General features: G+C 46.2%; 4 protein-coding genes across 4 annotated transcripts; 3 read left to right on the plus strand and 1 right to left on the minus strand.

Moving 5' to 3' along the window:
- Positions 1-49,622: 49,622 nt before the first annotated feature.
- On the plus strand, positions 49,623-63,449 carry Gdf10 (growth differentiation factor 10). The gene is made up of 3 exons (XM_005329241.5): positions 49,623-50,353; positions 59,741-60,669; positions 62,474-63,449. The coding sequence occupies exons 1-3, from the start codon at positions 50,056-50,058 to the stop codon at positions 62,663-62,665; spliced, it is 1,419 nt and encodes a 472-aa protein (XP_005329298.1). The 5' UTR covers positions 49,623-50,055; the 3' UTR covers positions 62,666-63,449.
- Positions 63,450-68,169: 4,720 nt separating this feature from the next.
- On the plus strand, positions 68,170-78,365 carry Gdf2 (growth differentiation factor 2). The gene is made up of 2 exons (XM_005329242.4): positions 68,170-73,106; positions 76,000-78,365. Exons 1-2 carry the CDS (start codon positions 72,761-72,763, stop codon positions 76,941-76,943), a joined length of 1,290 nt encoding a protein of 429 aa, XP_005329299.1. The 5' UTR covers positions 68,170-72,760; the 3' UTR covers positions 76,944-78,365.
- A 7,102-nt stretch (positions 78,366-85,467) lies between these two features.
- Rbp3 (retinol binding protein 3) lies at positions 85,468-96,778 on the plus strand. Its single transcript, XM_005329243.4, has 4 exons — positions 85,468-88,679; positions 90,715-90,905; positions 92,693-92,835; positions 94,098-96,778. The coding sequence occupies exons 1-4, from the start codon at positions 85,626-85,628 to the stop codon at positions 94,418-94,420; spliced, it is 3,711 nt and encodes a 1,236-aa protein (XP_005329300.1). The 5' UTR covers positions 85,468-85,625; the 3' UTR covers positions 94,421-96,778.
- Znf488 (zinc finger protein 488) lies at positions 96,528-116,676 on the minus strand. Its single transcript, XM_021729078.3, has 2 exons — positions 115,845-116,676; positions 96,528-107,815 (listed from the first exon to the last, which is right to left on the minus strand). The coding sequence occupies exon 2, from the start codon at positions 107,652-107,654 to the stop codon at positions 106,698-106,700; it is 957 nt and encodes a 318-aa protein (XP_021584753.2). The 5' UTR covers positions 107,655-107,815; positions 115,845-116,676; the 3' UTR covers positions 96,528-106,697.
- Positions 116,677-144,179: the final 27,503 nt, after the last annotated feature.

The following is a 144,179-nucleotide window of genomic DNA, read 5'->3' on the forward strand; positions in this document are numbered from 1 at the left end:
GGTATATAAAACATAAATGAATTTAGTGTTTAAACTTGGGTCTCGTCCCTAAGATATCCCATTGCATATATTTAAATATTGCCAAATCTAACAAATCCAAAATCCAAAATACTTTCAGACCCAAGCATTTTAGATAAGGGATACTTGAGCTGTAAGAGTTAACATTTTTTAAAGTTTCTAACTTGTCTCCATAGCCTCTCTATTACTCTGTGAAGAAGGCATCATGATTCCTAATTTACAGGGGAGAAAACTGGTGCTTGGGAAAGCCAAGTGCAGAAGACATGCCCAAGATGCACATAAACGTGACCTGATGCAGCCAGCTAACCTGCATGGAGTACGGGCCCTTTGGGAGAGCTTCACTTGAGACTTTCTCATCCAGGTGAGAATCATCATTGATGAGTGATGCTTGGCCTGATAGACACACTGCTGACACTCAGGGGCACAGGATGGACACATCTCTTTATGCAATGAGTTCTGTCTCTTTAGCCACTGGTGGCCTTTGGCAAAAAAAGAAACTTCTGAACCTACGTCCTTACTTATAGAGTAGAAATGACACCGGTGTTGTGGGATTCTGTAGACAAGGCTGTGAACATAGCTCAGGCCCTCTGAGAACAATGTCCATGTGCCAATACTGGTCCCCATATCTGGCAGGAGGGTCCTTGGCAGCCGGAGCACAGGGATGGACCAGCTAGCACCACAGAGAGCAGGCGGCCTTGGTACTCTGAGTAGTACTTTGAAGCTGCACTTTGGCAGGAAGGAAGCTGGCTGAAGTCTAGACAGTGTGGATGCTTCATTGGAAACAGATGCCCCTGAACAGTGTTCTTTCCTGTCCTCCTGGGGCTCCTGAGCCTTTATGAGAATTCTCCAGGGAAATACAGGCCAGACGGGGCAAGAGGGCAAGAAGGACTCAAGGAGGTGCCACTGGAGGCTGCCCAGGCTGCTGGCCTCATCCCTAGAAAGCCCAACCCCCCCTTGCCCTAACCAAGAGTGTGGGTCCTCCCTCACCATCCTGGGCTACCTGACCACCAAGTGTGTTCTTTACCTTCTGTGCCCCTCATAAGGTGGAGTTAGTAATAGCACCAGCCCCATGAGAATTAAGCTGTGAGGATTCAGTGAGAAAATTGAGGTGAAGCATTTAGAACCGATCTTTCCATACTGGATCACAGTTGATGGTATTGTCTCTTCTCAACCCCTTTCTCTGTTTGAGCTTTTTCTGGGTTCCTGGCTGAGCCAGATGAGGGGAAACCTGGACCCAGTTTCAGGGAGTCCCAGGCTAAGGGACAGATGGATAATGACCAGCTCTGCTGAGAGAAGACTTGCAATAGAGACCTGTGTCTCTGCCATGGGTGCCCAACAAGGGACCAGCAGCACAGAAGAGGGCCTCTGAGCCCTGTGTTGAAGGCTAAGGTGACTTTGCAAGGCTGAATGAATGTCTCAAACCTGAACTACCCCCTCAGAATTTTACCTTCCAAAATCAAAGCCCTGTAGTCTCAAAGGTAATCTTCCAAAATGGTGACATTTTAGGCACCCAGACCTCTGGCCTTGCTTACACCAGACAGTAGGGACTCAGACCCATGTGGGGTCAACCCTGGCCATATGAGACTGAAACTGCCAGTTTTCCGTGAATCTCACATCCTACCTATGTTGGAGGAGAGGGTCTGGGTCCCTACTCCAAGTGCACTACTGGGCCTTGACAGTCTCTAGTGGGACACCCAGCCTCCTCCTGCCCACTGCTGCCTGCCTCCATGTGCATACACACACATACACTTGTACATGCATGTATATACATGTACACATATACTCTGGGACTACACATGCACACATACATGCACATATACTATCACATAGTTCTTCCCTTGTATGTACCTCCAGGACTGTAAGGCTGAGGGTACATCCCTGGGAGTCTTGTTGTCAGTGAGTATATGCCTCAGTCAGGATAGGTGGAAAAGTCTAGACACCTTCTTCTGGAGGTTAGGACTGTGATCCATAGTGTGAGGTGGCAACTGTACTGGTCACCACTTGCCTGCTTTGAACTGACCTGCCCGCTGGACTCAGTGATGACTGCGTATCTTAGTTCTTCCCTTGCTGCCTTTGCATCTGGCCTCTCCATTTCTCCTTATTACCTCTCCAGCAGGGCAAAACAACTATTACTCAAGAAGAAAGAAGCTTATAGGGAACTTTAGACAGTCAGATCTTCTCCAGAGCACAGGCTGAGATCTAGAACATTCTTTAGGTCTCCAGGATCTGGGATCAGCATCCTTCCATCCACTCTCCTTGCTAACCTTCTCCGAGACTGTTTGGTGATGGGAATATTTGGGTCCTAGTCCTTCCAGGATGCCCCAGCTGGGTTCTCTGGGCATCAGATGCAAAAGCAGAGTTAGAAATATCAATATGCCCTGAGTGTGCCATCTGGGAACAGAGGGGTGAGTGGCCAGACTGGGATACAGATGTGACAAAGTCTCTTCCAGATCCAGATGGCTCAGGACTAGGGAGTGGCCAATAAAGGGGACTTTCCAGGCAAGGAGGAGATGTGCTCTGGTACCACCACCTTGCTCATTCATGATCAAGAGCTGCTTCAGGAGGAGTGTGGCATTGGTTAAGAAGCAACCAGAGCCTGTCAGCTAACCACACCTCTGGCAACTGGACATGGGTGAACGTTTTCTAAAGGGGGTCCTTGGGCAGTGTGCCTGCCATATTGGTCTTACAGTGGATGTGGCTCCTGCAGAACCTTGATACCACAACTTGAGGGGGAAGCCTTACCCTGGAGTGCTAGGGCTGGAGTCCAAGTAGTAAGCAAGAGGCAGGCAACAGGACAAAGGGGAGAATGCCTCTGGCAGAGAAGAGCACACATAGGTCCGAAGATGACCCACTGGTGACAGCAAAGTACTGGGGCTGCAGCTGCAAGACTGTGTGGACCCTAGACTCCAACCCTCTCTGGGAAGCTGTTGAGAGCTTCCCCAATCAATCCTTTCTATTCTGCCTAAAACCGTAAGAGCCTGGTGCTGCCCCAAGTTCCTGTTCTCTCTAACTCCGTCATCTGTATTTGGAGCATGGGACCAAAAGAGACTGGCCCCACAGCTGGGCTTTTGTTTCTTATAAACAGTCTGGGCCTTGTCTGCCCAGCCTGAGGACACTCATGACAGAGGCAGGGCTGGTGATGGGGCAGCTACCAAAACAACCCAGCCACTTTGTCTTTGTGCAGCAGAAGGAGTTAGTTTTTTACTTAGGGAGTCAACTTAAATCCAGGGTGATTTTGGTCACTGTTGCCATCAAACATCCATGCACTCAGATATTGCAATTCAAGTTCAGTGAGCAAAGGAGACAGAGCATTGGCTTGAAGAGCAGAGGGAAAGAGGGCAGGAGGGGCAGGCCCAGCTGGGTCTTAGTAGCACCCTAGACATCTATGTCCTTGGCTATTCTAGGAAGGAAGAACTCAAGGGAGTGAACACAGCCCTCAAAAAATTCTTTATTTTCTTTTCCTTGGGGATATCCAGCCCAGGGCTGTCCCTGAACTGTAGATAGGAAGAGTTGGAGATCCATCTGCCTCTGGCACAGCCAGGCACTGTGCTGCAACTGCTTTCCGCACTCTAATTTCTTCCCCCATGGTAGCTCACCATGCTGGGGCAAGAGTTATTTTCAAACAAGATCTACTCCATTGCTTAATATAAGTTTACATTATAGTAGGAAAAAAAAATTTTTTTTGAATTATCAAAATTCCCTGGGAACTAGGCCTCTATTTTGAGGCAAAAGCATCTGAAGAAATTAAATTCTCTGGCTCTCACTGCTCTGCCCTGTGTCAGCAAACCTCTGCTGTGTATGCAGATCTGTGGTGAGCTCTGTCAACATGCACACTGGGTTTAGGAGCTTGAGGAAATATGAAACCGTACATATCTAACTAGCTCCTAGGTGATGCCCAGGCTTCCTCTCTAAAGGATCAATGACTTAATCAATGACTTGCAAGGATGGAGGACCTCTCCAGAACTCTGCTCTCCAGAGGATCATTTGCTCAGAACCCCAGAGGTCAAAGTCTTCATGGTGCTTCTAATAGAGCCACCATATGCTCCTAGGATGTCCACCATGCAGAAAGCATTACAAACTACACCTATAGCATACTGGGAAGGGGCACCCACCTCTGGGCTTCACTAGACCATAGGAGAGTTCAGAGTGGACAAGGTGATCCAGGGAGGAAAGACATGTAGAGACAGAGAGAGAGAGAGGGCAAGAGAAGATCCAGTGGAACCCTACATCTAAGCCACCAGAAAAGGAGATTGAAAGGAAACAGAAGGATTGTGTTTAGGAGAGGCTGAGAGGGAAGTGTCACCATGGAATCCAAGGAAAACATCATCCACACACTCCAGGGTTGAAGAGAAACCATGACAGCTGAAGGTTGGCAGATGCTCTTTTGATTGGGTCCAACCACAAGTCACTGGCTCTTTGGGAAGATATATTAGAAACCAGAGAGTAGAGTTGGTAGGTGGATATTGGGGTGTGGGGCAAATTTGGGCTTCTTGCAAGAGAAAGAGCAAAAGAGGCAACAAGAAAAAGGTAAACAAAAAGACTGACAGGAGCAAAAACATGCCACCAAAGGCAAAGCCCCAGAAGGCAAATGGGAAAGATGTGGGTACCAGGTATTGTATATGTAGCAGCAGACAGTCAGAGGAAAGGAATCCAGGACTCTCAGCATGGCTGCAAGGTCAAGGGTGAGGCATGGCTAAGAAGTTTAGGGTTTCAAAGGTGCCACTGGGCATACACCAGAGGTCTGATATTCTCCAGCTACCAACGAATAGCCTAAATACCCTTAATGTAATTGCAGTAAATTGGTCAATCCATGGCTGGAGTGTTTCCAGGAAGACGGGCCCCAGGAGAAACTTGCAGGAGGGTGGCTGCAGTTCTAGTTCATAAAGACCGAGCAGGAAAAGAACAGGGGAGGCAGGAGAAAGCCAGGAGGTAGTGAGAAAACAGAGGGAACCATGTTCTGGGAGATGCAAAGTTTTGTTTCCAGAGTGACTGATTGAGATAGTTCTAAAGAGGGAAGTTATAGAGAAAGTGGAAATAGTTCTGGATTATGACGTCGTGGAGAGCAGAGGAACAATAGGAACATTAGAGGTGATCAGCAAGGAACTGGAATTCAGAATTGCAGATCAATTACTTCCAGTGGTGACTGCCAAGGATAATGACTAACCACTAATCACAGTGGTGACATGTGTATATCCATCACCCTGTTCCTGGGATATAGACCATAGAAAACTGCATTTTGGTGATGTCTGAGACCAGTCTTTCACTAATAGGATGAAACCCAGTGATGGTCCCCATGATGCTCCCCAAGGCATTGTGGTCTCTCAGATGGGCCATTGGGGCAAACTTGCTTTTCCAGAGCAGGACTGTCACTAAGGACTGGCCATGCCCATCCAAATGATGCAGCAACAGGGAGAGACTACCATCACAGTACATATGAGCTAAGATATGATACAGGGTTTGGCAGAGCCATTATTTCAGAAAGAATTGCAAAGGCAAGTGGAGCCTCCATAAGGGAGGGATTCGTGTACTTATCTTTATGCTGTGATAATTCGTTTTCCCTAAACAGGTCTTATATGCCACTCAACTCTATGCTGCATGAGTATTTCCATACACTATGTCCTTTAATTTTCACAATAAAATTGAACTTGAAAAATGTGGACTAGTTTATGCATATTTCTATAAGGATATCCTTGTTAACTCAATTAGTAAAATACTTCAGGACTCTAATAGGAAAATCAGTTTACCAATACACCCTTTCTTATCTGAACATATCCATTCAAGTGGAACTAGATGTCTACATGAAAAGGAATTAATATGTACCCCAACTTATACCATATATGAAAACCAACTCAGAGTTGATCAATGACTTAAACACAGGAGCTAAAACAATTAAATTCTTAGAAGAGAATTTAGGGGCAAATCTTTAAGACATCAATTTTGACCAAACAGTCTCATATATGATACTAAAAACATAAGTAACAAAAGAAAAATTAGATAAATTGAATGTCGTCAAAATCTAAAACTTTTGTGCATCAAAGGACATTATTAAGAATATAAAAAGAGAACCTAGAGAAAGTACTTTCAAATCATATATCTGATAAGGCTCTAACATTCAGGATTTATAAAGAATTCTTATACCTCAACAATGAAAAGACAAACAATCCAATTTTAAAATAGGCAAAATATCTAAATAGATATTTCTTCAAGGAAGATACACAAATACTCGATAAGCATTTATTTGGCACAAAGAGATTCCCCTTCACATTCATTTTTTTTATTGGTTGTTCAAAACATTACAAAGCTCTTGACATACCATATTTCATACATTAGATTCAAGTTGGTTATGAACTCCCATTTTTACCCCAAATGCAGATTGCAGAATTACATCGGTTACACATACACATTTTTACATAATGCCCTATTAGTAACTGCTGTATTCTGCTACCTTTCCTATCCTCTACTATCCCCCCTCCCCTCCCCTCCCATCTTCTCTCTCTACCTCATCTACTGTAATTCATTTCTCTCCTTATTTATTTTCCCATTCTCCTCACAACCTCTTATATGTAATTTTGTATAACAATGAGGGTCTCCCTCCATTACCATGCAATTTCCCTTTTCTCTCCCTTTCCCTCCCACCTCATGTATCTGTTTAATGTTGATCTTTTCTTCACATTCACTAGGACAGCTGAGATCAGAATAATAAGTCCAATAACAAGAAGTGTTGATGAGGATGTGAAGTTGAAAACTTGAATCTGCAGGCAGAAGTGGAAAATGGTGCAGCCACTTTGGAGAACAGTCTTACAGTTCCTCAAAAAGTTAAATACAGACTGTGTTACTTTATGATCTAGCAATTTCACTTCTAGCATTTACCTAAGAGAAATTTTAAAAACCACTAAATCTTGTACATGACTGTGTATAGCAGCATTATTCATAACAGCCAAAAGAATGAATGAATAAACAGAATTTGGTTTATCAGTACAATGGAATAAAAAGAAAGAATCAGCCATAAAAAAATAATAAATAAATAAAGTGCTGACCCATGCTTTAACTTGAGTGAACTTTGAAAACTATGTACTAAAGTACTATTATTCTAAGTGCATTTTGCTGAGTGATAGAAGCCAGACACAAGAGATAGCATATTGTATTTGTATGCTTCTTTTACTATGATAAATCCAGAAAAGGAAAATCTATAGAGACAGCAGACATTGGGTTACCATGGGATAGGAGGAGGTGGGATGAGAGTGATTACTTAATGAGTATGTGAAATTTCTATGAAAAAGCTTGAGCATCAGCAAGGGCAGAGAGTTGAGCAATATTGTGAACCCCCCCAAATAACACCGAATTTTGTGATTCAAAACAGTCGATTGTAAAAATAAAATTTTCAGATTATGCTTTAAGGAGGAAGCAGTCACTTTTAAAGTCAACTATGGGACCTCAGTTATCTCTAGCACCCAGGATCCTCTAAGCTGATGTATTGTGTCTAGGCAAATTGGAAAAATCCAGATTTCCTAAAGATATTTATTGGGGCAAGTTACTAAATAAAATAAATAGGGGCAAAAGAGTGGAAAACAAAGGGGGCAAAGTTCCTTTAGCTTAAGCTTTGTGATTGCCTGGAGGACACAGGCCCCTTTCTGGGCATAAAGGGACCTGGGCTTGCCTGAGATCCCAAGTGACTTGCAGTCTATGAACATTTCCAGTTGTGGCAGCAGCAGAGCCATGGATAAATATGGTCTGAGGAGCTCTCTGGGGTGTGCAGGCAAAGGCAAGGCTAGATTTTATTTCTTACCTTCTTCTCGCTATCAGGGCTGAAGGGCCATGAGTGAATTCTGGCTCCTAACCTCTTACTATGTTACCTGCAATGAGACAGCTGTTCTCTCTGGGCCAGTGTTCACAGCTGCAATGTGGGATTAAAACAAAACAAAACAAAACCCTGGTCACAAGACTGTTGACAGGAAGGGGATCAGAAGCTGTGCACCCTGCTAGCCACAGAGGAACTTTAGGTAGGCAAGGACCCCTTAGGATCTCAGCTCCAGGAAGTTGAACAGGTGGCAAGTAGCCAACACTCCTCCATTGCCCCATGTGGGAGCCACATGTATCTGGATATGTCCTGCCCTCTGGGACAAGGAAAGGATCACTGCTCTTCTTTGCCCTGCCTCACTGGGGCTTAGAAGCACTTGTCCAGCTGGATAAGCCTTGTGCCTGCTCTCTTTAAAAGCCTTCTGCTCCCAGACATGCTGAGATCATTGCACAGTGACCAGGAGAATGTAATTCTCAGTTCTTTCAGCCCAGTGGCCTCCTAGGGGGAAGCATCAGGCATGTGGTGCCCCACAGCAACCAAGCTGGGGCTCTGGATGGTGTGGAGAGGGGCTGAGTACAGAAGGGAGATGTGAGCTACATCTGAAAAGGGGCATCACAGCACACATAACCCCTGCTCAGTTCCAGGCTGTGAGTGGGTGGATTCCCACTGCAGGCCAAGAAGGTCAAGGCAGGCCCTGCTCACTCCTGCTGAGCAGAGTGGGGAGACCTCAGCTAGGGTCATGGCACACTCCATCCATCACCAAGGCAGCCTCCTTCAGCTCTGACTATGCTGCAACCCCAGGGTTAGAAGAGGGCATCAAGCAAGGGACGGCAAAGAACTTAAAGAGGGAAGAACTGAGACATAGTTATTATCCCTGTCAATCCATGATTGTCCCTTCTCCCATGATGAAACATTCTCCTCATTTCTATGGTCCAGATCACTTAAGAGGGCCTCATAGAACCCTGGAATTTTAGATCTAAAAGTCTCTCTATGAGCTTACTTAAATATTCATTTTTGATAATGAGGTCCAGACAGAAGCAATGACTTGTCAACAAAATTAAGATCAGAGAACTCGGTGTTTCGTCATCTAGGTCACTTCCTATTTATTAACACACGTATTATGCCTTCAAAGTGAGGAGAAATAGAGTTCTGGAAGGAAGGAATGAGCTCAGGAGGTCTCAGGATTACAGACAGAAACAAACGACATCAGGAAAATGCTCACTCTAGTAGCACGGAAAACCACTGTGCTGTGTGTGACCCTGTGTGTCCCATAAATGTCAGAGACCCAGGCTCTGGAGGTAGGAAGCTAGGCCATCAGCCATGCAGCAGGGGCACTGCTCCTCCAAGGCACCTGCTTCCTCTCTCACCTGGTAAAAGGTAGCCAGCAGAGGAGGGTCACATTGAGGTGAGAGAGAGGGACTGTGAAGGCTTTTGGAGACTGCATTGAGTCAGTCTCATGCTTATCATCCCAGAGGCATGGAGCAGGGTTGGTGGGATAAAGGGAGCCAGGACTGTGTCCTTAGGGAGGCAGAGTTCATGGTTCCCTGAACCCTCCCTCCTGCTTCTATGGGGTTCCCACCATGGCTGAGTCCTTGTCACACTGTGGCACAGAACATAGAACCGCCCCACAGACACCCCACACCTCCCAGGTCTGGGAGAGAGCAGCCAGCTGGCCTCTGAGGTGTTTTTCCATGCAGCCAGGGAGCCAGGGGCCCGCCGTGGTTGTTCTGGCAGTGGTGACTCACCACTAGCAGGACTCTGGCTGTCATTATTTTGAGATCCGGCTCTGCGATGGACTGATGTGACAGCTTTGTTCTCTTGGGCCCCTTTGATTTGTGAATCCCCTTTTGTGGCTTGTGTGGGATGCTCAGACCCTGCTGATTCTGGGCTCCAGTGTCTGCTTGGATGGGCAGACTGGGCCGGCTGAAGTCAGGGTGGCCAACAGCGGGTGGACGGAGCATCAGGGCTCGTGAGGTCTGAGCAGTCGTTGGCTTGGGCGTCTCAGTCTGCACTCCAGGCTGTGCGGGGCTGGCTGGGTGGTCGTGGAAGAATGATAAGTGCCTGCTCAGAGCTGGTTATGAATAGCCAGATCACAGGGCTGCATAAGGGCTTCCCTGCTATGCCTGGACCTGGGCCCAGAGCTCTCCCAAGATCTATGAAGGCTTGGGGGTGGACCCCAGAGAAGACTCCTGGCACTAGAGAGGCAGCCATCCCTGGGGAAAGAGTACTTGGGGCTTAGGAGGGCTTGGCTAGCAGGAAGAGACTCGAGGCTAGTTGGATAAGGTCTGTGGGACCTCTTAGGTGGCACTTAACTTCAAGGCAGACTGTGTTACAGAGGATAAAGAATATTGGAACCAGAGAGAACTGGTTTCAGATCTCAGCCCTGCTCCTGGCTGGTGCTAAGGCCCTGGATCACTTACTTAACCTCTAATCTCTTACCTGTAAAATGGAATCATGTAGAAATATAATTCCTATCTTTGGGAGTTTTGAAAGGTTTAAGTGAATTGTGATGCACAGAGATGTCCCTGGAATTTAATTTGTTCATGTAGCCCCTGCACAGACAGATACACACACACACACACACACACACACACACACACACATACACACACACACACACACACACACACACACAAGCACATGTGCACTGATGACTCGTAACACCAATTCTGCAGACACAACTGGGCTTTGTTTGGTTGTTGAAAAGTTTATGGTCCAGGTATTCTTCCTAGCTAGACAGAGCTGCCCTGGCAAATTTGCCAATAGAAGAGGAAAAGGCAGACCTAAAATCAAGATTTGCTGAATGAAAGAGGAAAAAGAGAGAAACTGAGGAGCTTTTCAGGCTCTACAAGCTATAACTTGCCTAGAGTTTCAGGGTCTCAGCCCTAAGGCCTCCACAACTTGCAGGAGATGGCATTGGAATCCATCCTTGTGATGCAAACTCTGGGCTGGAATAGACCTTAGGGGTCACCCTGCCCCTAGCCTTATGCTGTGCCAGACATTTCCACCACTCACTAGTGTAGCTTCCTCTGGGAACCTACCAGGGATGCACTCACCTCCTTTGGGCAGTTCTCAGTGCCAGCAAAGCTTCTGAATAGTGGAAGTCTGCAGCAATTGAATCTTATTCCAATTGAATCTTATTCTTAAACCCAAATCTGCTTTCTGTTCCTCAAGATAAGCTGATGATTTGGGGCTGGGGATATGGCTTAAGTGGTAATGTGCTCACCTGGCATGCACAGGGCGCTGGGTTTGATCCTCAGCACTGCATAAAAATAAAATAAAGATGTTGTGTCCACCGAATACTAAATATATATATATATGTGTGTGTGTGTGTGTGTGTGTGTGTGTGTGTGTATATATATATATATATATATATATATATATATATATATATATATACAAATTCTCTCTCTCTGTCTCTCTCTCTCTTAAAAAAAAAAAAGATAAGCTGATGGTACTCTATAGAATCCATGAGTGTTCTCGTTCTCAGAATAAACCATGAACCCCAGCCCCACCTTTCCTGGCAGACAATGGTTCCAAGAATCCCACTCCCTCCTGAAGCCATCGGCATTCCACCTTTATTCTGAAATGAAAGGGCTCTGGGGAAGCCTCTAGGAATCCCACCCTGTGTCACTCCTCCTCCAGGACCTTGGTGCTCTTTCTGGTACTGCCAGCGGCCAGTGCTGACCTGGTGTTTGCAAGCCTCATCTTTATCCCCAACTGTGGAAGCTTTGATCCTGTGAGTCTCTGCTTTTCCATCAGAATTCAGAGGGCAATAATAGTAACTGTTTGCTTGTAAAATGCTTGGAGCTCAGAGGAGAAAAGGTGTCAGACAAGTGTGAAATGTTATTCCTGGCACAGGCCAGAGAATGGAATGGAAAATCACCAGCCAAAAGTGTGAACACAGAGGAAACCGTTTGTCAACTCCTCTCACCAAATGGATTCAGGAAAAGGGGTCTCCCCCTGTGAACTGGGCACATCCCAGGTCAACTAGAGGGGCTGGAGGACAGGAGGGTGATCATAAGCAGGTGATGCACTTTCTGCCACTGACCAGTCATCAAGCAGTCATGCCTTTGGCCTAGACTGGTTCATCCTCACACACCTAGAGGAGGCTGATGTGGATAAACCTAGCACTCCCAAGCAGCCAGCTCAACCAGAGTAAAAGCCTCCTGGAGAGCAGAGCCACAGGACTGAAACCACTGCAGCAATCCTCTGAAAGAACCAACTCAACAGGAATGCCCCAAACAGATGGTCCAAGGTAGCATGTGTGACATAAAGACAGACTCAGCCCCAAGGGCTCAGACTCATAAAAGGATATTATAGGAAGAAAATATCTTAGATATTATAAATGTGACCTAGTTCTCCCTGCTTCCCCAAATACTCAGTAATTGAACCAAAAAAAAAAAATAAAATAAAATAAAGTCAGGAAATAGCAAGGACCTAAGGCAGAAAGATAAGATGAAACTTCAGATCAAAATGATTTTCATATTCCTTTAGGATGAATGAAAAGAAATTCCATCTAACATTTTAAAACATGAAGTATAGTGAGAAAATCATAAACACAGAGAGAGAACACATAATCAGCCATGAGAAAAGAACTTGTTAGAATTAGCTGAAATTCCAAAACTAGTTGGGATCTGATGGAATCACAATCACAATGGGAGATTTTGACACATGCTATGTTCCTGGATGAGAAGAATTGATAAAATAAGGATAATTATACTTCCGCAATAAATTCAAATACTAGATTATTTACTCTCTTTGACTGTTGACTGCTAAGCCAGAGTTTGAACAAGGAGAGACTTCCACCGAGGACTTAGCATATAAAACCAGCACTTAGGAAAAGAGGGGAAAATTTGGAATTCTTTCTAGTTGTGATGTTGGTGTTAGTGATGGAGATGTTGGGGAATGATGGTGGGAGGTGGTAGAGTTGTCTGTGGTGGGAGTTGATGATGTTAAGGGTGATGATGATGATGATGGTGAGCTGATGACAGGGGGAGGTAATGATGGGATTGCAGCATCCAGCATCAAGAGAGTGGCAGCAGAACCATTGGAACTGTCTCTTAGCAACGAGACCCTGGGGCAAAGGTACCAGAAGCCTCTGACTGTCCCCTCCACACCACTTGGCTGTGTTCTTGGCTTCTATCTCTCTTATATCCTGGATTTTTTTTTCCAAGGCTTGTTTCCCAAAACCTTATCCTTTCACTGAAATATCTAGTATCCATCTAATAACTCCTTTTTTTTCTGCCTAAGCTAAATAAAGTTGTTCTACTGCTTGCAACCAAGAATGCTGACTGGCACAAAGATTTTTCTAATCTTAAGTAAAGGCAGGCTTTTGTAAGCAAGGCAGGGAACCAGAAATATTGTTTTGAAAGTAAAATATGGACTAATTGAACCACAAAATTTTAAAACCACCAATAATAAAAGGGGGAAAGACCAAGGTATAAAGGGATGCATCACAGAAGAAATAGAACTGTGTATCAAAACAGTGAAATGCCACTTGTGCCCTTCAGGTGAGAAGAAGCCTGCAGATGATAATATCCAAGGTGTGAAAGAGTGGGAAACTTTTTTTCACAAGGCTTTGGACAACACAAAGAGACACTATTGTGGCTGGAAATTGAGGGTTTTCTCATAGTGTTTGAAGTGGGAATTTCTTCTACTCAACAATGTAGTATATATTGCCCTAAAGCACAAAGATATTAACCGTTGTATTATTTATAACAGCCCCAGACTGTGGACAATCTAAGTATCATCAATAGGAGATGAAATTTACTTCCCAAACAATCAAAATATGGAAGAATACAAACTATGGAAAACTTATAAAAAGCATTAAATTGACCTCTGATTTTTGATAGAGAAAACATTTTGGCTTATTCCATACTGAAAAACATTAGCCACTGCAAACATTTTACATGGCATGATTCAATTTCTCTTATTTATTTTTAATTGCAAGGAAGTACCTACATTCAAGTTCTATTGTAGACCAGTTTGTAACAAGCAATGTTGTCTGACCATCATGTTTTACTTCTGCAATTTCTAGGCAGAACGAAAAGTACAAAGGAATTGGCATTGACAGGAATCTCTCTGTAGGAATAAATCAGCACATGTTTCACAGTTGCCATGAATCATTATGATCCTGCTGAGGATGTGAAGCTGGGTGTGGGCTGAATCTTGGGATGTATTCTATGCTTTCCTGCCTGGATAGAGGGCAGGAGGAGACACTTCTCACAGCTTCAGGACAAATACCTCCAGAAGCCAAGTGTCTCTCTCTCTCTCTCTCTCTCTCTCTATATATATATATATATATATATATATATATATATAGTACCAGAAGCCTTTTTATATATATATAAAATGAACTGCCTTCCCTGAACATTTCATCAGAAGAGTAAAATTAACTGGAAAGGAAACCCCTGTGTGCTCAATGGTATCTGGGGTAGATGAAAAGGTATTTATTTGATCCAGGAAATACAATACACTTTGCCCACATCACATCCTAATGGAATATTACTAGGGGGCTGCTTGACATCCCTTTGATTTATGGAGCCAAAATAACTGAGAGGCAAGGCCAATAAAAATGCTTTAAAGATTCAGTCTGACTTTCCATTCCAGTTTTTAGAGAGGTGAAAAGATTTGCACACCTATAATGGGACCGGTTGAACTATTGTACCCTCGGTACAGTATTCCCATGTCCCTGTCAGTGGGCATTTCTGACATTCAGAGGGTTCAACAGCAGGAACATACTTCATCGGGAAGTGGCCTGAACCAGATGAACATTTGGTCCACCTGAAAGTTGTCTGGGCAGAGACCAGGGGAACAGGTGGAGCTGGCTTGTTCAGAACCTGGATTCCAGAAAACTGATACCCAGTTGCTGTTCCCACTGGGTCAGCCTGCCTTTCGAAAGAACCTACAGCAGAATGTACCTCCCAGAAATGAGTGTTTCTGGAGTGAAGACTCCACCCCTCTTCCCACTTGAGTACGCTCTCTGAGGGCTGAAGAGAAACCCCTGATGGAAGTGGTGGGAGGTATAGGGTTTTAGGCATGAGATTTGGGTTTGGTTTCAAATCATACTTTGGAGTAACTTTGGGTAAATCACTTTCCAGACCTTGCTTTTCTCTTCTATAACATCTCATGATACTATATTCATTATGGTAGCATTTTGTACCTTAAATGAAAGAGTGCATTCATTTCCTGGGGTAGCGATAATGGAGTGGCACAAACTGGGTGACTTAAGCAACAGAGAAGTATTGTCTCGCAGTTCTGGTGTCTAGCAATTTGAGATTGAGGTGCCAGCAAGTTTGGTCCCTCCTGAATGCTGTACAGAGACTTTATCCCGTGCCTTCCCTAACATCTTATTGTTTGCTTAGGTCTTTGTTTACAAAACAACCTCCCCTCTCTACTATATCTTCACATAGGGTTCTCCCTCTGTGTGGGTCCCTGTGCAGATTTCCCCTTTTTATAAGAAATTTTCATATTGAATTTGGGCTCCATACTAACAAACTCACTTAGACTAATCACATCTGCAATTCCCTACTTCCAAATCAAGTTACATTCTAGAGTACTGGAGGATGGGACTTCAGCATATGAACTAGGGATGTGGTTGGGGGAATACCATTCAATCCCTATTATAGCTCTTTAGTGAACAGTATTTATCTTGGTCCATAAAATTCCTTCTTGGCTGCCAGCATCTGGGTTTCAAGGTGGGAAAAGAAACCCCCTTGTCTCAAGTGGTTTCTCCAGGTTGGGAGCTACCCACTCCATTCAGCTTCTGCCCCACTACCTGAGGCCACCAGTTAGCCTCTTTGGTCAGTGGGCAAAAGCACCTCTCCTGAGCCCTAGGGGCTCCTGTCCACTGTGGCCTGCTGACAAGCAATACCTTGCTGATACCTGAGCTGACCAAGGAGCATACCTGCCCCTATCTTCATCCCATTGCCACACTGTGACTGCTCTGAGCAGGGATCTGCTGCTCCATCTCTGAATGCAGTCTAGCCTAGAGCAGACTTTCATGAGGGTTTGAAGGGCACAGAAATAAAGAAACCACAGCTTCAATAGTGTGGTTGTAATAAATTTACTTAATATAGGGGCTGCCTTGGCATCTGTTTTTAGGCTGAATAGAAGTTGTTTGACGCCTTGTTGTATCCTGTTGTCTCTGGCCTAATTCAAATAAACTGTTCCCTCCATGTAGTGGTTTGTGACATAACCCATTTGCTCTTCATCCCACTCAACACATTTCTTAGCTCTTGACTAGGATATAGCCTCATGCTCAGCACCATAGTCATGTGAATAATCCCCTAAGTATTTGTTTGCTTTTAATTAACCAGCCCACAACCCCGAGGCAAAGCTTAAGAAATAGTGAAAGCATAGTGCCCCCAATACTTTTTGCCTTCATTTCTCTTTCTGTCTCTCCCTACTGTCTGGGTGAGCTGCCTTCCACCTCCAGACTTCCTGTCCGTGCCCCACCAGTGTTCCTTCATCTCTCTGGGACCTGTGAGTAATAATTTTTAACTGCATTTTGCTTTCACCTCCTAATCATGTCTCACCTGACACACAAACACACCAAAGCCTGACTTTCTCCCAGCCAGGATTTTCCTAGAGATTGACTATCTCAGCAGATAGCCACTCTCAAGGGAGAGGCCTCAAGTCGAAAACAGAAAGAAACCATATTAGTGCCACCCATGACCAAGGTGAAACTGTTCCCATGTCTGCCCCCAGACATACCTCCCTAAAAGGTCCCCCAGGCACATGCAAAGCACAGCGGTCGGTCCACTGGCCAATCACTTGGCACAGATGATCCAAAACCCTTTAAAGCTGTTTGCTGCTTGAAAATGTCACAAAGATAAGTGCATAAAGAACAGGGCCTATGCCAACTTCAGCTTCTCTGGGAAATATCAGTACCCCATCAGCAACTATTCACAAACAAAGCAGAATGCAGCGACATTGGAGGAGAGCCCGGGGCTCCGGACGCCTGGGGGTGAAGCCCTGGCTCCTTCTCTGTCTACCCGTGTAACTTGGAACATGTTGCTAAACCTCAGAGTCTTCATGTCTGAATCTTAAAAATCGAGTTAAGAATATTTCCTCTTGCTATAAGAATTGAGAAAGACAAATGGGCAGAGTTGTAGAGGGTGGAGTTAGCATTAAGTCTTTACTTTGCAGGGCATTTCTGTAATGTACCAGCCTCCAAATATATTCTAACAGAAGTTTCCAGGTTGTCCTCAGAGGTAACCCCAAGGACATTTTACCTCCCTGAGCACTGTGAGAAATGCTCTCATCCTGCATTTAATTCAGTGATGTTATGGACAAGTGTTTATGTCCTCTCCAAATTCCTACGTTGAAGTCCTAATCACCAATGCGAAGGTATTTAGAGATGGGATCTCTGGAGCCGGGCGGGGTGGGGGGGATGATGATTAGATGAAATTATACAAGTAGAGACCTCATGATATGATTAGTGTCTTTATAATCGGAGACAGTGGTTCTTCCTCTCTGCAGAGGACATAGTGAGAGGGCAGCCATCTGCAAGCCCGGAAGAGAGACGTCACCAGAGCCTGACTGTGCTGGCTACTCAATCTCAAACTCCCACCCTCCAGGATTGTGAGGAAATAAATTTGTGTTGTTCAGGCCATCCTGTCTATGACATTTTGTTCTGACAGCCCAAGCTAATATAACTAAAATATGATTTCAGTTATACTTACTTATAAACAATTCACTAAATACCTTATAATATGGATGTCTGGACAATTAAACCAAGACACTGCCCTATAATGTTAAATACACTGAAAAGTATTAATAATAATTCTCTTCTCTTTAAAGGTCATTTAGAAGAAAATTAAAACAGCGATTCCATTATAACTTGTAGCTGAGCTATTTAGTATGGTGGCCACAAGTCACATATGGTTACTGAGCACCTGAAATGAAGCTTGTCCAAAGTGAGTTGGGTTGTATGTGTATATTACACAAAGTATTCCAACGACTTACAACAAAAAAGAATGTAAAATTAATAATTTTCATATTGATGACCCATTGAAATACTAATAATTTTGGATCCACTGAGTTTAATAATACACATCGCTGAAGTTAATGTCACCTGGTTTTTCCCTTTTTAATGTGGCTATGAGAAAATCTAAAATTACACGTTTGGCTTATACTCACGGCTAGCCTTCTATTTCTATTGGACAGAGATGGTCTAGAGCGTGAAGCAATAGACAAAGTGTGGGCTTTTCAAACAGCTCAGCATTCCAGTCCAAACTCTGTCATTACCAGCTTTGTCAACAAGGGCAAATAACTTGACCTTCTTTGACCCTCAGCTTTCCCGTATGTGAAATGGGGGATAATAACGGATTTCACAGAACCATGGGGAGGATTAGTGGAATCGGGTATGTAGAATGCCAAGCAGGAGTTGGTTACCCAGTAGAACTCAATAAATGTTCATTTCCAACCCCCCAGTTAGTAGGAAAAGAAAACCATGCTGTCAACACTCTTTTAATCAGCACCAGCTGCAGCTCTAGTGGCTTTACAAAGGTGGAGCTCCGAGCAAGCACAGCAAGTGAGGGGAAGTCAAGCCACACAAAGAAAACCCTTAATATCAGTCTCTTCTAAAAGTTTATAGTTTGAGGGAAACGACTTTATTTGAATTGATCTGCTTGCATATCTGTAAAGCTTGTCCTAAAATGTGGGTCATGTCCTTCATCAGTGGAGAATCATGATGGATCAATATTGGGACTGTGTTTCATAAACAAGTAGCTGCACAAAGCTAGATTCTCTCCTGCCCTCCCCATCCTACACACATACTTAGAAGCTCTGTGTGGGTTGTCACGTCTCCCAATTCACAGTCATCACTGTGCCTTGCAGCAGTTCCAGGAACTACACACTAGGACATGATCACAGAGACTTGTCAGTCAAATATAAACAGTCTCTCAAGGGCCAATCTTCTAAGTATAATTGACAGGAAATACAATTGGGAAAAGTTGCATATTTCTGTGGTGCTGGGGATAGAATCCAGGGTCATGCTCATACTAGACAAGTGCTCTACCACTGAGACATGCTCCCAGTCCCATGAGGTTGCATATCTTGTTACGAAAAGAAGGGCAGTGTCTTGGTTTAATTGTCCAGACATCTATATTAAAGGCCCCCGGGACTATAAGCTGGGTCTGCACAATGCTCAGTGCTTCAAAGAAGTCTGGGGGGGTCCAAAACATGGATATCAATGTATGTGCGGTGGGGGAGTAATCTGAAAATGCTTAGCTTTGCCTATCATGTGCTAAGAGGGTAAGGGAAAAGTGGGGCTTGTCCAAGGGAGGGTGAGTAGGTAGGATTGCAGAAAATGAGATTGCTTAATTTTCAAAGAGGACACATGCCTGGGAATTCTTTAAACATTGGATACCTTTTATGGGAAGAAAGTCTAGCCTCTCTCTGCTGGCTCCTTTGGGTAAGAGAGTGGCCAGTGAGCAGACTCGTTGAGACAGATACGATTTATTTTCATAACCAAGAGTGTATTTATTTACTTATGCCTTTCCTTATTCTGAAAATTAAAAAAAAATTCAAAGGTAAATGAAAGAAATAGAATAGCACCCAAATGAGTTATTTTGCTATACCATTGATTTTATATTCCTGAGATATCCAAGTAGATATCACTCTGTGCGCTGGCATGGAGACCTTTGTCAGCAGAGATCTCCAAGCCTGGGTCTCAAAGCATGGCCAGAACTTCTGCCCAACAGCATCAGGGCATCCCCATCAAACTCAGAAGGACAACTTTGCACCTGTCTTCTGTGTCATCAGTGTTGGGTGCCTTTCTCAGCTACAGGAATATGCTTCTGAAGTTGGAGATATGGTTTGCAATTTTATTTTGTCATGAGAAATTCATCACACTTTCATAAGGCTCCTGCTCATGCTCTGGCCCTATCATCAGGCACAAGGGCTCCCAGACCAGCCCTCTGTCCAATGCCCAAAGACATGGATGAATTAAAGCCAAGAGCTGAAGATGAAGCACTAAGTAGAAGGAGGAGGGTGAGGCAGGTCAGAGGAAGAGTCTCCTGTCCCCTCAGGGTATTTGGGGTTGGGAGGAGGTGTCCTGAAAGGCATCCTGCCTGGATGCTATTGTTTTTCCCAGCTCTGCCTGGGCCCTGGACCAGGCAAGTCCCTGGGGATGGGCTTCTGTTGCATGTCCTCAGTCACTATGCATGTGCAGGGTGGCAAGGGCATGCTGTTGAGTTGCAATTGCCTTTAGGGAATGGGAAACAGTGAGTCAGATACAATTCTTTGAACCCAGGTCCTCTGAACTTTGCAGAGACAGGAAGTCACCCTCATTATAGGCATTATAGGCTTTTCCAGGGGTGAGGACCAGTTTGTTCAGGAACAACAGCTGCTGGTGAAATTGTTTGAGATTAGAGAAACAACCTCAGCCTAGAACATTCTTAACTTTTTTTTTCCCTTGGTACCAGGGATCAGACTCATGGGTACTTAACTATTGAGCTACATCCCCAGCCCCCCTTTTTTTTAAAGATAGTCTTGTTAAATTGCTTAGGACCTTGCTAAGTAGTTGAGGCTTCCTTTAAACTTGTGATCCTCTTGCCTCAGCCTCCCTAGCCATTGGGATTAGAGGCATGTACTATTACACCTGGCTAAAACATTTTTGAGAGTCCTCCACAGCCCTCAAAAAGAGGGGAAAGAGGTGGAAAATGGGAGATAGGCCCACAAAACTCCTCAAGGTCACACTCAGGCCAAATGGTCGTCTTGGAGATGCGTGTTTGTGAAGAGGGCACTGAACTTTACGTCTCTGTCTCTCTCTTTTTCAACACAGGATAAGTAGAATCCTAAAATGGGCCTTTCCCATAGGAAAGCAAACACTAAAAGTATTCATACCCATGAATATAAGTGTTCCTTCTACTCTAGTGCTACCCTTAAAAAGCTGATGCTAGTTTTTTTTTTAAACATACAACTAAAATTTAGAATAAACTAATTAACCCACAATAAGAAGTTGGCCAATGAATCTGTTGCATGTCCTCAGTCACTATGCATGAGATTCAGGAAAAATATGTCATAGCATGGGAATACGTTTATGTCTTTTAGTAAAAGATATAAAATAATGATATAAAAGTGTGAAGTGTGCAGTTGTATAATCAAATACCTTCACAGCAAAAGTCAAGAATGGAATGACAGCAAAATGAAAGTTAACTTGTGTGATGTGAATAAGGATTATATTTTCTTTCACCCGTTGGTGTTTCCAAACTGTCTCTGATAATGTGGATATGTTGGGTCATTATTTTGATAGTCTACAAAGTAATTTCAGATTGAGATCAAATCAACCAGCTTTCTGTGCCTCTGTGAGAGGGAGGTCACAGGGAAGGAGTTCTTTCTTCCATGTTGCTAGAACTTGATGAAAATTTGAAGATGCACAGTCTATAAAAAGTTTCTTGTGGATTAGGTGCTGGTTCCAAGACTGGTCAGAGTTTCCCCTGCCTCCCCACAGAGTCTCCAAAAAACCCCAAAGACATTGGACCATTCTTCAGGAGACTGTTCCCTGTAGTGCTACAGGGGGACAATGTCTATCCTTTTGAGTGCTCTGGGACAGAGCCCATGGGTGAGTGGATCAGATAGTACACAGACCATGTCTGCCGTGAGTTATGTGTGGTCAACACTGAAGAGACACCACTGACCAGCAGAGGGTCGCCTAGGCCAGGTCTATTTCTCTCCCAAGACTCTCGGCTCTGTCTCTTCTCACATGGACAGTCACAGAATGAATAATTTGCATACTCTTCCCAGGGGTCTGACCCCAGGACAGAGAGACACAGTTGCTCCATGTGTCTCATTTTCTGCCGGCAACAACCCTGACACCCCTTGTGCCAGAAGAGTGAGATGATTCACCTGTGGAGGCCCTTGACACACATCTTTGCACGTTTTTAATTTCCACAGTTGTCTTCCTGTCACTCCTACTGAAGGAGGATGTTTTTTATCCTTTAGTTGGGTGTGCTTATGGACCCCAAAGACTTGTGCCAAAACACGGTCATGTCCCAGAGAGTATTTGTCTCTCAAGAAACTAAAAACCATCAACAAAGTAATGAGCTACAGAATCGCCCACTGGGTCAACTTGAGGATTGATGTATGACCTCAAGTATTCCTAAGAGAACAACTGAAGACTTTCACAGAGGCACAGATCATGACACCTGGGTGTGTGAGCAGTCTATTTGCCCATCTTCCAGAAGAAAAAAACTGAGGCTCAGAGAGAAGGTAAGTGATGGGTCCAAAACCTTGCAGAAACAGAACAGGGTCAAAGATTATCATGCTGTGGAATTCTGGTGAACTAAGGACCACTAATCTATGCAGGCAGTAAGGCAGGGAAATGATCCAGGGAACATGGCTGCTTAGGGTTTCACATATCACTTCTTTGGGATGGACAACGTCTTTCTGGAATCCTTACGCTCTCAAGGTTCCAAAGAACTCCCATTTTCTATGTGAAAGCTCTCACCAGCTGCTAGCCCATGGGTTACCTATCACTACCTCACCCACCCCAGGATACATAAAGGAAAGAAGCTCCTTGCTCCCTTCTTCCTGGCCACTTTTATACTCAGCCTTGTTCATGTTGCATGTGCATGGAAAAAACCTCCCTTCCTCCTGAGGTCTCCTGTTGGCCCCAGAGTTCAGGTGATGGGTCTAGAAGGCCTCCACACCTGGTCAAGGGTGCAGAACAGTAGAAGAAGCTTAGCCTAGGGATAACCCCTCCAGACTCTGCCCTGCTTGGAACATGCACATCACAGTGTTATGGCCCCCACACAGAGCAAGTCTCCACCTGATAGTGCTGAGAATGCCCATTTATAAACTCCCCTGGGGAAAGAAAAGCTATAGAGTAAGCCCCTACTGTATGCCTGGCGGTTTGGGAAGGGTCAGTATTAACATCTCCATTTTACTACTGAGGAAACTGAGGCTCAGAAAGGGTGATTGACTTGATCAAACTCACCCAGCCAGAATGGCTGGGCTCTAAACCTCGAGTGTTTACCTTCTCCCCTAGACCTGGTGGTTGCCATGAGCCCACTATGTCTCCATTTCCCCGAGACCCAGAGAAATAGCATGTTGACTTCAAACCCATATGGCAGATAGAGGTGGCATCATGTTGACTAATTTCCCAAATTCCAGCAAAATGACCAAATAAAAGGAAAAGTCATACATATTTAAGGGAGAGAAGAAAAAGAAATGACAGCAGATTAGAGAGGCCAACACCACTTGGGGAAAGCTAAGCCCACAGTAATGAATCCTGATGAATTTTCTCAGTAACACCTAGGAAAGGTGTTAAAATTGGAGTTTCCAGAAGCTATGAATGTGAGGACGAGGAGTGGGCTGGAAACGAAGGTTTGGGGAAATCCGAATAAGGCAGATTTCATTCCCCTATCCTCTCCTCATCCAGCACAGCCAAGCAGGTTTCTTCCTAGTGGTCTCAGAACTCTCATCATATCCTTCCTGGGGAAACCAGAGGACCCTGAATTCTGGGACTTGGGTAAGTGGCTTACTGCAAGGGGAAGACGTGGACTTTTAGAGATAAACCTTCATATCTTCAGTCCTTTCTCCCTCTGCTTCCTCAAACCTGGAATCCGTGCTTCCCTCCTCTGCAGAGAACAGATGGGAGCTTCAGATCTGCCCATGAGAAGGTCAAGATATTTAGGTTCTCCCAGTGATACACAGAGCACACTGCTGGGAAGATGCTCAAAGGACCAGCCCTGGCCCTTACCCAAATGCACCTTGTACTCTGAATTTCCAATCTGCTTTTGGGGCCTCAATTGGGATATTGATTTTGTCTTGACTCGAATAGACAAGTTTGAATTCATCAGACTGCTCAGTTCAGAGCACCCTCAGCATGGACCCATTCAAGCCCCTCTTTTGTTTTAGTCTGTTTTTCCTTATCCTCAAGCCACAATCCTGACTCTCCATCAAAGGCATTATGATATACATAATGTCGCTTTTAGAAAAGACAGTATTTCTATTATATAAGTGTGAGTTTTCAATTTGCATACCTAGCACTGAAATGTCCATTCCAATCAAGTTCTTATTCTCCTCCTTCAAAACCAGTTATACTCTGTGACATATGGATATTGACCAAAGACAAATTCTTATATGGCCATTTTCCCCTTATCTGTGTGGGAGAGATCCTAAGATGGCCAGTAGATACCTAAAACCTTCCAAACCCTACACTTCCTGGCACAACATGATGCCATCAATTGCAACACAATTTCTGTTCATGTCTTCCCCCCATAAATGTTAAGCCTGTTTCCAACTTAGCTCAGCACTAATCGTGTAATATGGCTGGCTGTACCATTTGCAGTTTGAGGTGTGACAGAAATACTAGCACAAATTTCATTTTGGTTCTTCATAATTTCATGAATGCAAGATTTGATCTTACCATAATTAGCCATCAGGATAATCAATTTCTAAGATTAGTGATCTCAATATACAATTTTTTTTTCTTTTCTTATATTGAGAAGTACTTTAAGGCTTTTCTTTGGCATATCTAAATTGCCAGAAACACTACTCTTGCACTCTGGGGCTATTATTATTAGGGCCAAAATAGAGGTACCTGAACACAAGTATTGTGATACCACAATAGTTGATCTGATAACTAAGATGACATCTAAGTATCTAATAGGTAGGTAGTGTATACAGCATATATATATTGAACAAAGGTATGATTCATGCTCTGGGTGGACTATGTGGGACAGTATAAGATTTCACTACACTACTCAGAATGGTACACAATTCAAAATTATGAATTATTCTTTCTGAGATTTTCCATAAATAAGTTTGGATCTTGGTTGGCTGAACACACCTAAAACCTCTGGATATGAAGCCGTGCATTTGGTGATGGAGGCTACTGTGTCTCCCATTACAGTAAAATAAAGAATTCTTGTGTTACCTAAAACTTCTCTCAGGGGTCTCTCTTATGGTTAAACCCTAGTCCAGCCACTGACAACTATTAATTTTTTAAATCTTTATAATTTTGCCTGTTTTAGAATATCACATGAGTGGAGTCTTTGAGGCCTAACTTCTTTTACTTAGAATATATTTATTCTAATTACTATATGTCTATTGTATTATTATTATATATAGCTAATTATTATTAATATAAATATATTAAAATTTATGTTGTATGTAAGTGAATATTTGTTCTTTTTTAATTTTTGAATTATATTCCAGTGTATGGCTATGCCAGTTTGTTTATCCATTTACTTGTTCAATATTTTCTATTGATTATGAGTGAAGCTGGTATAAATATTCATAGATAGCTGTGTGGAAGGAGGTTTTCAGTAAACTTGGATAAATGCTGAGGACTGAGATGACTAGGTCCTCTGGCAAGTGTGTATTTAAATTTTTAAGAAATTGCTAGACTAAGATTTTCCAAAGTGGTAAATGACAGTTACTATTGCTGTATGTACTCATCAGCATGTGATAATGTCAGTTAAACATTTGTATAGATTCATAGTCCTGTTTCATTGTGGTTTTAATCTACATTTCCTTAATTATTAATTATGTTGAGCCTTTTAAAAATATATGCTTATTTTTCATCCATGTGTCTGTTTTGGTAAGACTTCTATTCAGGTCTTTTGCCAGTTTTCATTGGGTTGTATAATTTTTTATTACTGTTTTTAAGAGTTCTTTTTACTTAACAGAAAATATTAGATATGCAAGTAATAAATATTTTCTTCCAATCTCTTATTTTCCATTTCCTATTTTTCTTCTAGATTTTTTTTCTAGAAACTTTATAATTGTAGGTAGGTTTTACCTGTAAGTCAATGACCTCTTTTATATTTATTTTTATACATGGGCTGATGTATGAGTCAATGTTTCTTTTTTTGCATATAGATACACAGTTGTTCCATCATTTGCTCAAAAACTATACTTTCTCTATTGAATTGTCTTTATTCCTTTACTAAATCAGTTGACTACTTACGTGTGGATCTATTTTTGGATTCTGTATTCCATTCCATTGTATATTTGTCTATCTTGACCCAAATACCCACACTGTTTTGATTACTGAAGATTTGTAAATTTTGAAATCAGTAAATCCTAGTCTTTAAAACTTGTTCTTCTTTTCAGAGTTGTTTTGGCCTATTTCAGGTCCTTTACATTTCCATAGCAATTTTAGAATTGGTTTTTCAAAACAACATCCCTAAGGTTTTGTTTGGAATTGAAATTCATCTATGTATCAACTGGGGAAGAACTGACATCTTAATATTGTGTTCTCTAATCCATAAACACAGCATATTTCTGTGTTACTTTAGATCTTAAATTTCTGTCAGCAATGATTGGCAGGGTCCTAATCTTTCACCTCTTTATCATATTTATTCCCAGATATTATATGATTTTTGATGCTATTGTTTATGGTGCTATTTATCTATTTTAATTTTTGATTTTTTGTCAGTATATAGAAATACAATTGATTTTTAAATATTAAGCTTGCATTCTACAAACATGGTATACTTATAGTTCTATTAATTTTTAATTTATTTTTAATTAAAAAATAAGAATTGTATATGTTTATGGTATACAATATGCTATTTTGGAATATGTGTACATTGTGGAATTTCTAAATTGCACTAACCAACCTATGAATTACTTCACATGCACATAAAATGAGAACACTTAAAATCTATTCTTCCCACAATTTTCAAAAATACAATGCATTGTTATTAACAATAGTCTTCATGTTGTATACTAGACCTCCTGAACTTATTCTTCCTATCTAATCCTAATAGCTTTTTTTTTTCAAAGTATATTTTTATATTTTTACTCTTCCATATGATTTAATAATCAGGTTACTAAGTTTGTCAAAAAAATCCTCAGAATTTTAATTGAAATTGCATTACATTTATTGATTAAATTTGAAAAGACTAACATTAATTTGATGTTTACTCTTTTCCATGTATGAATTGCTTATGACCTTATAAACTTTTAGTAGAAGTATTCATATTGTTACTAATCATGGTGTAATACCTTAACTTGGCTAATGAATGCCCAGATAGCTGCTCAGACACTATCTCTGTGTGCATTGTAAGGGTCTTTCCAGAAGAAATCAATGCTCACATTGTGAACCAAGTTGAGCATATGGTCCCCCCTGGAGCAGGCAGGCAATGTCTAATCTCCTGAGGTCCTAAGTAGACCAAAAGGCAGAGGAAGGGCATATTCTTTTTCTCCTCTTGAGCTGTGACATCCATCTTGTCCTGCCCTCGGATGTTGGTGTTCCTCAGATGGGAACACACACCATCGGCTCCCTGAATTGCACCACTATTTTTCCTGGTCTCTGGTTTCCATGGGATGTCATGAGAATTGCCTGACTCCATAACTATCTGAACCAATAATAAATTTTTATCTGTCTAAAATAAATTTTATATCTATCTATCCATCTATCTATTTATATACCCATCCATCAATCATCTATCTTTCCAACTATCTATATCTCCTCCTAGTTCAATTTCTCTGGAGAACCCTAACAGAAAGATTTTTCATTCTTTATTAGTATAATTTCTAGGTCCTTACTGTGAATGATATTGATTTTCTACATTTTTTTCCTATTGATTGTGAATCCAGACATATTAATGAGCTTTATTCTGAGTTCTTATAGTTTTTAATGGTTTTGTTTCATTCTGAGGTTCCTATTGACAAGTTTTAATTTGAATGAGTGACCAAGGACCCCAGATACTTGAGAGAAGCCTGCAGTGGAAATAAACAGATGTCAAATCAAATAGAGGTGATGCAGGAACCAAAATAAAATTTCCCAGAGATCATCATTAAGATTCTCAGAGAAGGTAGAGAGAGAAATTTTTTTAAAAAAGTATGAACAACAACAACAAAAAAGAAAAAAAAACACAAAACAATACATATATAAAACATAAGGATAAAATGGCTACTACAAAAGAATTGTTAGAAATAAAAAATATATAATAACTTGGGAGTTGGGGTTATAGCTCAGTGGTAGAGCACTTGCCTCATTGAGTTCCATCCTTGGCACCACATAAAAATACATAAAGTAAATATATTTAAAAATACATATAATATATATATTATATTATGTATGTATATATACTATAAGTTTTAAAGCAACTGAGAACTGAGTAAGGTATTTGGAAGTTTAAAAAATCTTCCCAGTGGTTGAGGTTGTAGTTCAGTGGTAGAGCACTTGCCTAGTATACAGAGGCTCTGGGTTCAATCTTTAAAACCAAAAAATAAAGCAAAGATATGGAAAACAGGAGAGAAGAATAAGAAACTAAAGTTCTAAAAGAAACTCATACTGACAGAAGCACTAGAAAGAGGGAAGGGAAAATAGAGGAGGGTGGGTATTATGAAAAGAACTGTGCAAGAAATTTTCTTCTATCAAAAAGATATGGGTTTCTCAATTGAAAAAAGATCTTCCTTGTGTCCTGCAAAATTGATAGGAAAAAAGATCTACTCAAGGACACATTGCCTGAAGATTCAGAATACGGGAAATCCTAAGAAGATCTTAAAATCCTTCCAAGTGAAAAACAGTAAGACAATAACAATAAGAAAGAGGAGAAACAGAAAGGACAGAAAACCCATAGGACAGTTAACTCTCAGCAGGCAATCTGGAAGCCAAGCTAGTTTCAATAGTAATTGATGCTTTGAGAAAAAATGCCCAAGAAGAAATGTATCAGGGCTTGAAGGACCCACAAAGAGAAGAAAAGACCCAAAAGACAGCAATGGATGGAGTCCAGGCCTTGTTAGATGTTTCTCTGATGGAAGCTACCTTAGGGGGTACACTTTGATTTAGGAGAATAGCATTAGATGAGATTTATGTAGACAATGAATGCACCCCAAAAGACCAGAACTTACTCAACTTGTGTCTCTGTTTAAGTGGGATTTCCCAGGGAAAAACTCTTGAGAAATACATGAGAAATACATGAGAAAAGGAAAATGTATAGGAAAGAAGTTTTACAGAGCAGACCCAATAATACAATTTACTCTTTTTCCTCAGGCACCACTAGTCTCTGCTGAGGATTCTGATTACAGAAACATGAATGGGGATTCCACTAAATGCAGAAATCTGAGCGCATTGCTTTATAGGGATCAACTACCCAACTTGCTTGGGATTTGCTTGTTTTCTGAATTCAGTTGTTATGAAACTAGGTCTTTGATGAAAAGTGGAGCATTCAGAAGATGGTTGAGGTTAAGCTGTACTATTCCATGCTGATCTACTTCATAGTCTTGTGAGGAGAACCTAAATTGTCTGCAGGGATTCTCATCCATTTCAAGTCCAGGATCTCAGACTCATGCATGAAGGGTCAATGCTTGACCTTGGAGAAACATGGCCTCATGGCTGCTAGAGCTGCACTGTCCTATTGACTGCTGGTTCCTCCTCTAGATCAGCCTTGCTGCAGCTGACCATAGGCTAGACCAGAAGGGGTTCAGAGATCTTACCAATGCCCAAGAAATTTCTTCCAAGTGTATTTCAGCCATGGTCTTCTCAGTCTGTCTTCTTAGGCAGCAGGAGGACTCACTGGTGAGATGGGGAGGCACAAGGACATGTACCAGCCTCTTCCTCTTTGTACTGGCCAACTCTTGTGACTTGTCACTTCTTCCTGCCCCACTGCTACCCGTGAGCAGACAGACACAGGACCCCCACCAACAGTGTCAGTAAGCCTGGGCCTCAGAGGTTTCCTTCTCATTCCAGATTTATGATGGAGGTCAGAAAGCCTTCCTGAAATGGGCATTTCACCATTTCATTCCACCTCAAGACTCTGCCACCTTTGAATTCTCAGGTGGTGGGGTTTGTGAAGAACATACATGACTTTTTTAAAAAGATATAAAATATTAGCTTTATTTGTATTCATTTTGAATAGGAGAAGAATCTGAAATGAAAAAAAATGTCTGAAATTTATGTAATTTTCCACCAAAACAATATTATTTCTTTTTTCTTTTGTTCAAGTTAGTTATATATGACAGCAGAATGTATTTCAACTCATTGTACACAAATGGAGAACAATTTCTCATTTCTCTGGCTGTACACGGTGTAGAGTCACACTGTGCAATCATACATGTACATAGGGTAATAAGGCCCATCTCATTTAATCATTCTTTCTACCCCTACACCCCTTCCCCTCCCCTAACTCCCCTCTGCCCAATCCAAAGTTCCTCGATTCTTTCCTAACTTCCCCATTAGCATCCACATATCAGAGAAATCATTTGGCCTTTGGTTTTTTGGGATTGGCTTATTTCTCTTAGCATGATATTCTCAACTTCATCCATGTACCTGCAAATGCCATAATTTTGTTCGTCTTCAAAGCTGAGTAATATTCCATTATGTATCTATCCCACATGTTCTTTATTCGTTCATCTGTTGAAGGGCATCTAGGTTGGTTCCATAGTTTAGCTATTGTGAATTGAGCTGCTATAAACATGAATGTGATGATTTTAAGTCCTTTGGGTATGAACTGAGGAGTGGGATAGCTGGGTCAAATGGTGGTTCCATTCCAAGTTTTCTACGTAATCTCCATATCGCTTTCCAGAGCAGTTGTTTCAATTTGCATTCCCACCAGCAATGGATGAGTGTACCTTTTCCCCCACATTCTCACAAACACTTATTGCTTGTATTCTTTTTTTTAACATCTCCATTGGCAAGAGCTAGTTGCTTGGCCTTAAACAAAAGAAAGCAAGGCTAGATTGGAGTATTAACGCTTGGGAATGGGAGCATCAACCTTAGTCCTTTTCCTTTTTACATGGCAGGCTCTATCATCCTTACCTTGGTTTTCCCAGTTTCCCGTGGATTCCACATGGACACCCAGGCTCCATCCAACCATCCAAGATAAACACGGACCTGGCACACCCTCACTGAGGCCCTCTCACCACTTGCTTGTAGCCATCTTTTCTCTTCATTCCCATGGTTCTGATGTAGTTCAAGCCCTTGACACTTCCTGCCTAAGACACTATAAGGGTTTCTCCCTCACCCCTGCCTTGGCCAACCCTGCCACGAATCTTCATAGAAAATCTCTCTTAACATACGTCTGACCATGCCACTCCAAGACCTTGCAATTTCTTGTGATCCTCAACACCAGGCCACAAGTTTAGTCACACCTCCTTGGGCCCCTCCAATCCCCCTCCCCCAGCCACTCCTCCTGCCTCTCTCCTGACAGCCCAGCTGCCATCCCTTCAGAGCTTCCCGCAATTCCTAACACATTCCTGAATTTCCTACTTCCAGGACTTGGTATTCTCTTGGCTGCTGTCTGCTGAGTACACAGGCTATCTGCTCATTTCTGTGATCCCAGAACTATGCAGGCTGCCAGGAGCAGGACTCAGCATCACTCCCTCTGTGAAGGTGTGCCTGATGAAGTTGACTGTATAATTGATCATCCAGACCAGGGCATTTCTGAGAATGACTGAGGTCACTAGGCATGCCTGGGGATGTCCTGGGCACATCTTCTGCATACCCTCCCAGGAGAGCTGATCCCTCTAGACTATGCACCCTGCTGTGGCCCCCTCTTTACCTAACAACTACCTGGCTCAAGTGACCAGGAGCTTCTAAGAGTGGTGCAGCCTCTGCACAACCACACTACCCATCAAAGTGAAATGCACACTCCTCATCAAAGCTAAGGGGACCCCAGCAGGGCCTAACCCTGCTGCTCCACTGCCTCTTCTCTCCCTCCCTGGGTCTGGCCTCCAGCCTGCACAGCAAATATTCCCAACCCTGTCCTTCATTGCCTTATCATACCTCCTGTCCCCTCAATCCCTTGAAGACAGGCCCCAACTACACTGCCACTGTCATGCTCTTCCAGTTGGCCCTGCCCCCTGCCTTCCTTTGAGCCCATGCCATTGCCGGAAATCATATGTTACTCTGTCTACCTGAGAGTTTATTGTCACCTCCCCCACTAGAATACAAGCTATGCAGCAGTTTAGGACACTAGAGCTGGTCCCCTGAGCTTTCAGAACTTTGAGCTGACCCTGGTGAGGATTGGGGGAGAACCCCCAGGGTCCCCCAGACCAGTCTACTCCCTGGGCTTGGAAGAAATGGAAACAGGTATCTCAGGGAAGCAAGGTTTATCCAGGACAGGCTCTTCCCCCTGTTCTGTGGTTGGCCTCAGACAACGTCCCCGGGGTGGCCTCACCAGCCTCTGCTCTTGGGCACGCCCAGCCAGGAGCACAGATGCCGCACTCCCGCGTGCCTCCTCAGACGCAGATCCGCCTGGCTGCACCATAAAACCTAACTAGGCACATAAAATCTGCCTGCCAGCCTGCCAGGTGCCTCCGCAGGCTCCAGAGAGACGCTGATCAGCCCCCAAGACAGCAAAGGTCTGGGACACGATGGCACCAAGGCTGCCCAGGGTCCTGGATGCCTGGCCTCTTCACATAAAGAGGAGTCGCAGCCAGGCTGTGGGTGGGCGACTTGAAGGATGCCATCTGGCTGTCCTCTCATGCTGAGAAAGAAGAGACTGGGCATCCCCGAGAGTGAGTCCAGGAATGATTTTTACCCTCTCGAGGTTGTGGGAGGCCGTGGCACTCACAGACACCACACTTGAGGAGTCAACCATTGTTCACAGTCACACAGTCAGAGCTGTGCTGGTCCTCTACCCCTTACTGTCGGATGGGGACGGTCATTCTGCCAGCTCTCCTCCATAGATCAGTGTCCAGAGAACTTCTCCAGGTCTGTGGGCAACGAGACCCCTTCCCAGTGAGATCAGAAGGCCCCTCTCCCCTGAATCCAAGTTCTGGTTAGGTTGGTGGGTCCCAGGAATGGGAAGGATGATAAGGCTAGACCCCAGGTTCTGCTCCGTACATCACCTTGTTCAACAACCTGCCTGAGCTAGGACCCTGGTCCTCAGCCTCTGCCCATGGATAATCTCTTGGCTCCTCTGAGCTGTCCTGCAAAGCCTGTTTCAGTAGCCAGCAGACATTATAGCCTCTTTCTTCTTCCCCAGCGTCCTCACTCAGTGATTGTGGTGGCTGTGATTGCTTAAAGGTCTGCAAAGGTTAGGAGTATTCTTATCAGTCCCTGTACCCAGCTACCCTTGTTCCTGCAAAAGTCACGGTTATCCCCATTTCTCTGCCATTGTTTCTCTGCATCCTTTGCCTGGAACACTTGTCCTCCCCTTTCCCTGTACTGCTTCTTTCTAGCTCAGTCACCACCTCCAGGAAGCTCACCTGGGCCTTATCACCCATTGGGAATGTACTACTGCTCCTTGCCCCACTTTGCACCTCTAGCTTCCTCTTGTGCCTGGCCCTCATCCCTCTTGCTCTTAGTCCCCGGATGCTGCCATGTGAGATGCTTATCCAAGAAATGTATGTGTTCTAACACCTAGTGACAAAAGAGAAATCCAAACTGTGACTTCAGAATGATCTGCTGTGTGACAATAAAAGACAAAGAGAAAGGACAGAGAGAATTGAACCTGGAAATGATCAGTTTGGGAGGTACATAAATAGGGTATGTTTTTTTCCTCCATTTTTTGTAAATTCTTCAGTGAGTTTTAAATATATTTGTAATAAAGAAGAAAATATAATTCTCTTTCAACAAAGCCAAAATGCCTGTGGCTAGTATATCTGCTTTTTGGTTTGACTTGCTATGAGGCTGCTAATATAATATGATGGGTTCCAAGCACCTACAGGCAGCAGAAGCTGCATTGTGCACAAGAGTAACGAGCAGTAAACATTACACTGCACGAAGGAATGCATATTCATCATGTTGGATAAATCACGTTTGAAATAGGTCATTGAATACATGCCAGGGTACTAGATTGGGTAACAACAAATACTTATGAGGAAGACAATCAGTTTCTGGCTCCTAAGAGCATAGCAACTACTTTTCTAGGGCTGGAACCATCCCATGCACAGTGTTTATTTGATTACTTTGAATGTGAGGCAAGGGCATCCCTGGGTGATTTGGCTCTAGAAGAATTGACCATGAGCCTTCCTTTGAGAGCAAGTGGCTTGAACTATGTCAGTCACCTTAGCGCTGGTAGGCAAAGGCCAAAATGTATCCTGGGGGGACATGCTGCAATTGCTGGAGGCACTGCAGTCATAGGAAGCCAGAAGGTCTACAGATGGAGTGTGCCAGAGTTTAAAGGTGGAGAGGACCCCCCAAAGGCCTGTGTGTTAAAGGCCTGGTCCCCACATGGTGGGAGATGGTGGAATCTTTAGGAGGTGACGCCCAGTGACAAGTCCTTGGATCACTAGGGACATGCCCTAGAAAGGGACTGAGCTTCTTTCTCCTCCCCTGAGCCATTATTACATGGGCTATTTGCTCTGCCACACACTCCTGCTATAGCTTCCCAGAGCCCTTTCTAAAGGCCCAAAGCAATGGGGACGCCTAATCTTGGAAAGGAAACTCTAGAAATATGAAATAAACAACCCTTTTCTCTTTGTAAGTTCAATGCCTCAGGATTTTCACTGTATTAACATGAAGCTGACTAACACAGAGTCCTTCCTAGGGAGAGGGGTGAGTCAGCTCCCATTGCCTCTCTGTTGGGTGTGGGGTTCTCCCTGTTGCAGGTTCCAAGCCTTCTTGAGGGACCCTCTCCCTGATGAAAGCCCCCCAGTCCTTGTCCACAGAGGATGACTACCTGCAACCTGGCATCTTGTTTCTCTCTCTGCCTGTCTCTTGGTTTCAATGAGCACCCTCCATGTCCAACCCACTGAGCCATTGACTCTTCCCTGGATACAGCTAAATGTCAGGGACAAGCTTAAATGGTGTTGTCATGATAAAAGATAATGAGTAATTAAGACCAAAGCTTGCTATGGGGAGATTGCAAGAGGATTTCTCACACCTGCTAAAGGTCAAACCACAGAATCCTCCCAGAGACTTGATGAACAATTGAAGTCTGTATCTGTTGGCCTTCCACTTGCTCAGCTGGGAATGCTCTAAGTACCCAATCCAAACAGGTTTGCAATTTAGGATTCTGTCCAGCCAACGAACAGCCTCTGAGAACAACTACTCTGGAAGTCCTCTGCTGTAAAGACCTTTCCCCCACTTTCCTACCTGCCTTCTGGGAATTATCCAAGGCTGCCCTAATTTAGTGCACCTGAATTGCAATCATGAGTCTTTATTTCTCAGATAAATGCTATTTCCTTTGACCTTTGTGTCAGTAGTCATCTTTTTTAAAAATCAATGTCAGGAGGAGTAGCCCCTGACATCCAGAGAAGTAAAGAGGGGTATGGAAGGATCTTGGATAGGCAGGAGTCATTGTGTGTGTGTGTGTGTGTGTGTGTGTGTGTGTGTGTCCCCCTGGCAGTGCTACAGGAGGGAATGGGGACAGAAGGACACACAGGCTTGAGTGAGTAGCACATAAATCCAGGGGGAGCCAGGGCCCAGGGTGGGTGTGTGGGGTAAGAGGACATTTTAGAGAGAATAGCCTATGAGAGAGGGTGTGGATGAGGGGGTTGTGGTGGACAGGGGTAACTCGTGAGGGTCTTATATGAACATTACACCAAGAGGAAGGGGCGCAAGCAATGACTGATAAACAGGAGAGTGGCAGGGCCAACTCTGTCATCAGAACAGCCAGTTGTCCTGATAGGAAAAGGTTCATGGGCAGGATGAGTGTATGGAGGAGATATTTAGGAAACCAGCTTTACAGAACTGGAAGCTGATTGGAAATGTGCTGACATGAAAGAGGAGTCAGCAATGAACCTCAAGCTTCAAGTCTAAGCCTGGTGGCATCATCAGAAGAGACACAGGTGTGGAGGGAATTGTATAAAGTCAATGGAAGCAGGTTTGACATCCAGGAGTTGATGGGGAATATTGGTCTCTGATCCGGGCCAAGGTCTGGGTACAGAATTGGGGGATAAATGGAGACATCTCAAAAGAAAAGTTGAGGAATAAGTGGAGAGACTTGAGCTTAGAAACTAGCAAGAAACAAAGGCTCAAAGAACTGAATCTGCCCACAGTCTGTGCAGGAACTTTGAAGCAGCTGCTGTCCGGATGAAGCCTGAGGTAACTGCCATTCCAGCCAACACCTTGACTCAGCCTTAATAAAAACCTTGAAGTAAATCACAGCTGTACCACTGATCCACCGAACCCAAGATAATAAATGTGTACAGATACTTCTGTACTTACAGTGGGGTTGTATAAGTGACTTATTTCCTAAGTTGGAAATATCATAGTCTAACACGCATTTATTACACCTAAACTACTGAACATCAAATCTTGGTAGTGCAGCACACTGTTGAGTGTCATCTGTTTTACCTTATGATCACCTGGCTGGCTGGGAGCTATAGCTTTGCTGATGATGCCCAGCATCAAGGAGAGTTTTGAACGGCATGTGGATAGCTCAGGACAATAGTAAAATTCAAATTTGAAAGCATTCTTTCTACTGAACATGTCTCACTTTTACAACATTGTAAAGTTGAAAACTCATAAGTTAGACTGTCATAACTCAGGGGCCATCTATTTTGTGTTAAGCCAACTGTAAGATTTCAGGTAATTTGTTACATAGCAGTGCATAAGACACCTCCCCTTCCCACTGCCCTCTCCTCTTCCTTCTGTTCCTTCTGAGGAACAGAATGAGAGTTTGCCTTCTCCTTCTCCTTCTTCCATCTTTTTCCTCTCCTTTCAGTTCCCTTCTATTAGAGGTCTCTGTGTTATAAGAAACACTGCTTCCCCAGTCAGGTGTGGTTTTCTTACATCCTCTCACCTTACCAAACAGAAGAATTGGACTTTACTCACCAAAATATGATTAGAAAAATTCTATAGAAAATGACTAACCCAGTTTGGCACTCCTCTCTGGGCTTTACCTTGTCCAGGGACAGGTATTAGGATTAGCCAGAGGGAAGCCTCTTAGGCAGCCCTCCACTGTGCCACACATGCGGTTGTGAGGGACAAGATTCCTCCATGGAAAGGAAAGTGTTATTTCAAAAAGGCTGAAAGCCATGCCAGAAGGCAAAATAACAGCTGTCCATTGCAGTGACCTAAGGGATGGAGATGTCCAGTTATCCTTTGAGCAAAAGGAGAAATGGACAAGTGAGAGCGGCAGGACAGTAGGAAGGTGAGGGACATCTCTGAGGGATGTGTGGGTGAAGCAAGTGGAGTCCAGGAGCACCACACCTGTGGTGGTCAGCACACTGACCCAGAGCAGGGGCATCCCAGGGCCAGGACTGCCAGTTGGCCTGGAGGAGGTCCTTCCCTGCTGGTTAGAAGTGAGGTAGCATGGTGGAGAGTGAGGGTGACCAGAGATTGGGGAAGAAGGGACAGACAGAGTGCCCAAGTGGGAGGTAAAGAATGAAGGTACCATCCAAAAGCTCATGTGTGAGACACTGCAAGAAAGTTCAGAAGTGAAATGACTAGGTTATGATAGTATTAACTTAATAAGTGAATTAATCCCATTATGGGGATTAACTGGGTGGTAAATATTAGCAGGTAGTATATGGCTAGAGGAGGTGGGTCCCTGGGGGTATGCCTTTGGGGTAGCTATATTGTCCTTGTTGAGCAGTGCCTCTTCTTCTCTCTCTCTCTCTCTCACACACACATTCCTCTCTCTCTCTCTCTCTCCTTCCTGGTACCATGACCCCAGGTGCATTCCTCTGCCACACACTTCTGCCATGATGTTCTACCTAATTTCAGGCCCCAAGGAATGAAGTTGGCCATCTATGGACAGAGACCTCTGAAGTCATAAGTCCGAAATAAAGTTTTCCTCCTCTGTTTTGTTCATTTTGGATCTTTTGATAATAGCAGAGAAAAAGCTGATTAAAACTGGCAGTGATGACAGGTGCTCAGTCCTAGAGCAGAAGGTAGAAGAAATGACAGGTATATTCTAACTGTAGTTCAGACCTTGGGGGCAGGTGGCAGAGTGAGCAGGCAGTTGGAGATAGAAAAGAGAGAAGAGACTGTGATGTTGTTTGGATCTTGAATGTCTCCCAAAGACCCATATGTTAAAGGTTTGGCCCCTGGGTGGCGCTATTGGGAGGTGGTGGAACCTTTAAGAGGTGAGTCTACTAGGTCACTAGCGGTGTGCCCTCAAAGGAAAAAAACCTCAGCCTCTTCCTCCTCTCTTTTTTCACCTCCTTTTGTGGAGGAGAGCAGCTTTGCTTTACCATGCATTCCCACCAGGATGTGCTGCCTCACTGCAGCCCTAACAGCCACAGGCCAAAAGATCCCAAACCCAAACTTCCTAAACTATGAGCTGAAGCAAAACTTTTGACTTTGTAAGTTGATCATCTCAGATATTTGTCACTGTAACAGAAAGTTTACTAACACAGATGTCTTCCAGGGAATGAAGCCACCAGTGTGGCTAGAGAGGCAGGGCTCAGAGAACCTCCAGAAATGCCCTGTTCCCCTGTCCCTAAGTGATCAAGCATAATACTCAGGCATTCCTCGTCTGCACATGTGATGTAAAGGTGCAGTTTAAAGTCTACTGCAGATGCTACCCTCCCCTTTCCTCGCTTCACAGATCCCCTGCTGGAAGATGCCTCATCAATATGAACTCAGCATGTTCACTAGTCCCACCAGTATCCACCATGCTCTGGGTTAGTGTCTCCTGCTGCAGAACAAATTTCCACAAATTTGGCAGCTTTAAAAAACACGGATTATTATCCCACAGGTCCTACAGGACTGCAGCCTGGGGCCTCCAGGCAGCCCAAAAGCAGCTGTAGGAGGTGAATGGATGTTCATGGTCCCGGAGCTCAAGGTTCTTCCCCTTCTAGCTCTGCATGACTTTAGGACAGAGGTTGCTGCTTTCCTTCTGTCTGTTGGGCTACTCCACGCCCCTGGGCTCCCTTTGGTTTCCTGCTTTGTAGTCCCTCATGGCCCCCTCACAACACTCTGGCTTACATCTCTAAGGCCAGGGGTCAGAGCCTTTCTTCATGCCTACATCTTCTAAGGGCTTTCCTTGAATTAAGTCAGACCATCCAGGATAATCTCCCTTTTGACTGACTCAGAAATCAACTGATTTGGGGGCCTTCATTAAATATGTAAAAGCCTGTCAGCTTTGCCATGTGACTTAAGCTACTCACAGGAGTGACATGCATCATATTCAAAGGTCCTGCCCCCACTCAGAAGGTGGGGTTAGAAAGGGTATTCACACTGGGGGCAGAATTATGGAGGTCCATTTTAGAATTCTGCCCACCCTACCTACTCCCCATGCCTTGGCCTACCTGGATGCTGCAGTTAGAACAGGGAGTAAGAAAGACCCAGCAGCCCTCAGGCCCTCACTGGCTAGCTGCAGAATCAGACACACACAGAGATCAACCCACATGGTAGGACACCTTTAATAAGAATAAATAACTGTTACTCTGCTGAATGCAAGGCAGGGGCTTTCACAAGGAAAGGAGTCTTGGGGCTCATTTTTGCAGGTGGCTGAGGCAGAAGGGGGACTTTCCAGGTTGAAGAAATCATTAAGATAGGTATTTCCCACATTACCATCCTTCAGTTAATTACCTTCATGGCACCTGCCATGAAAGTAATATTTAGGTAGTACTTTTCTGTTGTTGTTGTTGTTAAACCAACTCGTTCTGTTTCACTTAAATTTATTTTAAACAGAACTTCTGCACCTCAAGTATAAATCAGAAAACCAGCATTCCTTGTTGTTATAAATAGAAGTTAACCGCAAAAATAAATAAAAGAAACACAGGCTCATGAATATCATATGAAACTGCAGCCTGCTCTTTGTTAAAAAGGAGAATTTGTGAGCATGACAGATTTTTAAGGGAATGCCAAGGAAAACTGATATTTTTCATAGAAAGACTGAAAGATAATTAAGAAGTGAGTAGTTGTCATGTAGTGTCATGTAGCAAAGCCACATTAGCCCTGGTTACTGGCTGCTTATGCTGTTGAGCCATTCAGTAGCTCCCACTCCTGCCACCATTGCTCCATGCACATACCCAGAGTGGCTGACAACAGAGATTGGCAGATGTCAACTGACAGAGCCCAGAGGACTGTCTCATGGGCAGCCACACAGGGACCAGGCTCAGAGGTGGGAAATTCAGTGAGGCAGGTTTATAGGACAGGCAAACTTGGACAGTGTCTATCGGCACGAGAGAAGCAGTCTAGACAGGAGGGACATTGAACATGATATGGTTACAATAGGGGCTGGGGCTGCTCCCACAGGTGGCCTCAGAGCTGGGATGGCCCCTCAGATCTGTCCCATATTGAGATAAGGGATCCCAGGCCTTTGAACTGACACAAGGACCTGCCATGGGACATAAATGGCCCTGGGAAAGAAGAGTTATGGCTGTGGGTGGGGCGCCCCCTTCAGGCAGCTGAGGACAATTCCTGGGGAGGGTCCCAGCTGGGAGTTGTCAGCAGGAAGCAGTGGTGTGGAAGGAATGAGGGAATGGGGGCCTCATTAAAGGAGGCAGCTGGGCAGCAGAACACCATGTGGTCCACCTTCTCTGTAACTTGGATCCACTTGCTTCTTATAATCATCCCAGTCCTTCTGGGAACAGCTGCCCCAGGATTCTGCCTGGTATCTTTTCCTGGAGAAATCGACAAGAGGAAGGTGATAAGGGTGAATACAATCCCCAGAGCTGGGCTTGGGACAATGGATTCTCATCCTCTCTCTCTTTTGTCACCATTTTAGAGTCTTCTCTATCTCAGCTAGTGCCTCCACTGATGGGGTGGCTGAGACTCTTACTCCTGGGGGGTCATGGTGTCCTGTTCCAACTGTGTCCCCTGCCCTTGTGTATTAGCCATCAGAACTGGGTAGAGAGATCTGGTGGTGAAGGCTCCCAAGGCAAGAACAGCAAACTTACCCTGAATATATGTAGATTCCAGTCAAGTTGAATCCCTGCCCCTTCTGGAGTAGGAAGAACCCATTAAATCATTATTCCAGGAAGTAACTCATGTGCTCAGTCTGAAGTGGGATCAAGTCAGGGGCTCAGTTTTGGTACACCTTGCTAGTTGGCTGAATATGAAGAAGTGGCAAAGCCACATTAGCCCTGGTTACTGGCTGCTTATGCTGTTGAGCCATTCAGTAGCTCCCACTCCTGCCACCATTGCTCCATGCACATACCCAAAGTGGCTGACAACAGAGATTGGCAGATGTCAACTGATAGAGCCCTTCTATCTCCTTGGTTCTTGAGTTCCTTGGTGGTACTTTCTTGTGGACATTGAGATGTAGTTAATGACAGTCTTATTTCCTGTCTGTTCATACATGTCTGTCAGCATTACTTGTTCCCAGGCCTCTCTATCCCAAGTATTTCAGGTTTTTTTTCTTCCAGGCTCCCAATCAATTAACCAACCCATTTGCAACTGCTCACAAATATGTCTATACTTAATTCCTATCATTTTTTTTCAATGCAAAATAGGATACCCAGGTGTTCACCCTTCCTGATGCTCTGGTCCATAGGAAAGATTTCCCTTGTCTTTCAAGGCCATCCCTGACTGAGGGTGCAGTACAGCAGATGTCCATTTTTGGTTTGCAACATAAACTACCCATCCATGAGCCAAGTGCATACATTGTCCTTCTCCATCAGTTGACCATAAGGGAACACTGAATGACCTGGGTTTGCAATGGAAGAGTGGTACAGGTGTACAGAGGTGGGTGGCATGGAAGTATGGCATCCCCTGACCCTGTTCATGCCCAACCTAGATGAATCACTTATATCTTTAATGAATTATTGGTGGAGCCACTCAAGCATATGATGTGCCAGGTCTAAGAGATCACAGTTCATGACAGGCACATTTGGACCTGATGTCCCATGGTGAGTCTGTCTCTAATGTGCTCAGTAGCAAATTAGGAGCTACTTTTCAAGTGGCATGAAGTCTTCGGCTGCAAATGACAAGGTTTTGCTTCTGTTGGGTCTTGTCATAAATTATACATGATACCCTCATCCACAGATACCACAAGGTCTGACAGTTTCAGGATCCAAGTACCAGGACTGTTTGTTCTTCATTCTGGACAAGTTAAAAGTCCTTCCCTGTTCTGGATCCCACTCCATGCCAGCAACATTCTATAATACTCTGGGTCAGGATAGTGTCCCCAAGGGTATAATTTGTAGTCTCCAGAAACCAATCAGCCAACTAGGAGTCGTATTTTCTTCTTAGGGATGGTAAGTGCAAGGTAAAATTGGAGGGTTGCCTCAATGTGCTCAGAACACTAGTCATCTAGTTGCCTTGATTAATTGTTGATTGTACTGATCTGGCACTCTCCAAGACTTTCATGGAATTCCTCTACCACTCTCTGAAGTAAAGTAGCTTACTTACTAAATTCTCCAAAGCTCTTTCCACTTCTTGGTGATTCAGTCTGATTAACCCATACTGATGTGACAGTGGTAAAACCATGTCTATTTTTCTCTACCAGGAGAAAGGTATTAGTGTTAACATGGCCCAAGGGAAAGAAATGCATTTACCAATAAATACATACTGTTACCTGCTCCATAAGAACAAAAGTTGCTTCTAAGTCCTCCTGAATGGGATGAAAAATAATACATTGATCAAGTCAAAGACAGCATACCATGTGCCTGAGGCCATGTTCATCTGCTAAAGCCAAGATGCAACATCTGGCAGAGTTGCTGCAGTTAGGATTATTGACCCTAAGTTTTATTGAATTTGCAGTTATCCACTGTCATTCTCTAGCACCTGTCTGGTTTCTGTAGGATCCAGACTTGTGAATGAACTACACTCTTTATGTTTTGAAGAATGGTATTAAGTCCTTGGGACATAACATTGATTTTGATTTATTAATCAGGCTAGAACAATGGGGAGGAAATCGTTTCAGATGTTTCTCCTTGGTCTTCCACACTATGGTGAATCTTACCCCACAATTTTCAACTTGCTTTCTCTACTTACCCTGCAGGCCAAGGAACCAAAGCAAAGTTCTGGCAGCTATCAGGGATGTTCATTCCAATGGTCCATTTGAGGTTTGGAGAAATGGTTATAGAGAGGTTCATGAGCCCAGCAGGCTGGGGGTCTGAAGCAGAACCCATTTATATAAGACTCTACTCTAACAGGGGAGTTATAATGATTTTAAGTGTCAGTACTAATTTGAATCCTGTGTCCCTTTAATCTTGAAATGTCTGAATATTCTCCTTCCCTTGTGTTCAGTTGATCTGATTAAATGGCCACAGTTCTCATCACCTTCTCTCCTTGCTGTCTTGTTGCAGGTGCCTACTGCCTGAGGACCTTGCCTCTCTTTTACTCATTGTGTCCCAGGTCTAAGACCTGGCTCAGGTCTGAAACTGGGCAAGGTTATGATTTTTATTGTGGTAGTTGTCTTCAGCCCCATTCATTCATCCTTGATTTATTTTTAATTATACAAACCAAGCAACATTCTTATTGGCTATCCATCAGCATGTGCCCTAAGAACTCCATGTTTTATTGAGTTCTATAGCTTTATATGAATTTGGAAACATGGCCCTTCCCCTAACTGGGCCTCTCATTTAGAGGGTGACGTTCACTTTGGTGTGGACAGTTAGTCACTCTGTTGCTTTGGGATCCTTTCATTCCCATTTCTGCTAGGGATCCTAATTCAGTAATAACACCTCTCACTCTAAGCCCTAGGTTACAGAGTATGGTCATCCTTAAGCTTTTTACAATGTTGGGGCCCCTTTCCTCATTTTGCTAGATGGAGAGTACTGTGAGCTTTTCTGTGGAATACAGAGCCTGGTAGTTTTCTCACTTTAGGTACCATTTCTAATGTAGCATGACCACTTCTCTGAGCCTTCAATTCATTTTTCTATAATTTGGTGTGCAATTTTGGTGTTGATGCTTCACTTACTGTAGATCATGGCTTTTTTCAAAGTGTCCAAGAGCCAACTCATAAACATATCAGCCCCAACTGGTAGGATCCTTGTCATAGGGTAAATCCTGCATCAGGGAAAATGCTCTTGTGTTCATAAACTCTCTCCACCCAACTCCATATCCTATCCTCCTTGATCCTACACCATCAAGACCTAGTCCCAAGCACACACTCTTGTGTCCTACGAGCCCATGTTGACACTCAAAGATCTTCAGTCTACAGTGTCTTACACCTTGCTGGACCCAACTCTTTCCTAGCTAACTGTTGTTTAACCCCAGTTTTTGGGGGGGTAGCCAGGGAATGGGTATGTGAAGATCACGAGAGGGTCATATGTTATAGTTGTGTCTTCTTCAAACAAAGAAGCAAGCGGGGACTCCTCAGGTCCAGAGTGTTCATGGAGATACAGGGTTTTAAGATTCATTAGCACATCAACTATGGTACTCCTGATTGTCAGGGACCCCTCCTTCCCAACCAGGATTCTACCTTTGTCCCAAAACATTTGCTGCGGTTAATAATTCAATCATCTCCGAAGCTCTGCTACCTTCCTGTTTAACTCCTTGGCCTGACTCTCAGCTGGATCAGCTACAAGAAATGAGGGTTTCTTTATGTGTTGCTGAGTGGCCCTTTGACATTCACACTTTTCCTTAAGTTAGTGATTAATCTTCAACCTTTCATGATCTATCTTCAACATAACCATGACACTCAGCCAGAGACACCCAGAGTCTTCTGAGTTATACCTGCTCCTGAACCTCTCTCTGTAAGATCTGAGATCTTGAAGTCTCCAGTTCAGCACAGCAGCGTGCTAGGAACTATCCAGGCACTGGCTACACCAGTCACAGAGTCTTCATTGCTACTGGGAAGCACATGACTGGGGCCTCGGATTCCATCGGCAAGTCCTCTTCCTCAAATCATTCCTGGTACTAATTATGTGAAGCCAGGTCTCAGGAACCAGGCTGAGATGAAAACATGGATGCAGAGCTATATGGGAGGGAGGGGGTTATCTCTGCAGGGGCCAGAAGAGAACAGAATTGGTCAGAGGAAGAAGCCCACAGATTCTTCAGGGTCCTGAGCAGAGTCCACAGGGAGTCCTTCAGGGTTATCCTGGTCTCCTCAACCTGCATTGCCTAGTCATTGAATCTGGCTGTCCCCAGGGAGGGAGTAAACTTTGGGTGAGATAGCTCCTATTGGTTTTATTGACAGCAATTCCTGGGGAGTGGCTCAGCTGTCAGCTCTCAGCAGACAACAGTCCTTGTAGTTAGTGGCAGGAGTACCTTGGTGTTGGGGGAAGGAAGATTTAGGTGTTGCATGACAGCATCCACTAAGTCACCTGAAAGCATTCGTGGGAGGGCTGGGGTGAGGACTAAGGAGAGGCAGGGTAGGCTCTTCTGAATTCTAGGCCATGAGAAGATAAGCAGGAAGAAAAACTGAAAAAGACCCAACAAAGACAGAGGAGACAGATGGTAAGGGCTTGAATGCCAGGGCGAGGGTGGCAGGCTTTGTCCCTCCAGCAAAGGAGAGCAGTGGAAGGTTTTGAAGAAGATTATTTGGGGGATGTAAGGAGGCTGGGCAGCCCCAAAGGAGTCTTAATTTCCAAAGTGTCCCTTTGGCTGCCTCTGCCTTGGATTCTTCTTAACTGGCTGACTGTGGCCAAGTCAAACACACACACGCACGCCCCCCCCCTTCTTTCCCCCAAATCGGCTCCCTTTAAATTGTCACTCCCCACAGTGCTGCATTCATGCATCAGTTCTAAATAGTCCCACTGTTCAGCTTTAAGTAATACCAATTCCCATGTTTGCTCAGAGAGCACCATATTTCATCAAACCAGAGCCCATGCCGGCTCAGATTACTGACCGAGACAATGTTCTGTAATCCTGGTTTATTCACATGTCACGGGTATTTTAGCAAAACAGAAATGAATGGCCCGCGCCACCCTAGGAAGTAACGGGAGAGCTGGGTTCCCGCCCAGGGGAAGTCCTGCTCTCGCCTGCTACAGTTCTCAGAGAGCTGACTTTGATTTTCTGAGTTTTCCCGACTTTCAGAAAGAGAATACGAGCTAAGGAGGAGTCACAAACTGGGTAGTTATTTCTCTATAAAATGTGAACTCCACGGATGGATTTTGCCAGAACAAAAATAAAATCTGTCATTGATTATAAAGTCCTTTGTGCTTGTTATTTTGCAGATTTATTACACTCGGGCCCGGCAGCCTGGTGAGGCCCTGGGATTCTTGTCTCTAGCGCCCCACAGCTCCTGCCCCAAATGGGAACTGGGACTTGTTCACATTTCTTTTGTCCTGAAGGGCTAAGAGCTTTGAAAATTTAGATGAAGAGCTGTGAATCATCCTCTCTCAGACCCTGATAACAACAGCTCTCGTTAGTAGAGATCTAAGACTTTCTAATCAACAAAATATTCCTCCAATTTCCTTGCCTTTTCGGCTCTTTGCACTGTGCATTGATAAGTGCATTTCCTCTGCAGAGCAAGGGACAGCCAGGTGAGACTCTCTAACCAAACGTCCAGAGATGGGGAACACTTCTGATGTGTGGAAAACTCTTTCAAACACACCATAAAAGGAGTAGTAATGGTGACCAATGTAATTCTATACCATCTCACTTTAAAACCTTACCAATATTCTCACGATGTCTGGCTTTTCTCTTCCTGTTAGAGTTGAAGAAACTGAAGTCCAGAGAAGGCAAGTAAGTTGTTTGAGGTCATACAGCATGACAGCAGTGAACCTAATGCTTGACTTCACAAGGTCATGTGTACCTTCTCACTTCCAAGAATGGGTTGACATAAGGCCACAAGCCTAGTAGAGAGCACTGGAAATGAAACAGAGCTTGGGGATGAGCCTTCCAGGATTCCCAGAGGATGTGGGGCTGCCTCAGGGTTACAGACAGAGCTAGTTAGAGCTGTGAATGGGCTCAGCCACAAGGTAACTGGACAATATCATGAAACAATTGCTTTTGAACATTTCATTTGGTGTTTATTTGGGAAGAGGCCATTTATTTGTTGCTTGTTTTTGATTTTTATGGTATTATGGAGTGAGCTCACGAACTCATACATGCTAGGCAAGGACTTCATGTATACTACATGCCCCATTCTTTTTTCTAAATGTATCTATATGGTACTGGGGATTGATCCCTGGGGTACTTTACCACTGAGTTGCATCCCCAGCTCTTTTCACATTTTATTTTGAGACAGGATCTCTTTAAGTTGCACAGGCTGGCCTCAAACTTGCAGTCTTTCTACTTTGGTCGCCCAAGTAGCTGAAATTATAGTTATGTGCCACTGCACCCTGCTTGGAGAGAGGCTTCTGATGAAAGACATATCCCATTTGTTTTCTTCTTTACTTCACTGTAGAACTTTCTAACCAAGGTCCCTCTTCGACTCCCCCCTATCTTCAAAGTGTGTGGCATAGAGGCCTGGATGACTGAGAGAACCCAAACAACATCTCCCCTCTGTGGAGACAACACTCCTCATCTCAACGATGAGTTTGAGACCTCAGCATCTCTGGTAAATACAGCTAAGATACCCCCAGAAGCAAGAAACTTGTGTAGGAGGCTGTCAGAAACCATAGACTGGAGAACTTGTATTCACAGTCTGCCATCTCAACTCTTATTCTGAGTTGCGGCTTGAGCTATTAAAATCAAAATATACTCATTGGCAAGATCCAAATTAGCCTCATTTCCATGCTAGAAACACTGTTCAGCATGAGCTGCAATTACACAGATTGTTTCTTGTCTGAGCTGTACCATTTTGAGGGCTGTGCTGAGAGCCAGCGAGGATGTGACCCAGTGGTAATCTGAATTGCTTCACCAAACACATTTTTATCCCATCATCTCGGCCACATGAAAGGGGGCCACAGTGCTCCAGTGTTCAAAACTTTACAGTCCCGCTGCTCAACAATAAAATGAAGCAAGAAATATTAGCCGTCTTTGGCTGATGCCTTAATTCTTTCTCAACAATGTCAGAGAATCTGTACCCTACAGGTTTTAGTGCCAGCTAAAGCCTGACCCTCAGGCTGGCTTGAATGGAGCCAGAATGAGTTAAGGAGGGCGAGAAGGCTTTAATGGAGGCAGATCCCGAATAGCCCAGCTTGTGCCGGCCTCCTGCGGACTCACCCTCCTTTTCACAGGCCTCGATTGTGTATGGCCCCAGCAGAGACAAAACTACCCCTGAGCAGAGGTTACCCCCAGCTGGTGCAGGTCAGAGGCATTCTGGGGGAGAAGGGGAAGGGGGGGCAGAGGGGAAGTGAGGGACACATGGAGAAGGAAAGAGGTGGGGTGGGGGAGGGGACAGTAAAAGATGAGGAAGATCATTTGTAAGAAGAGATTCAAGCCTGCAACTGAGATTTCCTCATCTCACCTCCAGGCAAACCATTTTGGGAAATGGGTTCACAGAACACATGAGAACTATACTAACAGGAAGTGGAACACAATGTGAACTAATTTTCAAAATAATAAAAAGCTTCGCTACAGTTTCCAAAAGCTAAAGGACTGAGGTTCAGGGGCTTTCAATAAGATCACTTCTAATTGGACAGTATGAGATTTTTTTTAAATTACCAATGTTTTACCCACTGACAGAAGCTTTTCTCAGCAATTTTTTTAATTTTTTTTTTTTTAGTTGTAGATGGACACAATACGTTTATTTATCTTTATGTGGTGCTGAGGATTGAACCCAGGGTTCACACATGCTAGGTGAGCGTTTTATCACTGAGCCACAACCCTAGCCCCTCAGCAATTTTTTAATTATTGCATTGTAAGCCCTCCAAGAACTATTTTGACTCACAAAGCCCAAAAGTCACCATGTGAAAGAAACAGTGGTTCACAAGTTTGCAGATAGTCCTTTAAAATGTAGTCCAGATGGTGTCCAGGAGCATTCTGAAAGAATATGGGTTTGAAAAGGATCCTTTCCTTCTCTTGGATTCTTAAATTTTTAGGACCCTGGACCCCCTTTTCAGTCTGGTTAAGCCTATGGAATCCTTCTCCGAAGATGTTTTTAAATGCATAAAATAAAATAAAATGTGCAGGGTTACAAAAGAAAGTAATTATATTAAATGTACTATTTAATGTACTATTGATTAAATGCAGTAGTATTGAAAACAACTTGGCAACATAGTAACATGTCATTTTTTTCATTAATTCCTTAAATAGCAGCTGGCATAATAATTACTGTAATTTCAAAGCAATGAGGAACAAAAATGCACTTTGAGAGATTTGAAACAACTTTCCTGCTATATGAAAATTTTGTGGATGGTGCCTATTGGTGAAAAAGTCACAGGTATAGCTACTGTGACTGGTTGGTTGGATTTAGAGTATCAAGAAATACTAAACCCAAACACAGTGAACATAAAGATCTAATTTTTCCTCATTAAGTTCACAGATTCCTGAATTCTATCCACGCACGGGAAGTAACACTGAGCCAGTTAGAGGAGAATCAAAGTTGAGGACACTCTGCTACAGGGTAAGATAAGAGGCAGCAACCAGGGACTCAACTAGACCCACCCTTCACTGGGGACCCTTCTTGGGAAAGCCACGGATTTCTCTTCCCTCTTCTGATCTTTTGGGGGATTATTATTATTATTTCAAAGCAAATTGAAAGCATGTCCTTTTTCACGAAGTCTTGACCAAAGATTAATAAACACTTTTGATGTATTTCTTCAACAACTGAATTCATTGTCGCCAAATAAAGCTTCAGTCAGTTAATCAGCTAACTGAATTTTAATCAGGATCTTGCTGTCATTGCCTTAAGTTGGTAGAGCTTTGGAGTGAGGGCTTCTTTTTCATTCCAGAGCCTCCCCAGGAAGGGTCCGCGTTCCCAGCCTGCACTCTTGCATTTTGGACACACACTGGCTCAGAGACAACAACTGGGCACACACACATCCCTTTTCGGGTCCTCATGGGGGAGCTGTCATCTTGCAACCGCACAACCATCGCATGCCATTGCAGGGGCAACCCGGCAGGCGGGCCCCCCTCCAAAAGCCTCCCAGCCCCCTTGCAGCCCTGGCCAGGCTGCCGGCGCCAATACACCGGAGCCGGCTGCTAGGTTTGGTCTCGGACTCTCTTCAGGGGAGCGGGGAGCGCGCTCGCCCACGCCCACGCCCCCCACAGTCACGGGCGCACACTCGGGCGCATACCCCAGCGCGCGCACGCCGCACACAAGTGCGCACGCACATCGCAGCCTGGCAAGGAAGGGCCCTGTCCGCGGCCGCCTGGAGTGATCCTGGACGCTTAGCTAGGTCCCCCGGAGGGCGACGCCTGCCGCCCCGCCCCGCCCCGCCCCTCGAACCCGCCAGCCAGCCGGGGCGCGCTGTGAGCTGCAAAGTTTCGCAGCCCGAGTCAGCCAAGGCAGCGCGCGGGCTTGGGCTCTGCGGTGTTCCGCGCGGCTTCAGACGACTGCGACGGCTGGCCCGGAACTCCGGCCGTGTGGATGCACCGCGCACACGGCTGACCGCCTCACGCGGATCTAGCTGTCCACATCCCTGCGCCCCCTGTTCCCCGGACTCCGTGTACACCTTCCTGCCGCGAGATTGGTTCGCAGCCTCCGCTGCGCCCGCGCTCACAGTCCTCCTGGGCTCCGGCTCTTCGGCATCCCCACCCCGCCATGGCTCGTGGCCCCGCCTGGACCAACTTGGGGCCCCAAATGCTGCCTCTGCTTCTGCTGCTCCGGTTTGCGGGCTGCAGCCACACAGCCCCCTCCTGGTCCGCACTGCCCGCGGTAGCCCACGGCCTGCAGGGGGATAAGGACCCCCAGCAGTCTCTGGGAGATGCGGCCGCAGCTCTGGGCCCGGGTGCCCAGGACATGGTCGCTGTCCACATGCTCAGGCTTTATGAAAAGTACAGCCGGCGGGGCACGCAGCCGGGAGGAGGCAACACTGTGCGCAGCTTCCGTGCCCGGCTGGGTAAGTACGGGACGTCCCGGGGGGAACCCCCCTCTCATTATTTCCTTTCCTCACTTGTCCACTCTTCTCACTTCTGCACCCCTGCTCTTCCTCTTCCTGCTCTTCATTGACTCATTCATTCGTTCATTCATTCACGGGCAATTCACTGAGCACTTTGTGCCAAGAGGCAGCCTCTAGGGGGGACACCAAAGGGCATTGCCTAGCACAGAGTTCTTGCTTCTGGGGGCCTCCCAAACCTTATAGACACATACTACCGCATACACAAGGCTTGAGGCAAAGGGTGGAAGTTGGCATGGGGAGTATCCATGTCATAAGGGCCAGTTTTGTGGGCCAGTTTTGTGGGCACTTGCTGGATGAGGAGGGCAGGGTCCAGTGGACCTAAGGAACCCTGATCAAGCACTGGGTTAGGTAGGAAACTTCCAGCTGAAGAGAGTCAGTGGTTTTGGTGGAGAGGAAGCAAAGTGCACTGAGAAGGACCTTGGTGCCAAGGACTGTAGATTTGTGGGCATTATCATGAAGTGTTCAGACTACCAAGGTGTGAGTAAGCCTCCAGAAGCTTGGTCAGTAGCAGCATCCCATTCCATTTCTGTCCTTACCCCACTTTCTGATTTCTTCATACTTTGGATGGAGTCGGGCAGAGGCCGCTGGCAGAAGCCTTCTCTGCCCAGGGTGCTTCTGGGTTCCAGCCTTAGCAGCTGTCTATGGACAGGGCTGGGGAGAGCCACACCGCTTCTGGAAGCCCTGGGGCAAACAGAGGAGGTGCAGCCTGGGCAGCAAGGGTAAGGGAAGACCCTGGTTGTCATGGTGACTACTCATAGCTGCAGAATGCTGTTCCAGCAAATGTGGGTGGGGGTCTTCTGCAGCCCTGTGGGGGAGGAGGCCATTCATCAGGAGAAACTCTTCAGTCTGTGTGCTTCCCTCCTGAGATGGAGGGGAACATGCCCAGCCAGCTTTGGGGCCAGACAGCAAGTCAGATCTATCAGCTACTGCTCAATGCACTCTAATTTTACAAATAAGGTGACTCTATGCTGTGTGAATCTATGCAACACCAGTAGCCACAGAACCAGACTTGGGAAGGTTGGCCTCCTGTATTCAAGGACAGGGGAACCCTTGTCACACAGAAATGCATCCCCTTATCCACCAGAGAAAACTCCCCATGTCAGCATTCTAGGGCTCCAGGCCATTTGGATTGAACTCCATCCTTTCTGATAATTTTAATTCATCACTTGGGGTCCATTTGTGGAGCAACATTATTAAGCCATTTAAGAATCATCTGGTATCAATGAACCTGGATGAATCAGTAAAGCTATGTAGATTTGATTATACTCATCTACAAAATGGGCAGGCATGCCAATATTTCCTCTGGGGGATTAGAGCCAAGATGAAATGAGATAATATTCATAGGCTCTGAGCCCATCATTTGCCAGATTAAGTATTGGTGCACATTATTCCCTGAGAGTACAAAGCATTGTGCTGAGCATTCTGTGCCCATATGGGTTTAAGACCTTGCTTACCAATTACCTCAATCAGCAAGACCACTTCTGCAATAAAATGTGAGCGTGCCCATTGTGCCCAACCACCTGCTGCAGCTGGGCATGGAGTTGAATGGTTCTGTCCTTCTGCTTTCATGCCATGGAGATAGTACAAGCAGCAGTGGAACATAGGATTTTAACCCCATAAAGGGGCTGAGACAGAACCTCAGATACAGCACTCGCATTTTACAAATAAGGAAACTGACATGGGGGAGGCAATACAGAGTGACTGTAGTTGGTAAGTAAGTCCCATCTACCAGGCTGTTACCATTCTCACTGCTGCCTATCACCACCACCACCCATCTATATCAGAACTAAGCCCAGAGCCTGGGAGGCGTAAAATGGAACGGATGAGTATGAGAAATCGTAATTCTGGCACAGTCCTGAACCATTTAACAGATCCCTCTTTGAAACCCCGAGGCAAACTTCTGCATAAATCCCAGCCTCACCAGCTACTGGCTATGTGCTGTAGCACATGTTACTTTCCCTTTCTGAGCATTAGTTGCCTTGTGTGTATGGAGAGGAGATGAGGATTTGATGTGATAAGCTAGGTTTTATGCCTGGCATAGAGTGAGGTGTTGGCTTCTCATCCCCTCCATTGAGTTCTCTAAGATTTTTATACCCAGCCCTGTGCCAGTCTTCAGATGTGCCTGCTTCCTGATTCAGGCATTCATTTGTGAGGAGGTGTGAGCCTGAGCTTATAACAGTTCCTGGCACCTGTGTCAACAATTTATTAGCTCATAACTATTATCACAACAACCTTCCCTCTTTCCCCTCCACTGCTCCCTAAAGTGAATTCTGTTCCCTTTTAAGTCTTTATCAGTAAGGAGACCATTTGAACCTGACCCTATGGGTTAAGATTAGGCCACTTGCTCCCCTTATTCCCCCTGAATGACCTGTGGTTAAATCTAAGTTTCAACACTAACCACTGGGGACACTCAGCTTGTTTCCTTCATCTTCAAAATGAGAGTAATGATACCCATTTGTCAAATCTGCCAAAGTTCAAGTTCATTTCAGCTTCTCAGGTTTTCTGTTGCTATAACGACATACCTGAGGCTAAGTAAGTTACAGTGTGGGGAGGGAGGCTGAAAGTCCAAAGAACATTATGTAAGGCTACCCCTTAGCTATGTCACAGCATAGCAGATGGCAAAGTAAGAGATCACATGGCAGGACAGGAGGTCAGAGAGCAGGGAGGGACCAGTGAGACCTTCCCATCAAATCCTCATCTCCTCTCCATACACATAAGGTAACTAATGCTTAGAAAGGGAAAGTAGTAGCTGGTGAGGCTGGGATTTATGCAGAAGTTTGCCTTGGGGTTTCAAAGAGGGATTTGTTAAATGGTTCCGGACTGTGCCAGAATTATGATTTCTCATACTCATCTGTCCATTTTATGCCTCCCAGGCTCTGGGCTTAGTTCTGATATAGATGGGTGGTGGTGGTGATAGGCAGCAGTGAGAATGGTAACAGCCTGGTAGATGGGACTTACTTAGCAACTACAGCCACTCTGTATTGCCTCCCCCATGTCAGTTTCCTTATTTGTAAAATGCGAGTGCTGTATCTGAGGTTCTGTCTCAGCCCCTTTATGGGGTTAAAACCCTTGTTCCACTGCTGCTTGTACTATCTCCATGGCATGAAAGCAGAAGGACAGATCCATTCAACTCCATGCCCAGCTGCAGCAGGTGGTTGGGCACAATGGGCACGCTCACATTTTATTGCAGAAGTGACCTTGCTGGCCATGCTTTCTCAACGAAAGTCTTCAAGGATTGAGTTAATTGGTAAGCAAGGTTTTAAACCCATATGGGCACTGAGCCCTATGTGGGTGGGTGGGGAACAGTAGACTTTGACAGTCAGGTGGGGGTTAAAGAGGCATAACAATTTCTCCCTCAGGAACTAAGTTCTCATGAGAACTGTCTTCTTAGGCAACGCTCCCAATAACTTTATTCCTCCTTACATCCCACTACTCTCGACAGTACCACACTGGGGATCAAGCTCCCAGCAATGAAACTTGGAATGACAAACCACATCCAAAGCATAATTCCAGGTATTTCTTAAGCATTTTATTTGGTGGAAGGTACTGTAAATTCAGAGAATACAAAGATGCCTAAAATATTGGCCCTCATGAGAAAAGCTCATGTGCTGTCAGGACAGGTTGAAGTCAGTCGAGGAACAGGGTTGCAGGAAACTGGAATGTGCAAGGTAGCAGTGAAAGGCTAAAGGAGCTCTGCAGGAGGACCAAGAGCAGTACTGACCTGGCAGGGAGAGGCCCGTGAAGTCTTTTAGAGCAGGGAAGGCCACAACAGAGTGTGATAGGCAGGTGCAGTGTAGCCAGGAATGGAGGTGAAGCAGCCACTGTGTGCTGAGTATTGCAAAGTGAGAGAGAGAGGGGGGGGGGGTAGGGGGCAGGTAGACAAGTAGATTGCCGCCAGGCCACAGAAAGCCTTAAGTTTGCTTGTATCCAGTGGGGCAGTAACAGTGTGCATGACTGGGGAGAGGGAGGGAGAGGAAGGAGGGGGGATAGGAGGAGAGAGAGAAGTCTCTTAAATGCATGTTTAATGGAAAAACAATCTAGAAATCATAGAAAATTCACAGTTAAAAAAAAAAGATAATCACAGATGCAGATTTAACCAGAGTAAATATAATAGTTTAATAACATTTCAGGCATATATATATTCTTGAGCTAGATCAAAGGAAAACACTTTTGCTGAGTTAGCTAGGTCAGGACCCAGATACCATATCTATCAGATATACATATACATGGATATTTATATATGTATACACCCTGTTTTTACCTTAATGGGATCATATTTTCAACATAGAAGTATTCTTGTTTGAAATTACTTTTTATTTTCCATTCCAGATCATCCTGAACTGTTTCACATGCCTGTTGCTCAATTATGGTTTTTCCTGTGAAAATTGCTCTCTCCTATGGGGTTTTGTCTTTTTCTTATTGATCTGCCAAGGTTCTTTGCATAGTATTAGCCCGTCAGCTCTCATAGATGATTTGCTCTTGAAATATGAGTGTGAGGCCAGGGGTGACAGTTTCTTGATGACCAGTCCTGGGTGAAGGTTACGGCAGAAAGGATGAAGCATCCACAGTCATTATACAAACTGGATACAAAGAAAACAGGAACTAGGGGTTGGTTAGAAAGAAGAGGGAAAGAGACAAGCTCCTGCTTAGGGGTTGTTGGAAAGGTATTGAGGCCTCCTCCTTGGCAGGAGGTCAGGGAGCAAGGACAGGAGCTCTGAGGGTTATGACAGTCCCTGCAGCCACTTGACTGTGTATTCTGAGCATGTCCTGGATACCAGGCACTGAGATTCAAGCAATCCCTGCAGAGCCAATTTCACAGCTTGAGGAGATGCATACAAACACTCTGCCCAGTTTAAAGATGAGAAAACTGAGGCAAAGAGAAGTTTCATGACTTGCCTAAGATCCACAGCTAGTAAATGATTCAAGGAGGAGTTAAACACTGCTCCTGGAACCTGCATGGAACTAGGCACCAGGCACTCAGTACCTGCCAGTTCCCCTCTTTTCTCTGTAGCCCTTGAGCTGGCCCACTGTATCCGCTTCCCTCTTGTGTTGAAGCTTATACCCTTCGGTTCAGTGTTCTTACTCTCGATGTCTGTTTCAGGGGCAGTGCAGGGACAGATTTCCAGGTGGCTTGGATTCTGTTTTTTTGGTAGAGCCATCCAAGGGGCTGCTTTTGGCTTGAGTGTTGCCAGGAAGGAATCTGTTCCAATTTCATTGACCTCAGGAAGGAGTCTGAGTGGTCAGGGTCCTGAGAATTTCAGAGATCTACAGAAAGATCGGCTTGTGCAAGTAAGGTCAGTCCTTTCCTTCTTAGAGAATCAAAACTCAAAAACAGCCAGATAATGGCTTGAGTTTGCAAAACACAGTGCTGTTCACAGCATGTGATCTTTTGTCCCTCTGCTCCTAGGCACACCATTGGGATTATAGCCAGAGCACACAGGGGATCAAAGGGGAGCAAAGCGGGTGGGTTTGGGGTCAGACAGACCTGGGTCCATGCCCTGGCTCTGCTCTTTATCAGCTACAATGCTTTAGGCTAGTTATCTACCCTTTCTGAAGGTCCAGCTCTTTGTGCACAGAATAAATGTCCCATCCTTTCTCCTCTCAAAGTGAAAATGAGGAATACTCATGTATATGTATATATTCCAAAATCCTAAATATTTCTGATCCCAAGCATTTTGGATAAGGGATATTCAACCTGCATTTGCTGTTTAAAAATGAGAAAAATGAGTCTCAAGAGGAAGCCCCTGGCTAAAGACCCCACTACGCAGTGTTGCCAGTTATATTTGCATCCTCAGCTGTATCTTTCTGAAGAATGAGGCTTTCTGGACTTCTTAAGGGTGTGTTTACTATACTCCAGGGCAGCAGGCCAGGAGCGCCCCTCCCCACTTCCTCAAGTGTTAAATGAAGTGTCAGATCCTACTCTCCTCCTTTCTCTTCCTGCCCTCCTACAATGCAGAGGCCACTTGGTCAGGATATGCACAAGAATTTGATCATTCAACACACATTCTTGAGTACCAACTGTCACCAGGCCTTGTGATAGGAGGTCGGGATATAGCAAAGAACAAAACCGGCAAAGTTCCTGCCCACATGGAGTATCCGATGTCAGGAAGTGCTCTGACAAATGAAGTGGAGGGTAGACAGAGCGATGGTGGCTCATTAGCCAAGGAGCCAAGGGTACCCTTTGTTGGGGATCCCATAGGGTGGAGACCCAGAGGAGGAGCACAGAAGCAGAAGGAATAGTTGAGACAGAGCCTTGTAGGAAGGGCAAGGCCAGTGTGACTGTGGAAGATGGTCAGGGAGGGGGTAAGGGAGGTGATGAAGGTGGAGAGCTCCACAAGTCAGATCAAATAGGGCCTTGGTAAGAAGTAGAGTTCTGTTTGGGGGCAATACAGGGCTCTGATAGGGGTCATCTGTGATTGATGCTCCCAGCACATAGGGCCTCACTTGGGACAGTGCTCTGTAAAGCTGTGACATGACTAAGTGCTGTAGTTGTGTATTGTCACCATAACCAATCTGTTTCCTCACCAAGCTGAACTCATCCAGGACAGCTTTGACCACCTTTTCCAGGACCCCAGAAAGCCTGACACTTAGTCATAAACAGAATTTGGCAAATGCTTATTAAGAAACAGGATGGGGGCTGGGGTTGCGCTTTAATGGTAGAGCGCTCATCTCGCACGTGTGCAGCCCTGGGTTCGATCCTCAGCACCACATAAAAATAAATAAAGAAGGAAAATGAAGGTATTGTGTACAACTACAACTAAAAAATAAAAATTAAAAAAAAAAGAAGCAGGATGGAAGAAATAATAAAAGAGGGAGAGGGAAACAGGAAGGATCTCTTCTCCTTGGCTGTGAGGCGTGAGCCACAGGGTACCAGCAAAGTTATTAAGACATGGAAACTTCATTCTGGGGCTTCTTGTTTGTAGCCTGGGCACCTCTTAGCAAGAAGCTTCAGATAGGTGCCCCTGCTCTCAGCAACAGTCTGGAACTCCTGCATGGTATGCAAATAGGCACATACAGAGAAAAGGTCAGCCTGTGGTTCCTCATGCTCTGCAGTTGAGCAGACCTGTTTGGAATCAACAGTTCCCAGCAGGGAGGGTCTTCACAGAGTGGATGTCCAGTAAGGCATGAGCTCCCTCTGGCCAAACTCATTCAAGCTGGAATGAAGTAGAGTTCTACTTTCTTATATGACCTCTGAGGTTCCTCCCCACTCTTGATCAGTTAGTGAATAATTAGTGCGATAAGACTAGAACTAGATCAAAGGAAAGCACTTTTGCTTTGTTAGCTGGGTCAGAACCCAGAGCCTGTGGGGATGGGTGAGTGAGAGTGCTCTAGTTGGTATAGGAGGGGCTGGCTCTGCCATTCTCTGTCCTTTCAATGAAAGTGGCAGGGATGCTTCCTGCACACCTCCCTTGTATCCAGCATATGATACACATGGTGTTTGCTTGAAATTCTGTTTTTTTTTTTTTTTGAGGCAGATGAGGAAAGTAAGATAGAGAGCATGATGGGGTTCCATGGGGCTTGGGGTTTGTTTCCCAGGATGTTTCCTAGCTTGGGAGTGGTTGCTGCATTGGTAGTAAACTTCACCTGCCCACAGCCAATGGGCTTGAGGCACGAGGAACCACAGACTGGCTCTCTGGATGCATCTGCATGCATGCAATTCAGGGGCCCTAGGCTGTGGCTGAGAGCAGGGACAGCTACCTAAAGTTTCCAGCTAAGGAATACTATAGATCACACATCCTGCTACCTGGGGTGCTCTCCAAACTTCCTCAGAGTCAGAACCTCAGGGGTTCTGGTTAGAATGTGGGACTCAAGACCATGATACTCAAGGCTACAGTGTTTGGAGAAGCCAAATTTAAATGTGCAGCAAAACCCACCATTGCTTCTTATGAATGATGCATGTGGAGGGGCTGTGACACCTCCTGTGTGGATGTGTTGTTAGGGTTAAGGTGAGATGACATCTCTAGTCTCGGCTGGTACTTATTGAGCCCTCCATATATGTTTCTCCCTTCCTTTCTTCCTCTCACAGTCCATTAAGAGTCTGTGAAAGTTCCCAATAGAATTATGCTTCCTTCCCAATAGAAACAAAGAATATTAAACTGAAAGGTTGTGGTTTTAAAAAATCCCAGCTAATTTTCTGGATACAGGTGTCAAATAATTGTAGTCTCTGCATGTCCCTTGGGGAGCCCAGTGCCTTCTCCCCCACATTCTTCCTGGGTTTAGAAACTCCGGTCTTTTACTGGCTATACCTATCAAACAGACATTGGTGGTAGGGACACGGAGGAAGCCCAGGGAGGAAGCCCACCCTGGCCTCTCTGATCTTCAGCATCAGAAGGAAGCATCAAGAAAGCCTGTCTTCCTCACCTTTGAGTCCTAAAGAGGACTTGGTTATTGAAGAGAGCTTATATTGCTGCCAAGGCTGAGGCAGCTTCCTGGAACTGCAGCTGATCTTGGCAAACACTTGGTGGAAAGGGTGGTCAGCCACCCCAAGGAAACAGGCTGGAACATTCTTGGGCCACACTAGATGCTGAGTGATGATGGTCCTTATAGTGACATGCACCTCCAGAGAGCAACCTCATTGAGTGACCTGTGCACTCCTATATTGTTCCTTCGTTGTAAAACAATCTTAAAAGTCATAAGGCAGATGGTCAAATAACTGCTTTTAACCTTTATTTCCTGTAAAAGGTTCTCAGAATGCAATGAAAAATGTGAAGGTCTCCTTGTTTCACCTCATTTTGAAGAATGATCACATTTTATATAAATTACATTCAGTGGTTACATTTAAAATCTGATTGCAAAGAATAGAGGACTCTGGAAAAACTGAAGGGGATGCTTGAGACTGGGTCCAAGCCATTTTGAGCACTTAATGAAGGTGTCAGTGACACTTGCTTATTTTTTCTTTAAGAAGCAGTACAGGTGTGGAAACAGGAACTTGAAGATCAAGCCAACCTAGATGCCCATCTTTGTCTACTTTTTCTTTTAAAAAATCTTCTTTCTTTTCCTTCCTCTTTTTCTCTCTCCCCCCACTCTCTCTTTCACTCTCTCTCTCCCCTCTCCCTCCTTCCCCCTCCTCCCTGTCTTTTGCAAGGAGAAAGTGACAATCTTCTTCTGCTGATCTCAATTGCACTTGTTCATTGAGGATACCAAAGGGCGCCCCCATCAGTTTAGTAGGAAGATTGCAGAGGATGAGTAAAGCAAAGCGTGGTCCCCTGCCTGGAAGTGCTGGGTCAGCGGACTTTGTTCCACCACCCCAGCCCTGGGCGAGCGACCTAGTGAGCAAGGTGCTCCTCGAGAGAACCTAACATGCTGTGCTCTGTCTTTTCCGCGCAGAAGTGGTCAATCAGAAGGCCGTGTATTTCTTCAACCTGACCTCCATGCAAGAGTCAGAAATAATACTCACCGCCACTTTCCACTTCTACTTGGAGCCGCCGCGGTGGCCCCGCGCGCGCGAGATGCTATGCAAGCCACGGGCCAAGAATTCCTCTTGTCGCCTCCTGCCACCAGGCCCGCCAGTTCGCCAGCACCTGTTTTTCCGCAGCTTGTCACAGAATACAGCCACGCAGGGGCTACTTCGTGGGGCCATGGCCCTGGCGCCCCCGCCACGTGGTCTGTGGCAGGCCAAGGACATCTCCTCCATAGTCAAAGCGGCCCGTCGGGATGGCGAGCTGCTCCTCTCTGCCCAGCTGGATTCTGGGGAGAAGGACCGTGGGGTTCCCAGGCCCAGTCCCTACATTCCCTACATCCTTGTATACGCCAATGACCTGGCCATCTCTGAGCCCAACAGCGTGGCAGTGACACTGCAGAGATACGACCCCTTTCCAGCGGGAGACCCAGAGCCCCGCGCAGCCCCCAACAGCTCGGCGGACCCCCGTGTGCGCCGGGCCGCGCAGGCCTCCGGGCCCCTCCAGGACAATGAGCTGCCGGGACTGGATGAGAGGCCAGGACACATCCCCCACGCTCAGTACTACCACAAGCACGAGCTATGGCCCAGCCCCTTCCGGGCGCTGAAGCCCCGGCCTGGGCGCAAGGACCGCAGAAAGAAGGGCCAGGACGAGTTCATGGCCTCCTCGCAAGTGCTGGACTTCGATGAAAAGACTATGCAGAAAGCCCGGAAAAGGCAGTGGGACGAACCGCGAGTCTGTAGCCGGAGGTATCTGAAGGTGGATTTCGCAGACATTGGGTGGAACGAATGGATCATTTCGCCCAAATCCTTTGATGCCTACTACTGCGCAGGAGCCTGTGAGTTCCCAATGCCCAAGGTAGGATGGGTTTGAGTACCTACTCTGTGTTCTGCCTATTGCCTAATCCTAACTCTCAGCTCAGCTCCCTCTGCCGGACAGTTATCTGGCAAGTCCCTCTGCCTGGGTGACCTTTGTTTCATCATCTGCAAAATGAGTATAATAACACATCCCGTCTACAGAGGCAAAGAATAGGTAAACAGAGAGAGCCAAGTGGGAATCTGCTGGGTGGAGACTGTCCACAGATATTTAATTTATCTGGGTTTTTAAAAGTGTTCTGTTGTTTGCATTGGAATTTTAAAATCTGCACATCTCTCCTGAAAAGCAGGAAAATCCTATTCAGAAGGGCACTCCTCAGAGCAGCCACCTACAGAGGTTGAGTCCAAGCTGTACCCTGTGGACAAGACAGGTCCTAGAAGCTTCTTTCCTGGCAGAAGTTTTCCTACTGTTCCTGGCTTGGATCCCCAGGCAGTGCTGTCTGTGACCAGCTGTCTGCTAGCCTCAGTGGCCCTCCCAGTGTGGGCTTCCTTCTCTGTCCCTCAGGGCACACGCAGGGTAGTCTGCAAGACAAACACTGGATCCTTTCATTGTGCCGGTCCTGAAGTTTCAGATTCTCCTCTCCCTACCCCAGCCAGGTTTGACTCTGTCCATCATCCCCCAGTAGCCTTTACTGCAGTGGACTGGCCATGTTAACCTCTGGCACATAGCACAGTTTCCTCCTGCTTACTCTGCAGAATCCTCATGGCTAGCCCTATTAGAAAGGAAGTCAGTGCATAAATCCAATTTGAACCTCAATAAGTCAGCCAGGTGGGAGAGCCCAAACCGGATGTGGGGTCACATTAATCTATTCTGGAATTAAGGGGTTTCTCCTCCAAGCCATGAATGTGTGAGACAGAGGAAGGGAAGTGCCCTGTGGGGAGAGGGGATCTGCTAAAAGGGCTTACCAGCGGGGACAGGTGCAAGACCAGAATCTACAGGCTTGCAGCTGGCTGACCTCATGCTTACCTTATCTACCTAACTGGCTGCCTCGCCACTTTCTGGGACACCAGCCAGCACACTAACAATAACACTATACACATGAGGGTGTCCTTGTCCTGCTCTTGCTGCCTCTCCTCCTCCTCATCTAAGAAGGCCTACTTGCCATTAATGAGGTGAATTGAGTGACTCAGCTATATTCATAGATGGAGGTAGGCCACTTGCTATCCGAGGGGTCATGTCTAATTTAGTCATTTTAAGTCTCAATGTCTTTACTGGTAAAATGAAAGTCATATTCACCCCATAAAATTGTTACGATGGCAGAATGGGGATGATATGGTAAAACTGTACCTGCCACCCCAATTTAGGCATGTCTGGGAAGTGTAAGTTTCAAGCCCCAGTACACAACCCAGCCTTCTCCTTCAGAACAGATTCCATGAGAGGCACCTCTATATTCCTCAGACTGTGAAGTCTGGTCAGCTGGCCCTCTAAGCAATGCTGGCTGAGCCATACCCTCAGCTTTCACCCTGGACAGTTTCTGTCAGCTCCAGGTGCCTTTCAGGGATATGTGACCCTCTCGCGCCCCCAAGTGGCCAGGGGGGTCTACAACATCACTTCAGCTGCAGGAATAAGCTGACAGGCCTGGGGGCTCTTGCAGACCTCAGCCTAGAACTGTTTATACCTGATTTCAGAGGAAATTTGTGTTCATCCCTGGGAACTTATGTTTGCTTCTAGGTCAGTGTTTCCAGAGTCTGGGTCCATGGTCTGTCACTGTGAGGACTGCTCTGGTGGGAAGATGGATGGGAGAGGGTAGAACACTGAGGTAACCCTCTTCTTTCTCACCCTGCAGATTGTTCGCCCATCCAACCATGCCACCATCCAGAGCATTGTCAGGGCTGTGGGCATCGTCCCTGGCATCCCAGAGCCCTGCTGTGTTCCAGATAAGATGAACTCCCTGGGGGTCCTCTTCCTAGATGAGAACCGGAACGTGGTGTTGAAGGTGTACCCCAACATGTCCGTGGAGACGTGTGCTTGCCGGTAAGGCTGCCCCAGGGTTGAAGGCAGTCTCAGCACCGACCCCTCAGCCAGCAGAGTGGCATTCTCAGAGCCTTTTGGAGCCAGGACTTGACTAAGTCTGTGACTACAGATGCAGGGCGGAGCTTACAGACAACCCACTGGGATCTGTCCATCTGGTCATCATTCTGGAGTCTTTTGTTGCTAATGACTTAGCCACCTAAATGCTTCCTGAGTTCCTGGAAAAAAAAAAACACCAACAACAGAATTATCCCTGGCCTGAAGGTTGCCCATCGACTCTACCTGCCACTTTCAAGACCCAAAAATGGACAGGTCCTCAGTGTTGGCTTTATGTGTTTATCGTCTCATAACCTGAGAAGGCTATGCAAATCTTAGGGTGCTTGCTCCCTTCACATGGAAAGAATCTCTGTTTAAATGTTCAGTTTAAAATCTTTCAGGCCACATAGGGAAACAGGGCCTGAATGAGTGTTTTGTTTCACACTCTACTATAAAAGCTTTTTATACATACATATGCACATATAACCAATTTTGGTTTTGTTCTCTTAATATATATTTTATTTTAAAACAAAGAGGGGAGTTTGACACCATTCCCCACAGAGATAATCATGCTGGTTAGGTGTGGGTTCTTTAAACATGCATATGAAAATAACATATACAGTAATATGTTGAAATACTAAAAAATAACCAAGATTTTATATTTTTGTAAATTATACTTTGTATACTGTAGATTGTGTGTGTTGTGTGTTTTTATGGAAAGCTAATAAATTAAAGTTACAGTGGTATTTCAAAAACCTAAGTGTCACCTATTTTTAACTATGGATTGATCCCCACCTTTGAGACATCTGGTGACTGCTATAGACACAGCATCTTCTAAGATAGGTGGAGGCCATCTCTGTACTTTCTCCGGGTCTGTCCCAAGCTCCAGAAACCCCATTGCTCCTGGGCCTTCCAAGATCCTGCCCTAATCCCTCTGTCATGTAAATTCCCAGCCTGAGCCGGCATTAAAATGGGGCATGACTCTCTCAGAAGGCACATTGGCTACCGGAGTTTTCTCATATCCCTATTTCAGAGTGACCTTCATCGATTGGGAAATATTGACAGGAAGTTCTGCGATTGTCTTACTCCTCCATGGGAACAGATCTTACTTAGGGTAGTTTACATGGGAGGTGATTCAACATAAGCAGTCAGGGGGTTCTCAGGTGGCCCAGGGATTTGGGAGTAACTGGAAGGATCAAATGATTTCCTTGTGTATATTCACAGAATGGCCACCACTCAGCAGCCTTGTCCCCAGATGGCCCCCTTTTGCCTGGCATTGACATTGCCTTACTTATAGCCATAGTGACCAAAGCCTATTAACTGGCATTTCTGAAAGAGATTCTGGGTTCAATTTTAAGCAGGTGCCTCGTAGGGCCATCAGCCAGAATCTAAGAAAACGACATGGCCCTGAATTTTACCTGCATAGACTGTGAATCTGCCAGAGCTTGTCTAAGAGGAGATTCAGCAGACAAGCAGCCTAATGTGTCATCATCGGTGAGGCTCCCAAGGCCAGGCCTCCTGTGTAAGGGATGGATAAGGAAGTGCTCCAGGAGACACAGGTAAGTCTAGAAGGAAGAGAAGGAGCTGAACATCCCAGCCACATTCATCAGGCTTCTCTGGGGAACTTGGGAGCTGGCATCAGGCTTCAGAGTTAGTCCAGCCTTAAGGCTAGGGAACTGGATGTGTGGCACTCCCTGGCTTCAGGCTGCCCCTGGGAGGGGAGATGTCAGATTCCAGCCTTTTATTCAGGTAGCCACAGGGTCTTGGAAGCCCCAGCAGTCTTTGAAGAAGGGTACACTCAGAGCCACTGGAGGTAGAATAACTGAGATTGGAAAGTAAGCATGCAGACTGGTAGGTAAGGGGAATCCAAAGGCACCTTGGTGGGACGTGGCCCCATTTGTGGAGCCCTTTCTCCGAGGCATGCCAAGTGACCCTGGAATAGAGGGTGAACAGCTGCCTTGGGGGGCCCATCTGCTGAGTGGTCCTACCTGCTGACAGATCACATGAGGCAGAGGGGTGGTGCTCTGCACAAAGGCTGCCTCACCCCTGGATCCCACAGGAGCTGTATATGGGATGAAATGGTTCTTTTCAGGTTGCTGTGGATGGCTGGGATGTCTCAAACTGCCTGCAAATTTAGTGCCTGGTTAGCCATGTCTCATCCTTGGCGGAACATGGCAGGATATAAGTGAAGAGCAAAATTAGTAAAGATATCAGGGTGTGAAAAGACTTCAAATCTCTTTCTTCCAAATGTTAGGTCCCTTGTGTGCCTCCTCCACTCATTTTTCCCCCCATCAGACTGCTCCCTTTCTCTCTTTGATAAAGATGGGGTGACCTATGATAGCTTCACTTTATTCTTTCAGTTAGTTGTATTTTCTGAGAGATCTTTGGGATTCTCCAAATGCCTGTGAACCCTCTCATTCTTTGTCTCTGGATTTCTGGAATGGGGCAGGGTAGGCTGTGAGACACTCCCAAGGATCTGGCCAAGGGCAGGAGTTCAGCCTGTGCCTGAATGGACAGTATTCAGTGGGTGACATCTTTCTTGGAAATGACACGATAACTTTTAGATGTGGAGAATGGGACATAGAGATGACATACATCCCTACTCTGTCGTGGAAGGAGCTGGTGTTATCAGTGACCCTAATAAATTTAGCTGTGACATCCCATTTAGCCCTACAGAAGCCTTCCAACTTACTGTCCAACTGAGCACAGAAAAACAGAATCAGGGAGGATAGTAACATATCCATTAATGTCTTACTAAGGCCACAGGTTTGGTGCCCAAGGCTGCCTGAGTCAAGGCCTACGAAGACTGTCACTGCTCTGAATTTCCTTGTAAGTTATCCCTTCTTTCAGTCTATTAAAGTTGTCCCAGTGGCCTTGAGTAAGGTTTAAGAATAAATGTATGTATAAAGTAACTTCTTTCCCTTTAAAACCAAAATATCAACACTACATTTTTACAAAAATCAGAAGATCTCAGCAATACCACTTAGATAGATACACACAGGTCCCTGAGACCACTCAATTAGGCCTGCATCATTTTGGAGAGAAAAGACCTAGTGACCTGGTGCTAGACCACATCCCTGAAGGTACAGCGTCTTAGAGATCAGTTCATGTCACCAAAATCAAACAGAACAACTGAGATCCAGAAACTTTAAGGTTTGAATAAACTCTAAGAATCTTCTGATATAACACTTCCTTGAGAAATCCTAGTACTAACAGATATTTTGTCTGAGGCCTTTCTATGTCTGAGTCACTCATTAAATGTCATGAGATTCATCAAATGCCTAGAAACAATGCTGCTTCGGTGGCCAGGATGAAGACAGTACTGTGATGGGAGAACTGACAGTTGTCTGGAGTAGGGGTGGGAGGGTATGAAGAGGGAGGAAAGGAGAAAACCCCACAGAGATGCTGACTTTGATTCAACCAGGAAGGAAGGGCTGTATTTGGCTGTTGGAGTAAGTGTCACACGTGTCAGCATGTGCGTAGAGTGTTTGATGGCAGCACATCTAAGGTAGGAGGTGGCTTGATCAGCCCTCCTGGTGGGCACACTAGGAGGGCGGACCATCTTGCCAGTCCTGGCTTAGTTCATTAGAGCATTGAAATTATCACGTGCCAAATGGAAGCAGGCTCTGGGGACTAGGGGCTGGGAAGGAATTTACCAGGTCTTCCTGACCCAGGCTCTCCATGCAGTCTCAGGATGAATCTACTTTTTATTCCTTTGAGCAATTCGTGGGGTGTTGAGAAGCTTGGAGAAGGGACAAATGTCCTCACAATGATGTCTCCTGAAACAGAAGGGGATCCTGACACCCTGTGGACAGCCATTTCCAAGAAACTCAAGCAGGTCCTTTCTTACCTCCATGAATAAAGGTTGAAGTCAAGGTCACTGCGTTGGAAGAAAAAGCTTCCATGAAACCTGAAATAAATGGATGAGCCACATCTGCTTCTACCGTTCAATAAACTGTGCGGAGAACCACAGCAACTGCATGGGATTTCTATAAATCACAAGTCCTGGAGGGATGATGCTATGAAAGCTTTGTTTAAAAGTCACCACACACAGGAATGTCACAAATAGACATGGGGCCAAGGCCAAGCTGGCCACAGCCAGGTCAAACCCAGTCAGGCCAGTACACCCCACAGAACACTCCTCCTCCAAGGATAGAACGGCTCAAACCAGGAGACCAGCAGTGCTAGGGCCCTTTGTTTTCTCAGACATATCCAGCAAAGTGCAGCTGCTCAAAACCCAGAGGCTGTGTGTGAAGGAGTCCTAGGTTGGCATCTAAGGACAGTCAGGAATTGTCCAGGTAGAGGACGGCAGGGAGGATGTGAGGCCTGGGAAGGATAATCTGGCCCATGGGTAGGGAACGAGACAGTATAGGAAGCCTAAGCACTATATTGACAATAGCAATAATAATGATTATTTATTGAATGCTCGCCATATTCTGGGTTCTATGCTAAGGGTGTGTTCCTAAGAACTCCCAGGCATCTGGGGAGTCCTCTGGCTTCTCTCTGGACAGTGACAAATGTGATTCCTGAGCCTGGCCTTGGACCAGGTGAGAACTCTCCAGAGTTTTATCTCTTGGGAGGCTGAAGTCCATATTCTGTGGCATGGCTCAGCAAAGTATAATATAGGGGCTGGGAAGGAATTTACCAGCTCTTCCTGACCCGGGCTCTCCATGAATATAAGGAGGAATGCAGTCCAGCCCGGTTAGCAATGCACATTAGCTTTTGTTGTGAGTGTTCATTAACTTACTATTAAAAGACAAAATTGCAACAAATTTAGTTTAAGGATTTTAGTTGACTTTTCTGATTCCAAGTGTAAATTGTTGGAGGTGCCCTGGATACAGAGGCCTTTAAGTCCTGATGCATGGGGTTCTGAACAATTATTGCCTTCAGTCTGGCATGGTAGTACCAGGTCACAGTAACTTGGGTGTTACCCCAGCTTGGGTAAAAGGCACGACTCCAGGAGTAGGCATCACCCATTGGGGTTGAGTTATACTCACCTGTCCCTTTGTAATTCTACCCCTTTGGCCTTTTGGGATAGAATGTTCCATGGAAACTCCCCTTGTGTGTCCCTTATATAAGAATAAAGAATTAGGTGGCTCTCTATTTCCATGGACCCCTAAGGTTTTAGAGTGGTCCCCAGATTATTGAAAAGTTATTTCTGTGTGTTTGCGTGCTTTCTTCACCATCTTCTTAAGTTATTGGAATCGTCAGAATTTGTGAACCCAGAATTAGGTCGCCAGCTAGGATAGATGGCAATAGTAAATTATAAAATATATAATTATAAAAAATAAATATTATTATATATTTTATAAATTATATTACTTTAAATATAATTATAATTTTATATATTTATGATTTTATTCTTTTAAATAATATATAAATTATATTTATAATTACACATGGATGGTTATGTATAAATAAATATATGTGAGTATATATTTATATATAATTATAATTATTTACATATAATTATATAATTCTCATGTAATTGATATAAAATTATAAAATTGAATGTTCCAATGAGCTGAAAAGAGGAGGTGGTTTTATAGGTAGAAAAGGGCAAAGAAATGCATCAAAAGAGAACAAAAAGCAGATTGGTGATTTCAAAATTACTTTCCTTATAGGGTTAGAACAAACGGACTTCCTTACCATGCTGGCTCAGGTTAACTGGGCCCTTTTTATTGTTTGCTATAAAATTCTTGTGGTTTTGTTTCTTTTCTTTTCCTTTCTTTGGCTTCTTTCCGTCTGCCTGGTGCAGGAGGCTACCTGGCGCAGGAGGCTGGTCCACAACAATGGCCTCCTGGACATTTTACTTCACATCACCAATTCTGGTGAGGGAATGGTGAGACAGGTTTATTAGTCTTTGTTCATGGAAGTGAATATTAAGAACATTTCTGGAAACCAGCTAAGCAATGAGCTTACCAAGAGCTTTATACACGTTTACATATACTTTGTCCCAGATTGTCCACTTGATGAACTATCTAAGAAAATACATAAAATGTTAACTATAATGATAGGCAGTAATGTGCTCTTCCATATTGGCCTCAGTAGTCTAACTCAGTTGGAGGTTTACATCAGGATGTTCACATGATTGGACAGTATTTGGTTATTAAAAATGAAATTTATGGAAGTTTTATCACCTGGGAGGCTGAAGTCCCAAGAAGGGACTGCATTTAGCCTTACATTTTGTTGAGCCATGTTCAATCTCACTTCCTGAGACCTCCGAAATAAAAAGCTAGTGACAGGAGAGGGAAAGGGTCCTTAGAATGAGAATCATGGTATCTTCTGAAAAAGATAAAACAAGACCCAAACCTGTCCCCTAAGACTCAGAGTTAGGGGGATTTGTTCAGATATACAAGGCCAGTATTTGGATATGAGGTGTCCCCCCCAAAGCTCCTATGTTAATGTTCAGAAGCGAAATGTTTAGATTATGAGAGTTGTAACCTGATCAGTGGATTCATCTATTTGATTTATTCATACATTGAAAGGACCACTGTACTGTGTAGTGACTGTAGGCCAATGGATGTGGCTGGAAGAAATAGGTCTCTGGGGGTGTACCCTTGAGTATTATATCTTGAACCCCTGGATTCTTTCTCTCTCTCTCCCTGCGTATGAGCTGCCATGAGCTTAGCAGTTTCTCTCCTCCACGCCTTGCCATCATGACGTTCTGTCTCACCTTCAGCCAGAGGGGTGAAGTTGGGCGATCATGGACTGAAATTCTAGAAAACTTGAGCCTAAAATAAACTTTTCCTCCTCTAAGTTGTTTGTGGGAGACCATCCTCGCATGTGATTTGAGTTACTTCCCTGGCTGGGCGAGAGGCGCTTAGACACATACATTTTTGTGTCCAGAGCTTTCCCCACCCTTCTCAAGTCCGAGGGCTTGTCTGTGTGGAGGCGTGCCTGGCCACAACCCCTGAAGACCTAATTGTCTCACCTGACCTTGGGACACTGTCCCCCTTAATCTTCATTGGGTGGGATTTTCCCCAGATTTTTTTGTTCCCCAATAAAAGTCCACTCCCTGGTGTGTTCTCTCTCTCTCTCACTGGCCTCTTCAGTAAACCTCCTACTCTAACGGGTAGCTTGAGGCTGGAGGAAGGAGAAGCTGTCCTGGAGCTGGTCTAAAGGTAATTAGGGCCTGTCTCTTTAATTCAAACTCCCTTTTGGATTTGTCACGTAGGCGAACCTTCATTTATGAAGCCTGTGCTGGCTGCTGGCTAAAGTTATTCTTTTGAGTATTTTGATCATGAAAGGCTAATTAATAAAGCCAACAGAAAGGATTGAAGTTTGCTGAAATCTCCATCTAAAGGAAGTGAGAGTCTGGGCTGGTAATCCAGGATTCCCATAAGAACCTAGAGATTTGTGACAAAGGGTGCATTAAGATTTGCATGTGACCATGGCTGACCTCTTCTCTTGACCCAGGCACCTGCCACAGAGGCATGCCATCCAGAGAACAGGTAAGCATAGGAGTGTGCCTGAGAAAGCTGTTACCTTATGCCTAATGGAGGACACTGTAGAAACCCGGAGAGAAACCTGGACCAGCCAGGCCATCCAGACAAGTAGGTTTTAGGTTTGCAGGACCATCCCAAACAGCAAAGCCAGTACTGTTGGGAAGCAGCAGCAGGTGAGTCTTCCTAGGATCCCTTTCTCTCTCCCTCTTTCCAACATTCAGAGACTGACATCATTTCACCCCGTTTCCCTCTGGACTAAATAATCCCATAGGGTACTTGAACAATTCAAGAAAGAGGAAACTAGACTTCCTAATAATAGTATGGATCAGGCAGGTTTAAGACAATAATTGAAAACAATAAAGAAGATGCAAGCATATATGGATCCTCTGAGTTTGTGTGGAAGGAAGTTTCAGAAATGCACAGGCATATTACATTACACAGCTCCAAGAAGAGCCACTCACATCAGAGTGGATGGGACTGGTGCCACCAGGCCATGTGCACATGCAGCTTCCACAGCCAGATGTGATGGCCTCTTACATAATCAGGTCCACGGTCTTTTCATCTGAGGTTCCCAAATACAAACCCATCTAAAGTACTAAAATTTGTTTTTTTTTTTTTACTCCTATAGCAAAACTTGATCTGAATGGATATTTGTGTTTATGTATTTACTTCACAGCAGAAATACTGGTATGTTTTGATTATTAGGCATCACCTCTGATTCCTTTGGGATATTATGCACCATAATATATTTCTCAAATCTGAAAATTTTAGGCTACCAGAGTTTCAGATAGGTGATTACAGAACTCAAAATGTTAACTCTGGCATTAATAAAAGATGGTAAAAAAAATCTCTCACATTTAAAAACCAGCACTCTGTAGCAGCCCCTTGTGGCTCCCTGAGCATATCCAGACCACGCTCTATTGTGTCTTTGCTCGGCCTCTTGAGTGTGGATGGGTCCTGGGCAGCCCCAGGGCTACAACATGTTGGGTGCTGCCACCATGTTCTCTAGCCCTTCCCAGCCTGCACCGTGTTCTGCAGCTGAAGCTCTGACCTGGTCTTGGCATTCATTCATCTTTTCCCTGCCCCACAGAATTCTTGAACTAAGCTGGACCAAGGCCCAAGCACGCTTCCTGCCCCACCCCAAAGCAGCATTTCTCAAACTATGCATTTCCCTTCTTCCTCTGGTTGTGTCCTCAAAGGATGGGGACAGCAAGTTCTGGGGTTCCTAGTTTTACCTTTCCTATCTCAGATCTCTGACCACAGCCTGCCTTGGCCCCCTGCATCTCCTTGAACCTTCTTAGCTCTTGCACCCTTTCTCTGGTAGTCCCCCCAACGTGAAATAGAATTAGGTCCATGCTCATCAGAACAGACCAGCATACACACTCTCCAAATATTTTTTGACCTTACTCATTTAATGCCACACATGATAGAGATGGACAGAGACTGTGTAGGCATACTCCTTTCAAAATAACAGTCCCTGGGATCTTGCAAGCTTCTACCTGGGCTGCATTAAGTGAACCTCCAGTCCAGGGGCCCATTTCTGGGCATGGACAAGTCTCAGAACTTTCTGTCTCTTTTCTGTGGCCTCCCAGCTGATAAGCCAAGACCTGTACTCCCCCACCCTCACACAGACCAGTAACAGTGTCAGAGCTGGGACCAGAGCTGGGGTTCTGGTCCAGTAGGACCCATATGTTTGTGGTGCTGCTGCAGAGCAGTTGGTGATGTGGGTATGAGGTTTCCTGCTTTAGCTTCATATCAGTCAGACCCAGGGGTGAAGAGGTGGCAGCCTGTAGGCAGACACCTAACTGGCTGGGGACGGTGGTGATTGCTGCCACATGGGAGCACATAATCTTATTAATCCTAACAGCTGTCTTCTGAAGAGGAGGCTCAAAGAGCTAAAGTGACTTGCTCCAGGTCATACTTACAGGAAATATGTGAGGGAGCTGGGATTCAAACCATCAACTTCTCTGGCTCCAAAGTTCTCCCCCAACACTGAGTTACATTTGCACATTCATGTTCCATCTCTGACTCTCAGGAGCTCATCTGGCAGATGGAACAGTTGTACCATGCTGGTAGGTCTTGATTCTTCAAGGACTAGGCCTCTGACTAACCCTATATGTGGTCCCCACCCCACATCCATCCCTCCTGTATCATTTTCTGGGTTCTTTGTGTTGTTTCTATATCTGGAAGGATTTTCAGTCTCATTTCCTGGATTCTTTGTTGCTTTGGCCCAGGAGATGGGGCATATGTCATCCTGCCTTGAGATTCCTCTGAACATAGCTGGCAAGGAAATGAGAAAAGATCCTAATTAGGGGGCAATAACCCCCCGGAAAAACGCAGACCCTTTACAGTAGACTGTGTCCTTCCCACAAGCTCTGAGTATTTGTCAGATGTTTACAGAGCCTTCATTAAAAGAGAGCTGTCTTAGATAAGAGATGGGGAGTGCTGCATCGAGAGCCAGATAAGAACAAGTGGAGGACTGCCTGGGCAGGGCAGGGGAGAGCCTCGTGCTGGCCCCGGGGGGCACTCTGCAAAGCCTTCAGCAGGACGATGCGGGCTGTCTCCTCCACCCGCTAACACACCTCGGCAGCCCTGCAGTCTCCTCTACAGGGCCCAAGATGTACCCTGGGGCATTGTGGGTGGCCCTGCCCACACTGTCCCTGCTGGCCTGCTCCCTGCAGGGGAAGCCGTTACAGAGCTGGGCAAGGGTGTCTGCGCAGGGAAACACCCGCAACTTTCTGGAAGATCCTGGAGGAGGGCGGCAGGAGGGCACTTTTGATCTGAAGGTGTTCCTGGAGAACATGAAGGTGGATTTCTTACGCAGCCTCAACCTGAGTGGGGTCCCCTCCCAGGATAAAACCCGACTGGAGCCGCCACAGTACATGATCGACCTGTACAACAGGTACACCGCCGACAAGTCTTCCACCCCAGCCTCCAACATCGTGCGGAGCTTCAGCGTGGAAGGTAGAGTCAGCTTGCTCCCATCTGCCCTGGGGTGGGACTCACCGGCCCACAGTGTGGACCCGCTCTGCCCCGTGAGGTAGCCACTGGCCACATACAGCTCTTCAAGTGTGCTTTGAAATGGATGACAGTGATATAAAATGAAAACTTAGTTCTCTAGTTTCACCAGCTCTGTTTCCAGGGCTCAGTGGTTGTATGTGGCTAATGGCAGTCCTGTGGGGCAGTGCAAATCATAGGGCCTTCCACCATCACAGAAGGTTCTAGTGGACAGCTCTGCTCTGGCGGATTCTCCTTCCCTGGGCCACGTGCCACCTGTAATACGGTAGGTGCTCAGGGATGCTATCTTCCTTCCCCTCCCTATCCCTCCCTCTACCCTTCCCTCTTCCTGACTCTCCCTTCTGGAATTTTTTTCTCTTTCCATCTGCCCCCATCCCAACATTTCTGTTCCTTTTCTACTTAGAAACAGACAACTGATTTAGCCCTTAATTGCTATATTTTAAAACTTTGGTGGAATTCATAATTCTCTCATAAAAGGGCTTTTAAAAACCCAGATAGAATCTTTTGACAGAGAAGTGTGAGAAGAGAATCTCATTATCTTCTAAATATAAATTTCCCTGACTAAGAAGGCTAGAAGATGAACATTGACTTAAAGCCTAAGTCTGCTAACTCATTCAACATCCCAGGATTAGGGGAAATGAATTTCTGAACAGGGAAGCCAAAGCTCACATGGCTGAACTTGTCCAGGTCAGGGCCACAGTAAAGGTTAAGCAGCTGGTTTCTGGCCTAGGCCTTGCAGCCTGTAGAGCGCTGGCTTGTTTATCTGCTGCTGCTTTTTCTAAAGGGCTTTGAGCACTGAGTCTGAGACCTGCAAATGCCCAAGAGGCCCAGCTCAGTGCCACAGACAGGCCAGGCCAGAACTGCCCAGTCTGCAGAGCATGTGCCTGTGTAAAAACAGTATAATTTGAAACATGATGACTCGGTGCTATTGGATTTTCTTTTTACTCCAATGCATAAGAAAAATTTGAATTTTATGTGAACTTCCTAATTTTAAAACCATGGCTTCATTTTAGTTTTTGTTTGTGTTTTTTTGAAGTTGAAATTTGTAGGCCACCAGGTCCACAGGAGACAACTGTGACCTCCACCTTATGGGGGTCATGGGCTTCTTTGCTTGGGGCCTAACCCACCATATTCCACAGACCAGGGAGTCGAGGACATGAAACCCTGTCAGTGATCCCCTCATACACCCATACTCACCACAGAGTGCATGACCTGGGAAGCAATCCACTTTCATCTCTTCCATCTGATACGACTTAGGGAAGGCAGGAAGGAATCTGTTTGCTGCGTGTCTGATCCTGGCCCCACATTCATTGTCTAGCCATGCCACATTTAGATCACATTAGGTTGTGAATGCCTGGTTCACACTGTTCAATGTGCCATGGCAGCTCAGCACATCCCACAGGCCTGAAATGGAGGAGACCAGGGAGAGCTGAAGGGAACAAGGCCCTGTGATGCGTTGCATGCAGGAAGTGTGTATGAGTTGGTAAAAGGGGAGGGACATAAAGAACTCATTAAGTATCTGCTGTGAGCCAGGGACTGTGTCTGATAAGTTCCATATGTCACCTTGACAAAGCCTCACACCATTGGGAGGGAAGGCTTGATGAACCCCATTCTACAGAAAGGAAAACTGAGGCTCAGGGAGATTCAGAACCTTCCCAGGTATGCCTAATGAGGAGCAGAGAGGGTTGGTTATTTCATTTCATCAGATACAAACACCTGCCTGCAGTGTTTTTACAGCACAAGGTCTTCACCATGTTGGAACATACAGTTGTCCTCCCTTATCTACAGTGCAGAAAATTCCAGAAACAATTTATAAGTTCCAAATAGTTTGTATTATAGTATATTGTTCTAGTTGTTATATTTTAACTTTAATATTAACCATAGTTGTTAATTTCTTACCTTGTCTATGTTATGAATTATATACACACACACACACACACACACACAGTTGTATACTATTCCATACTTGCAAATATCCTTTGATTCATTGTGTATCTTGGAACATATTCCTGGAGAATAAGAGGGGATGACTATAGAAGATAGTCTAAAAGTGCAACTTTTAAAAGTGCAACTTTTCTTCTTCTTTGTGTGTGTGTGGAGGGGGGTGGGTTAGCCATGGGATAGTGTAATGGCCAAGTGTCAACTTAGAAGAAATGGGAAATAGAGGTAATTATGTTACTAAAAGGCAAGCCTCATTTCTGACTGTACATACCTGCCTGGCTAATATTTGTCTTTCTTCTAATAAACACTGTCCATTTTTGCTTTGCTAGGACGATACAATTCCAAATAATTTCTACACTGCTTGGATGCTGATATTTCTTACCTTGTCTTAATTTAATTAGACTTTCACCATCCCCAACCAGATCTAATGTGGAAAAGGCATTTTGTATTTTTTTTGTTATGTTAAGAGAAATGACAAATAATAATTTAAAAAAGATACTCACTGTGTGCACTTTGGCAATTAAATGTCTTGAGTCCCAGTCTGTACATCTGTAAAAGTGGAATAATAATTAGATCTTCCCTAACTAAGGTGACAGGATTAAAGTAAGGTACAATATGTCAAGTTCCTAGCATATTGCTAGGTATGTAGTAAGCATTCAATAAATAGCAGGGACTGTTGACCTAACTGCAGGCATCTGCCTCTGCTTTTTCTTGGAAGATCCTAAATCAGTGTTTAAAAAACACTCTTCTACTAAGGACCGAAGTGAAACAGAATAGGGATAATAGAGACAAAATCTGTCATCCTAGATGTTGTTTCGTCCAAGTGGTGAGATTTGATTTGGTGTCATGAGAACAGACACTGCAGACAGACATCTACCCTGGTGTGTTTGCATTTCAGATGTTGTCTCTACAACTGCCACAGAGGACTTGCCATTCCAGAAACACATTCTTCTCTTCAACATCTCCATCCCCAGGCATGAGCAAATCACCAGGGCTGAGCTCCGTCTCTACGTCTCCTGTCAAAACCACGTGGACTCGTCTCATGGGCTAGAAGGAAACATGGTCATCTATGATGTGCTGGATGGAGAAGGTGCCTCAGGGACCAAGACCTTTCTGGTGTCCCAGGACATTCAGGACGAGGGCTGGGAGACCTTGGAAGTGTCCAGTGCTGTGAAGCGATGGGTCAGGGCAGATTCCACAAAGAGCAAAAATAAGCTCGAGGTAACCGTGGAAAGCCATAGGAAGGGCTGTGACACATTGGACATCAGTGTCCCTCCAGGTTCCAAAAACCTTCCCTTCTTTGTTGTCTTCTCCAATGACCGCAGCAACGGGACCAAGGAGACCAGGCTGGAGCTTAGGGAGATGATTGGCCATGAGCAGGAGAGCATCCTTAGGAAGACACCTAAGAAAAACTACAGGGAGGCAGGTGAGAACCAGGAGGATGAGGAGGAAGAGGAGGACGTGGACGGCCACATGGCCACGGGTTTGTCTTTAGCCAGACGGAAGAGGAGCCTAGGGGCCAGCAGCCACTGTCAGAAGACCTCGCTCAGGGTGAACTTTGAAGACATTGGCTGGGACAGCTGGATCATCGCACCCAAGGAGTATGATGCCTATGAGTGTAAAGGTGGCTGCTTCTTCCCCCTGGCCGATGACGTGACACCGACAAAGCATGCCATTGTGCAAACCCTGGTGCATCTCAAGTTCCCCACAAAGGTGGGCAAGGCCTGCTGTGTGCCCACTAAACTGAGTCCCATCTCCATCCTCTACAAGGATGACATGGGGGTGCCCACCCTCAAGTACCACTACGAGGGGATGAGTGTGGCAGAGTGTGGGTGCAGGTAGTGGTTGCCCTCCGGACTAGGGGAGGCAGGGTGGGAATATGGATTCTGAGAAGAGCTCCTGTGTCCCCTGGGTATGACAGGCAATAAGTTGATCTGCATGCTACCTGGAGAAAGAAAGGGAGCCTGCTGTCCCTCTCGCTCCCCATGCAAAGTACGCACCACTGGCTCCCACTGGTGGGGAGGGTGACGGCTGGACAGTCGCTGGGATGGAAGGGAAATGATGTCAGGGGAACATAAGAAAATACGGAGCAGAAATCTGAGCAGAAACTAGTCAGGGGAGTATAGACAGGTGACATGCAAACATTCATAGAAATTACAGAGGTCAAGGAGGATGAGGCTTATTCCAATAAACTTTGGGAGAGAAGAGAAAAGGAACAAGCTTCGACCAGTCATTTTGTGTCATTTCCCACACCCAAATGAGTTGATCATTATGACTTCTGATTTATAGATGTAGAAACCAAAACCTAGGCAGGTGAGTTAGTACTGATCAATGGTGGGATTCTAACCCAAGTTTGTGTGACAACAAAGCCTGGGACCTTCCCATTCAGGTTAGCATGTCACTCTGTACTGAAAGTGCAATTAGACATTGTGAAGCTGGAGTATTGAGGACAAGCCGAGCTGAGCTCCAGTGGGTACTCCCCAGTATGACTGGGCTGCTCATTCTATCTGGTACACAACCTTTCTATGTGATGTCTGTGCTCATTCTGTGGCTAAATGCTTTATAATACCACCATGGAGTCACCGAGAAACCACACCCAAACCAACTGCAGAATAGAGAAAGACAGTTTAAGACAGTGGCACCTCTGACATGCATCGAGGCTACTTTGACTCTCTGGTACAGAGCTCATACAATCACTCTGTGATAGTCTGGGAGGGACAGCTGATGGTCTCAGCCTCTGCAGTTCCCTCCTGAGCAGAAGGCACCCGCGAGTGTCCCCTGCCAGATGATTCCACAGAGGATAGGACTAGAATTTGAATTTGTTGAAATTAAATATGCTTTTGATTTAGTATGTGAAACATCCCTATTTTTAAATCCTCGGTGACATGCACTCAAGTGATACGATGTCCAGCCTTCTTGGGGAGGACTCCCTATCCTCTGAAGACATCTGGTACTTATTGGCTGCCACGGGCTTGGACTGTTCTTGCCAGCTTTCTTGAGTCATGTGTGTTCTGCCTCCACTGGCTCCAGGGGAGGAAAGAATTTCCATTTCCTATGTGTTTCATCCTCTGCTCTGACTCTCCTTGAGGTATATAGACCTGGATGGCATGAGGAAGAATTTGAGTCACAAAGATCCCCACCCATGGCCTGTTGACCCCTGACCAGAGCAGGGCCTGAAGGAGCCTTAGAAAGACCTGGGCACCCCCATTGCCTGCAACTCCCTCATATTTAAAAAAATAAAAGAAATGCTTTGTGTTCAATGTTTACATGGAGTCAGTGAATGACTTTAACACAAAAATACTATGCAACATTATTGTTGGATTGCTGGAGTTGGAGAAAATAGGAATTTGTGGTATGTGCTAGACAGTGTGGTATGGCAATGCTGTTTACAGTGGGGTGACGATTTCTTCAGGTCCTGGTGGTATGTTTCTGTGCCTGAGTGTAAGTGTCACTTGGAAATAAAGTCAAGTGTCTGATCTGTGACCTTTTCTAAATGTGACACAGGATCCTCCAGCTCCACAATCCTCCTGGCCTTGATATGTGTCAGAAGTTTCCCCAGGTGGGGGCTGCAGAGGAGGACCATGGAGCCAAGAGTGGCTGTGTCTGTCCTTTGGAGTGAGTGGGTGTGTTTAGACATGGGCCTGTGTGTACATGTGAAGGTGTGAGCTACTGTCTGTGTAGAAGTTCTCAAGCGCATGATGATAGTTGCCTTCCTTCATGTTCCCGTATATCAAAATAGGATGAACATGGCTCTAAGAAACCTGAATAATCTCACTTCATCTCCACCCAGTGTCCAAAGGCCTATATAACTCCTCCAATATCTGTCTACCACACCTTTGCTCATAGGCCCAGCTCCAGCCAAACTCCACCCAAAACCCTCTCCTGTTCTCTGCCCTTGGTACACCATCCTGCCCTTCCCCTCACTACCAGAAAAACAACCCAAGTCCCAGTGTCTGTGAGTGAGGCCCCAGCTCCAGTATCATCCACCCTGGTCCCCAGTGAGGCTCCAGTTCCACCTTTCTACTCTTAGTAGGGCTACAGTGCTTCTGTGACACAGTTGCCACAGGCCTACCCTGGGGAGCTGCTGACCTCCTATCCTGTGCCACTTGTTACCTTGACTCTTCTGGAGGGGAAGCCATGAGTCTCTCATCTTGGTCATTCCCATAGGGCCAATGTGCCTATAGCTCAGGACAAACTGATATGGTCAGATGTGCAAAAACGCAGAATGCGATGATTAAAGTAAGATGTGTTCTCTAGCTTCCATTTCTCTGGGTCATTCTTTGCATAGGATTCTTCAAAGATTGTTCACACACAGACATAGAACACAATGGAGCATCACCATCAAAGCCCCCTGCCTATTGACCTCCACTTTCAATGCTGCATTGGAAACAGTTCGCAAAGCTTTCTCCTTTTATTATAACAGGGTGGAAATTGTGTCACTGAAATTCAGTTTGATAGGACATGCCCACAATCTTTGGGCTGCACTTCTGTTGCCTGAGCCTTCCTCAAGATCAAGTTCCTACTAACAGCAAAAATCAAAGCTAGAGCATGAACGAGACAAACAAGACAGAACCTGTCGTTTTGTATGTAAAGCTGCCTTCGCCTGGGTACTGTCCACTCCAGGCTCTGTCATCCTTAGGCTTTGTCCTCCATGGGCACTGGCCCTTTTGCCTCACTGTGCAAGATCCCATGGGCATCCAGACACTTATAGGGCACCACTCATTGCAGAAGAAGTTTTGTTAACAGGGACACTAAACACTGTGGTTTTATCATTCTGGACATCAGATTCTTCCTTCATCTGCTGCACATGTGACTTGAACACATATGACTTGTGCCTGAGATGGGTCTTCCCATACCATCATTTGAGCTGGTTCTCATAGCAGCCCCCAAAGAGTTTTTGCTTGCTCCTCTTTAGATGAGGTCGGCATGTTGGAGGTGGTAGCTCAGGACATGCAGCAGCAAAGCCTGGCGCCTGTCCACCTCTGTGGGTTTTTTCTCTGCCTGGCCAGCCTCTGATGCAGGCCCCGATGCAATCTGTAATGGCACAGAGAGTCTCAAGGTTAGGTCCTCAGGGTTGTGCTCTCCTTTTACTCACAAGAGACCTGAGCTCAGAGGGCTTTGGAATGGATAGGAGCATAGGTGTGGGGCTCGGGCAGCTGCATAGACCTTGAGATGATTTGAATGTTTTGGGGCCATCTTGACATTTGTAAGAATTGTTGTAAAAGGGGCCCCCATTTTCATTCCTCAGTCAGTCCTGCAAATAATGTTGCTGATTCTGGATACAAGCGTGTGTTTGGCATCTTGGTTTTCCAAGTCCCGGGGCACCCTGGAGGCTGATTCAGGGAATGATTCAGTCCCCAGGGGACCTGTTTCATGATCACACACACGATGTTGCCCATGAGAAAGATGCTTCCCAGCCTAGGCCAACATCTGCCTCTCTGCAGCACCATCTGTTCTGGTGAACCCTGACGTAGGAGCCGTCTTGATGGGGGCTGTGGGGAGTCCTCGGTTGTGGCAGACATGACTAACATACTGACCCACAAGGGGCTGGAGAGATTTTCCAGAAGTTTCTTTCTGGATAAAGTGAGTAAGATGAGGGCAGAAAAGTTGTTCATTAAAGTAACATGTGGTTTGGGGTGTGCTTATCTATCTCTCTGCTTTTATGAAATGATAGAGACTGTAGGTAATAAGTTTTTGTTTTTTATAATGTCCATAACCTTGCACTGATGCTCATAATGATTTCTGAGCGATAGATCTATGAAATCCCACAGGGTGTTTTCTTCTAGCCTCAGTTCCCATCCACAACTCTGGGAACTCTACAGTCAGGTGTGCCGATGGGTACCACTACACCGTGGAGAAAGCAGCCACACCCAACCCGGGGCCTGTCAACCTCTGGGCCAGCTGCAGACCCTGGTGTTCATGGTCTGGACAGACTACTCGTCCTCTTCCCTTTTCCTTCTGAGAACTCAACAACCCCAAAGAGCTTTATAATGTGTGAAAGAAGATAGACAAACAAGAATCATCCACTCAGCATAATTCCATTTATGTAAATTCTAGAAACTTTCTGATGACAGAAAACTAAGGAGTAAATTGCCTGGAGATGGGGATGTGGGGTGGATTGGCTAATAGAGTATGGGGAAAAATGGTGGTAAAAGTAATATACATTTGTGGTGAGCCGTTTCTGCGGACCATAGCCACCATTACAATATGGCGCTGGCTGCCACTGTGGTCAGTGATAAACAACTCCTTATTAGGGAGAGTTGGCGCGTTTTGAGATAACACCCTATGAGAAAGATCCACGTGGCAGCTTTGCACTGGGGCTTAGGATGCTTTATTAAAGCTAGGAGGCACGGGTGGAGGAGGAGAAGCTTGAAGATACATTTTGAATAAAGGCCTGAATAAACTGCTGAAAGAAGAATCCTGTGTTGCGTCTCCTTTGCCTGCCAGGGGTCGCGACATACATTATCACGTAATTTCATGGGTCTATATACAAGTCAATACTCACCAGATTATATAATTCATGTATGGGCAGTTTTTCATATGTTAGTTATATATCAATTCAGTTGTGAAAAACAAAACGTACACATTTATCATACATCTTAGAATTTACTGGAAAAGTATGTTGCAGGAAACAAACAAGTATATATACCCCGAATTCAGGAAGCCCTTTTTTGAGGATTTATATACAGAAACAGAAAACAATTGGCCCTTAAAAATACGTCCATGAGAATATTTCTTGCAATGTCATTAAAGAAGGAAAACGCATTACTTAAAGTATCTAACTAGGTGACTTTTCTGTTGCTATAACTGAATGCCACAGACCAGATGATTTTTAAAGAACAGTTTATTTGGCTTACGGTTCTGGAGGTATGAGGTCCAGAGTACAGCAGCGTTTGTTCAGCATCTAGTGAGGCCTTCTGCTGCTACATAGCACGGTGGAGGGCATCGCATGACAAGACAGAGCAAGTGTGCCAGCTCTCATCCCTCTTCCTCTACTCATAAAGCCACCAATGCCATCCCGGGCTCCCCCTCTATTTCACCCCCTGCCATAGCCTCATCTCATCTTAATTACCTTCCAAAGGCCCCACTTCCGAATATCACTAACACCCAACTTTGAGGATGAATTTTCAACACATGAATTCCAGGGGCAATACCCAAACCATAGCACCAGGGGAACAGATCAGCACATCATCAAGAACTCTTCTAGAGCGATTAAAATGCTGAATTTAATGGATAGACTTCGAGTGGGAGGGATGTTTATGCTGTATGTTTTAAGTGAGTAAAACAAAATGCAGCTTAGTCTCTACACTACCCTGGGCTGGGCAGATCTGGGGGGGGGTGCACCCACAGGTGTGTCTCTCCTTCAGGTATGTCTCTGTCTATGATACAGAGACAAGTGAGAACAGAAAGCTATTTAGTGGGTATACAGATGGCCAGAAATAAGGCTCCTTTGGGGGAAGGCCTTCATAAACCACTTGGTAAACATCCTGAGATAATAATTTCCAGAGAGCAGATTGTGGCTCCCCACTGTGCAGAGAAAGACCCCCCATCTCCAGGATCATGTTCTCAGATGATCAGAAATAAGGCTCCTTTTGGTTATTACTGGTTAGTAAAGAAATTTGAATCAGAAGAAAGTCTTTGGGAAGAGATCATTTACACATTTTTGTGAAAATGAGTACCTTTAACTCTTTTGATTCTGAAAAAGTAAACACAAAAAGGCAAAATATAGTAAAGATAAAGTTCAACTTAAAATGACTAAAAAATATACTGCTTGTGTGTTGTGGGGTCAGAGAGGCAGAGGTGAACTAAGGAAAGGGTAAGAAATGTCTAGAATCTGTGTAGGTAGTATTAAAATAACTAAATTAGAGGTCCTTAGACCTGGTGGCTCTGATGCCCTGTGCTTCTTACATGAACAAAAAAAGACATTACTCAGTCCCATTTCCTATACACGGCTAATTTAAAAGACAATAAAATTAAAGCTCCACCAATCACAGTGGCCAACTGAACGTCAGGTTTATTGTCTTGAGCTACCCACTGGGATACTCCAAAGACAAGAGCTCAAACTTGAACCAATCAAATAATTTCCTTTTTCTGCTTGGGCATTCACCCTATAAAAGCCCTCCCTGGGGCTCCTGTGGGTTGAAGCTGGCCAATTAGTGTATTGTTGTCTGTTCAAATAAATAAACTCAAAATTTTTATTATGCCAAAGTTTCTCTTTTAACAATAAGTATATGGATATTTGCTTTACCACTTGCAAACTTTCACCATGAAAGCTCCTACTCTGGAGACTTGCCCAGAACATTACACCCAGGGTGGGCTAAGGAGGCTGGCTGCCTTCTGCTTACAGCTCCCCTCACTTGCAGGCCAGGCACCTCAGGCTCCTGGAGAGTTTCCAGAACTCTGGGAACAAAACATGCCCTCTAACCTGCTGCGGGCTGTACCCCAGATGGAAGCACTGCCCAACTCAGGCACCCCAGAGACTTGTAACAAATTTTGATTCTTTTCCTCACCTCCTCATGAGGCTCTGGGCCACTCACACAAATCAAGGCCCAGCCACAGTTTCAGGCATTCTATCCGGAGAGCTCGTCTCTGTACTACATGTTCTCCCAAAAGAGACTTATTTCTGTATCCCTAGGCTTTTCTATCGAGAGCCTGGCCCAGTCTCCATCAATGACAGAGCAATGCCCTTTGGAGGAGTTCTGGGCCACATGCTCCAAGGTAGGGTTTCCCAGGTGGAGTCAGAGTAGAAGGTCTAGTCTTCCCTGCAGGACCGGAGGAAATGAACAAAACACATTGATAGGGCAATGTCTATGATATCACACCTCTGGCCTTATTCTTCCAGCAAATCAGGCTCATTTCCATGGGTTGCAAATGGTGAAGAGATGTGACCATATGTTGTTTGGGCATTAAACAAATCCTAATGAGCTAAAAATATGTTTGTTTTAGCTAATTGACCTCTTTGGCCTTCATAAACCACTTGGTAAACATCCTGAGATAATAATTTCCAGAGAACAGATTGTGGCTCCCCACTGTGCAGAGAAAGACCCCCGTCCCCAGGACCATGTTCTCAGGCTGCCTGCTGAGGTGCACATGGGATCCTATCTACTCCCGCCTCAGCCCAAGAAGTGTTTCCTGGAGAAAACCGAGGGGACCCAGGAAGGGCAGAGCCACAGGCGACTCTCCCAACTGCTGCTCCCAGGCTACACCACTGACGTCTGAACCATCGTCGTCTTTAAATGAGAGAAATGCTCCTTGCCAAGAGGGGTGCCTCAAAGCAGGGGTTCTAGGTTTTGCTATATGTTACTGGCAGGTCATTTTCAAGCAAGATTCGTGTTATTTCTAGGAGAAGATCTAAGAGCGGGGAGCCCAAGAAATGCAGCTAGGACTGGTTCCCAGGCGTGCTCCACGCAGGTGGGTAGAATGATCTGGATTCTGTGTGAGGTCTGGCACCACAGAGACCCAAGTCCTCCAATAACTCTGTTCTTCCTGTAGTTGGCAGGCTGTGGCTGAGCCCTGAACTAATTAACGGGGGTCTCCTTCAACCAGGAGAATCATGCTTATTAGAGATCAGGGCTATCCTCATCTGATCTGGAATCACTGGTCCTATGAAGCCCAGAAGGTGTGTGGGCTGCCATACTCCATGCTGATGTCCAGAGATGTCATTCCTCTCATTGGAAAGCTGTGGGAGGATATACCTGGTTGCCAGACGCATTAGGAAGAGGTAGGAATAAAGTTCAAGACTTGAGGCTGGTGGTATACTCAGACTTAACCTCTGCACTATCTGAGCCAACCTTGGCCTCATTGGCTTCTATTTGCTGCCTCCCCTACCCCTGGCCCTGCATCCCCATGAAATGTTAGACTTAATTAGCCACTGAACTCTCTGGCCTGTTTCTCTGGCGATAAAATTGGGATAATATCTAATTTAGCAGGTTTTCCAATAACTGGGAGCTTTTTATTTGCTGGTTACTGCAATACTTCATACAGAAGCACTTATGTGCTCTATATCATAAATAAGATACTTCCCTAAGTTCTCAGAATAGACTGCAAAGAGATCTACCCAATCCCACAGTCCTGGATCACCCAGAGTAGTGGAAGAATGATATTAATTTGTAGGTTCATAACTTCCTTTGCAAGGCTCTGGGGGAAAATGTTGGTTCATAAAACACACAGCACAGTGCCTGGCATGTACAAGGAACTCAAAATAAACAGCAGTTATTTGTGTTATTCTATGCAGGGATTGCTCAGCAAGATGAGATACAGTGTTCCTTCCGGGTCAAACCACCCCAGCAGCTTTTCTCCAGTCCCTGGGGCCGATGCGCTTGAATTAGACAGGATTAAAGGCTTACTGGAGCTGGAAGCCTCACCCCAGCTCCCAAGTTGAGCCCCAGACCTTCTGTCTGCCTACTGAGAAGGACGAAGGAGGAAGGCAGAAGCACAGAGCAGAGCTTTGGCCTTGCACAGTCAAGGGGGCTTTTGTTCAGGAGTCCTGGGTCACCAGCACTCGGCCTCCTGGGGATCCCCACCATGAGAGAATGGCTCTTGGTCCTGTCCGTGCTGTTCTATGGACTGGCTGGCCCCACGCTCCTGTTCCAGCCGAGCCTTGTGCTGGATATGGCCAAGATCCTCTTGGATAACTACTGCTTCCCAGAGAACTTGATGGGGATGCAGGCAGCCATCGAGCAGGCCATGAAGAGTGATGAGATTCTGAGCATCTCAGACCCTCAGACGCTGGCCCATGTGCTGACGGTCGGTATGCAGAGCTCCTTGAATGACCCGCGTCTGATCATCTCCTATGAGCCCACCATTCCAGAGGCTCCCCAGCAAGCCCCAGCTCTCACCAACCTCACACTAGAGGAACTACTTTCTGGGTTGGAGACAAACATCCACTATGAGATCCTGGAAGGCCATGTGGGCTACCTGCAGGTGAATGACATCCCGGGCCAGGAAGTGCTGAGCAAGCTTGGGGGATTCTTGGTGGAACACATGTGGAGTAAGCTTATGGGCACCTCTGCGTTGGTGCTGGATCTCCGACACTGCACTGGGGGCCACATCTCTGGTATCCCCTACATCATCTCCTACCTGAATCCTGGGAACACGGTCTTGCATGTGGATACCATCTATGACCGCCCCTCTAATACTACCACAGAGATCTGGACCCTGCCAGAGGTTCTAGGAGAGAGGTACAGTGCAGACAAAGATGTGGTGGTCCTCACCAGTGGACGCACTGGGGGTGTGGCTGAGGACATCGCGTACATCCTCAAGCAGATGCGCAGGGCCATTGTGGTGGGTGAGCGGACTGAGGGGGGTGCCCTGGACCTCCAGAAGCTGAGGGTAGGCCAGTCCAATTTCTTCCTCACGGTACCCGTGTCCAGGTCCCTGGGACCCCTGGGTGGAGGCAGCCAGACGTGGGAAGGCAGTGGAGTGTTGCCCTGTGTGGGAACACCAGCTGAGCAAGCCTTGGAGAAAGCCCTGGCCATCCTCACCCTGCGCCGTGCCCTGCCTGGTATTGTCCGCCATCTTCAAGAGGCCCTGCAGGAGTACTATACCTTGGTGGACCGTGTGCCTGCCCTGGTGCACCACCTGGCCAGCATGGACTACTCTGCAGTGGTCTCAGAAGAGGATCTGGTCACTAAGCTCAATGCCGGTCTGCAGGCTGTGTCTGAGGACCCCAGGCTCGTGGTGCGGGCTGTTGGGCCCAAAGAAACCTCTTCTGGGCCTGAGACTGAAGTTGATGATACCCTAGTTGCAGCCCCTGAGGTGCCTGAGTTGCCCCAGGATGATGCTGCCCGGCAAGCCTTGGTGAACTCTGTCTTTCAGGTGTCAGTGCTGCCAGGTAACGTGGGTTACATGCGCTTTGATGGATTTCCAGATGCCTCTGTGCTGGGGGCACTAGCCCCCTATGTACTACGCCAAGTGTGGGAACCCCTGCAGGACACAGAGCACCTCATCATGGACTTGCGCCATAATCCCGGGGGACCATCCTCTGCGGTGCCTCTTCTGCTGTCCTACTTCCAGGGGCCAGAGGAAGGCTCTGTGCGCCTCTTCACCACCTATGACCGCAGGACCAATGTCACACAGGAGCACTTCAGCAGCAGCGAGCTGCTGGGCCCGCGTTATGGAAACCAGCGCGGGGTGTACTTGCTCACCAGCCACCGGACTGCCACTGCAGCTGAGGAGTTCGCCTTCCTCATGCAGTCCCTGGGCTGGGCCACTCTGGTGGGCGAGATCACTGCGGGCAGCCTGCTGCACACCTGCACTGTGCCACTGCTGGATACGCCTGAAGGAGGTCTGGTGCTCACCGTGCCAGTGCTAACTTTCATTGACAACCATGGTGAGGGCTGGCTGGGTGGCGGAGTGGTGCCTGATGCCATCGTACTGGCTGAGGAGGCCCTGGACAGAGCTCAGGAAGTGCTGGAGTTCCATCGCAGCTTGGGAGCCTTGGTGGAGGGCACAGGGCACCTGCTGGAGGCCCATTATGCACGGCCAGAGGTTGTGGAGCAGATGGTGTCTCTGCTGCGAGCCAAGCTGGCTCACGGGGCCTACCGCACGGCTGTGGACTTGGAATCGCTGGCCTCGCAGCTCACTGCTGACCTGCAGGAAGTGTCTGAGGACCACCGCCTGCTGGTGTTCCACAGTCCTGGTGAGCTGGTGGCTGAGGAGGTGCCCTTGCCACCCCCTGTGGTCCCCTCTCCAGAGGAGCTCTCCTACCTCATCGAGGCCCTGTTCAAGTCAGAGGTGCTACCTGGCCGGTTGGGCTACCTACGATTCGATGCCATGGCTGAGCTGGAGACGGTCAGGGCCATCGGGCCACAGCTGGTTAGGCTGGTGTGGCAGCCGGTGGTAGACACAGCTGCGCTAGTTATTGACCTGCGCTACAACACTGGCAGCTACTCCTCGGCTCTGCCACTGCTGTGCTCCTACTTCTTTGAGGCAGAGCCCCGCCAGCACCTCTACTCCATCTTTGATAGGGCCACCTCGAAAGTCATGGAGATGTGGACGGTGTCCCAGGTGACTGGGCAGCGTTACGACCCCCACAAGGACCTCTACATCCTGATGAGCCACACCAGTGGGTCTGCGGCAGAGGCCTTTGCTCACACCATGCAGGACCTGCAGCGGGCCACAGTCATTGGGGAGCCCACAGCTGGAGGGGCACTCTCAGTGGGCATCTACCAGGTGGGCAGCAGCCCCTTATATGCCTCCATGCCCACCCAGATGGCCCTGAGTGCCACCACTGGGGAGGCCTGGGACCTGGCTGGGGTGGAACCTGACATCATTGTGCCCGCCAGCGAGGCCCTCTCCACAGCCCAGGATATAGTGGCTCTGCGTGCCAAGGTGCCCACCGTGCTGCAGACAGCTGGGAAGCTTGTAGCTGATAACTACGCCTCCCCTGAGCTGGGGGCCAAGATGGCTGCCAAGCTGAGTGGTCTCCAGAGTCGCTATGCAAGGGTGACCTCAGAAGGGTCCCTAGCTGAGATGCTAGGGGCTGATCTGCAGCTGCTTTCTGGGGACCCACACCTGAAGACAGCCCACATCCCTGAGGATGCAAAGGACCGCATTCCTGGAATTGTACCTATGCAGGTGAGATACAAGAGAGATTTGGCCCAATCCCATCCTGGAAGTGAGCTCACCAGTAGTCTCCAAGTACAGGGCTTTGTGTGCAGCGCAAGGCAATTTTTTTTCTGGGCTTGTTTTCATGGTTAAATCTTCAGTCATGTCTCCCCCCCCCCCCCGCGACCCTCCTCCATCATTCCATCCACCTTCTAAGCTCAGAAATCCCCAAACCCTTCTATAGAACATTACTACTCACCAGAACCCTGTTTTTGAAATCCCCTGGGATAGAAGAAGGAGATATTTCCAGGGGTTATCATTGTCGGTGTTGGGGAAAGAGGTCCCCAAGCTCTGATTTCTCCTCTGTAAATGTGGAAGTTTGTAATCCCTACCCACTGCCTGCTTCTGGGCTTTGCAATTTGCATGAATGAGTTGGGGTAGAGGTGGAGAAGTGGGGGTAGGGACAGGGAAGGAGACAATGGCCCCAGCCTCACAGTAGCCTCAGAGCTAAAACACGGAGCCTGGACACAGACCGTGGAGGGGCCAGGAGTGCCAGACACAGTCCAGAAGCCCCTCTGCATTAGGAGCCTACTGCTCATCTCTTCCCTTCCCACAGTGCCGTGTGCAGCCTCCTGAAGGAGCAGTGCTGGGGGGATATGCAGCCTGATCTAAGGGCCTGCTGGATGGAAAACTCAGAGCAAGACCCCCCATGATTGAAATATTTAAAACCAGCACTGAGGCTTTGGGGGAACATGAAAACAGGTGGAGGGAGTGTGGCTGCTGGGTCCAGTGGCCAAGGTGGCCACGGGATTCACCAAGCGCCCCACCACTAGCTGAGCACTGCATCAAAGGGCAGAACTTACAACATCTCCCTTCACTGTTTTCTTACTGGGGTTTTTCTGCTTGGTCACTATGAGCAGGCAGGATATTTGCTTTAGTTCTCTTGGAAGGAAGGCCTGAAGTTAGGATGTGGGTGCAGGCAGCTTATTTGGGAGGTGTCACTGAGCAGGAGTGAGAGAGCAGGGAGTGAGATGGGGCAGGAGGAGAGCAGATAGCTGGGCTCATTGTTTAGACTGCTGCTGCCGAGGACAGCAGGACCCTGAGAAGTACAGGGTCCTCCTTAGGTGGAAAGGACCCAGCAGCTCCTGTTCCTCCATTTGCTGAGAATACCCTGGGAACACCGACTATTGTACACTGGGGCAGGGAAGGCTTATGTCACTTGAAGGAGGCCTGGGAGAGTGCAGAAAGGCATGAGGGTATGCAGGAAGGGCAGAAATAACTAGAATCAGAGAGAGACTGAGGGGAGGGTGGGGCTGGAGACCAGTGTCCCCATGCACACAGATCTCCCTGCTGGCTCCATGCCCTCAGCCTGCCTCACTGAGTGCTGTTACCTTCCAGCACCCTTGGAGAGAGAAGGAGAGAAGTACAGCCATGTTGGGGGATCCTGGGATGGGCTTGCAGAACTACACATTTCTAAATTGCCTGCTTGTTGTTTTCCAGCATAGCCAGGGTTCACAGTTTGGAGTTAGATGTGGATTCAGAGTGTGGCTTCATCCCTTACTGGCTATGTAACCTTGAGCGATTTACTTTATCTCTCCGTGATTCAGTTTTTTTTTTTTTTTAATGGGAAAGAGGACAGTAATGGTGTAACCCTTAAGGAATGGTTATAAGGGTGATGACAAAGCTGCAGAATGCTTAGCCCAAGGCCAGGCCCCTGCCACAGTGGAGGAGAGGAAGATGAGCCCAGGGACACTGAGAAGTGTTGGGGGAGACTATGCCTGGACCTTCAGCTCTGGATACCAGGGAGTGGGGTTGGCAGACATGAGTATTCTCTGGAAGGAGGCTGTCAATCAATTAATCAATTGATTCATTTATATGAGTTCACATCCTGGGCCTGAGTTCACCAATCTCCTAGATGTGCCATAGCAATTCTCTAGTATCTACTAACTCCTTCAGAAATGTTTGTTCACTTCCTATCTCCTTAATATTTCTCGTGACATAAAGGGAACCTGTAGCACCCATTTTCTGGAGGCTCTACCATGTGCTGCTCTCCTGACTCTTCCAGATCCCTTCTCCAGAAGTCTTTGCAGACTTGATCAAGTTTTCTTTCCATACTAATGTGCTGGAGGACAACATTGGCTACCTGAGGTTTGACATGTTTGGGGACTGTGAGCTTCTCACCCAAGTCTCTGAGTTGTTGGTGGAACACATCTGGAAGAAGATTGTGCACACAGATGCCATGATTATTGACATGAGGTCAGTAGCTCAAGGACCAGTGGTCTGGCCAGGCAGTAGCCAGAAGACACCAGAGCTATGGGCTGTAGCAAGGAAGAAAAAGACCCTATGATGCAGCAAAAGAGAAGACAGGGACCAGGCCATCTTGCAACTGGGCCTCCTGCCAACCAGCCCTGGGGTCCTGTTTTAATTGCATGGTGGGGCCCCAGCACTGGTAAATTCTTTTAAGCTCCTCCAGTAAGTCCCATGTGTATTTCAGGTTAAGAATTACCCCAGACTTGTTGCCTGGTTATAAGAATCCAATAGGGGTGGGAAGAGCAGGGGACATTAAACATATTGATTCCTGGGACCTACTCCAGACTTCCTGAGTTAGTAGTTGCAGGGTGCATGCATAATTGGTATATTTAACAAGCGTTTAAGGTAGTTCTGATGATTAGTCCTATTAGGGACAGTTGAATCCTATACCTATGGTTGTGCTTCAGAACATACAAAATCAATCCTGGTCATGAGAATCAGAAAGCCAGTGATGCAGAGAGAATTTGTAAATGAACATCATCATTGCAAAAAAGAATTCTTTGCATCACAAATGGTTGTTGGAAGGATGTTTTCAGCTAGCCTTCTCCCTTCTGCATAGCAAAAACTCACCTTACATGCAGTGAGTTCCCATCACAGAATAGAAGCCGGGAAGCAGAAAAGTCCTCAGGCAATGGCTAGGACCAGGCTTCCTTGACTCCCGAGTCCATTGGTAGACATGTCCTGGACACTCTCCATGGGCCTGGGAGGAGCAGCCTGCTCCCATCTGACAGGGACACTTCCTATTGTCCCAGATCCCTGATAGAAGGGGCAGGATTAGCAGACAGGGAGCTTCTAGACCAGCTACTAGTTGCTAGCTGACAACACTCACATGGCTCTTAGTTGCCACTAGGTGGCACTGAATCCCAGCGAGGCTGGTTCTCCCTTGAAGGTAAATCATTTCCCAACACCGTGCATTTGTGCATGCCCAGCACCGGAACTTGGAGTTCCTGTGGTTCCTCTGATCCTTTTATTCTTCATACCCTTTAGTAAACAACGGAACCATCTTTAGTGCTAAATCTCTTTCTGATTAAATGAGTCATCAACAATTTTAAAGAGGAGGAAGTCTCAGCCTGTAGTTAGAACTGACTTAAAAACCCTTTGGTCCCTGAGGTTTGGAAGTTCAGATGCTGGGGTCATGGGCCATGAACAAAGTTAGGCCATCCTAAGCCATTGACCAGAAAAGGTTTCTAACATATCACCAGACTCCTAGATGGGAAGGCAAGGGTACAGCAAGGTCATACAGTGGGACAAATTCAAATGCCCTTAGATGGACTCAGGCGCCCTCATTTCTGATGCAATTCCACAACCCTGCAACACTAAGAACCATGTTAGGACACCTGAGATACCTGGGGAGTTTTGTAAAATTATCAGAGAATGCAGAAGGACATAATAATGTTTTTCAAAATATGCTCCATTGGTAGGAACTGTGGGTATGGGGGAGCAGTCCCTGGTCAATTCCTGGAGGAAACTTGCTGACAAATTTCTAACTGCAGGACATATCGGAGCCTTTAATGAATTACTATGTGATTAGAAGGGGAGGGCATGGTATTCAGTATCTTCTGAATGTCTTTGACACAAAGTCTCTTGGTCTTAAGAGACTGGTACTCTTGGAAATGCTCTGGGTAATACCTACCCATGGAACTCTGAACGATCAGAACCCTCCATAGGACTAAGGTTCCAGGCCCTAGAGGAGCCTGAGGACCTACCTGTGAGATCCACTTCCCTTCCCTCAGGTTCAACATTGGTGGCCCCACCTCCTCCATTGCTGCCCTGTGCTCCTACTTCTTTGACGAAGGCCCTCCAGTTCTGCTTGACAAGATCTACAGCAGGCCCAATGACTCTATCAGTGAACTCTGGACCCACACTCGTCTTGCAGGTGCGTGAAGACCTCCCCTTCCTGTTCTCATTCTAGAAGCTTCTGGAAAATCAGGGAAGGACCACTTGACCGTAGGTAAAATTCACAGTAACTGGAAGAACGTAAAGCTGCTGTCCTGATTTCATGCACTTGGTGCTATGACCTTGAATCTCAGCAAAACACATACTGTTTTCTCTAGAGGAGAAAATGAGGTCAACTAGATTGAATATCTTGCCAGAGTTCACTCAGTTAAAAGTGAAAGAGCCAAAATGAGAATGTTCGGGCAGTCCCTGAGCATTATAGAACAATAATTCTCAAAGGCCCCTTCCTGAATAGACGGCTTCCTCCCTCTCCCCTACCTAGAGTTCAGAACTAGGAAACTGTTCCCCCATCTCGCAAGAGGACATTGGAAGCCAATGGGGCTAGGTCTATGACCAGAAAAGCAGCCTACCATTTTCTTCCTGCACTTCCTTATTATACATGCATTTCACCATAGCTTCTGGAATACAGATCTAATCATATTTCAAGTTGTAAATCAATATCAGAACCCGGTAAATTCTAAATTCAAACAGACATTCAAGACCAGGAGTTAAAACAGACTCAGATCTGAAGATGGTGAGATCCTAGAACTTCAAAGTCCATTAGGAGAGCCAAGAGCTGAACACTTTCAATGTGGCTCATCACCAGATTTAGAAGACCTATTAGGGGAGGTGGGGGGGCGGGGGTCAGAGGATGAAAGAAAGTGAAAAACTCCATGGATACATTTGATTGCATTGGAAATGAACATGTCATGGATATATTAGACAAAACAAATCATAATTTAAATTGACTTTATCTGAATTCTTTTTTTTTCTTATTTACCAGGGCAACTAGAAAACTTAAAATAACATCAGTAGCTTGTATTCTGAGTTGTGTGACCTATCTATTGGACAGCATTGTCCTGGAAGGGTTATCCTTGTTCATCCACAAATTTGGCTCTTCTCAGGGTCCAACACAGGGAGCTTCAGGGAGAGAAAGCACCAGGTCCTCAGGAGGTTAAGGCTTTCCCATTATCACCTGCCTGGGGGGTTCACAGGCACCTATATACTTGTGATTGGGTACACACACTCTTGTCTCCATTTTACAGATGTAGAACTGAGGCTCAGAGAGGTGAGTGGCTTGCTTGGAGACACAGGGCACAGGACTAAATCCTAGGCCTTCCTCACTGCTGGCAGGTGACAGAAAAGGCAGGTGCCCAACAGCCTGACTTGAGTCCCCATCCTGAAGGGCTTTCTGTCTTCCAGGTGAACGTTACGGCTCCAAAAAAAATGTGATCATCCTGACCAGTGGTTTAACAGCTGGCGCTGCAGAGGAATTTACCTACATAATGAAGAGGCTGGGCCGGGCCCTGGTCATTGGGGAAGTGACCAGTGGGGGTTGCCAGCCACCGCAGACCTACCACGTGGACGACACCCACCTCTACATCACCATCCCCACAGCCCGCTCTGTGGGAGCTGCAGATGGCAGCTCCTGGGAGGGTGTAGGTGTGACACCCCATGTGCTGGTGCCTGCAGACCTGGCCCTAACCAGAGCCAAGGAGAGGCTCCAGCACATTCTGAAAGGGTGAGGTGGAGCTGGGGTCTGTGGGAGGGCCCCCATGGGCAGAGCTCTGGGTGGGTAAGAACTCTGGGTCTGCCTGAGGCTCCAGGGGCAGCTCAGAGACCTGCTGAGTTCTGGTTAGTCTTAGAGTTGGAGGAACCTTTAGGGCTCATCTATCTGACCTCCTCATCACTGCACCAATCCTCTCTGCTTAGATTCTGCCCCTGACCCCCCACGCTGCCACCCATGGAAAGCTCACCCCCTTTACAGGCAAGTCCAGATCCATTCTCTCACCCAGCTTCCCAATCCCGGTACCTTGGTCTTCATGCTGTCACCAAGAGCAGCCTCACCAGTAGAATACACGAATCACAGATGAAAGATACACACATTTCCTGGTAGCCACATTTTTAAAAAGTAAAACAAAGCAGGTGATTAATTGTAACTGTATTCTAACACTGCAGGTTCTCTTCCCTGTACGGTGGTTTATATCATGACAAGCAAAATGTGAGTCAAAAATATTGCAAGTTAAAATGCATTTAATGTCCAGATAAACCTATTACAAAGAAAAAAAACATAAGTGGAACCATAGTAATTCAGAGACCATCTACATATTTTACTTAACCCACTATATCCAGGGTGGTATGGATTTACCACATAATTAATATAGAAATGATACTGAATATGATGTTGTTGTACAAGTCTTTGAAATGTGGTAGGTAGTTTGTACTTATAGGACATCTCCAGGTTTCTAGTGCTCAGCTTGTGATTCCTTTGTGGGATGACACAAGCCATAAGCTTGGGAGCCTGGCTCCTGCTGCACACTGTCCCTGCTAGAGTAAGGGAGGCCACAGCCAGCGTCTTGTTGTGAGGGTTCTTCTTCCTGCTGAGGAGGATGTAAGCCACCTGAGAAATAAAAGTCTAGAATAATTAGTTGAGAACAAAAAACGTGGAGTCAGAAATATATTTCCAAAGCCCCTGATAGGTTTAGTCCACAGGGGTGCTGGAACTAGTCAAAGAAAAGATGGCTTCCGGTGATTTATTTAAGTGGGCACATCAAAGGCCGGGATAAGGTTTCAAGGGTGGAGTCTTGATGTCTTGCAGTCAGCAGGTTGATTGGCATCTTGGCAGGTCACACCCATCTCAGGTGTGGGATAGGAATTCACCATGTCCCTGGGTAATTGACCAGAGGAAATATCACTGGTCATTCCCAGACACCAGATGTTTCTATCTGCGAGGCTTCGATGCATGATGACCCACGCACAACCCATGGAGGGCTCGTGACATTAGAGCACCTCCCACACTGCTCAGAGGTCATTTTCTACTATGTAGCCCTCAGACTCAGGCAATGTCCTACTCAATCTTAGTCTCCTGATGCCTGGCAGCCAGCAGGGCATCTGGCAGAAGTGTCGGATAAACAACGATTACACGTGAATGTCAGGGTGCACAGAGAGCAAGACTACATTGTCTTCCACATGCATCCCTCAGTCACTGAGACCCAGTGAGCCCAGGGAGGGATGTAGGGAGCGCAGGGGTGACCTGGGAACATGATGCCCTTGGTAGTGTCTTAGGAGCTATACAACCCTGCCCTACTGAAGTGAGGAGGGACTCAGAAGTGAGAACTCTCCAAGGCCCTGCCCACAGTTCTGGTGGAGGTGAAGAAGAGGGTGGTGAGGAAAGTTCCAGCCCCCAGTCAATGCCTTGGGAGCCCAGGGCCCCAGGACTGCTCAGCGAGGATAATGCACAGGTGTCATCAGGCCTTGACCTCAGGGTCAGGTCAGACTCCAGCAGCGCAGGCTCTGCTAGACCAGCAAACCTCCCCCTAGACAGTTTCTCCCAGTGCACCAGGAACAACCCTGCTTCCCTAACTCCTTCCAGAGACCCCCAAGGGATATGGAATCTGGGCAAATCACCAAGCCAAGCCCCTCACTAATACTTCAGGGATTTCAATAGGGCAACTATAAAAGTCACCCTCTTTATACTCTGTCCATTCTAAGACAAGATTTCATTGCAGTTCCTTGTTCTACATTCAGATAAGATTAAGTGTAACAGTTGATCCTCAGTAGTAACATGTATAATATGATGTCAATTTCTTCCTCACTAAACCTATGACTCTCCAGGTGAATGAGTGACTGCTCTACAGTATTTATGTACGTAAATTCTAGGGCTTCTCTCTCCTTCCTCCCCTTTCTGTTTTTCATATGTATAATTGGCTCTCTGAAAATTAACAGAACTTCAGCAATGGCTCCTTCTAGAATTTGGGATGGTATTTTTGTCTATCTTCATAATACTTTGCTCCATTTCTTGAATCCTCATAATGAGCACATGTCATTATTTTCAGATGCAGCAGTCATTATTCCAAAGACATTAAAATGAATGGTGAAACTGAGCCCCTGCTTGTAACATAGTGATCTCTAGTGGTGGTTACACGTATTCTTTTTGTGGATTTTCCTTTTGCATTGCTAAATATCTTTGATTCACACTGCTGGCACTTATGGATAGTTGATTGGGTTTAAAAAGTGATGTCGAATGCTGTAGGGTTGGCAGAAGGCAAAGATCTCACAGATCTCAGTAGCGGGGGGGCATGGAGCAGCTCTTCTCTGGGAATGTTCTCTCTTGGAGCTTCACACAGCATGGATGATCATCATCATCCGGCACCCGGGAGGCAGCTGAGATGCAGTCAAGCTTAGCAACTTATCCAATTTACCCAACGTTACATAAGCAACACAGTGGACATTTGTCCTCCTTTAGGTCACACAGTATTTGCACCCTGTTTGATGTTCAGAGAATTGCTTTCCATTTGAGCCTGTGGGAAACAGACTTATTGAAAAGCAATGAAGTGGTTAGGAGCCCAGGTCAGCCTGCCTGGCTGGGAAGACCAGCATAGCTATTTTTTTTTTTAACTGTGTGATTTCAGGTATCTGATTTCACCTTTCTGGGCCTTAGTTTGCTCATATGTTCAATGGGATATATAATACTATATTTGAGGCTGTGAAAATTAAATGAGTTAATCCAGTACTCAACTAATGTTAGCTATTATCATTTCCTGCAAAGCTGAACAGTCTGAAAGCCAATTTTCCAGCTTCCCCCATGGTAGAGTATGGGCATGAAGTTCTACCTTGGTCAGTCGGAGACTCCTGTGCAAGATGTTTAATTCTGGAGCAAGTGATGGGGGAATCTGGGCAGCTAGAGACCCATGAGCAAGTGCTCTTGGTCAGGAGTTAGCCTTACCTGTACCAGCAATGAAAAGGTGAACTTGACCTTCAAGTGATAGCTGGAAATTTGACCTAACCCCCTAGCCCCTTGCTGGATAACAAATGTGGGGGGCAACAAAGCCATGTTCTGTCCTTAGCAAGGACAGCAGCAACATCCTCAATAGGCAGCTCCTGGTTGTGGCTTCAACTGTGACCCTGGCTGAGTAGTTCATTTCCCCTGCTACCACAGATGGGGATAGTCCAGGATCTTTACAGAAATCCCTTTCAGCGTCCATCACCTAAAGACTTTGTTTTGTTCAAATAACACAGTCTAGAGCAGCTGGACAAATGATGGGACCTGAACCAACAACTGTCTGGCCACAAAGATCCCGCGGTTGCTACCTAACATCATGAATAGGAGGCCTTGGGCCTGGTCTGCAAGGGGAATTGAGGGAGAGAGAAGCTAAAAGTGTTCTGCAGAATAAAGTGAAAGGTCAGCCTCCCTGCACACAAACCTTCTCATGTTGTTTCCTCCTTGGCCAGAGAAGACTAGGGAAAAAGAAGAAAATCCCATCAAATGTCTCTGCTGCTGGCTCACTCAACTGACCAATAGCTGCCCAGTGGTCTGCCATCCCCTCTCCCTTGTCAAGAGTCCCGGCTTGATGCCTAACCTCCCAGCCTCCTGCCCAATCTCAAGGCAACCAGGGGCTGGTTCTCACAGGAAGGCATTGTTCTGTGATGCAGATCCTACTGGAGGTCAGATTTATCTGTCTCTGGCAGATCTTGTGAAAAGGTAGGTCAGCCAAGATGCAGCAGGATTAGCCGGAGCAGCTCCCTTGGCCTGGCATCCAGGGGTGCTGGTGTACCTCCCAGGAGTCCATTTGGCCCTGCTGTGTATCACTAATGGGTTAAAAAGGCCTTCAGGGGACTCAAAGCTAGCTTTATGGGGCAAGATAGGCCTTCTTTACTTTTCTCCATCAAAGCCCCAGGCCACACTCTAAGTAGCCAAACTTCAGGTTCAGTAGGTGGAGAAAGGAATACAGGGCATACTGGCCCCTCCCCCAGCTCTTCTGCCCCCGCCTCAGGGCAGATCCCGAGGATGCCAAGCCAGCCATAAGGGCAAGTAGTGGAGGCAGAGCAAGAAGTTCCAGAGATGATCCTGGGGACCAGATATAAGCCGCAGAGATGGGGAGTGGGCATGGTCTTCTCAAGGGTATATCTGTTCCTTGGCCACACAGGGCCAGGGTAACAGGGTGAATGGCCCTGCTCTAGGTGCTGGAGCAAGTGCTCTTGGTCAGGAGTTAGCCATGCCTGTACCTTCAGGGAAAAGGTGACCTTGACTTTCAAGTGATTGCTAGATATTTGGCCTAACCTCCCTATTGCAAAAGAGGCCAGGGATCAGTGCCATGTGTTTCATCCAGAAAGGAAAAGGAAGGAGACACCTGGTAGACCTCCACAGGGCTCCTGTCTCCAGGCTGGGTAGGTGCCCAAGAGGAGAGGCCCCTGCACGCACCCATCTCACTCACCCTCCTGTTCCTGTGTCCCTGTATCTGTCCCTGATACAAACAGGATCACCAAATGTCAACACACAATAGACGGCCACTTGTGTGTCAGCTACCCAGGAAGGCTACCCAGGAAGTTAGATTGCGGTCCAAAGAAAGTGATAGGTCAAAATCCTACTCCAAGTCCCCACAAGAGGGCACCATCTCCCATCTCCCCATTCTGTGGGATTTAGCTGCCACCTGGCCTAAGGACTTCCTTTGCTAACCCAGGTGGCAAGAACGAAAATAGCCTCCTAATCCAAGCAGCTTAGAATGGCAAGGGGATCAGAGGCCAGGGGCCTCCTACCTAAGGCCCCACAAAAACACACCAGGAACAGGAGAGGAAATCTAAATTTAAAGACTCCCTCTTCTCCACACTATACCAACTGCCTCTCCAATCCCCACTCAAAATTGGTCTTCCAATATTCTCTCCTAGGAGGTGTCCCAAGCCAAAGCATGTTGGAGAACAACTTTCTTTTTTTAAAACTAAAAGATAATTCTTATGACTTTCAGATCTCATATGCTATGTGCTCTTTAGACTTACCACATGACTTCTAAAACCAACAAATGAACCAACAAGATCACCAAATGTCAGGTGTGTGAGACCTGTAAGGCACACTGCTGCCTCCAGGGAGAGCCACCTCTTCCCCAGGGGATGAAGGACATAGGGTTGGTCCAGAGTTCCTCTTGCTGACTTTTACTCTAAGTAAATGTTTTCTGCCTGTGCTCCCAGGAATAGGGGACATGGTGAGGTCAGGAGGGCTTATTTAATAGCTGAGAGCATCACAGAGTTGGGGTCACTAGCTGATGGCTCCTGCCCCCTCCCTATCACTACCACCACTGATGTCAGTGAGTCCATGCCATTTTTGCTCTCTATCAGTGTTTTAAAAAGTCAGTTGAGCCAAGTGGCAACTACTTTTCCTGATTTCCAGCCTTTCATGAGACTTGGGACAGCCTGGATCTAAGGACTCTTCACCTAAGACACATGAACCCCATAATCCAAGACCCCTCTTCCCACCGCAATTGCCACTCCAAAGCCCAGGCATCTTCATCTAATCCATTGATTTAATCATCTAGTCATGTGCATTTAGGATCCTTAGTCTAAAGATTCTGGAATTGGCAATAGATTGAAATTTAAGATCTGTTTTAGTCAGCCTATTTTTGCTGCTGTGACTAAAAGACCTGACTAGAATAATTGTGGAGGAGGAAAAGTTTATTTGGGGGCCCACAGTTTCAGAGATCTCAGTCCATAGATAGCCAGCTACATCCCTCAGAGATTGAGGTGCTAACCTGCCTCCAATGCCCCACTTCCTCCAGCTACACCCTATTTGCCTTCAGTTACCACTCATTTAATCCTGTCGGAAGATTAATTCACTGATTGGGTTCAGGTTCTCATAAACCCAATCATTTCTCCTCTAAACCTTCTGGTGTGAGCTTTTGGGGGACACCTCACATCCAGACCATAACATTCATGACCATCCTACAATGCAAAATACATTTTCTTCATTTCCAAGAGTCCCCATTTCAAGATGGCCCAAAAGATTACCGTCAATGTCTGAGACGCAGGTCAAGCTTGTGTCATGAGCTCACGTAAAAATAAAAATTCACAAGTATCCAACAAAGGCACAGAGTAAACATTTCCATTCAGAAAAAATAGGGGCCTAAAAAGAAGGAATGGGACCAAAGCAAGACCAAAATTCAACTTGGCAAACAAGTCCTACAGCTCCCTGTTCAGCATCTGGGGAACATGGCATGGTGATGTTCTGTCTAAAGGGCTTGTGTAGTTCTGCCCCTGTTGATTGTAGCCCACGTGGCCTTCCTGTTGGCTTTTTTCAGATGGATTCCTGCAGACTTCCTCAGCGGAACTTCCACAGTACTGCCATCTAGTGGTTCCCATCTAGTGGTGCCTGGGTTGGTTGTTTCTTAGCAAATAATTGGAGAACAGAAAACAATATAGCAAGCAAGAAGAAGGTTTACTGTAAGGTGACAGAGATACAGACATAGACTTCTTGGAAGAGAAGGGGCCCAGAGCTGGGAATCCAATGGTGGGGAGTTTGGTCTGTTCTTTTTATGGGCTCTGGGATATCCTCCTTTCCTTATTTCCTCCCCTATCCATGCACTCCTCACCATCACTAGATGGATGACCCCTCCATCCACACATCTGTTTTAGTTTTTCTATTGAATCTCTGACTTAGGACCATGAGTATGGAAGTGTCTGTCTGATGGGGCCCCCCACTTATGTCCACAAGTACTTTTGTCAAGTAGGAAGTTGAGCCCATCAGAAGACCCTCCCCATGCTCCTTTGTTCTGGCCCTGCTCCTGACCTCCTCCTCACTTACCATCTTGCTCTGGCTGCCTGCGCCCTTCTATATCTCTCTCAATGTCATTTCTTAATCTTGGGGGTCTCCTCACATCTTCATGCCCTGCTCACTCAGGGGCTACCCATAGGGACTCTGACCCTGCTGCATTTTGTCTGGCCTTCCAGGCCTTCCTTTGAAATCTTGGTGGAAGCCTCCATGAACCCCTGCATCCTGCATTCCTGCAGAACCAGCACCACATGCTTGAACCAAGGCAGTAGCCAAGCCTCCAGGAATCCTGGCAGCAGGAGCCTTTGAAGGCGTTGGTGGCTGGGCATGTTGAAGAGACTTCCTAGGTCACCCAGTGAAAGCAGGGTACCCCACTGTTCTCTTCTCAAGAGAATTTTTACTTTTACTTCTTTGAGTCTGAGATGGTCTTGCCATTTTCTGAGATGCTCCCAAGCCATCTTATAGTTTCAGGGCAAAGTCTTTAGCATTTCTTTAGTGGCACATGATGTCTTTAATAACTTAAATGTCCTTAGCCTCAGTTTTACTCCCACCTTTCAAGTCCAAGTTTTTCAAATTTTTCTGCTCCTGAATGTTATATAAACTTGGCTAAAAGCCACCATAAGTATCTCAAGACACAGACAAAATGCAGACAACTTCTCAGCTAGAACATAACATGAATGGTCTCTAATCCAGTTTCCAATAGGATCCTCCTTCTCTAAACCCTCTTGAGCCCTGTCTTCACTGTCCACAGTCCTATTTGCATTCTAGTCTTCTGAGGTCCCACCAGAATCATCCATTAAGCTCTGCTTACAATAACCTAAAACATTGCTTGCTAGAGTTCTCAAAATTCCTCCCACTAATCCCCAAATGCTTCAAAATCTTCTGAAACACATAGTCAGGTTAGTTACAGCAATGACCTCACTTCTCAATATTAATTTCTATATTAGTCAGCTTTCACTGATGTGACCAAAAGACCTGGACCAGAACAATTGTAGAGCAGGAAAAGTTTATTTGGGGGCTCACAGTTTCAGAGGTCTCATTCATAGGTAGCTGGCTGCATTACTCAGGGGTCGAGGTGAAGCTGAACATCATGGCGGAAAAGTGTAGCTGAGAAAAGTAGCTTACATGATCATCAGAAAGCAGAGAGAGAGAGAGAGAGAGAGAGAGAGAGAGAGAGAGAGAGAGAGAGAGAGAGAGAGAGAGAGAGAGAGAGAAAGAGAGAGAGAGAGACTCCAGATAAAAAATATATACCCAAAAGGCATACGCCTAATGCTCACCTCCTCTAGCCACACCCTACCTGCCTTCAGTAACCACTTAGTTAATCCTGTCACAGGTTAATTCACTGATTGGGTTAAGTCTCTCATAACCCAATCATTTCTCCTTTAAATCTTCTTATGTTAGCTTTTCGGGGACACTTCACATTCAAACCGCAAAAAGACCCCAGGGTTGTGATGATTTTACTTCTCTGTAAAATAAAAACAAAAATTAACCCTGATCTTGGTTAAAAAAACTGAAAACCAAATTGCATTTGAATTCAGATTGCTTTATTTTAGCTCCATTTTTTAATTTTGAGAACTTTAATGGAATGTTACTGTTAGGAGTTGATTTATTAGGACATAATTTACCATTTTTCCAATTGCTAATAGTTGTTTTCCCTCCTTGGTTCCAAGAAGTTAGTCAAACCTTTCTGTTTGTCAACTCAGTGGCTTCTATGTTACATGCCTATCCATAACTCTGCCAGAAAACCACAGTATGTCAGCTCCACATTACTGTAATAAAATACCTGAAGCAATTAACTTATGAAGAGAAAGGGTTTATTTATTTAGCTCATAATTTGTATGTTTCAATTCAAGATTGGGCAACGCTATTGACTTGGCCTCTGATAAGTATGGCAGATGGTAACAGCAGAAGCACATGTTGGAGCAAGTCTCATGTCATCAAACAGGAAGCAGAAAGGGAAAGAGGGAAGAAGGAAGAGACTGGGTGATCAGGGGTTCCCACAATCCCTTTGAAGGGCACTCAACATCTTAAAGGTCTCTTATTAAGTCTCTTAAATGTCCACAGCGCTTCCTAATACTGCCACACTGGGGACAAAGGTTTTACCTGTGGACTTTTGGGGGATACTCATATAAAATATAGCAGCTACCACAGCCCTAAATCCTCAGAGTAGTGGAAGATAGAAAGCAGATAAGCTTGGAGGATAGAGACAAAGATGGCCAAGTAGCATAGGGACACGTTGGGATGCCAAGAGAGAGGGCAGGTGCTTCATATGGTGTCACCAAACTTCTGACCTTGAGAGATAGGAAAAATTTGATAATGCTGGGATGCATATTCTACCAGTACCACAGGATAGCGGGTGCCCAGCCAGTTAAATTAGCTATAAACAATTTAAGGAAAGTGGAAAATCTTACCCCAGAATTGAAGAGTAAAATTCATATCTGTTTTTGTGATGTGTGTAGCAACATCACCTACCAACTCTTCATTAGGGTATGGAATACGGCTACCTAGTATGCTTGGGCTGCTGTAACAAAAACAACATAGACCAAGTGGCTTATAAATTGAACAGGAATTTATTGCTCACAATTCTGAAAGCTGGAAGGTCTAATATCAAGGTGCCAGCAGACTCAGTGTCTGATGAGGGAGGGTAGAGTTCCTGGTTCATAGATGGCTCTTTCTGGCTGTGTCCTCATGGAGGTACTGGGCCGCTGGTATTCTGAGGTCTCTTTTATAAGGATACTAATTCCAACCTCCCAAAGGCTCTGCCTCTTCATACTGTCACCTTGGGGGGTTAGGGTCTTAACATGAATTTGGGGGGCATGAATATTCAGACCACAGCAGTGACTGAGAGAGCTTAGCCAGACCATGGGTCCAAGTGGCTTCACTCCCATCAGCATAGGAGACTGGAAGGAAGAGGTGACAGAGGATCTCATCTCCAAAAGGACTCTGGGAAACCAGTCTGGTGATACTTAAGAACTGTCACATTAATCAACTCTAAGTTGTCGCCTCTATAAATCATCTTTGTTGATTTGAATGGCTGAAAAGCAACTTGTAGGTACATAAATTTTTACCAAGACTAACTCCATCCATCGTAAAAGTTGATTTTTAATAACATTAGTTCTATCTTTAAAAGGAGAGTTGGTGGAAGATGTTTTGTTGTGTTGCTTCATAACTGTACAGCTTCTTAAAATGCCTCCCCTGCTTGTGAATAGTGGGGTCACAATTACATTAATAATAATAATGACATTTGAGGTCACTTTATTCATTGCATTCAAGTTATCACCTGGTATAGCAGAAGTTCCTTGTGGAGTTGGGGTGGGCAGGCAGGGATGACCTACAGGTGTAGATACCTCAGAGTTATAACCTTGACTTCTCCACCACTTATTTGCCCTGAAATACTGAGCACATCAATTCATGTTGTGGACCCCAAAGTCCACAGCTACAAAGTACGGAGAAGACTATAAATCTAAAGTCCTTTTTAATTCCAAGTGTCTACTGCATTTTGGGAAGGGACATTTTCCTCTGTCAAGTGGATTTTACAGGAATTATGGGTCGACCCAGTAGGCCAGAAAAAGACAAGCGTGCACACCATTTGACAGATACCAAACCCTCCTGAAAAACCAATTTGATATTTGGCAGGGGGTGAGGCCAGAACAAATATTTCTTTCTTTCATTTGTGCATTCTTTCATTCACTCATCCAACAAATGTCTTTCAAATACCCACTGTGTGCCCACATTGTTCTAGACAATGGAATGCAGCAGTGAACAAGACAGAAAAAAAAAAAAAAGTCAGTCCTTTCATACCAATGACAGAAGCTACAGTAAACAAGATAAATCAGTATACTACTTAGTATTCAAGATAGTGGAAAATGCTCAAAAGAAGGTCAATGAGAGGGTGGGGGGAATATGTAGCAAGGCTAAGTTGAAATTTGAGGCGAGGAATCTAGGCTTAACCCTAAGTTCTGATTACTGAATCACCCACAATCCCCTGGGACCGTGCTGGGCTGAGCAGACCTGTGGTGGACTGGAAAGGACAGAAGCTCAGACTCAGGGATCTTGGGTCTTCTCTGCACTGCTACTCCACAGCAGTGGTCTTAGGAAAGCCTCAAACCCTTTTGAGCTTAGTTTCTTTCTCCAGTAAGGTGGACATTCAGTATACACATCTTGCACTGTTTGGGGGATGACATGGTAGAAGGATGCCAAGTATCCCTGAGCCCCTGAGTTCCTCTTTCCTGCTGCACCTGGGGCAGCAGGGAAGGGCGGCTCCTGCAGCATCAGCCCCCTTCTGCACATGACATGTACTCTACTTTTCCCTTTTCCCATACTCACAGTGTGAAGACCCACAGTGCGGGTGGTAGATTGAACTACTACTGGCCCTCATTCTTCACCTCCTGTGGAGGGAAGTCCATCCATTTCCTTGTTGCAGCTTTATTGTGTATTTTTTCCAGTCCTCCACTTTGGATCTGGCCATCTGGCCATGTGACTTGCATTGTTCCAGGGGAGGTAAGCACTGTGATCCAGGCAAATGCTTGAGATGTGTCTCTGTATCTAGACTTGCACTCTCATGCTCTTGGCATCACTATGAGAGAGGTTAGTTCTGGGCAGCCCATGTGCCCTAGAAGAAAAAAAGCATGGACTCGAATTGATCCTGAGACCTGGAGCCATGTCCAGCCGAGCCTGCCTTACCCTGGTCTCCCTACTGACAAGCGGCTGAGAAGTAGATGCCTGTGCTATTGTGGCCCTGAGATTTACTTGCTAACAAAGCTGATTAGTGCAGACAGTGAGCATAACCTCATGTACTTGGTGCCCAGTTTGCCAGGCAGTGAGGTGATTGCTGTTTACACCTTCCTTGTGACTCTGACAACATCCATCAGACAAAGGGCTTATTGCCTCCATTTTACAGATAAGAAAACGGAGGCTCAGCAGATTGAAGGAACATGGCTCAGGTATCAGCTCACAGATGATAGAGTCCAGATGGAATGCACACTTGCCTGACTGCAAAGCTTATGTGTGCACCAAACATGTTTCCATGCAGATAAACAGACAGAACCAGAAGCAGCCCACTCCCTGTGCCAATGGTCCCATCAGTCTGGATGAGCAAAGTGCATCCTTTTATTTCATGACTTCATTTCTTGCAAGATACATCACAAGTTCTGGTCTGTTTTTTTTTTCCAAATTACAACAGAGCTGCAGTATTGTGATGGCCTTGAGGCAGGCCAGGGAGCTCCCTCTGCCTCATCGCTGAGTTAGGTTTGCTCCTCTGCCACCTGTTAACTGTGAGAAGTCATGTGCCTGGAGAGATGGTGGCGCTCCCGGAAATACTCACGGCAAACAGGGCAGATGAGGGCCTCTTCCCTGCGCTTCTTAGAGTGTGGGTCAGGTCCCACATGCTCCTTTTTGTGGTGGGATCGCATATGGAAGACCAGGTCAGAGGTCAGGCGAAAGGAGAGGCTGCACTTGGCACACCAGTTCTGGGTGGAGAAGCCCAGGGAGGTGATTGTGGGTGGCAGGAGGGCCCGTGAGGCTGGAGAAGATGTGGGTACCTGGGCCTGGGTGTGCTCCAGCCACAGCACAGGGGCACCCTGGAAAGTGCTGCAGAGCAGAGCGTTCTGTGACAATGTGTGCAAGTTCCAGAAATCGCCAACCACCAGCTTGGAAGTTGACATTCGACCCCAACAAGGGATATCTAGAGTACTGAGAAATCCGGAGAGCTCCATTAGGGAGTCTGCAGATTCACCTGCTTGGAAGATGGAGGTGGGCCCAGGCCTCTCTGCTCGGCGCTTGGTGGGTTTGCTGAAGGCGCTCCTCTGCTCACCTCGGGCTGTGCCAGGCCACACAGAGGAGACTGTGCTGCCCACTGGGGCCCTGGGAACATCTTGGCTATGCTGCTGAGGGTCAGGCTGGCCTGAAGCATCTCTGTGCTCCTTCTCCTGATCACCCCCTCGTCTCTCATGGAGCTGTGGCAGGTCCATGAAAGCACCCTGCCTTTCTTCCCCATGTGTCTTCCTGGGCAGTGGCTTGCCCAGTCTGGGCTTGTCTGGTACTGTTGGCACAGCCAACTCAGCACTACCCACAACCAGGCCACCCCTACTTGTGGCAGTAACGGAGCCCAAGTGGTTTGTTTTCTCAAGCAGCACCTGCTTGTGACCTAAGCTCTGCTCAGGACCACTAATCCCCCATCTGTTTTCAGCTGAAGGGCTCAGAGGAGCCCCTTTCCCAGCAGCCATGATGATCAGCAGGGGCTGGGCAGGCTGAGCAAGGTGGACACTCCAGCAGCCATCAGTCTTCAGGGCTTTGGGGTTTTGAAGGCCTGGTCTTCCCAGAAGGAGTTAGGAGATTGGAGAATTGCCAGTGAGGAGTAGGCCAAACACACTCAGCCCCCGGGGCTCTAGGAGAGAGGAAGCAACAGGAAGTGAGACTGGCAGTAGCAATTCATTGCATTATGCAGGCTGATGGCAGACAAGCCACCTGATTCCTGGGACCTCCACCACTGTATATGAAATGGGAGAAGTGGCCGCACCACCCCTGAGGATAGGATAGGAAATTAAGATAGGACAGGATAGAATATGAGAGGAGAGGAGAGGAGAGAGAAGGGGGGAGGGAAGGAGAGGAGAGGAGGAACTCAGATGATCTCAGACTCCAGAGCTCACCATTCAGCAGCAGCTGGAAAGCACCCAGAATAGAACAGCAGACTCCTGGCATAAATGGCCACTGGTAGTTAACCACAGGAAGGCTGATAATTGGAGAGGCTCTAGGAAAAGGGAAGGGAGCCTGCTCTAGAGGCAGAAGCTCCAGGGTTTTCTGGATCCTCTATCAACAAACAAACCCAGCATGAGAAGCTGCGTACTATCAGGTCCTATTCCAAACCCAGCTCCCTCAACTCTGAGAGTCAAGGGCCCAGGGGAGGCCACAGCATCAGAAGGTCCCAGCACTGGAGGACTGTGGGCCTCAGAGTTCTTGTTCCTCACTCCATCCCTTTCTCTGCCTGCTCTAACTTTGACCCACTATTCCTCAGGCTGCCAGCGGGGTCTGTTTATCTTGCTTCACAGTCTGCCAGGCAAGGTGCCCCTTGTCCACCTCACAGACCCTTCCTGCTTCTGGCTGGCTTCCTTAAATTTTCTCTGAGCCAGTTTCTTATTAGATCACATGTCTCTACTACTTCCCCATTCTCATCCTAGCACCATGTGAATAGGTGGTATCCATGATCACCCGGACAGTGGCTGCCTCTCAGTTCTATGCATTCTTGCCCAGTCAAGCTCCCTAGAATGATTCAAATGCCTCTCCTCTTCTGCAGCCACCTGATCATGCCTTCACAGGACAGGTACTCAGGAAACCTTTGCTGAATGAATAAATGAAGTGACAGGGAATGGGTTTAGCAGACGTGAAAAGTTTAGTTTGTCCTCCCAAAGGGTATGCTCCACAGCTCAGGCAAAGGCAGAAGTCACTATTGGCAGCATAAAGACGTCCTTTACTTTCCACGTCTGACGTAAGACCAAAAGATGAGGTCCCACGAAGGGTGTTTAGCTCTGTCCCATTCCCTCATCTCTTGTTGCCCTTGGTCTTGTACCTCCGGTGAGAACCTGTCCAGTTGAAGCCAGTGTCAGCTAATTGATGTGACTGGGAAAAATGTTGAATCGCCTTTGGGTGTTGAGAGGGACTGTGAGGGTGAGGGCCACAGAAATTGCTCAGCCTGAAAGCACCCTTCCTTCAGGTGCTGGATTGTTCACACTCTGACCATAGCTAAAAGAAGGAGATGAGGGGTCAGAGCTGCCTAACAAGAGAATAAATCAAAGATGTTCACTGCAGTATTATTCATAATGGCAAAAAAACAACAACTAAATAAATGCCTGATTACAAAGACATGGTCAGTGAATTATGATGTACAAACACGATGAAACACGCTACTTTGGAAAGTGACATTTACTAGTCTTATGATTTAATGATAAAGAAAAAACATGACCAAAGATTGTATATTTGGTGCAATCTAGTCTGTGCAAAAAAAAAAAAAAAAAAAAAAAGCCAAAGGAGGAAAAAATCCTAAAAGGAAATAATGAGAAATAGTATACAGAATGTTGATTCATTCTTTCATTCATTCAGCTAGCATTCACTGAGAGCCTCCTGCATACTGGCTTGTACTAGGGGCTGTGGGGACAGTGGTGACAAGGAAGCTGTGTTGGTTAGAGAGGATGGAGACCAGTGCCCAGGGAAGGGGTGGGAGAAGAGGGGAGGGAAGCCAGAATAAAGTGGACCAGACTGTTTTTATAAATAAATGATTCACTTTAAAACTATGACTGTAAAACTACAAATGTTTTACTAAAAAGAAACGTACACTATAATGTTAAGAACTGTAAACACATGTGTGGTATTTCTGCCAACCATAGAACACATGTACAACAGTGGTTCTATGAGATTATTTCCCTTCGTGATGGCATAGTCATGCCAGTTGGTGTAACTTCACTCTGTGATGGTCACACCAATGACAAAATCACCCGATGATGCATTTCTCAGAATGTATGCTGTCACTAAGTGAAGAATGAATGTATATTGTAGAGCAAAACAATATACGCCATGGTGATCTTAGTATAAAGATGCTTTAGTCAGCTTTCTGTTGCTGTGACTAAAATATCTGACATAAACAACTTAAACAAGAAAAAGTGTATTTTGGCATATGGTTTCTGAGGATTCAGTCCATGATCAGCTGACTCCATTGTTTTGGGCCTGACGGATGAGTATGGTGGATGAAAGCTGCTCAGCTCGTGGAATTCCTGGAAGCAGAGGGAGAGGAAGAGGCCAGGGACAAAGTATACTCCCTAAGGACATGTTCCCAAGGCCCAGTCCCTTCAACCAGGTCACACCTTCCATAGCACCCGCTACCTTCCAGTGGTCCATTTGGTTATCAGTGGATTAAAAGGTCAATCACTCCCACAATGCCCCCACCTGTGGACATTGCTGTACTGGGGACCAAGTCTTTGACACAGGAACTGTGGGGTACATTTTCAGATCCAAATATAACAAATGAAATTTGGAGGAATTATTTTTTTCGATTTTCTAATATTTTAAAACTATGCTGGTCTCATTTTAACCTTTTGGTTTATTAAACTGTCAACCATGTTGAAGGGGACTGTGTCCTTTCCTGCTTGGTCTGGGCCAGAATTCTATTCTGGTATATTTGCAGCCCAGAAAAGATATTTTGACTTCAGGGGAAATATTTTCCTATCTGCTCTGAAACCACCTCTGAGGTAAGCTTCCCTCCCATTCCTTACTCTCCCTTGGGAAGGGGAATTACTCTAGAGTGTACTGGCTGGAATCTCCTGGAAGCTAAGGGACCTCAGAGGCAAGGCAGTTGGTATAGGTGGATGGCTGTATGTTGTAGCAGCTTTGGGGTCTGTTTATGCTGCCTGGAGAAATTTCACCTTAGCCAAACTGGGCCTCGGATCTGAACAGGCATCCAACCCTTGGAACCACAGAAATAAAAGGAGAGTTTTAGAGGGAAGAGGAAAAAAATGCCCAAGAAATCTTTGCAAATGAAATCAGAGGTCAGAGGTTTGGAAAAGTCCCCCTCTTAGAACAGACCAGATAAAGAAAAAAATACCAAAGGCATCAGGAGAGTCCTACCACGTTAGCCTCTATGCCTAAACTGTTCAGCATGCCCTGAGCTCAGGAAGTGACTACCTTCTTCTCAGCTCTAGAAATGGGGACACATAGTTTTGTAGCAGATCAGAATGACAGCTATCAGGATACTTCATGATATAAATATATAAGTCACCATTTATCAGCTGCATGTGACCCATGCCAGAGGTTTAATGCACTTGATTTCACTTAATTTTCACAGAAACCACATGAAGGAGGTTGCATGTTTCAATTCAAGTGCCTTTATCTCCAGTCTGCTGCATTCCATCTCACAAAAACCCATCACGGTGTTCTAGCTTTTCAGACCATGTGGATCTGGACACCTGCAAGAACTGATTTAGGTATCCTGCAACTTCATGCTTTATTGATTCCATCCTCCAAATCTTCAGAAGAGGAAGGAAGAAAAGGAGGATGAGGAAGAAAAGAAGGAGATGAATCTACAATAATAAAGAGAAAGAGAAAAGATCCATCTTTGGATTTTGTCCACATCTCCCTGATGCCCAACACCTGTCAGATGAACACTGCAGATGTGAGATCTCATCTCCAGATCATGTCATATCTTAGCCAGAGGGTTCTTTGGGCCAGGAGCCTTGCCAACTCACAGTGTTCAGTGCTTATTGGCTCTTCTTTCCTGTGGATATGTGCCACTATCCTATGCACCTGCAAGGTCATTCTCTGTCCAGATGTTCCCTAGGCAGAATAGAGCTGCTCCTTCCTCTTTCTCGTCCCACACACACCAGCTGCCCTAAGCAGTGATGGATCTATGTGGTCCTTGTTCTCCTTGTTCTCAGCCTAATATGAAAAGTGCCTTTGTTATTCTCATCTCTCCTCAATAGTCTCAGCTCGTCCTGGGCTCTGTGCCCTTAGACTCTTTACTGGTCCTCGTCACTCCATCATTGAGCCTGTCCTAAGAAAGGACTCTTTTTGTCATCCTTGGTTCTTTTCACTCTGACTCCAACAAGACTTCCCTCTGAATTGTACATATATCATTCAGAACCACCCCATGTTCTTCATATTTGAAAGAACTCATTGAATTCCAAGGCTCCCCAACCACTTTCAGAGTGCTTAGATCATGGGATCAAGAAGTGATGTTCTTGGACACTTTCTGACACTGAGCTCCCCAAGTTTGCAGGGGTGGGTATTTTTCCATGCCTGTTCTTTCCTACCATAGTGAATACTTGCTTCTAAAGCTCCCAATCCTCCTGGGCCTCCAACCATTGTGCTCCTATTGATACATGCTGCAAAGGGTGCATTATGGTAAATGAAGACTCGCCCAGCCCACAGTGGGGAAAGCAGCTCTGGATAGACTATTTCAACATTTGGGAAGCTCTGGCCACATTCTTTCACATGACCTTGCTATCTATGCCTTAGCCGGGAGTTCTAACTAACTGTTAAGCTCTATATCCACAGAGATCAAATGCATCGGCTCTAGAGCCAGAAGGCCTGGACTCCAATCAGGCTCTAGCCTGTGACCTTAGCAGGGTGCTCATCTTCTCAATGCCTTTGTTTCCTCATCTGTAAAAAGGATCACCTTGGTGCTCACTTCACTAAATTGTTGGAAAGACTAGATGGATCAATATATTTAAAGTTCTAAAGAGCTTGGTTCAACACACAGTATGGAGATATGTTATGATTCCATTGAATAACAGAAATGTGGCTGGAGGTGACAAAGGTTAGAGTCATTTCATGGCTACATTCCTATTTCTTTCAGTTCCCAAGGTCTAGTATACAACGGTGTTTAAAGAATGGCCAAATGGCCTGCACATTCTTCTCCTTCCCCTTGATAAACAATTGAATAGACTTGTTTGCCTGAAATTTGTAAAGGTACTCTCCTGCTCACATCAACTGGCCAACCCTAAGTGCTCTCAGCTCAAGTGTGAAAAACAGGCCTGATTTGGTGACATCATGTATACTGCCAGGCTCCTCTTTGTGAGTCTGCTTTTCTCTTTAGCTAAAAGAAACAATAGCAGATAAATCTTCTGTGCTTCTAATCCTTTGGTGTCTCTAGTCTCTGGAGAGACTTCTCAGACCCTTTTGGAAGATTCCAGAGGATAGGTAGGCATAAAATTCTTCTGCATAGGGACTGTGAGTTCATGGGTTTTACTAAGAAGGCAATATGCATGTGTCTTGGCATCTCCCTGGCCTTGGCACCCTGAGAAAATTAAAAATAAAGAGTTGTTTCAGCTTTTCTGGTATTGACTGGTGGTGCCAGAGTTGGAGAGAAGAGGGCTTCCAGCCCAGCCCCCAGAGACCCCACATTCAGGTATGGATGGACCACTCTAAGAAGCAATGCCTGCTGGGCTCAAGCAAAGACAAGTGCAGGATTGTCAGGATACAGCCGGTCCCAGGTCCACAGTGAGGATGGACTTGGTGCCAACACAACTTGATCATGTGGACTTACATAAGAGTACATGTGATCTCATCACCCACTCAAGTGCCCAAGAGTTTGCAGAAGTAGAGCTAATGAAAACAGAGGATTAAAAACAGTGCTTCAAAGGAGCACTGCTCTGTGAGTGTTTCAAATATGAAATAGCGTTTCAAAGATGGTCAGAAACTAACATAAGATTCAGCATTCTAACAAACATCACCAACTGGCAAACAAGTGGGGCTAGCTGGAGCAACAGTACAGATATAACAAACACCTAAGCACTCAGGTTCCAGGAGATAACTTGGGTTGCAGGCTGAGCCTGGCCACTTACTAGTTGCTGGATCTTGAACAACCAGTCTGGACTTCAGTCTCCTTAGAAGTAAATCAGGATGGGGCCATCTTCACTTCAGGGTGTTCCTGATTGGATCAAGCCCCCAAACTGGCAGCTGTGCTTTGTAATACAATTAAAAAAGAAATGCAGATCCTGCTGGGGTAAAGTCCACGTGTTATACTTAGGGTTGCTTGGTTAGAACCTCTCACATGCCAGCAACAGCATCATCTTAGAAAGGATGATGACATTCTTACAGAGATACAGATTATTTAATAAAAGAAAATAAGCAGTGATGGATCTATGTGGTCCTTGTTTTAAAGCACTAAATCTTAAGACTCAGCTTTGCATTTTTTAAGCTGGTGTGATTATCTTTTTTTAAATATAAAGTTGTCACCTCTTTGATTTCTGAAAAAGATTCTGCTAAGCAAAGCAGACATGTGATTCTAAATCATTTTAAAAACATTTCAATCAGTGCCCCCATTAGAAATTCTGATTCAGTGGAGATCACTAGTTTGGTGACTGAAAAGGCAATTGAACTATTCAGTCCAGAGAAGTCTCCCAAATCAAAGTTTCATGCATATACCTATGAATTTGTCAAACACTCTGTGACATAAACTGAGAAAATTCTAAGCACACTGAAATCCTCCTCCATCCTATTTAATTTCTGCTCATTTCTGTGTGATTTTCCTATTGCCAAATTTCCATTTCTGCGTCAAAAGAAAAGTAAAATTAGCTAAATTATCGTTAAAGATCACAATAAATTAGAGTAAATTATTTCTAAGAAGATTTAGTTGGTAATTAACCTCTTAAAACAAACAAGCCTTCTTTTATGACATGATATATGTATCATGTGTGTTTGAATATATAACATATATCATAAAATATTAAAAATGAAATTGTGTCTCTGAAGAAATTAAAATTTTTAGCAAGAAACAAAAAATGGCTTCAATATCCATTACTTCTACTGTTTTCTCCAGAAATTAATCAGATTTGCTTTTTTAGATTCTTTATTTGTTATTCTTCATATTAGCATAAAATAGTGTCCCTTTGGTTCTTCAATCAAATGTACATAAAAACATTAACATCAACCACCACAATTATTGTTATAAATGTCTAATGTCTCAATTGGCAGTATTGATGTCACTTAATGGCTTTACACCAGCAGCACTGACAAACATTTAGTTTAGAAATTTACTATTTACTTCTCATTTCCATTCCCACCCAAAGGCTTCAAGGACACAGCCCTGGCTCCCATTGTCTTTCCACCATCCAGCTCTGATACCCAGCCCATCGTCTTTCCTCCCAACCCGGCACTGCAAAACTTGCCCAGAAGGCAGGCAGTGGGTGACATTGTCCCCTAAATGATGCTGCAAGAATTAGCTTCCTGGTGTGCTTGCTGTCGGTGCCTATTAGTGAAGAAAACATGTCAAGAAAAGGATTTTCTCAGCATCTTGTCCCTAAAATCAGGTATTTTCTTTCCACTCACCCTAAAGCTCAAGAGACTTGAAATTTGATAATTTATGTATTTTTTCCCTTGACAGACACCAAACAAGTTACATGTCCAGATCTTTGAGAATAATCTGTTGGAGAAAAGATCTGGAACTGATATGCATGCCTCTTATCCCAGCGTCCAGCAGAAGCCTGGCTGAGAATAACAGAGTAACACGAGATAAATGGAGCAAAGTGTGCATGGATGGATGGATGGATGCAAGAAATGCAGCCTCAAAGTCAACATAGGATAAAATCAAAGACAGAATTCTTGTGCGAAGGAAAGTGGGGAAGAGGGAGAGGGAAGGAAGTGGGGAAGAGAGAGAAAACAGAATAGGAGGGCAGGGGAAATAGCCAAGAAAGAAGAGAGAGAGAAAAAAAAGTGTGAGAGAGACACAGGAAGAGACACGGAGAAGAAGAGAAGATGGGACCCAGAGAGAATTCTGAAGAGAGGTGGAGGGAGCTTACAGAGGTACATTGGTAAGGGAAAACCCCGCCAGGCAGTCAAAAGCAGGACTCAAAAAAAAAAAAAAAAAAAAGAATTATGCTCTGGGTAAAAGCAAAGACAGGGACATACTTCCCGCCCGCCTGTCGTCTCACCAATCTCTAGAAGCAATGGTCAGGGGTTCCAGGCGCCAGGTACCGGTCCCGGACGCTGGGTGCACGGCTCTGAACTTGGACCCGGAGCCCCCGGAATTGCAGGCCCCGCCTTCCCGGGCGGCTCTAGTCTCCGGGGCGGGACCTCTGCGTCCCTCGGCCCTCCGTGTCCCTCGGCCCTCCGTGTCTCTTACCCAGTGTCCACAAGACCGCCTTTCAGGTGGGCGGAGCCTGGCGCAAGTGGACGATCGGACTGGGAACCCAACTTGCCGGAACTGGGCTTGCCACCCTTCAGCACTGCAGCGACCATTCCTCCTTGGTGGTTCGGATGCGGTGGTCCCGATGCGGTGGTCCCGGCCCGCCGACTCCTCAGGCTCGGGTCGGTGCTGGGTTCCGGAGCCTGCTGGACGCGCAGGGGAGTTCTGGTCCACAGCCGTGGCTTTCAGAGGGATCGCCCCACTTCCTGCGGCTCTTCAGCCGAGCGCCCAGACCTTTCCATTCTTGGATTCGCGCTGCCTGGGCGACTGCCGTGGTGCCGGCAAGGCGATGTGTCCAGTGCCTACGCCGCCAGGACTCCGTCAGCTCCGGGATCCCCTTCTTCATCAGCGAACGCTGGCCCAGGAGCCACTTCTCCGCAGAGTCCTGGGGAGTCTTCCAGTTCTTCACTGGGGTGGTCCAGCTGCCTTTCCCTCTGTCTTATGCGAGTCTCTCCAGTTGTGGAAGGGTCTCACTGTGCCAGACTGGGGCGAGTTCCACGACCACAGAGTATCCGGAGACGCAATGGCTGTGGCTGGTGGTTTGGGATGCGCACTGCCTGGAATGGCCTTGAATGAGTTCAGGGGCTTGAATGACAAGGACTTCTCCCCCTGTAGTGCAGATGTGAGGAGGTGAGGGAAGAGTCTTAAGAAAACAGAGTGCTCGATTGCAGTCAGCTATATATGGATCCTGATTTGAGTGTAGGGTGCATATTCTCCTTTTGGGAAAGGGAGAATCCTTGAAACTATCCTGAGTCCCTGCTCCCTCATTCATTCACATAATAAATGTTCTCATGCCAGTGGGTTGTGGGGGATGTACAGATATAAGATAAGGAAGCTCTGAGCTTTACCCCCCAAGGTTTTGGAGAGTTTGTTACCATGATAAAATAGGAAAGGAGAAAATGAAGTCTGAGATGGGGAAAACTGTATTCAATATCCATCAAAAACATCTGAGGATGTTTTCAGAAGCAAAACTTCTTGATGGAACAGAGCTAATTGATGAATATAGAAAGGAGTCATCTGTTTCCAAATGTGAGCACTCCCACATACCTTACTGAAATTGTAAACATCAAGGACCCAGAAACAAATTTTAAAAGTTACCAGCTCATAACATAGGTTTACCCATGAGGAACTGACGATCTAATCAACAGTAGAGTTCTCATGGGCACCAGGATATCTTGTCTCCATGGGGCCTCTAAAATAATGTGTCCATTTACAATTCTGCATGTAAAGGCACTATTGTTCATGACTGAGCCCCAAATAAAGATATTTCCAGATGTGCATAGCTTTAGTTTACCAATTGCATAACATTAGTTAACAAATACAATTATGCGAAGGAGTAAGATGAATAATAAATATTGAAATTAATGACAATCTTCAATATCTTTGAAAAGAAAAGAAGAAATGAAAGAGGGCTGGGGAGAAAGAGTAAGAGGGTTGAGTAGGTACAAGAAAGTCTCAACCAAACAGATGGGGAGTTCCTGAGCCACTAGAGAAGTCTGAGAATTCCTGTCAGGAGCTTTCAAATCCCTGCTGGGCTAAGTCGTTGGTTAGAAGCAGCATGGGATGGGGGTTGTCTTACTGGGGACTTGTGTAGGGGTGGGGTTGGATTCTTAGAACATTCCCCTCCAAAAGAATGATACCCTCCACCATCATATCTGAATAGTGATGTCATGAGGTAACAACAATGACAATGAACTTAATTTACCAGGTAAAACTTTGAGTTTGACACTGTTCAACCCCAGGGCTGCAAAAAACACAGGGATACTGTTTATTGATTCCAAATGAAGAACTTAGAGGAATCAATCTCTGGAAGGAGTTTGGACATTTTATTATTCATGTGCCCCTGGGTGCCTGCAAGCAGGGGGAATTTTAAAAGATAGGTTGCATGCTAATTGCACATATGAACCAAGTCAGATGTTTAATGAGTACCTTCCTTTATTTCACATCCAAAATTTCTCTGCTTTGATCTCCATCTAAGGTTGGGAGAAAAGGGAAGTGGCCAGTTTCTCTTTTCCTTACCCATGTTTTCACATTCTTTGAAGTCTTTATCTCACAGCCAGGAATACTAAGTGTTCTAAGGCACTGACTGTGTTTACCCCAACGGTCATTTAAAAACAGTGTAGCTGTTATGGTTAGATGTGGTGTCCCCAAAAACTCATATGTGAAATAATGCAAGAAGTTTTGGAGGAGAAATGATTGGGTCACAATCTTAACTTTATCTATGAATTAATCTCTGATGGGATTAATTGAGTGGCAACTGGATGCAAGTGGTGGGGTGTGGCTGGAGGAAGTGGTTCATTGGGGCATGGCTATCGGGTATATATTTTGTATCTGGCGAGTGGAGTCTTTCTCTGCTTTCTGATGATGATATGAGCTGCTCCCCTTTGCCATGCTCTTCCACTATGATGTTCTGTCTCACCTTGAGCCCAGAGTAATGGAGCCACCATCTATGGACTAGGACTTTTGAAACCTTGAGCCCTCAAATAAACCTTCTCTTCTCTACAATTGTGGTGGTCGGGTTGTTTTGTCATAGCAACAAAACAAGCTGATTAAAACACTAGCAAAATACCTTTAAAAAGAGACACATCTAATACACAAGGACATGAAAAAAATTGAACAGAAAAGAGTCAGAGACAATAGGTCAGGGATGCTGGGCAGACCAAAAGAAACATGGAGTTTTTAATAGAGGAAAACACTTTTAGAGGTAAAGAGTTCCTAATGGGAGGATTTCTTTCTCCAGAAACCTCCCCAAATTCTAAACCTGTACACTCATAATAATTTTTTTTAAAAGATACACCATAGGGAGTCATTGTCAAGTCCTCTATTACATAGAGAAATTAAGACGTGCATATTTCAAGTAAATCAAAATATTCCTACATTTAAGAAGATTTGAACAACACAATTTATAAGCTTGGTTTAATGGGCTTATAAAGAATCCTCTCCTAAATTATGTATAGGAATGAATGTAAATTTAATTGAAAGAATAGTATCATACAGAGCATGTTCTCTGATCATAATACAATTAGGTGAGAAGTCAATGAAAAAAGATTTAAAGAAAAAATTCAATGGGGGCTGGGTGTGGTGTATTGCAGCAGCTCTGGAGGCTGAGGCAGGAGGATTGCGAGTTCTGAGCCAGTCTAAGCAATTTAGCAAGGCCATGAGCAACACAGTGAGACTCTATCTCTAAATAAAATATGAAAAGGGCTGAAGATGTCACTCAGTGGTTTAAAGCTTATAAAGAAAGAACAGATGAGTTAAAAAGAACAATGACTTCCACGGACATGGCCTTGCCTCCACGAGTTTCTGTTGCTACTAAGGACAGGGGAAAAGGCACAACTGGATCCAGAGGGTGCAGCTCAGGACCCAACCTGGGTCATGACATCTCCACTATGTACTTTGTCCTGGACAAATTAGTGACCCTCTGGTGCTGCCACCAGATACCTTCGGTTTTCAATCACCCGAGCCTCTTCCTGATGTTCAAGTCTCCCCATGAAATACCTCATAGGACCCCCTCCCCACTCCTGACCCTGCTCTCCTTGCCTATCTGATGCACAGACCCTGTGAGCACAATAAAAAGGTTCTTGTTTTACATTTCCAAGTTTGGGTGCTTGTTACTCTGCAGTGGATAATGGGACTGTTTTACAGAGACTTTAGGCAACACAGTCTTCATCCCTTCTAGATTCTGCCATGACTCTAGCATTCACCCAAATGGCCCTTCTATTTCCAACCCACTGAATTCCCAATCCCTGACCCCTCATCCAGAGTGATGTCCTAATCTTAGCCACTTCCACTTTCCTCCCTGGCTAATTAAACTTAGAGACCAGCTAATAGGGGCTGGTCTGAAAAACAAGGAGGTCTCATCTTACAAGCCCTCCAAGGATCCCTATGACTGCCATTTGGTATTGTCTACATGGTGGGCATTGAGCAGGGCTGAAGGTCACAAAGTCACTATGTCAATCTTTCTATCAGTCATAACAACAGAGAATTTTGTTCCATCATTGGGGAAGAGCTACTTAGTAACTGGTAGGAGGACACCCAGAGAAGCTGCTATCCCAGTCTTGGTGTTAGGGCAGAAACCTGCTAGATAATCAAAGTGACAGGGAGGATAAAGGAAGGCCTGAGGATCCTGGACATAGGCAGAGGCAGCAGAGAGGCTAGAGGTGGCCTGTGCTCAGTTTAACTGTGACCCAAGAAAGAGATAGGTCATAGGGAATTGCAAGAAAAAGTTGGACTGCTGTTCTCTGGTGTCTAAATTTACACTTTTCTTACTTCTGCTGTCTTCACCATTATTTATGTTGTAGATCTCAGGAAACATTTCCTGATTTAAGAAACACAAATGTATCTGGCCTGGCCTCTAGAAGTTTCCAGGACCACGAAGGACAAAGCAAAGGCCAACTGTTGCCTGAGGGTAAGGAATCAGGCCAAGATGTCTCTGACATCTACTTTGTCCTGGACAAGGGAGTGGCCTTTTCTGGCCCTGCCTCCAGGTGGACCTTAGAGAACAATAGGGCCTCAGTCACTGTAGGCAGGACATGGTTTTGTGGGACCACAACTTCTGCAAGAGGACAGGCAGAGCCTGTCTGTTGGAGACCTCAGGGATGATCCTCAGCAGTTATCGCCCGTAAGGAGAGAAGACAATATAGGGGAACTGGATGGCTCTGTCCCTCCAGCAACCTGGCCCAGATCTTGCTCCCCCATGCCCCTCAGTCAGCTGACGGTTATGAGCCTCCAAGCCCTTCTTTCCCCTGCATGATGGACATTTTCTAAACAGCCTGATGTGTAGATGTTTTCTGTCTGACGTCCCCATCTGGAGTGCGCTCCTAGGTTGACCGTGTTTCCAGAGGCTGTTAGAGGGGATAAGACCTGGGATGTCTGGGCTGTGCTCTTTTCACTGTCCCAGGCTCAGTTCCCCTGATATTTATCTTTCTCCAGGGATTCTAACCATTCCTTGAACATGGCTCCTTCCATCACTTCTAAGCCAAGTCAGTCACCCAGGGAGCCACCCTGCCCATGGGAAAAAAATCCTCTTTGCTATCCAGCCCAGAGACTTCTGAGATGCCCTTTGATTCTTAGCAAAGACAAAGGGTGGTGGTTCCCATTGGAACACTAGGATTAGGAGAGGGAGAGTCATTGTGGAATGCACAGCCTCTTTGGGCCAGTCCTTTCAGTGAATGGCTGTTACTTTTCAGGATCCTTTCAGCTGCCACCCACCTTTGCACCTGCCCTGTTCACTCCCTTACCACTCTTACTGTGAGTCAGTGAGGTCGGGGGAAGCCCTGGGATAGATAGAAAGGGCCATGGAACAGGTTGGGGATGTGAACTGACATTAACTGAACTGAATACAATTGCTGTGGGCATTGTCTGCACATACCATAGGTGACAGACCAGTGCAAGGGCAGTCTGGAGATAATGGGAGTGATACAGGAAAATGGTCCTTCAGCCCCACACTTGATGTCTGTGAACCTTCTCTCTCAACCCTGCATCATGAAGCCACATACCAGATCCCTACTACCTTTTCTCTTGGCCAAAATATTCCTACCTGTCCAGCAGTGTCCTCCGGTCTTTGTAAAAATCTCTGTATTTAACTCACCAAAGGCTATTATTCTTTGTAAAACAAAAAATGTATAACAATCAACCAACCAAGTTTGGCCCCACATTTCGTGATGAATGTAATGAATTGAGGTGTGGAAGAGCTGCTCCTTTTCCAGAGCCCCCATTATTGCTCTGGGAGTGAGTCTCCGAATCTCTAAATGGGGCAAAACTTGACTGCTGAGTCTACAGCCCCCCTTACTCCCAGAGTTGGATCTTTCTCTTCCATTTCCTTGGATTTTACTTGGAATATTTTTCCGGAATGTAGGGAGGCCACTAACACCCAACTGTGAGGCAGATGTGCTGCCAGGGAGTGAGACGCCTGAAAGGTAGAGAGATACTCAGGTCCCATCAGTGCAATTGGTGTGACCCAGATGTGGAGGCCTGGCTGTGGCAGCTAAGGTTAGTGCAGGAAAGAGAAGTTGAGGAAGGGACAAAAATTAGCAATTCCTGGAATGAATGCTTTAAATGTCAAAGGTATGTGATCTTAAGAAGCCTCCAAACAATCCCTACACACATAATATAAGCCATTCCAGCTAACCCCTTCTTTTTGGAAACTTGGGGGACAGTATGGCTACCACTATGCTTCTAATGAAATCGATGCTGATTACAAATCATAGCAGTGCATTTTTTTTCTGTACTTGCCTCAGAGAAATGTAAACACAAAGTCTAAATATAACCTCCAAGGAGATGGGGGAAGAGTAGACAATAGTTCACAATCCAGATGGACTAGGGAAAAGTAGGCTACCTGTGCAGTGGCCTCTTCTGAGTAGTTCAGGACCACATATGAGGCTCCCAGACCTGTTGCCTGGCACCTGGGTAGTCACATAGTCACAGGTACAAGTTCTGAGTGGTGGGAACTTGCATGCAAAATGGGTCTGATGAGGCTCATGAATATTTTCTGGTGACTACAAATGGACGAGATTTGCTTGCTCCAGGGAAATGCAGAGGATCTTCTGAAATCCCCTGGGCTGGGTAACTCTGTGAGACATCTAGAAAGAAAGACTCACTTCCAGAAGGGTTTTCACTTCCTTCTAGGAAACATTTGAATTTGGGAGTCCAAGAATTGGAAATCAAAGAAAATAAAAATTCCAAGTACTTCTCTTTGCAAAACTTTAACAAAGGAGGCTAGGATAATATTTGTATTTCAAAAATTGGGTGAGTTACTTCATACAGAATTTTGCAGCAGACCCTATGTGTCTGAGACCTTGGTGACACACGAAGACAGAGACGTAGTGAGTGAGACTCACCCATGCCTACCATCCACAGGACACCAGGGTGCTTTGTCCTCGCCAGTGCAGCATAAATACCTTTCATTGAGTGGAGCATCTCCTTGGGTGACACACCTCTGCAGACCAGTACCAATTCCCAACCCATTTTTTATTATAATCCTAGATTCAACATTCAACATATATGTTCAATTGAGTGATTGAGACCTCTTATTCTAGGCTTTTTAGTGGTTAGAGGTTGGGTTGGGCTATGGAGGTGGGAGTGAATATACAGTTCTTCTGGTTGCTTGTGAAGGGGCAGGGAGCATCCGCAATATCCTGGAGGGAGGACTGGAGCACCTGGTTGACTGTGGGTGGCACTGGGAGCAGTAGGTAATGGGGAGGTAACCCTGGCTAGGCTGAAGGCAGATGGCTGAGCCTGAGGAGGTCTGTGTACAGAGGTTCGGCATGAGGGCGAGGTTACCCGCCTCCTATAAGGAAGAGAAGAAAGCGGTGGTCACTGAGAGTCCATAGGAACTGGACTCTGGTTGCCTAGCTCAAGGGTTCAGGTCAGGACCATCGGGACCACAGGGAAGGCCTCAGTGAAACTTCTCCTTCTTCTGTGTGGCTGCCTCCAGACTCCAGTGCTCCTCTCAGACTCAGTTGAAGCATCTGAAGTAAACACTGCTTTCTCATGCAACCCTGGGTGCTCTGCTCTGACTCCTCCCTTGACTCTGAGGTTGAATTTGTCTAATTCTCCTGGACCATGAGCTTGGGGACAAAGGATGAGGCACCAGTTCCCTCTGTGTGCCAGGTATGCCAGTGCCCACCAGAAAGCTCTGTGAGTGTTGTGAGCAGGATGGGCTCCCATACTGAGCTCTGGAGACCCCTGCAGGAGGCTGGTAGGGCACAGCTTGAGTAGGAGCAGGCTATGCAGGAGCAGCTCCACAGGTCCCCTTGGTTGGGCAGAAGCTGACGGGACAGCAAGAACTCTCTGCAGTACCAATCACTCCTGACTTTGCCAACGTCATATCCCTGTCCCAGCTACAGCTAAATCAAGGCACCTCAGCCTTCACTCTAAAGATTAACGTGAACCAGGGAGGGTCATTATTTCACAGGGGCCAGTTTGCAGATCTCTGGATGTACTTACTTCAGGAGATGCACACGGCCAGTTAGAATGTGCCTCCTGTCTGTCTGGAGAAGGAAGACTAGCCTGGCCTCTCCCATACCCAGCCAGCTTCCAGAGGGCAGCTCCTTAAGGACCAGAGTGGGTGATCACTTTTAAACCCAGAGAAACTTTCTGGAAGGCATTTAGGTACACAGACCAAGCTCTGTGGTCCTTCCTCAGTGTGTTCTGTGGACATACACACCATCTATGCCATATCCACTCATACATCAGGTCTTCCTGCCTTTCTGGACCTAACCAATCACTGACTTTCCATTGTACAGGCTCAGAATCAGTTAGTCCCTGCTTGAAGAACTTTCTACTTCAGTGTCTTGTTATGCTCACTGAATAAGGGCCCTGAAAGAAACTCAGGTTCTAATCCTGAAACATGTGGCTTTTTGGTACCTCTCCTGGAAGATGGGAGATGTTTGGAGGAGACTCTCGGATGCCTGGACTTAGGGATGAGTAGAGCCAGGGAGACCAGGGGATGCCTTTGCATGGACTGAGAGAAAACCTGACACCTGAATGGGCAAAGGAGCCCAAAGGAGAAGAAGGGTAGACAGGCAACTGCACACACAGAAGGCTCAGGACAAGGTCTGATGGCTACAAAGAAGGAACCATCCTGTTCCCAGATGAGGGTCAGATGGACAGAGGCAGGAGAAGGCAGCAGGGTAGAGTCTGGAGGTGAGAAGAGACAGTCTCCGTGAGAGAGAGCGTTCCAGGAAAGACAGCAGTACTCAGGTGGTTCACATGCCACAGCTGGCTTGATAGGTGCATGACAACTCCAAGGAAGCCCATGTGCACATTCTGTGGAGTGCTGCCAGGGACCACTGTTGTCTGATGGCCACGCACAGGCCCAGACAGATTCAGCAAAGGCTCAGTGGACTTCTGCTACCCTGAGAAACATGGGCTTGAGTTAGAGCAGGAGCTGATAGGACAGCCCTGGGGGTAAAGGAATCCATGGACAGGGCTCAGCTGCTGCAGTGTCCATCCGGACACCATGGTGTACTGTGGGCATGGTTGACAGCTCATTCACAGGTGGGCAAGTTGAGGTAAAGTGACACCCATGAGCATCTCCAGGACTCTCCTCTGACCCCAGCTGCAGTTACTGAGATGGTGCCGTCACAGCTCTGATGTGTGGGCATACCCTAGGAAGACATTGATATTCCCTGCACTGGCCTCAGCCTTCCAGGATAATTTGGAAGCTTTTATACCTAGGTTCGGATTGTGCATGAGGTTGTCATCGTCTCCAACCTGTGCTGTAAAATATGTTTAGACTACAAAAGAAAAAGAAATTCTATGGAGGTGTTACACTGGAAGATACACAATTTGGGAAAGCCCAGTGTCATCCAGAAAGATTTTTTATCAAAATGACTACATGCTAAAGCCCTGGCCTTCAGGAAACTCCAACATTTTTCCTTTAATAGATCAGTCTCTCCAATTGCTTTAATTCTCCTATTCTAGCCACAAAGAAGGAAGAAAAAGGCAAAGGAGTTTTCCACAAAGTGCTATACAATAATTCTGTTTCTATTCCAACTGTCAGACTTTACTCATATACCCACTGTGTTCAGCAAGAGACTGAGAAATATATTTTTTCACAGCTGAACACTTTTTTTTTTTTCTCTCAGCAATACCAATTCTCTGTTATTAAGAAGGGGCCATGAAAACAGGGCTACTAATCAGCATTTGGCATTGCTGGCTCAGTTTTAGAGATGGGAACTGCCCCACTCTCCAACTTGGCTGAGAGTCTTAGGCAAGGTCAAAGACGGACTTAGAACCCAGTCTCTTTTACCTGACTTGGAGTGAGTGACACTTAGGAATTTCCAAAATTCCAGGATCCATTTTTCAGACAGGCTTATTCCTGATTACCTGGGCATAAAAATCTAGCAGCAAAATACAGAGACAAACATGCAGAGAACATATCTATGTCACGTGGGCCTCCCTGGGTAGTACACTGGCTGTCTTGATTAGTGTGAGTCTTGGACTCTGAGGACAGGCTTAAGGTGGTGCAGGGTAGGAGGGCCATGGCAGAGCCATGGGGCAGGAGGTCCCTGGGACAGGTAGCATGTGTATCTGGAATCACCTCTCTCCCTACCAGTCTTCTTTGTTTGGTCTAAAGGGATCCCTTGCAGCTTGCTCTGGGGGAAATGTTGGGTTGACCTTCACATGGGTCTGGCTGAGGTTCTCTCTCCTTGTTTGTGTTCTCACATGGTCTCCTGTCTCCAGTTTCCCTCTGCCTCTGTCTCATGTAGACCCTTAGGATTGCATGTGGTCCATTCATGTGGGCATGTGAAAAACCATAGGCCCTGAGGATTGTTGCCTCTCCTGAGACCAATCTTGCTTCTTCTGCCCTCTGCTGGCACTCATCGGGGACAAAGCTCATGGACCCTTTGTGTCCCATCAGACCTAAGCCACTTGTCAGCACCATGGCCTGTCTACTCTCCTCTTCACCTGAGCTCCTAATACCTGTTCAAGAGTCAGGCTCCCTCTTCAGCTGACTCAACCATGTCTCCCTAGTCTTTCTTTCCCCACTCACCCCCATTCAGGGCCATACATGAGTCTCTCCCTTCCTGCTGATATACTCCAGAATGGCTCCCGCATACCTACTGAATCTAGTCCCACTGCCTAGGCACTCCAAAGCCAGGCTCCTGGATTCGTCAGTTGTCTCCATATGCTGACAGCACCCTACCTTGTCCATCAGCCCTGCAGGATCCTTCTCCCCACTTCAGTTTCAATTTTGCATTTTCAAGTTCAACTATCCTCCCAGCCTGATCATCAGCTCGAATTTACCTCTGACACGCGTCTATCTCAGGTGAGGCCTGGGTGGAGCACTGTGGTCCTTGAAGCCCAGAGCACTTGGGCTGATTCTTTCTTCCTCTCCCTCCCCCTCCTCCCCCACAAGCACACTCTCATGCAGAAATAGGGCTCTTATTCCCCTCTCAGGATCTCGTCACATGCCTAATTCAGGGCTAAGCCCAGGGAAAAAGCCACCAGAGCAGCCATGGACTTGACAGAGACCTTGGTCTACAGAGGTCAGGGTTAGCCTCTTTGACTTTTCCTCAGGACAGGCTCCATAGTGTAGTGCAGCTACCACTGCCTCCCACCATGAGCTGGCTGAGCACAGAGCCCAGGACCCATCCTCAGACTGTGCTGGCCATATTCAGATCTCCCTGGGGCAGCTGTGTCAGTCCCAGGGAATGTCCATCTCTGACATTCCCTTCCTCCTACCCCATGGATGTCATCAACCCTGACCTGGGCTAGGAAGGGCCTTTCCTGCTGGTGGGGATTCTTTTTGTCCTGTGTTGATCTGATTCAGAGAATTTGACCATTTCTTCTCTCGTACAGACTAAGGGAACTGGCCATTCTCTAGGGCCCAGGTCCTGGTCTGTAAAATGGGAAGGGGAGCCCAGGCAGATAAGCTTCAGGCCAGTTAAGAGGTTCTCGGGGTCTCTGGGGACTATGTAAGGAAGACTTCCAGGGGTTTGGGATAACCAAAATGAAGCTTATGTGTTATGAGTCAGGCCATGAAAAGGGCAGAAACCAGACCCAAGTTAGAGTCCAGTTCTATATATTCCAGGCTTTGGGACCTGGGACAAGTCACTCAGCCTCCGTGTGCTTCAGCTCCCCCTGGTTTCAAATGGAAAAATACTGGCATCTTTATATAGGTCCTGGGAAGACTAGAATGGGGTGAGATGGAGAGGCCTTAGCATGTAGCTACCACACAGTAGACTCACTAAGGACTAGTATAATGGCACTCCAGGAGAAACCCCAACAGTGTGGGTTTCCCAATGGTGACAAGGTGGTGACACTGGAAGGGACCTTCACTTCCTGGTAAAGAGGGTAGTGTTGGCCAGTCAGCACTACCAATGATACCTGTCAGCCTTCCTGGGCCAGTGACCACCAGTGGGACTCACAGGTGCCATGGGCAGTCATTGTCTGAGAGGTGGATGGTTGAACTGTAGAAAGTCTTGGGCATTTCTCCTTGGGTTGGGCCCAGGCAGAGCTCTGGATCTAGAGGACAACTCTCAAGGACAAGAGCAGTGGCCATTCTGCTCACAGGGAGCTTCCCCATGTCCCACTTACCTGAGGCCATGTCAATGGCAACTGGCGGCAGCATGCTTGATCTAAATTGCGCAGGGTCACCTTGTTCTGAAAAGCGTAAGAGGACATGAGGTGGTGACACAGCATGGATGCTGACTCCCCAAAGCCATGGGACCCTCCTCTCAAGTAAGAACTCTGTCCCCAGGGAAATGACAAGACAAAACTCCAGCTAGTTCCTGGGAGAGGGCACCGGCCATCTTTGAGTGTGTCGGTGGTCACTGTGGCACACGTTGAGGATCTGGAGCAAAACTGCATTTGGGGGTAGGAAAAGAAGTCAAAAGCTGGCATTAGAGAAGTTCAAAGGTTAGAGGGACGTGTGCCTGACAAGCGGAGGTCCTCAACAGGAAGCAGGAGGTGGATCTGGGGTTCCTGACAGGGGCTCCAGGAAAAGGAGGGGACTGCATTTAAAGGGACACGTAAGGAGAAGGCCGATAAGTGGCATCATGTCCTGTTCAGGGGAAGGTGCTTGAGCCCAGGACAGAGAGAAAAGGAAGGCAGGAAGGAGGCCAGAAAGAGACCCTGGATGAGTGGGAGGCAGCACATTGCCTCAGGTCCTACGGTTCAGGACCCACTGAGCCCTGAGTGGTTGGGGCCAGGCCCTGAAGACTGCAAAGCCCACTGGAGTGGCTCCTTCTCTGGAGGTGTGTTTTGGTTTCTCTGTGACCCACAGTGATGGGAGAGGCAGAGATGGCCTCTCAGCTGCCTGAGAGGCTGCAGAGGTACTGGAGGCTTCCTGAAGGGATGGATTCATCTCCAAGGCAGGACATGAAAAGAGGACAGAGCCAATGAAGACCGGGGCTATTTCTTTCTCCACACCAGACTTGTGGGAGCCTGTGCACCCCTGTCCTGGGTCCATGGCTCTGTCTGGCCAGCTTCTCCCTCACCAAGGTGGACTCTGGTTCTTACAGACAAATAGCCCCGGTTTTCACTGGCTTTGTCCTCTTTTCATGTCCTGCCTCTGAGCTTGTGGCACTTTTAGGGTCTCCATTTTTGTCACTCCTCCCTGTGGCTCTGATGGCCCCATCTCAATGGGTGGTAGGGTCCCTGAGTCAGCTCTTTGCCTTGCTCTTCCCACAGGGGAATGCCTAGTGCTCGTGGCATTTTCAGAATTTTCACGGTCGGACAAAAGGTGTTTCAGGAGTGTTTCTGTTTTGTTTTTATTGTCCCTGACCTCGTAACCCAACTTGTTACTTACTGTGCTTTGATTCGTCACCAGCAGGCCAGAGGCTGACACCCAAGGGAATGGAGCCAAAGCTTCTGTCAGTAAAAACCAGAGTCTAGCCAGACATCAGCCAGGGGTCACTGATCAAAGGGGGCCCTGGGACTAGGACAGGCTTGCAGAGAAGAGCCCCCATGCATGCTGACCTCTCCTGGCCATGAGGGCAGCATGGGCCTCTCGTTGTCCTCCTGTACCAAGCGATCCAGGTCTAGTCCCCTAAGCCACGTCCCCTCTCAGATCCCAAACTCTGTAACGTTAACCACCTGCCCTATCCTGAGTCCAGCTGGGGGTCAGAGATGCCAGACACCCCCCTCCCAGGATTCTTCTCACCTCCAGGCCTCGGTTCACACTCACACCACGGCAGGCACAGCAGCAGAGTATTATGGTGGGACACACGTTCACAGGTGGTGCTGGGGGAGGAGGTGGCTTCTCTTTTAGTTTCTAGGAGAGAAAAGAAGTTGTCTGTGTCCCTGTCTGCAGCTTCTGGGGAGCTGGACACAGCCACCTGGTACTGTGGGGCCACTCGGCTCATGTTTTAAGGCACATGAAATGACCAGTGAGTAGCACCCTACACTAGGGGGAGTGTATTCTATGAAAACTGGCCAAACTGGCCTTTCTCTAACTGCCAACAACCTCATTTTTGTGCTCTTAGCTCCCTGGAGACTACTTTGCAGGCAGGAGCCTGGTCTGGAGGTTGTTCAGTGACCCTCCTCTTTTTCAAGTGACTGACGCTTCCAGTTGGCTCTGCCAAGTGCAGATGTGGCCTCCCCACGCCTTGTGGACACTCACGGGTTATGGGAAGCTCACCCAGCCTTGGTGGCTATGCTCACCTAGGGTGGCATTCTTCAGACTCCGGGGATGGTTAAGAGACCTTCTACCCTTGGTTCTGAGATCCCTAAGGCTACCCAAGCCTATGTTCATTCCTGCCAGGAGACAGGGATGACGACACTCGAAGGAGAAGCCAAACAGACCATCAGAGTCTGGAGAAGGGGACCAGGGTCAATGGCTTCAATTCCAGAAAGCCCCCTGGAGTATCTAACATCTTGCAGAAGCCCTTTGGGATCCACAGAAAGCCCAGTTAGTTAGAAATGATGGCTACAGATGCTGACCGAGGGCCCCAAGGTGGTGGTTCTGTGATAAAGACCCATGTTCAGCATGAGGGAGCCTGGAGGGCTGTGGTCTCCAGGATCTCATGGTCAGCAGGAGGTGAGCGGTGCCTAGAGGGCGGCCATCAGTGTCCCACTCTCCCTCAACACTCTGTCCCCTTCTTCTTTGCCAAAATACGTGGGAGATTCTGGAAGCCAGCTTCATGATGCCTCTCTTTTGCTGGTCATTCTCCCGAGGCATGTGACAATGTCAGGATCCCAAGCTTGACTCACCTCTATTATCTGTGGCGGTGGTGGCTTGGCCTAGAAAGTTAAACAGACACAAAGGGGTGGGAGGCTGTGAGGTGCTGCTATGGGTTGGATAAGTTTCCCCCAAATGTCTATGTGCTCAACGTTTGACCCCCACCTATGGTGCTCTTGGAGGTAGTTTATTACTTGGGAAGTGGGGCAAGAAGTTAGGTCACTAGAGATATGCCTTGGGAGGGGACACTGTGCTTCTCTGCTTCCTCTCTTTCAGTTCCAGCCACAAGGTAAGGATTTCCTCGAAGACATCTTCCCATCAGAATGCATTGCCTCAATCAGGATCAAAAGCCAAGGGCCAAAAATGTTCATGAACTGAAAGCTTCAAAACTGTGAGCCAGAATAAGTTTTTTTTTCTCTTCTTCAGATCGTTATCTCAGGGATTTTATTACAGTAACAGAAGGCTGACTAACACTGGTGGGTGTTTTTTTTTTTTTTTGATGGGGTGCCCTGTCAACAGAGAACCCTCAGATGGAGTGGTGAGACAGCACACAGGCTTGGTGTCTATGTGGGCATCTAGTTCTTGTGGTTTTGTGTTCAGCAGGCTCAGTATGACCCAAAAGGATCCTCATATTTCCCTATAGGGTCAGAAAAGATGATCCAGGCCAAAGTGCCAGTGCCTGAGGAGACTCAGTTGATGAAGTGCTGCACATCTGCCCAAATCCCACCTGCAGCCAGAACACACTCTCCTCTCCCTTCCTCTGGGAGAACCTTGCTATCTTTAGAGCTCTTACTGACCTCCTGGCCTTTGGAACAGTCAATTGGCTTGCTCTGCTCATTGCTCTTCTGGGTAGAGATAGGACTGGCCTGCTCTGGGCTGGGTGTTCTGTCCTCCCTACGCCTGCTCTTTCTGCTTCTGTCCTACAGCTCTCTGGGAAGTTCTCACCAGAGCCTCTGTCCTTCCTATTGCTCCAAGGTGCCATTCTCAGTCCTTTGCTATTGTTCTGTTTTGCCCAGACACTGGGTACATGTAAGATGCTATCATTCAACTCATGTGCTCCACAAGTGCAAGACTCTGAGCTCTCTATAAGCAGGATGGTGGATTTTTCATTTCTTTTATCTCTGGAGTGCAGCCTGGGCTTAGTAATGAGAGATGAAGGAATGTTAGAAGGTACTAAAATGTGCAGATTAAAACCAAAATCCCTGTTGATTTTAATAGTATTTCTATCCCAGAAGTTACTAATCTTCCCTGGTCAGTGCCTTCCTGCATTTGGGACCATCAGTAATTTGTGGCAGATCCTGTCCTCTTGTCTATCTGAGGACTTTTGTTGCAAAGAAGTAGCCCTTTTATCAGGGGTTCTGGGGTGACCTCTGTCTTTAGGTCAGGACAGGCCATATTCAGAGTCCAGGCATGCCTGACCTATGCCCTGCAGAAGCCTGGGCAGGATGCCCTGTGGGTGCCCATGTTGATGAGGGTCTGGTTTTGTGAAGATGGTAGTCGTGCCTCTGCAGTTTCAATGCAGATGGCGAATTGTCCACAAGCTAGATCACGAGGCTTTCACATGGGCTTGCCCCTAGTTGGGCAGAATATACTCACTTTCCGGAAGCATAACCACCAGATCCACCACAGCACCACTGGGATCAATAGCAGGGACAGCACCAATGTGAGAAGCTTTTCTTCTGGGGTTGGATCAGCTTCTACATAAATGAAAGTTGGTGATGGAGTGATGGCCTGGGCTGTAGTTGTTGGGGGTGGGGTGGCTGGGGTTGCAGGCTTCGGAGGTGGAGTGATATTCGGGCGTGGAGGCATCGGTGCAGGTGAATAAACCTCTGGTGGGTAGGTGGGGTACTCAGTGATAACAGGTTTTAAGGGAGGGGCCTGTGGGAGAAAGAGGTCATCATGTGAAGTATACCCAGCTGACAATCCTAGTGGCAGATGCCTGAGAAGGGCCCAGGAATGCCTTTTCCATGTGCCTACTACTTGGCATCCCATTCTGCTCACTTTTCCCCCCAGGTTGACTGTCTTCAAGGGTCCACATACAGGTATGGTTCCCAGAAAGCAGCAGATACCATCTCTGGCCCTGCTCAATGGATCTGCCCAGGAAGGCCCAGGATATTCTGCAGGTCCAAAAGCATGGGCAGGAGAACCGACTGCTTACCATTGCCTATCTCCTACTTTGTGGCTCTGGACTCACCACTCCTCCCTCTGAGCCTCAGCTTGCACCTCTGCACAGAGTGAAGTATCAGCCCTCCTTCATGGGCACTTGTGATTTCAGAGAGCTTAGAGATAGTCAGCACAGGCCCAGGCTCACAGGGTGCTTAAGGAATGGGGACAGATCTCCTGGTTGTCATTCACTGTTCAGGAAGCCCAGGATATCCCATGGGCACAGTTTTCCCTGCTAGCCCCTGAGTCATGGGTTGGCTCAAAGAGAAGGCTGCAAAGCCCACAGAGGGGAAGGCACAGGTACCCAAGAAACAGGTGGCCGAAAGGAGAGGGTGACAGTGATGGCTGCTTTCTGAATTGGAGACAGTAGCCTACTCCTGTGCTCTTTGGGGCATTACTGGAGACTGAAACCGTAGACATTTGACCACTGAACTATACCCGTAGCCCTTTTTATTTTTATTTTGAGACAGGTTCTTGCTAAGTTACTTGGGCTAATCTTGAACTTGGAATTCTCCTGCCTCGGCTTCCCAAGTCAGGTTCCTGGGATGATAGGCATGAACTAACAGAGCCAGCTTTTTCCTAATTCTGCCTGTCCCTGGGAAAGTTCTTGGGGGTGGGGGAGTGGGGGGTTAGACTATTCATGATTCAGGTGTTTGAATCCACCAGTCTAATCTGTACATGAACAGATGTACAATGGAACATGCCAAGGCAGACACAAAGGGGAGCTGTCCAATCAGTGGGGAGCCTCACAAACTGAAATAGGACTCAAGGGTGGTATCAAGTGGGCGTATGCTTTCCGCCTCTCAGGTACATGCTCCCCTCATGCTGCCCTGGGCTAAGGTTCCTACATGAGGTGGAGCTGAGCTAGGCCACACACCACAGCAGGGGTGGAAGCACTGCAGGTGAGAGGGAGCAAGCAGATGGGGGACAGCTAGGAAGCCCAAGAGAAAGAGAGCAGAGGAGGTTGAGGGTACTGCAAATGAAAGAGGTGTCATCAAGGAGGCTTTGGGGAGGGGGTCCAGAGTTGGTCAGTGACTGGAGCACACATTCAGTGGCGCACATCTATCCAACTAGTGGAACCCTCCAGATCCTTATACCTGGAAAGCCCACCTGGAGATATCCTAGACAATATCCTAACAGCCAACCTCTAGCCTCCACTGCCCAGGGGGAATACAGGATGGGGACATCTGATGACCCTAACCTGTACAAGCTGCTTCACAGTTCTTCCTAAGACCCTCTGCCCTTAGGTCTCCCCAGGATGCACCTCTACCCAGAGCTGGGGCTCTAGACAGCCCAGATGGGTTGTAGCCCTTTGCCCCCAGGTACTCACACAATCCATAGTCGTATTCACAGGGATAGGGCGGTACAGAAAGTTCCTCCCGTTGTTCAGGCTGACTTCAACTGTGATGGTTCTAGGGCACGGGAAGGATAGACAATGAGAAGCAGCCTGTAAGGACAAGGTTCTGGTCTTGGCTCAATGTGGAGGACACGGCTCTCCTCATGTTAATGCCTCTGGAAATTTGAGGCTTTTAGAGAGCACAGAAGGAAGACATGAGAGCTTATTGTCCAGAGTACTATGAGGCCAACATCTGCAGCACTGCCCATGACAAGGGCTCAGGCAGTGAGAGGACCTCATACCCTATGATGCCAGCATGGCCATGGTCTAAGGGAATAGAAGAACTGCTTCATGCTCTTATGCCCACTTTATTTACAAGATTTGTCATCTTTGCTCTAAAATGTGACTTGGAGCAAAGGGACCAGTCCTGAGGCACATCCTTTCATTTCTTTCCCTCAGCAAAACCTGGGCCACTGTGGACCCCTCAATACCTTGAAGGTCAGCAAAAAGGGCAGGTGACATACGTGTCCTTAGATCAAAAGCATGTAGATGTGAACTGCCTTGTGGAGAGGACATCCCACTTTCTGTACGAATTAATGAAAGCAATTGTCTTTGGACCTCTAGAGTCCAGAATCATAGACACTCACTCTCCGAGTTGTACGTCTGGTTTAGGACATGTTAATGATGTCATGTTCATAGCAGTTGGATGGAAATCTAAGAGACAATGAAATGAGAAGACTGTCAGTGGACCTTTCCATCCACCCCTTGGCACTCTGATAGCCTCAGGCAAGCTAGCCTGACCCCTAAGCAATTTAATAGTGATCCCTAGTAGAAGATGGGGTCCTCAAGTACATTGTACAATTCTTGCCACTTTTGTATGCTGTGGACTGTTGCCATTGAACTAGAGAGGTGTTGATGTTTGATCCGAAACCAAACTTTGGAGGCCAGGGAACAATGCAAGGAAAGAGTGTTCTGGGAGTGGCACGTGCCAAGGCCTTGAGGCATGAACTCCTGAGCTTGTTGATGGAAGGAAATGAGCTAAGAGATTGGGGTGGGGGTGGGATCTTTGAATTTTATTCCCAGTTTGAAGAATCTTTCAGGGGTTGCACAGATTTTAAATGACGTTTGGACACAGATTTTATAGAGCTTCTTGGTAGAAAGGATATGGAGAAAAAGCTAAGAGGAAGTAAGGATGACATTTGGGTTTTGACCAGATTGTGGTGAGATGGGGAAACCTGAAGAGTGAATAGAGATTCTCTCTTTCTTTCTCCTCCCCTCACTTGGGAGGGTCAGAAGAGCTCCATAACTTGCAGCATTGGGATCTTCTCAGTCCTGATCCAAATCAGGAGGTGAGAGCAGATCTGCAACCCTGCTGGCTTTAGTTGCAGAATCTGCCAGTTCTTTAATTGCAGATTCCAGTTTCCCAAGTCCATGACTTCACCTTTTCAGGCTGAAATGAATAGCCTCAGAGGACCTGCCATCTGTGCTTCTGGGAGGAACCATTCCTCTGGGTTCTTTCTTCTCTTTCCTCGTGACCCAGGCTTTCCAAAGCATGGGGAGCTGGGTGTCACCTCTATCGAGGCCAGAACCACAGCTCTGCACCAGCTGACCTCTGGGCACAGATGAAGGACTGTGAAGGTTTCTCCCTGAGCTGCAGTGCCAGGGCTGAGCCATGGGGCAGGGATGATGCTCTGCTGTCTCCATCAGGAAGACTTTGCCCACTGGAGGGCCCAAACTCCAGGGAGGGTCTCTACTCCTAATAATATTAGATATAAATGTTGTTCTTCAATTTTTAAAAAAGGCTTATCTTTTTAGAAATATTTTGCTATTTTACAAAAGAGCACACAGACCAGAAGCCAAACAGAAGAAATCCCACCTACATCCCTGAGCTCTGAGTTTCTCTATTCTTTCCTTGACACCTCAAGCAACACTGGGAACAGATCTGTCCCATGAAGAAATGTTTATGTGATTCCCCATAGTTTGTTTATCCCATTTCAGTTTCTCTTTTAAAGTATCACATTCAAGTAGAATTAAACTTATGGAGAATTTGAGAGTGCCAACACTACTCATCTTTGAATTTGGGATGGGGGAATGTTTTTTATTCCTTATATCTGCATTTAGATGGTTCATCATTTTTTATAGAAAAAACTAAAATAATGTAATAAGAGTCATAAACTTTATAACTTAAATATAAAAGTTATTTTTCATATTACACAAAAGATTATAAACTTTTTCTCTTTTTGAGATTAGGTCACAGATATTCCTTAGGAAAAGGCTTATTATCATCTAAACTGGTTTGTTTGCCTTAAATCAACACCCTATCACCCATGAATTTCTGAACCACCATTTTATGCTCCCATTGATACTGATTGTAAGAAGCAATCAGAAAAATTTTGCTAGGGAAAGCATTTGCTTCTGAGGATGAAATATTTGGATTAATATTTGAAAAAAAAATCTCCACAGAGACGTGCACTGACTTTTCAGTTGGGTGTTGATGCAGTGCAGGAGTGTGTGTGTGTGTGTTTTGTGTGTGTGTGTGTGTGTGTGTGTGTGTGTGTGTGTGTAGGGGGTGGGTAATGTCACTCAGCCTCCTGTGCAGGGGCTTTAGGTAGGAATGAGCAGAAAGCCCAACATAACCTTGCTGAGAGGAGAGGCCTTTGCAAGTGAAGCACACTGGTTAAATGGAATACTTTGGTTGCTATCACTTTTCAGTTGGCATTTTGTTATAGACAAGGTCAATGCTCCCTCCCTTGAAGGCTTATATTTGTACTTGGCCAGGCTCAGAAATCCAGGGTTGATGCGCTTCTTAATGGCAGTCTCGAGGTTCAGGTCCTCTGTTCCCAGGGAAGAAAACCAATGATGGAGTGGGGAAATGCTGCTATGAGGTCAGGTCAGCCCCAAACCCAGTTTCACTGAAGGGTGGAGTGCTGCTCTAAGGTGCTCTTCCTGTGCTAGGGATGTATTACCTTACTGCTTTGCAGATGAAAGATGAGGTGGCTGGGCATCTCATCTAGGTCTCTCCTATCACGTGTCCACACTGCTTCCAACCCCATAACATGCAATAGGGGCCATCCAGCTGAGGGGAATCATAGATTTGTGTGGAAAATGTATTACTAAGAGATACTGAGGAGGCGACTTACCAATGACCTTGGAATCACTGAATTTGAATCTGCAGATAATTTGGTCGTTAGTCTTTCCATTATTAAATCCATATCCTTTTAAAATTACTGGCTTGGATCCTACAAGAACAGTATTCAAAGGTTTTAATGAAATAGAGCTGGGCTCTGTGCTCTCTTTGATTTAACTGCTCCTGAGGGTTTACCCCCAAGATGGAATTTCCAGGAGTTGCTACAAAGTGTATCTGAACCAAAAACACTGGGTCCCTCAGGGGAAAAATAAAACTTATCTAATGTCAAGGATGCTCCATACTGATGTACATAGGTCGGGCCTTACAAGCTCTGGAGCCCTCACCCACCATCCCTGACCCAATGAGCACATGAAAGAGATATTGGTTCCAGGGACCAACTCAGGTATGACTCTCTCCACCTGGAAATCCCATCATGTTCAGGCACAAGACCCAAGAGCAGGGCCAGGACACAGGGTGCAGGGCAGGGAAGCACTGACCCTACCCAGGAGAATCCATCACAGAAAACTTCCTGTCTCAGCTGCAGATGATGAGGACAGCACAGGATCCTTCATCCCTGCCTCTCCATGACACATCAAGGACCAGAGGTCACTTATTCAGTGGGGTCACCAAACACTTCCTTCTACCAGTGTGGTGCCTCAACTTGGCTTTCTCTAGTCCCATATAACACTTGAGATGCCACAGGTTAGAGAACTAACCAAGAACCAACATTTGTATCTGGCTTCCTTCCTCAGGTTTCCTGATGTACGGGTTGATTTTCATGGACAGCCTGAGAAATAGAGCCCAGGTTCCGACTTTGGGCTTCCTTTCTGATTGACTGTCAGTTTAGGTGTGGCACCCTTGAACAAAATGACCAATAAATGAACAGTTCAGTGGCTGAGCTGGTGTGTGGATGTGCCCATCATCTTGGCTCAGCTGTTGAGAGAAGAAGTGACAACTCCTATCCTCACTGGGGGTTTGTCCCGACTGCTCAGATGTCAAGGCCTACGTGTCCTTGGCACGTAATGACACTCATGCACCAGCCATCTGAGCTGCTTTAAACCAGAAGCAGAAGAGGCCATGTGGTGGAACGGGGGTCCTTGAGTCCACCCCCACCCCTCAGCACTACAGTCTCCCCACTCTTGCCCAACATACACAGGGGCAGGGGGCAGTGCTGAGCCAAGGACCAGGATGGAAATATCAGGACCCACCAGCTGCCAGGTGCTAAGCCAGTCACTACCTCTGTGTCTCCCGACAGTCCTGACAGTGCTATTTCTATCCATTTTAGGCCACACTGCAGTCCCCAGATATCTGGCACTTTGCCGTGGACCTGGTGCCACAGGTAGCAGATGTGCACACAGTGCTGCTGCCAATAGCCTGTGGCCATGGAGCCTCCTCTAGAAGGGCAGAGAGGCCAGGCCCCAGCTGCCTAGGCTGAGGCCACTGTAGCAGCTGAGCTGTCACCAGAGGGAGGAGGCTGAAGGCTCTGTCTCTATCAACCACAGTGTGAGGACGCCAACCATGTGGGGCCAGGGCTGCACACAGTGCTTGTGACAGAGAGGTGGCCATCCCCCAAGACCACAGAATTATGTTCTTAGCACACTGAAGCAGGGATTCTGGATAGACAGAGCCATGCTGGCCAGGTCCAGCCCTTGGGGACAGATAACAGATGTGGCCCTTTAACCACTGGGTGACATGAGCCCTGGTTGAATTGGTGGAGGTGTTTGCCAAGCTTCCTTTGTTACCATTAGGAATTCAACTAGAAGTTGAGTTGTGCCTAGTTCTTTTTCTACATCCATTGACATAATCACCTTGTTTCCCTGTTTTTGTGGATGTACAAACTACTGATTTTTCAAATCCCACTTCTAACTGGGCTTTCTGGGATGAGTCTTAAATTGCTTTTGACATACTGGTTGAGCACTCCTTATCTGAACAGGTAAAAACTGAAATGCTTCAAAATCCAGAATACTTTCAGTACTACATCACTCAAGTAGAAAATTCTACACGTAACCTTAGGTGACAAGTCACAATTAAAATGTAGATGCCAATACCATGGCATTTTGTTACTATAGCTCTGTAGTATAGTTTAAGGTCTGGTATTGTGATGCCTCCTGCTTCACTCTTCTTGATAAGAATTGCTTTGGCTATTCTGGGTCTCTTATTTTTCCAAATGAATTTCACGATTGCTTTTATCCCACTCTTCGGTCTACACTGAAAGGACTTAAAATCAGTATACTATAGTAATACTGCCACATCAATATTCATAGCAGCACAATTCACAATAGCTAATCTGTGGAACCAGCCTGGATATCCTTCAATAGATGAATGGATAAAGAAACTGGGGTATATATACACAATGGAATATTACTCAGCATTAAAAGAGAATAAAATCATGGCATTTGCAGGTAAATGGATGGATTGGAGAATATCATGCTAAGTGAAGTAAGCCAATCCCCCAAAACCAAAGGCTGAATGTTCTCTATGATAAGTGGATACTCAACCATAACAGGGAGGCGGGAGGCATAGGAGGAACTTGGGCAAAAGGCAGGGAAGGTGGGGAGGATGCATGGGGGCAGGAAAGATGGTGGACTGAGATGGACATCATTACCCTAGGTACATGATGACTGCACATATGGTGTGATGCTACATTGTGTACAACCAGAGAAATTAAAAGTTGTGCTGCCAAGAAAAAATGCAGACGCACTAAACATATCATAAAAAGTCATCTTCAGGACATGTGTAAATAAACGTCTTGTTAACTTAAGTCTCATCCCCCAAGAAGCCTATTATGTCCACCCAAATATTCTAAATTTTTTTTTAAGTCTCAAAGCCAAATCATTTCCAGTACCAAGCCTTATGAATAGAGGATACTCAGCTTCTGTTGATCTTTTCATATGTCATGGCATTCCATTTGCCAGTTCCTTTGAGGATTTTTAAAATACTCCATATTTTTTTTCTAAACTTACAATTAAATTTTTGTTATAAGATAAAAAATAATGGTGCTTTCACACATAGTCACAGCTTCATTCCTGACATTTCACATTCATGACAAGGCACATCATATATATACCTATGCATAGTCACATAGATACTCACCCACATCCACCTTCCCTACTATACTCAAACACACACACTGAGTGCACACACGGCACAATTCACACTGCACTCCCCACGTGCACTTGCTCCAGCACCGAACACAAACACATCACACACACTTCCCAAGGCACACACACCACAATACAACACACAATATATATCATACACATACCACATCATAACACCCACCATATATACCACAAATACACATCACTCATCAGACCACACATACCACATATAATACACAGGCACCACATATGGCTCATATACTAGGAATAACACACATTCCATATGCCATAAACACCCCATAAAACACAAACCTACCACATTATACACATATTTATGTGTGCATGCCACATGTTCACACATATCTCACAGAAACTTCAAACACAACACAAGATGTACACCTATACCACACACAAAACCACTTATTAGACATACCACAAACATAGCACTGTGTACACACAGCACAAAGTCACTCTGAAAACACATACACAAATCACAATCATACCCCACCACTCACACAGCATACATCATACACACCTCACATATCACAAATGATGCAAAATGGGCAATCTTATCAATGCATAAAATCCACACACACACACTGCATACACATTTTACAGTACTTGCATATGCAATGCAACTCACACACGTACAACACAGCTTCCGCACGCATGCAGGCATACAACCCTCTGTCTACAGTAGACTCCTCAGTTCTCACCTTCTACACACAGAGGGGAAGGTTCCACAGATCTGAGTTCCAGGCAGGTCTTAGTTCCAAACTGAGAAAGAAAGGGGCGTATGAGCCACAGGGGCACCTGTGAGATGCCACTGCCAACCTTCGCTCACATCCAGGCTTACTCACCAGGTCAACTAAGTCATGCAGTTGCTCAGGTGATTTTTTTACTTCAAGGATGTGTTCTGGACTGTCTGCTATTTCTTGCATCTATAATAGAGAGAGATAGGAACATGAGGATGCAGGAGGTGCCCAGATTCAGGACACAGTTCTTGCTCTCATGCTGTTGGGAAAAAAGAGTGTCAGATGCTCACTGACAAGAGGCCGGCTTCTGCCTGTGGTCCAGACTCAGGGAGTAGGAAGCTCAGATACCTGCCCCTGCATGGGACCAGTTAACTCAAACATGTTGGTCATCTTTCTGCATCTAGGGTAGATGAGAAAACCAGTCGGACAGGCTCTAGGAGGCTGCCTTTGGGAACTTCCCTGACTAGGCTGCAAAGGGGAACCTGAGCACTTGCTCTGAAGTACCTGATTTAGCTTATAACTGTCCATCCCAATGCAGTAAATGTATGCTCCCATGCCCCGAGCTTTGTCAGCCTAAGAGAAAAAAATGTGATGAGTCTAAATCATCAAAATACATAAAATGGAGCAAAACATTGGTGAGACTTGGATGGACTCACCTCCTCCTTAGATTCCTGTAAAGCTTGTGGCTTTATTTCTCCAGTAAGTAGAACAATGATTATACTAGATACCTTGGTGTCTGTCAAAGGAGAATGGGGTGACATGGTCCCAATGCAGACGTCCAAGCTCCCCATGCCTCAGTGTCCAGAGACAGGTGGCCAGACACAGCACCCACTCTCCCGAGGCCCCAAAGTGAGAAGAGGATTTGTCTTATGACTTATTTTACAGATGAGGAGACTGGGAATTCAGAACTTTTCTTACCAGGAGGTCTGGACTCTAGCTAACCTCAAACTGCGTGCTCTTTGCCCTGAGGAAGACCAGCCGTTTGTCTATAAACCCTAGCCTGGCAACTGGGTAAGGGAAGATACAGTCGGACCCTCTTGCTGAGGAGACCCAGTGAGGCCAGCAGAGGCCTATAATCTGATTCATCCATAGTATGTGGACTCTGTGCGCCCAGTGGTTCAGGACTTTTGGACTCAGGAACTTGGGGAGGGGACCCTTTGTGCCGTTCCCTACCAGAACCCATCTATTCCTGACAGGAGCTGCAAGCTTCTAGTCTAGAGGGACATTCATTCTTGGTGGGCCAAACTGTGCATTTTCCAAGACATGGGTCCAAGAGGCAAGTCAAGATGGATGGGAGAAGGAAGTGGAAGGCTGGCCAGGCAGGGGAAACTGAGCAGTGTATTCCATACCCTGAAGCCTCAGTCTGCTCAAAACTGCTGCAATTTTTCTCCCTTTTGCTCCCTGGGACCAAGAATGGGTCAAGGACCTTATGCAAGAGCCATGCATGAACACAAAGGGCCTGATGCCCTTCTTGGAACCATCCAGGAACACCCTGGAACCTGCCTTGTGGCCCTGCCTCTTTGACCCTTGAGCAACTGACTGCAAGAGTTAGGAGGATGTCCACAGGAATCCGCACACAGAACTCTTCCAGGGGCACCATCGCTGTGCCTGCACCCACACCATGCTGAAGGCAGCAGGCAGCTTACCTCCAGAGTTGGCATTTTGAATCTGCTCATTTGCCTAAACAGAAATGAAGAATTATTAGGGAGAACTATGAGATGAGCCCAGTGACAGTGTAAGAATTGTGAGCCAGCATTGATTTGTGGCATTAGTGGTCCAAACCTTTTTAAGTCCTTCCTGCAAATTCGTTTCTCCTTTAGGTGCAAGATAGGAATTTAAGTCCAGATTATAACGCATTGTGTTCCTGAAAAAGAAAAAAGATGAAAAAACACATGCCTATAGAATGGTGGACAGGTAGAAATCAGCTCTAGAGCTATCCCACAGATTTATCCACTGTGTAGACCACCCGGATATGGAACAAAACCAGGCAACTAGCCTAGTTGCCCCATTCTGTCTTGGGTCTTTGACAAATTTTGTGCCCTTCTCTGTCCCAGATCCCAGCAGCACTATGCCAGAACAGGTGAGTCAGGGGGCTGGTGAGCAGATTCTATGGTAGTATCTGGCTCTCCTGAGCTCATCCTTGCCTTGTGGCACCCAGGCCTTGGGGACCTCAGCATAGACAATGACTAGTGTGTCCCTGGTGACAGTGGGAAGTTCCAGGGATATGCATGCTTGAGTCAGGAATTTCTTAGTACTAATAACTCCAGTATTTCTAATTCTAACCTTAACACCGAGAACACCTTCCTACTAAGCACTCTGTCCTTCCATAGAAAAAGCTGAGTTTGGAAAAGGTCATGCTGCTGAGTCCTGTCAGTTCCCATCCCTCACTGCCACAGATTCTGGCCTGACTCACCTCCTCCCTTTCCCCTGCCAAAGGTAGTAGCCAGTCTGCTTAATGAGATAGCTGGGGTTCCAGGACCTCGTGTGTTCCTGAAACAAAAGACTCCAAGTGGGGTAGTGGCCCTGAAGGCTGTCTGTGAGGGTGACCAACTCAGAGGGTGACTGGGTGATGTGGTCTGTCAGGGGCTGTTAAAGCAGTCAGCATGGATTGGTGCAGGCAGCTGGCTCTGGTGGCAATAATGGCATAAGTAGGGGCCCTAGATCTGCCTAATCCAAAGTGACAGGGCTGAAGCAGCACAACAAAGCAACCGAGAGAATGGACCTGGAGGGTGGCTTTCCACTGCAGGCAGAGAGAAGGTCCCACAGGATGAGATCCGAGGGTCCTAATCCTGGCCCTGCCTGGCCTTGCCCAGGAGGTTAGGAGGCCACACCCAGCCATATTCAGGGAAGGCCAAACCAGGGGCTGCCCAGCCCAGCACCTCCTGCTGCCAGCCCAACAACACTGCCCCTCAGGGACCCCCGCCAGCATCCTTCCCACATCCTTCCACTCTACCACCTCACACCAACTCA

Source organism: Ictidomys tridecemlineatus, chromosome 1, assembly GCF_052094955.1.
Source record: "Ictidomys tridecemlineatus isolate mIctTri1 chromosome 1, mIctTri1.hap1, whole genome shotgun sequence".
NCBI classification, from domain to species: domain Eukaryota; kingdom Metazoa; phylum Chordata; class Mammalia; order Rodentia; family Sciuridae; genus Ictidomys; species Ictidomys tridecemlineatus.

Excerpts from the sequence above, each read along its gene's own strand:
- Gdf10 (XM_005329241.5), top strand. The coding sequence starts at position 50,056 with ATGGCTCGTGGCCCCGCCTGGACCAACTTGGGGCCCCAAATGCTGCCT. Across the intron at positions 50,354-59,740 it reads CAGCTTCCGTGCCCGGCTGG|AAGTGGTCAATCAGAAGGCC; the intron begins GTAAGTACGGGA and ends TTTTCCGCGCAG. Across the intron at positions 60,670-62,473 it reads GTGAGTTCCCAATGCCCAAG|ATTGTTCGCCCATCCAACCA; the intron begins GTAGGATGGGTT and ends CTCACCCTGCAG.
- Znf488 (XM_021729078.3), bottom strand. The coding sequence starts at position 107,654 with ATGGCTGCTGGGAAAGGGGCTCCTCTGAGCCCTTCAGCTGAAAACAGA.
- Rbp3 (XM_005329243.4), top strand. The coding sequence starts at position 85,626 with ATGAGAGAATGGCTCTTGGTCCTGTCCGTGCTGTTCTATGGACTGGCT. Across the intron at positions 88,680-90,714 it reads CTGGAATTGTACCTATGCAG|ATCCCTTCTCCAGAAGTCTT; the intron begins GTGAGATACAAG and ends TGACTCTTCCAG. Across the intron at positions 92,836-94,097 it reads GACCCACACTCGTCTTGCAG|GTGAACGTTACGGCTCCAAA; the intron begins GTGCGTGAAGAC and ends TCTGTCTTCCAG.
- Gdf2 (XM_005329242.4), top strand. The coding sequence starts at position 72,761 with ATGTACCCTGGGGCATTGTGGGTGGCCCTGCCCACACTGTCCCTGCTG. Across the intron at positions 73,107-75,999 it reads GCGGAGCTTCAGCGTGGAAG|ATGTTGTCTCTACAACTGCC; the intron begins GTAGAGTCAGCT and ends TTTGCATTTCAG.